The 128,999-nt window shown below is 44.2% G+C and overlaps 4 protein-coding genes across 7 annotated transcripts; 3 read left to right on the top strand and 1 right to left on the bottom strand.

Annotated features, from left to right (window-relative positions):
- The first annotated feature begins 2,664 nt into the window (after positions 1–2,664).
- On the top strand, positions 2,665–22,694 carry lmnb2 (lamin B2). The gene is made up of 12 exons (XM_071346439.1): positions 2,665–3,109; positions 6,617–6,753; positions 8,722–8,878; positions 11,250–11,375; positions 12,515–12,685; positions 14,466–14,591; positions 14,804–15,024; positions 16,151–16,379; positions 17,632–17,739; positions 17,911–18,030; positions 19,042–19,128; positions 20,495–22,694. The coding sequence occupies exons 1-12, from the start codon at positions 2,906–2,908 to the stop codon at positions 20,531–20,533; spliced, it is 1,725 nt and encodes a 574-aa protein (XP_071202540.1). The 5' UTR covers positions 2,665–2,905; the 3' UTR covers positions 20,534–22,694.
- Positions 22,695–35,862: 13,168 nt separating this feature from the next.
- commd2 (COMM domain containing 2) lies at positions 35,863–43,869 on the top strand. The gene is made up of 5 exons (XM_071346438.1): positions 35,863–36,389; positions 37,459–37,536; positions 37,680–37,762; positions 37,947–38,120; positions 41,722–43,869. The coding sequence occupies exons 1-5, from the start codon at positions 36,323–36,325 to the stop codon at positions 41,920–41,922; spliced, it is 603 nt and encodes a 200-aa protein (XP_071202539.1). The 5' UTR covers positions 35,863–36,322; the 3' UTR covers positions 41,923–43,869.
- Positions 43,870–50,846: 6,977 nt separating this feature from the next.
- Positions 50,847–116,880, top strand: LOC139541729 (WW domain-containing transcription regulator protein 1-like). Of its 4 annotated transcripts, none has more exons than XM_071346700.1 (7): positions 50,927–51,629; positions 88,750–88,886; positions 98,302–98,415; positions 110,887–111,122; positions 112,808–112,941; positions 113,525–113,640; positions 115,605–116,880. In XM_071346700.1, the coding sequence occupies exons 1-7, from the start codon at positions 51,226–51,228 to the stop codon at positions 115,787–115,789; spliced, it is 1,326 nt and encodes a 441-aa protein (XP_071202801.1). In that variant the 5' UTR covers positions 50,927–51,225; the 3' UTR covers positions 115,790–116,880. The 4 variants fall into 4 exon arrangements, with proteins under 4 accessions (XP_071202804.1, XP_071202805.1, XP_071202801.1 ...); XM_071346701.1 differs by having other exon boundaries at positions 112,811–112,941; positions 115,605–116,125; XM_071346703.1 differs by lacking the exon at positions 98,302–98,415 and having other exon boundaries at positions 50,847–51,629; positions 115,605–116,125.
- Positions 116,881–118,811: 1,931 nt separating this feature from the next.
- Positions 118,812–125,620, bottom strand: tm4sf4 (transmembrane 4 L six family member 4). Its single transcript, XM_071346705.1, has 5 exons — positions 125,265–125,620; positions 123,850–123,939; positions 120,827–120,972; positions 120,453–120,640; positions 118,812–119,942 (listed from the first exon to the last, which is right to left on the bottom strand). The coding sequence occupies exons 1-5, from the start codon at positions 125,436–125,438 to the stop codon at positions 119,938–119,940; spliced, it is 603 nt and encodes a 200-aa protein (XP_071202806.1). The 5' UTR covers positions 125,439–125,620; the 3' UTR covers positions 118,812–119,937.
- Positions 125,621–128,999: the final 3,379 nt, after the last annotated feature.

Genomic DNA, 128,999 nt, shown 5'->3' with positions numbered 1-128,999 from the left:
ACCATTGATGATTAGAGGGTAACAATGGAAAAAAAGCAGAAGAGGTCCAGAGATGAGTATGAGGGAACTAGACCAAAAATTGTCAAAGAGAGGAGGCAAAATCAGGTGGGAGCATTCTAGCCAATGAGAGGGCAGATATGCTCGTGAACAACAGGTCATAGAGATAGATAGAGGACTCGTCTTTGTATCAGTGAAACTACTATATCTGACAGCATGGGCAGCGTCTCAATTTTAAATAAGTCAATTTTCTTCTTATTCATTGGCTGATTGCCCCTAACAAAGATAATTTAATCACTAGCATGTCATTCCAGGACAGCGAGCTTTAGCTATCATTATTCCAAGTAATAATTTAAGACTGCAAAAATCTATAGCACAAGTATTGTAAAGGGTGCCGTCTTTCGGATGGGACGTTAAACAGGTGGACCTGACTCTCTGTGGCCACTAAAGATCCTATGGCACTTATCATAAGAGTAGGGTTGTTAACCTCGGTGTCCTGGCTAAATTCCCAATCTGGCACTAATACCGTCACGGTCACCTAATTATCCCCAGCTTACAATTGGCTCATTCATCCTCCCCTCCTCTCCCTATTCCCCAAGTCGTTGCTGTAAATGAGAATGTGTTCTAGGTCAATTTACCTGGTAAAATAAGGGTTAAATAAAGCTAATACAATTGTAAGGATGAGAATTAGATTAGTAATGCCTGACCTGTCTAAAAAAATCCTATCTGTCATATGAACTGATTTAAGATGGTGTCTAGTCTCTACTATCCCAGCTATAGATGGCGTTCCACTCTTCGAACCCTCTAAACGGCGCTTTACACAATCACCAAGGCAGGACTCACTATTTCATTCATACTGACATAAGAAAAGCCACCTTATTTTAATTGTATTTAACTAGGCAAGTCAGTTAAGAACAAATTCTTATTTACAATGAAGGACTACCCCGGCCAAACCCGGACGACGCTGGGTCGCCGCCCTATGGGACTCCCAATCACGTCCGGATGTGATGCGGCCTGGATTCGAACCAGGTACTGCAGTGACGCCTCTTGCACTGAGATGCAGTGTCTTAGACCGCTGCGGCCACTCGGGAGCTCTGTCAATAGGCTTAGTTGGAGTTAGCGAACAGATTGTACACCAGATAATGTGATATAACGAAAGATTGTTGGTCTCCATTTATGGACGTTACAGGTTTGCCTATACAAAACGCCGCAGTAGATTCTTCAACTAAACTGGGGTCGGTTTCCCAAAAGCTTCTTAAGGTTAGGTTCATTGTTAAAACCTTCGTAGGTGCATCGTTCAATTTCTGAGCTGTTAACCGAAACCATCATTATTAACGTTGCGTTTTTATATTTAGCATTTCAATCTTCCGACACAGAAATGTCTCCTTTTGACAGGTGCCCTGTGCCGTAGGTCAAAACAAGACACAGGACAATTATCATCATCTCGAGTGAGGCCTAACAAACTAACCCCTACCAGATACTATAGGCTTATAGAAGTGTTTTCCATTCCCAGATCAATTTTCCTTATTTTTTCCATTCTTTTAGACAAAAGTCCATTACTCCTTATTTCCACCGCCATCAGATTCAAGCTCCATCTCTACTTCTGGCATCGTCCATTAGTTCATGTCTGATAAAAAAATAACTAAAACTTAACTAAGCTTCTGTCAGCTGTTCATAGCTACAAACGCACACGCTGTAGCTCGGGAAAAAAACGCTTTAAGTGCACTCAAAAGCAGATATTGCTCTTATTTCAGTCTTTGGGAGCTCATCACACATTTTTATTTATTTATATCACCTTTATTTAACCAGGTAGGTAAGTTGAGAACAAGTTCTCATTTACAATTTCGACCTGGCCAAGATAAAGCAAAGCAGTTCGACACATACAAAAACACAGAGTTACACATGGAGTAAAAAAAACATAGTTACTATCTCGCCATAGCTACAATAATACAGTAGAAAAATAAGTCTATATACAATGTGAGCAAATGAGGTGAGATAAGGGAGGTAAAGGCAAAAAAAGGCCATGGGGGCGAGGTAAATACAATACAGCAAGTAAAACATTGGAATGGTAGATTTGCAGTGGAAGAAGGTGCAACGTAGAAATAGAAATAATGGGGTGCAAAGGAGCTAAATAAATAAATAATAAATACATACAGAAAGCAGCTCGACTTTTCATTTTAGGCTGTTTACATCCTAAATAGAAGCAGGCCATTGGCTGCCTTCATCACGAGGGGTATGTACGGGAGTTCTGATTGGTTCAAAGTTTAGCAGTTTGGCTAATTTGCCTGAGCAGACAGAGTGAAATATACTTTTTTTATGAGAAAATGTGCAAGAATTAACTGTGCCAACACATCATAAGAATGTTCAAGTCTTGCAGCTTCGGCCCACCACCTAAATGGCGCTGCACATGCTGACAGATGCCATAATTAGGGCCCTGTGGTTTGGACTATCATGTCACATGACCTAGATATGAACCTTTATTTTAAGCCTTTTCCAGAAATGAGAATTGCATAAAATGAAAGCAATTGTCTGAGGATGGTACTGGACCATCTGATATAAAAAAAAGAAAAGGGGACAACTTGTTGAAAAAGCTTTAAATAAAAGGTTAAAAGTTGTTTTCGGACAAATGCGATGTTTATCTAAGTCTATGAGAAAAACTCAACTCTCCTTTTGGCGCGGTCCGCGTGAAGTTCGGCCATTTTGTTTTGGCGAGGTCTTTCAAAATTGGAAGAAATTTAGCTACATGTCTTGGTAGTAGACTGCAGATTTCATTCATCAAACAAACTCGTTTAGGTTGTAACTAAACAGCTTTTTTTGACCTCAAAACAACAAGTGCGTGGCGATCGGGTATAGGAAGAAAAAAAACAAGTTTGAAAACATTACAGAGTGGAGTAAAACTTGAAGAATCATGGCCACTGCAACCCCAAGCCGCGCCGCGCCTGCTGGAACCCCGCTCTCCCCGACTAGGATATCGCGCCTCCAGGAAAAACAAGACCTGCAACATTTGAACGACAGGCTTGCCGTTTACATCGACCGAGTCCGGTCACTAGAGCTAGAAAATGACCGGCTTATGGTTAAGGTCTCTGAAAAGGAATCAGTCACTACACGCGAGGTAATTTTGAACCATTAAATCTCTATGCTGCTAGCTAACCCTATAACGTTAATTACCGGTAGTTAGCTAACGTTAGCATTTAACTAGCTAGTAAGATAATTAGCTACTAAGTTACCGGTAGCACAACAATCTAGTTAACAAATCGAACTGGTTAATGGAACACACCGATAACTAACTTGTGGTCTGTCAGTTTGTACATTTTTCGAGCAGTTTGATTTGTTGGCTTGGCTGCAATTCTCACGGGCCTTGGCTGAAACTAACGTTAGCTGATTAGCAAGTTTGTAGGTACTTAACTTGTAGGTAACATTGTACTCTTCCAAAGAATTTGTCCAGTTACTGTCTCGCCATAGCTACATTGTATCAATCATTGAGACGATTGTTTCATTGTAATAATTCACTAGTCATCTTGCTCATTCCCGGTGAATCATATAGTTAGCAACTATAAGACTCGTGAGGCTAGTCCCGCTTGCATGGTAGCTAGCTGTCTTGCCTACATTGTATGTACGATTAGCCAGCTAGGAAAACAAGTTTTGGGTGTTCGAAACTCCCGCGATTATTTTTGTTATTTTGGAGGGGAACCTGGTTGTTTTGATTAAACTCAAATTAACAAATCTGACCTTAAAAAAAAAATAAAGTCCAAGATTAGTACATTGCTTGGTAGATGGGGTAAACTAACCAAAGTTGGCTCTGTCCTAGTCAGCAGATAGTAGCCGGCTATTTGATGTTCAGTTATATTACCCATTACAGGATAGGTGCGTTACTGTTTGGTGTAGCACAGACAATTTTCGACCACCAAAAGGAATAAAAAATGTTGCTCCATGAAGTAGTCCAACAATGTGTACGCCTTCATCTTGTCTATTTAAAATCTTCTCTCATTTATCGAGACAGGTGTAGGTGGGTGCACTTATCTGTCAATGAGAGAATATTTTAAATAGACAAGATGGCGGCATACATTTTGTTGGATTAATTCATGGAGCAAAACATTTATTTTAATCACTAAACATTCAAACCAAACACCTGCAGCTGGACATGGCCATTTTTAAGATGCGTGTTTGGCCGAATCTAGAACGAAGATCGTATTGCTAAGGTTGGTCATATTCTCTGTTCTGCGCCAAACAGTACCTGTTCTGCAACAGCTAATGGAACATCACATTAGCAGTTACAATCTGCCACTTAGAGCTATCCAGGTGGTTTTGTTTTTACCCTGATGTTTGTTGCACCGCCATCGGCATTTATTATTGTTATTCCCAGTGCAGCATGAAATCCACATCTTCTGTGGGATTCCTATCATGTAGAAATGTGTACCGTATGTGCAATTTGCTGTACAGTTCCTTAGTCTGATTTATTTGACAGCTTCAGTCTCAGAGCTCCTGAATGACTTCAAGTTCACTTCAGTGCAGAGGATTACATTGATAACTATTTCACCACGTTTCCTAGAAAGCATACAAATGGGGGAGCGGATAAATGAATTGAGATAGCTATGAGTTGAGTGGTTGTGGTTACTGTTGATGTATGGTAGTTGCTAGGTACACCTGTCTACAACGTTATATGTCAAAGGTGCTTCCTAACCTGTCAGTTCGTACACCTGTTCATTGCTAGGTTATGAAGCACCTTTCAGCTCGTACACCTGTTCATTGCTAGGTTATGAAGCACCTTTCAGCTCATCTAGCTACTACATTCTATCACTGTTACGTAGTGGTTATGTAGAAAATCTCAGCCACTAAGAAGGGCTTTGACTTGCGCTCTGTCTACTGAACAGACCCCAGAATGGGATCATTGTCTGGACTTGAGCCAAACTGTAAAGAGACACAGCCCTGTTTCCAGCCGAGGGGAGTGTTGTGCAACGCCTGGGTATTGTTCAGATATATGTGTTGGGCTGCCGGGGCTGTGCAGAGTCAAAGTTCCAGATGGGAGTGGCCCGGGGGGGGGGGCGCCTTTTCAAAGTTTTGAATCTGTAACTGTTACTTTCTCCCGGCCTGTTTTTATATTAAACATGCCTGTTGTGATTTGCACAGCTTGAGGCAACATGCATTGCTAAACAACTTAGTATGCAAATATTGATGTTTTGGGAAAACTAGGTTGATGCATGTCAGATGGTTTCTTGAAAGTCTTCGTTATGATTTTAGTTTGTATTTGATAATGGAATGAGTTAGTGTCTCTGCAAAGAAAGTGGCGTTCCAGACAAAGTTATACATCTCTTCAAACATGTTTTTAATTACCAGTTTTAGATATAAACAATTTTTATAACCGAGTGAATAACCCTGTTAACACCAATCCTTTCGTTTTGGGAATTGTAAAGCAAGCCACGCCCGCAGTCTGTTATGTATGAGGGGGAAAATCTGTGGAATGCTGGATAGTACAGCCTTCTGACCGGGCACAGCTCGTGACTGACAGCCTGTGTGCCATAAGACTGCTAAATAGTCTATTTAATAGTACCCCAACTATCTGCACTGACCCTACGCACATTCACTAGATATATATATATATATACTCACTCGCACGCACTTCATTGACACTCGCACACAACCCACACACATTCATACCCGACACAACACAAACACGCATACATACACAACACAAACACGCATACATACACAACACAAACACTCATACATACACAACACAAACACACATACATACTCATTTTCTGCTGCTACTCTGTTCTTTATTTTACTCTTATCTATCCTGATGCCTAATGACTTTACTCTGCCTTCATGTACATGTCTACCTCAAATACCTCGTACCTCTGCACATTGATGTGGTACTGGTACTTCCTGTATATAGCTCCACATTGATCTGGTACTCCTTGTATATAGCTCCACATTGATCTGGTACTGGTACTCTCTGTATATAGCTCCACATTGATCTGGTACACCCTGTATATAGCTGCACATTGATCTGGTACTGGTACTCTCTGTATATAGCTGCACATTGATCTGGTACTGGTACTCCCTCTATATAGCTCCACATTGATCTGGTACTGGTACTCCCTCTATATAGCTCCACATTGATCTGGTACTGGTACTCCCTCTATATAGCTCCACATTGATCTGGTACTGGTACTCCCTGTATATAGCTCCACATTGATCTGGTACTCTCTCTATATAGCTCCACATTGATCTTGTACACCCTGTATATAACTCCACATTGATCTGGTACTGGTACTCCCTGTATATAGCTCCTCATTGATCTGGTACACCCTGTATATAGCTCGACATTGATCTGATACTGGTACACCCTGTATATAGCTCCACATTGATCTGGTACTTCCTGTATGTAGCTCCACATTGATCTGGTACTTCCGGTATATAGCTCCACATTGATCTGGTACTTCCTGTATATAGCTCCATTCTTGTGTATTTTATTACCCTTGTGTTACTATTTAAAAAATAAACTCTGCATTGTTGAAAGGCTCGTAAGAAATAATTTCACGGTAAAGTATACACCTGATGTATTTGGCGCATGTGACAAACTGTGATTTGTGTGTGTGCTCCCTCTCTGCACCAGGTGACTGGGATTAAGACCCTGTACGAGGCAGAGCTAGCGGATGCGCGGCGTGTTTTGGATGAGACGGCCAGGGAGAGGGCCAGGCTTCAGATAGACCTGGGCAAGGCCAACTCTGATGTGGAGGAGGTGACCAGGAAGTAAGTAATAACACCCACTGATACCCAAGATTTGGAGTCTGTCTGAAAAGTGTGTTATTCAATGGGAAAGGCTGCACATTCCTCTCACTCTGGAAGAGGAAATGGTTGAATTGTAGGCCAACATGACAAGATGTACATTCCGTTTGACTGTGGTAGGAAATCTTTGTGTTGGTTGTATGACATTCTACACGCAATCCTTTGACAGGGATCATCAACTAGATTCAGCTGTGGGCCAAGCTGGTTGACAAAATGCCAAGAGTGTACAAAGCTGTCATTTGGGCAAAGGGTGGTTACTTTGAAGATTCTCAAATATAAAATGTTTTGATTTTTTGGTTACTACATGAATCCATATGTGTTATTTCATAGTTTTTATGTCTTCACTATTATTCTACAATGTAGAAAATAGCAACAACAAAAAATATACAAAACTTCTCATTCAAGGGTTTGTGTTAGCTTTTGACTGGTACTGTACATCTCTCTATTATGCATGGGAATACTTTGGAACAGATTTCCAAAATTAAAATCACTTGGATGCTGATCATTAAGCAGCCCCCCCCCCCCAAAAAAAAGTTATTTTAATGTAGTTTTGCTCAGAGAACTGCGGGCCGCCAGTTGGGGAACCCTGCTTAATCACTTGCTACACAATTCCTTTATGACGTCCTGCACACATTCCTTTGACATGCTACACGCATTCCTTTACAGTCTGTTACACAAAATATTTGTGTTATATGACAAGCTGCAAATTCCTGTCCTACAAAAATGCTGTGTGTTAACTTATGTATGACAGTAGGACAGAATCTGTGGCTAACGTTAGTTGTTTAAGATGCAAGTTCTACGCTCCAACCCAAATTGTTTATTTAATATCTCAGATTGTTTCTAATCCTACAGAATGCGTTTTCACTGCCAGATGTTGCTAATCTCCCTTCAGAGCAACTGTTTTATGGCCCTGGCAGGGTTGGCAGGGTTGGGGTCAATTTGAATTGAAGGTAGTCAATTCGGGAAGTGTTTTTAATTTAAACTTTAAAAAATAAATGTTTGAAATGCATAGCATTTACTTTAATATATTACGTCACAAGTAAGAAGTCATTGAAAATAGATGGCTGTTTTTTTTTTTCAATTATTGAATTGGAATTTTAGTTTACTTCCTGAATTGACTCCCTTCAATTGAATGGAATCCAATCCTGTGTTGTGTATATGTTATTATCCTAGTCAGAGTAAACTCCAAATTATAAACCCTCACATGATCTTATTCACTTCGCTTAACTCCATGAGCAGGGTCATTCTGTGGAGACGCATAGTAGTATTGATTCCCAATTACTCTTGCTGTTAGTATAAACCTGGTTCACTTAATCTTAAAACTAATCCTATTTCTCCCTGGTCAGATGCTAGGTGGGAGACTCGGGTGAGGGGATTTCAGCCAAGCTGTTTTTTAATTACTTGTTAAGGCAGTTGGTTTGATGCTTGGGGCAGATTTTACGCCTGTTCCTCAAAAAGTGCCAGACACTTGTGTTGATCATTGTTTACATGGTTGCTAATTAACACTTTTGTGGACAGGAAGTTAGTTTCTAAAGCACTGACTCTCTTGGTTACTGCTGCTAACCACTGAAGAAATATCCTCTTTATCGGTCTTGTGGGCATGCTTCTCTTTAAAGCAATGTTTAATGTGTAGCTATACAGTCGTGATCCTTTTTTCTGTTGGTTGCTGCTGTACAGCACAAAAGAAGTGGGAGAAGTGCTGAGATTTCGGTGCCTTTTCTGTGAAATCAGATTAGGGACAAGAAACACGCTTTAATATATCAAACAGTTGGTTGGAAATTGGCAAAAGTTAAACAAATTTCAGTCTTAAGATCTCTTTGGTTTGAATGGAAATGGTACTTATGGACACTTTCCTCTAGGTTACTGTTTTTATATTATGAAAATAAATGCACGTGGTCTCACAGTGTCTGTTTTTGTTCTCCATCTCCTCAGTCTGAAAAAGAAAGATGGCGACCTGGCTCTTGCCATGGCTCGGGCCAAGGACCTTGAGGCCCAGTTCAACAAGAGTGAAGCAAACCTGGCCACGGCCCTCAGTGAGAATGGAAACCTGTCTGCGGAGGTTGCCGACCTGAAGGCCCAGTTAGCCAAGGTTTCTCTACCTTTTACACTTTCACTTTCACGACACTGGTTATAAAATAATAATAAAATGCCATTTATCAGATGCTTTTATCCAAAGCGACTTAGTCATGAATAAATACATGTTTTACATATGGGTGGTCCCGGGAATCGAACCCACTATCCTGGCGTTGCAAGCGCCGTGCTCTAGCCAACTGATCTACAGAGGACCACATAAACACAGTCTAAAGTGTTACTGGTGAGACCAAAACGAGTCCAAGGCCGTGCACTGTATTTCTAGCCTGGTAGACGGGCTTCCGTTACGTCACACAGCCCTGTCTGATTTTCTACCAACATGGTCTGTGCTTTTACTTAGAAGGACAAAAGGGAATCCCACGCACAATATTTCTAGCCTGGTAGTAGCCTTATCTGGATTGCCTGTTTTACTCACACCTGCCTGCTACTCGCCATACAGTCTGTTTCTTCTGTTAAGGATGGAGGTTTATTCCTGGGGGTTGGGCAACCACAAGGGGCAAACTGAACGGAAATGACCCAATTGAAAGTTGGTAGAGATGGTTGTCGTTAGTTACGTAACTGTTATGGGCTATATATGAACATTGGGGAAGTGAGTCATATTATTTGTAAAGTACGTTCACACACGCATACACACTTTGGTGAGTCAGACTGAGCTTACACATACACGCTATCGTGTTGCTGCAAGGTTAGGATTTACACACGCACGCTATCATTTTGCTGCAAGGTTAGGATATATACACACACACACATGCTATCATGTTGCTGCAAGGTTAGGATACACACTAGAGGTTGACCGATTTATGATTTTTCAACGCCGATACAGATTATTGGAGGACCCAAAAAAGCCGATACCGATTAATTGGCCGATTTTATTTATTTGTAATAATGACAATTACAACAATACTGAATGAACGCTTATTTTAACTTAATATAATACATCAATAAAATCTATTTAGCCTCAAATAAATAATGAAACATGTTCAATTTGGTTTAAATAATGCAAAAAAAAGTGTTGGAGAAGAAAGTAAAAGTGCGATATGTGCCATGTAAGAAAGCTAACGTTTAAGTTCCTTGCTCAGAACATGAGAACATATGAAAACTGGTGGTTCCTTTTAACACGAGACTTCAATATTCAAAGGTAAGAGGTTATAGGTTGTAGTTAATATAGTATTTATAGGACTATTTCTCTCTACGATTTGTATTCCATATACCTTTGACTATTGGATGTTCTTATAGGCACTTTAGTATTGCCAGTGTAACAGTATAGCTTCCGTCCCTCTCCTCGCTCCAACCTGGAGCGAGGAGAGGGACGGAAGCTATACAGTGAAGAGCTGCTGGCAAAACGCATGAAAGTGCTGTTTGAATGAATGCTTACAAGCCTGCTGCTGCCTACCATCGCTCTGTCAGACTGCTATATCAAATCATAGACTTAATTATAACATAATAACACACAGAAATACGAGCCTTTGGTCATTAATATGGTCGAATCCGGAAACTATAATTTCGAAAACAAAACGTTTATTATTAGCGCATATACCCTGACTCTGCGTGCAAGGATCGCAAGAGAAGTGACACAATTTCACCTGGTTAATATTGCCTGCTAACCTGGATTTCTTTTAGCTAAATATGCAGGTTTAAAAATATATACTTCTGTGTATTGATTTTAAGAAAGTCATTGATGTTTATGGTTAGGTACACGTTGGAGCAAAGACAGCCCTTTTCTGCGAATGCGCACCGCATCGATTATATGCAACGCAGGACACGCTAGATAAACTAGTAATATCATCAACCATGTGTAGTTAACTAGTGATTATGATTGATTGTTTTTTACAAGATAAGTTTAATGCTAGCTAGCAACTTACCGTGGCTTCTTACTGCATTCGCGTAACAGGCAGACTCCTCGTGGAGTGCAATGAGAGGCAGGTGGTTAGAGCGTTGGACTAGTTAACTGTAAAGGTTGCAAGATTGAATCCACGAGCTGACAAGGTAAAAATCTGTCGTCCTGCCCCTGAACAAGGCAGTTAACCCACTGTTCCTAGGCCGTCATTGAAAATAATATGTTCTTAACTGACCTTCCTAGTTAAATAAAAAAAATTTTTTTTTTTTTTATCGATTGTTATGAAAACTTGAAATCGGCCCTAATTAATCGGCCATTCCGATTAATCGGTCGACCTCTAATACACACACACACACACGCTATCATGTTGCCGCAAGGTTAGGATACACACACACACACACACACACACACGCTACCATGTTGCCGCAAGGTTAAGACATACACACACACACACGCTACCATGTTGCCGCAAGGTTAGGATACACACACAGGTCAGACCTTTGTTCTTACGCACCATATCTTGTGTTTCCAGGCTGAAGATGCCCATTCTGTAGCTAAGAAGCAGCTGGAGACCGAGACTCTGATGAGAGTGGATCTGGAGAACCGCTGCCAGAGCCTGACGGAGGAGCTGCAGTTCAGGAAGAGCATGTTTGACGAGGTGTGTGGACAGATAGCGATAACATCATCACTGTTTGCCCAGGGTGGGGCAACGCTATTCATTGGGGGGGCCCTCAGGTAAATGGCTCCTGAGTGGCCACAGCGTTCTAAGGCACTGCATCTCAGTGCTAGAGGCGTCACTACAGACCCTGGTTCAATTCCAGGTTGTATCACATCCGGACGGGATTGGGAGTCCCATAGGGTGGCGTACAATTGGCCCAGCGTCGTCCGGGTTTGGCCGGTGTAGGCCGTCATTGTGAATAAGAATTTGTTCTCAGCTGACTTGCCTAGTTAAATAAAAAATGAATGACAAATAAGTACCACGTACTGCACTAAAAACCTACTAACACTATTATTTATTGATTTAAAGCCCCAGCAGGTAAATAAATGTCACATTTTAGAAACTGTAACATCGGGCCAACTTAATCCTGTACACTGAGTATACCAGACATGAGGAACACCTTCCCCTTTTCCCCCTCAGAACAGCCTCAATTCATTGGGGGCATGGACTCTACAAGGTGTCGAGAAGCGTTTCACAGGGATGCTGGCCCATGTTGACTCCAATGCTTCCCACAATTGTGTCAAGTTGGCTGGATGTTCTTTTAGTGGTGGACCATTCTTGATACACACGGGAAACTTGAGCGTGAAAAACCCCCAGCAATGTTGCAGTTCTTGACACAAACCGGTGCGCCTGGCACCTACTACCATACCCCGTTCAAAGGCACTTAAATCTTTTGTCTTGCCCATTCACCCTCTGAATGGCACTCATACACAATCCATGTCACAAAGCTTAAAAATTATTCTTTAACCTGTCTCCTACCTTTCATCAATAAAGGATCGTAGCTTTCACCGGGTCCGTCTGTCTTAAGAGCAGGTGTTCTTAATGTTTTGTATACTCGGTGTATAAAGTCCTACAGCTGCTGTGGATTCAAATACACACACACACACACACACACACACACAGTGAAATGCAAAAGAACAAAAGCTACAACTGTGATTCACACGCCTCCTTTTCTGCACAAACCAATTTATATAAAAGCTGTACATCTTTACACCTGGGCATGTGCAAGCATACTAGCCATGTAACGGGACCACCTGTATGACTGGCTTGGTGACCCTCGTGTGTGTGTGTGTGTGTAGGAGGTACGTGAAACACGTCGACGTCGCGAGAAGCGTACCGTGGAGGTGGACAGTGGGGTGACCCAGGACTACACGTTCCAACTGGCTCAGGCTCTGCAGGACCTGCGCAGGCAGCATGAGGAACAAGTCACCATCTACAAGGAGGAGCTGGGCAACACCTTCCAGGCCAAGGTATGTATGATGTCTGACCCCGTGCTTCCCACCCTAAACCTTTTATATCTGTAAGGCTAGGGGTTTATGGCCATTGTATGACCTTTCTTTGACCTTTAAGAAACTAGCCTTACACCCCTAGGCCATCCTTTCCTACAACTAGTTAGCAGCCTGATGGAACTAGGTAGCAGCCTGATGGAACTAGGTAGCAGCCTGATGGAACTAGGTAGCAGCCTGATGGAACTAGGTAGCAGCCTGATGGAACTAGGTGGCAGCCTGGTGGAACTAGGTGGCAGCCCGGTGGAACTAGGTGGCAGCCCGGTGGAACTAGGTGGCAGCCCGGTGGAACTAGGTGGCAGCCCGGTGGAACTAGGTGGCAGCCCGGTGGAACTAGGTGGCAGCCTGAGCATTGATTTTAGTTGAATCATCAGTTGTGCTTTTGCTGCAACAGAAATGCAGTGCATTTGGACAGTATTCAGAGCCCTTGACTTTTAACACATTTTGTTACATTACAGCCTAATTCCAATATGGATTAAATCGTTTTTTCCCCTTATCAATCTACACAAAATATCCCATAGTGTCAAAGCAAAACAGATTTTTAGAAATTTTGGTAAATGTATATGTAATTAAAAAAAAATATTATCACATTTATGTAAGTATTCAGACCTTTTACTCAGTACTTTTAAGCACCTTTGGCAGCGATTACGGTCTCGGGTCTTCTTGGGTATGGCTTGGCACACTTGTCTTTGGGGAGTTTCTCCCCTTCTTCTCTGCAGATCATCTCAAGCTCTGTCAGGTTTGGATGGGGAGTGTCGCTGCACAGCTATTTTCAGGTCTATCCAGAGATGTTCGATCGGGTTCAAGTCCGGGCTCTGGCTGGGCCACACAAGGATGTTCAGAGACTTGTCCCAAAGCCACTCCTGTGTTGTCTTGGCTGTGTGCTTAGGGTCGTCCTGTTGGAAGATGAACCTTTGACCTAGTTTGCGATCTTGAATGCTCTGGAGCAGGTTTTCATCAAGGATCTCTCTGTACTTTGCTCCGTTCATCTTTCCCTCGATCCTGACTAGTCTCCCAGTCCCTGCCGCTGAAAAACATCCCCACAGCATGATGCTACCAGCACCACGCTTCACCGTATGGATGGTGCCAGGTTTCTTTCAGATGTGACGCTTGGCATTCAGGCCAAAGAGTTCAGTCTTGGTTTCATCAGACTAGAGAGTCTTGTTTCTCATGGTCTGAGTCTTTAGGTGCCGTTTGACAATCTCCAAGTGGGCTGTCATGTGCCTTTTACTGAGGAATGGCTTCCGTCTGGCCCCTCTACCCTAAAGGCCTGTGGTGGAGTGCTGCAGAGATGGTTGTCCTTCTGGAAGGTTCTCTCATCCCCACAGAGGGACTCTGGAGCTCTGCCAGAGTGACCCTCGGGTATTGGTCACCTCCCTGACCAAGGCCCTTCTCCCCCGATTGCTCAGTTTGGCTTGGAGGCCAGTCATTTCATCAATTTTAGAATAAGGCTGTAACGTAACAAAATGTGGAAAAAGGGGAAGGGGTCTGAATACTTTTCAAATGCAGTCCTGCGGGACACATTGGGAAATACTGCCATAATGATTTATAATTTGCTATGAAAGTGAGGGGGGTGGGGGGATGTTACTTGCAAAACAAGTAAATTTCATACTATATTTATCATGTATCTGTGACAAGTACATTTGATACTGCTGTTTGGTCCTTTTGTCTGTAGTTCCGGCCGGGCAGGAGTGTAAATGACATGTTTTGTTCTCTGCCGCCACCCCCCACCCCCTCTGTTTAGCTGGATAATGCCAAGGTGTCGTCTGAGCTGAATGACAAGGCGGTGAGCACAGCTCGGGAGGAACTGCAGGAGGCTCATATGAGGATCGAGAGCCTGGCCTACCAGCTCTCTGCCCTGCAGAAACAGGTACACACACACACACACACCTCATAACCTGAACGTACTGTTGCTCATCTATCTGGTCGTCTGTAAACTTTTATTAAACACAATTTGATTATTTACTTCCAGATAGCCATCTACTGCAATTACGTTGTACTTCCTTGAACTGTCCTTATTTTGTAATTTTACTATCGATTTGTAATGTAATTTTCTAACTAGCCCCATCCCTCCATGTGTAGGCCTCTGCCAATGAGGAGCGTGTGCGTGAGCTTGAGGACCTGGTGGCTGGAGAGAGGGACAAGCACCGCAGGCAGATGGACCTGAAGGAGAGGGAGATGGCTGAGATGAGGGAGCGTATGCAGCAGCAGCTGAACGAGTACCAGGAGCTGTTGGACGTCAAACTGGCCCTGGACATGGAGATCAACGCTTACAGGAAACTGCTGGAGGGAGAGGAGGACAGGTGAGGATGGGATGGACGAGCTGACTGACTGACTGACTGACTTCACTCATCCATAGAGAACAGGTGAAAGCTGATGTTTTTTTAAAGTTATAAAACATATTTAAAAAAAACTTTTAGCCATCATTGCATCTTGCAAACTAGTTGTTAGATTTGGACAACAGACAGATGAGCAGTGCATTCCTTCAACACCTGCCTGAGAAGTTCCACATCACTCAGTGAATTCCAGCCGGTACATTCCTCACTTGTTATAGGGATGCAGCAGTCTCTCTCTGTCCGTCTGTAATGTTGTTGTTGGCAAGCTGCTGGAACAAGTCAAACTGCATTTGTCCTGTTACACTAAACAGGTAGACTAATAAATATGGCAATAATTCAAATCATAACATTTATTTATATAGCCCTTCTAACATCAGCTGATGTCGCAAAGTTCTGTACAGAAAACCAGCCTAAAACCCCAAACAGCAAGCAATGCAGGTGTAGAAGCACGGTGGCTAGGAAAAACTCCCTAGAAAGGCCAGAACCTAGGAAGAAACCTAGAGAGGAACCAGGCTATGAGGGGTGGCCAGTCCTCTTCTGGCTGTGCCGGGTGGAGATTATAACACAACATGGCCAAGATGTTCATAAATGACCAGCATGGTCAAATAATCCCCCTTCTCTGTTCCGGTTTGTCACTGACCCTCCAGGCTAGAGAATATCCCCCAGGCTAGAGCAGAAGGGTAAACAACTAGCTAAATTGAAACAGGCCTCTCAAGCTGACACCTGTTTCTCCCCCAAATGTTATGCCTCTCTTTTACCTGTGAGTAGTTCAGCAGGCACCCAAGTGAAAGGTTTAGGCAGGCTTATCCAGGTGCTGCTGGATAGATGTCTATGACGTAATGTCATAAGCAGTATTTGAAGGCAGGTGGTTGAGAGACCCTGAGTGAAGCCAGTCAGTCAGCTGGCGCCAGACAGACTACTGGAGTGGAGAGCAGAAGACTAAAGGTTGACTAGTAAAACAATGTCTTGCTCCACAATACAGTAGGTATTTGTTTTCTTGATTAAAGTAGTGGGGATACAAGTAATGGATGACTCACGTTTCCTTCTACTCCATTTCCCCCTCCTCCTGTTTTTCCTCCTCTTCCTCCCACAGACTGAAGCTGTCCCCCAGCCCGTCCGGCCGTGTGACAGTGTCCCGCGCCATGGGCACAAGCTCTTCCCGCTCCTCCTGGGCCAAGAGGAAGCGCGTGGAGCTGCAGGAAGAGTCAGTGGTCGTTCCTCAGGTCCACGTCAACCAGGAGGCCGAGGCCATCGGCAGCGTCACCATCGAGGAGACTGACCTGGAGGGCAAGTGTGTCACCCTCAAGAACGACTCAGACAAGGTACCGTTAGCTACTCAAAAAAAAGTACATATTACTACTCTTCAGAATTACAATTAGTGTTGTAGTCGAGTCACTAAACCTCGAGGTCGAGTCACGATTCCCTATGGCTAAGTAACGAGTCGTCAATAATTGAGTCACGATTCCCTATGGCTAAGTTCCGAGTCGTCAATAATTGAGTCACGATTCCCTATGGCTAAGTTCCGAGTCGTCAATAATTGAGTCACGAGTCGCAATGGCTGAAGTCTGAGTCTCTGGGTCTGATTTGAACAAAAAATACCACACTAATATTGGTTGATGTGCAAATAAAAAATTCAACGTTTGAAAGCAAAACGAATAATTCGGTTTACGTCATAATTGCCTTCAATATGCAATAGCCTATGAAACACAAGTCCTTCATATACAGGTTTACACAAATATTTAATTTTTATGTTCAATAGTTATGTCAAATCAGTAATGCTGTTTTGAATGGATGAATGGTCTCTAGACGGAATTGGCTATTGCTCCTGTCAGATTGACCAGATTTATAATTTGCACAAATAATTACCGGCTCTCGGCTACTTTTTGCAGTCGCACACTGATATTTCTGTAAATGTTTTATTCTAGAGCGAAAGTGAGCGGGTAGAGCGAGATGACAAATTCAAAGATTACCTACATTTCAGACCTAAAGGGAGAGCGACAGTAGCTAGACTGTTTTTTTTAACTTTTAAACTCAATACTATTGTTTTCAATTTCGTAAAGGCGTTTGTGTTTCTTAACCAGGCAAAGCTAAATAGTAGGCTGGTGACTGGTGGTTACGGGGAAGCAAGCGAGTCGCTTGTACGACGTGTAGCCTATGATTCGAGACGGAGCCTGTCTGCCCACACTGATCGCTTGCTCCCACGCAGCCCACCAGCTGATGTAGACTGTGTGTGCTGGAGCTGCGTGTCCTTTCCCCTGCTGGAGAACAGAACCCTCGCTACTCTGCCCACCCAGTGCTGCTAATATTCTGTTTATCATAGTAGCCTGTTCAGTCCAAGTGCAAATACAAGTCACAGGAAGGAAAGTCCGAGTCACCGATAGTCGTGTCCAAGTTGAGTCTAAAGTCGTGAAAATTGAGACTCGAGTCCGACTCGAATGCTACAACACTGCAATTACATATTACAATTCAATATTACAACTTCTCTGATACTTCACTGCCATGAAGTAATCAATAATTCATTGCATGTTATTAGGATTGGTGAAAGCAACGGGGTTTAAAACACACTGTCTATAGGACCAGTCTCTAGGTAGCTGGAGGCTGCAGAGGCAGATTGGAGAAGGAGAGGAGATCACCTACAAGTTCTCCCCCAAGTTTGTCCTCAAGGCTAGCAAGACTGTCACGGTAAGCAGCACTTCTCAGTCAGTCTATGGCTGTTCTTCTTTATGTATATAGCAACTAAATTCACCCAAGTAACAAGAGTTTGTAAATGCACATTTGTAACAATTTGATTCGCCTTCCCCTGGTGTTGAACATAGTCCTCATTTCATCTTTCTGTGTGATGTCCTGTTGTAGGTGTGGGGCTCAGACGCAGGTGTGTCTCACAGCCCACCCTCTGACCTGCTGTGGAAGAGCCAGGCCTCCTGGGGCACCGGGGACGACATCACCACCATCCTTGTGAACTCTGACGGAGAGGTGAGTGGAGCATGGGGGGGGGGGGCGCACCCCTACAGTGCCTTCATAAAGAATTCACCAATGCCTCGCTTCATTACACCCAATCACAAAAAAGAAAAAACTGGTGTCCTTCCTAACTCAGTTGCTGGGGAGGAAGGAAACCTTGTAGTTACTCCGCAATACTTACCTAAATGACAGAGTGAAAAGAAGGAAGCCTGTAAGAATACAAATATTCCAAAACATGCATCCTGTTTGCAATAAGGAACTTAAGTAAAACTGTAACAAATGTGGCAAAGAAATTATCTTTAGGTCCTGAATAAAAACCGTTTGGGGCAAATCCAACACGTCATTGAGTACCACTTCATATTTTCAAGCATGGTGATGGCTACATGTCATTAGCAAGAACAAGCATATCCATAAATTCACCTTTCAGCAGAAGAAAAACCTTAAACACAAGGACAAATATACACTGGAGATGCATACCAAGACAATGTTGAATGTTCCCGAGTGGCCTAGTTACAGTTTTAACTTAAATTGGCTTGAATATCTATGACAAGACTTGAAAATGGCTGTCTAGCAATGAGCAACAACCAACTTGACAGAGCTTGAAGAATTACCCAGAGACACTGCTGTATTCTCTGCCAAATGTGATTCTAACATGTATTAACTCAGGTGTGATTGCTTTTTAAAATTAGATTTCAAAAAATAAAATTTCTAAACATGTTTTCACTATGTAATTATGGGGTATTGCGTGTAGATAAGTGAGAGAAAAAAAGAATATTTAATCCTGTTTAAATTCAGGCTGTAACACAACAAAATCAAGGGGTATGAATACTTTCTGAAGGCACTGTAAGTACAATATTTGTTTCTGACTCTTCTCAGACATTAGCTACATGTCCTGAATTATAATATCAATTTGAATAGCCTTTACAAATATTGCGATGTGCAAAATATTTGGTGAGGGCGAAAAGGGCAGAATAAGTACAAGACCTATGCAGAGATTTTTAATTGAGCTGTTGTCTTCCTGTCCAGGAGGTGGCTAAGAGAACCGTCACCAAGACGTTGATGGAGGTGGAGAATGGAGATGATGACGATGACTTCGAGGAGGAGGAACTGAGAGTAAATTATTTCCCTTGAATTGAATCCATAATGGCAATAATTAACTTATCCCAGTCAGGGGAAGTTGGAGCTATTGCCATCTGGTGTTTTTACTATAAAAATAGTTATTTATCACTGTTACGAGTGCCCAGTGTTTCCCCTGCAGTCATTTAGCTGTGGCGTTGCTCCACGGGAAAAGTCATTGACACCTGGCCAAACAAATTAGGAACATGAGAAAAATATTTCTGCCGAGGCGCACTTTAAAGACGCTAGAACAGTCCACATTTTACTTTTCCTCAGCAAACATAACGAGTAATGGATAGAACAACCAGACTACCCCATAGTAGAATGTATTTACCTCGTCGGCTTGCTGTCCGTTCTATGCGAGATAAATATTCCTTTAGAGGTGAATTCAACTAAGGAGTGCCATAGGGAGGGAAACCTGCATTCTGACAACCGTCAAGGCACAGGGGCAGCAGGTAGCCTAGTGGTTAGAACGTTGGGCCAGTAACCGAAAGGTTGCTGGATCGAATCCCTGAGCTGACAAGGTAAAAATTTGTCGTTCTGCTCCTGAACAAGACAGTTAACCCGCTATTCCCCGATAGGCTGTCATTGTAAATAATATTTTTCTTCTTAACTGACTTGTCTAGTTACATAAATAAACAACAATTCTTGACAATTGCAGGGAAAGCAGAAGTTTTAATGGTCTTTATTAAAAAGAGTGGGATCCCAGCTTTCCATTCCTACTCTATTTTTGCAACTTGTAAATATGTCCAAACTGCACCATTTTTAAAACCTGGAGTTTTTAGCAGCGGCATGGTTAAGCGTGTTACTACTCAGCAGTTCGCTGTGAGTACATAGGGGAGAGTGGGGCTAAATGTAACACTGGTCAATTGTAGGGTAAGGGGGGGGGTTTACCCTAACAGGTAGGCCTACATTATATTCACTGTTTATGCAGCTTTTTTGGGGACATAAAATGTATAAATCGAATGACAACTAGTTAAAAGATCAAATTTGGAATCTGGCTAATGATTAGTCCAATAGGGTAAGTGTCGATGGGTTGAAGCATGGGGTTGCCTATGTATTTATAGTCACTATGCTACATCAGTTAGGCTACAGGTGATAATGCTTTTTACCCATATGTTATTGGCCTCCTTTCTGGAGGTGGAAATGATATTTTAGATGGTGTCAGCGTCATTTTATTTGTACTCATTTCGGAGCAGAATGTCCGCTTAAATTCGCCAGAACTGAGCTTCCCAGTCCTTCTACATAAAAAAACGTGCCTCATGTGTCTATACTAGATTAAGATGGCTGTTTTAATGTAACATCTAGTATTCATTTAGTGGTACATTGTTTTGTCTCACATCTTACCCTTGTTTCCTTCCAGGGAGAAAAGGCCTCTTCCAGGGAATGTTCAATCATGTGAAGAAGTTCCCATAGTTTGTTCTCCTACAAAATCTGCTTCTTTTTCTAGAGCCACTCAAATCTTTTTGTATAATTCTGTGTTGTGTTTTTAATAATTTTTTTTATATTATAAGACAATTTTAAGAGCCTGCCCATATTTTTAACACTCCGTTTTTAACATCCAAGTAATCATGACAAAAAAAAACAAATGCATTGAGTTTAGGACTGAATTCACTAAGTTAGTTACAGCCCCCTCCGCCCCAATTATGTTGAGTCAGACAGCTGGAAGTCTTCTGGATTTAAAGAATAATGATTGGTCGTTTACCACATGATCCCACATTCCACTGAATCTACATGAATCAATGAGAGTAGCCCTCGGGACCGGAGGACACTGGCATTAGGCTTGCTGTTGTCCTGTCAGAAAGGACTTCACTGTGTGCATGGGATACGTTTTAACCCTAGACACGTCTGTTGAGAAAAAGCTGGACCTAAACCTAACCAATTGTCTGTTAAAAAAAAAAAGTTTAAATGGATTGTTGAATGTTTTTGGGAGGCATAGTTATCCGTGGTGGCATTTGAATCGATTGCTCATTCGATGAACTTGTCACCATCGAGGCAGCAGGGCGAAAAGGAGTTTGGGGGAGAATGGTCAGCCTGGAATCCGTTGCACACTGAATATCGCTCCTTTTCAATGTTTCATTTCACAACATGATCCTCTGTAGCTCAGTTGGTAGAGTATGGCACTTGCAAAGCTTTCTGGGACCACCTGTACATAAAAAATGTATGCATGCATGACTAAGTCGCTTTGGATTAAAGTCTGCTAAATGGCATTTTATTATTATGAAACTGAGCACTATTCAGTGTGGTTTCCATTACAGGCTCGAGCATATTGGCAGAGTGGATGTGATCTTTGGTTCCTTAAATGTGTAGTAGATTGTAACTGACAGCTGTCGCTTAGCTCATGTACTGGCTTTAGTCTGGCAAATCACAGCAACAGGATGGAAATGCTAGGATTACGTATTCTACTAAATGGATTGGTATATTTTAAAAATGCATTGATGCCTACAATTTTATAATTGGAAATGTTTCAAAATTTCAGCGGAATGTATATTTTTTAACGTAATGAAATATAGATTTAGACTTTGCTCTTTCTCACAATAGTACTTTTATGGTTTGGAGAGAATTACATCAATGGCGACTTAATGAGGCCAAAGATGAGTTACGATAGAACATGGCATGCAATCACTCTTGATCCTATAAAGCAGCGTTTCCCAACTCCAGTCCTTCGAGTACCCCCCCCCCCAACAGCAAAAAAAATGTGTTTTTCCTCCAGACAAACTCACCTGATTCAACTCATTGAGGGCTTGGTGATTAGTTGATGTTCAATCAGGTGTGTACTGGTATAAACGGTGACTGAACGTTTCCAACCTGTTGTCTTATTCTGATGCTGTTGACATGATAAATCATGAATTTTGTATCTTTTTGAAAATTATGTTTCTCAAGACAAGTAGACTGTAAGAACTACAGTGTGCATCTTTTAAATGCGACTGCGATTTAATGGTAGGGTTTCTGTTTTAAAACTAAACCAGATGTAACTTTTCTACCTTTTGCACCTACTTGAATGTATGGTCGTGCCTAGAATGAACGGTAGTCGTGCTACTTCAAGTCAGCAATATGAGATGCAATTGGTGAGAATCTGCCTTTTTTTTTCTCATGGAGATCGGGTGCAGTTAGGATTTTCAAAATAGAATTGAAAAAGATTCTAATGGCAATATACCTGAATGCGTGGAGAGGATCTGTTGTCTCGACTCTCGTCCCACACAACTACTTGTTGTAGACAAGTTAAAGGGATAGTAACCCAAAATGACATACAGTTCCTTGTCCATAGACTGCTTACAGGGTAAGGAAACGAATATGTAATTTTGTCATTTTGAGTGACACACCCCTTTATTTATTTTTATAAAGACCTCAGGATTTGAACACTTATAAACCTCGTTGATTTTCCGTTCTTCGTGGCTGGCTGTGCTACAACATCTCAGCGGTTGAAGTAGTTCTACTACTCAAGCAGTGTTATCTCTTAACATGGCTTTGAAATTGGAAGGAAGGAGCAATTGGATTATTGATTTTTTTTTTTTACTTGATCAATAGTCGTGACTATAACAAATAAAAAGAGATGCAATGTTGCTTTGATTTTTTTATAGTTTTAATATTGGCCTGGGAAACATAATTTTTGTATGTCTATTTGATTGCAGTGCTTTGCATTTATTTGAATATTATTTTGATAGGATTATTGTAATTTTTGTTTTTTTCGAGTTCTCTTTAGATGGATCAAGTTTGGGTCTAAAATGGCAGAACTATTTTTTGTGTGTGTTTGACTATAAAGTGTTAATTCTCCCAAAAAATATTTAGCAAAATTAGTGTCTATAGTATAAATGCATAGCTATGCTTCAGGCAGAGCTTTTTGACATTTTTTTTAATGGTCACGGTAACTGAAAAGCATGGAAGTAATGATGCATTTTCCATTGAACTCAAGATTGGATACCCTGGGAATTGCGTATCCACTGCAGACAGGGTATCCAGACTCTCTCTTTTTAACTGTGACGGTCATTTTACTAAGTGTTTTCTATAGGAATTCCACCACCATTACTGGTGATATTTTACTTAGGCTTCTTGACAGCTTTTAGTTTCATGCACTGTTTGGTTTAGACACACCATTACTGTTAGTACACAGTACTACTATTAATGTTAGTCGGTGACGTCAGTATGTATTCACAGTACTGCCAAATTATCAGGTTCTATGTTACAGATGTGTAGCAAGTGAAATGTGAGAGACTACGGTGTTTTTCAGGGCAGGTTTTCAGTGTTCACTCCTTACCACATTAGATGCTGGGATTTATTAAGCCAGTGGAGAAGCTAAGAAATATTGTTAGTAGTACTTTTTACTGTATAGTAGCGGTGGTAAGGACGGACAATGAGGAAATCCAGTTAACACGGGAGAGCATGGTTTAGTCATTTTGAGCCATACTAAACATTGTGAATTGATATTTGGGTCAAATGCGCAGATAAACCGAAACCCTAAACTTTATCACTCTGAGAGGACTGGTAGGGAGGTTGCATGCCAAATGTGTGTTTGTCGTACTGCTATTGATTTATTACATTTACAATTTTGAACTTTTTTTTTTTTTTGTATACATAAATCATAATAAATGTTTTCCATATTAATAGTTTGATTTATTCTGACTCGAGTGCCATATATCAAAGACAAGTACTTAAGTAAAAACACTGCTAACTGGGTTGTATTGTGTCATCGGTCCCACTCTAGGAAGTGTAGTAACGTGGTAATTACTTCAAATCACTGCAGATGCAGTGAAAAGCTTGTGTTTCTGGCTCCAGCAACGTATTATATGTCTAACTGTACAATATAACACACAAATGACCCCACCCCCAAAAAACGAATGGAGAAACAAGAAATTAAGAAATATCACAGCTAGCAATGTCAGCCTGGAATATTAATATGTTGTGTGTGTTTGAACACCGTATGAAATATACAGTACCAAGGTTTGGACACACCTACTCATTCCAGGGTTTTTCTTTATTTTTACTATTTTCTACATTGTAGAATAATAGTGAAGACATCAAAACTATGAAATAACACATGGAATCATATAGTTACCAAAAAAAGGGTTAAACAAATTCAAACATTTGATATTCTTCAAATTAGCCACCCTTTGCACACACTTGGCATTCTCTCACCCAACTTCACCTGGAATGCTTTTCCAACAGTCTTGAAGGAGTTCCCACATATGCTGAGCACTTGTCGGCTGTTTTTCCTTCACACTGCGGTCCAACTCATCCCAAACCATCTCAATTGGGTTGAGGTTGGGTGATTGTGGAGGCCAGGTCATCTGATGCAGCACTCCATCACTCTCCTTGGTCAAATAGCCCTTACACAGCCTGGAGGTGTGTTGGGTCATTGTCCTGTTGAAAAACAAATGATAGTCCCACTAAGTGCAAACCAAATGGCATGGTGTATCTCTACAGAATGCTGTGGTAGCTATGCTGGTTAAGTATGCCTTGAATTCTAAGTAAATCACTGACAGTGTCACCAGCAAAGCACCCCCACACAATCAGACCTCCATGCTTCACGGTGGGAACCACACATGTGGAGATCATCTGTTCACCTACTCTGTGACAAAGATACGACGGTTGGAACCAAAAATCTCATATTTGGACTCATCAGACCAAAGGACAGATTTCCACAGGTCTAATGTCCATGGCTTGTGTTTTTTTGGCCCAAGCAAGTCTCTTCTTAATGGTGTCCTTTAGTAATGGTTTCTTTGCAGCAATTTGACCATGAAGGCCTGGTTCACAGTCTCTGAACAGTTGATGTTGCGATGTCTGTTACTTGAACTCTGAAGCATTTGAGCTGCAATTTCTGAGGCTGTTAACTCGAATGAACTTATCCTCTGCACCAGAGGTAACTCTGGGTCTTCCTTTCCTCGTGAGAGCCAGTTTCATCATAGGGCTTGATGGTTTTTGCGACTGCAGTTGAAGAAACTTCGAAAGTTCTTAATTTTCCAGATTGACTGACCTTCATGTCTTAAAGTAATGATGGACTGTCGTTTCTCTTTGTTTATTTGAGCTGTTCTTGCCATAATATGGACTTGGTATTTTACCAAATAGGGCTATCTTCTGTATACCACCCCTACCTTGTCACAACACAACTGAAGGAAAGAAATTCCACAAATTAACTTTTAATTGAAATGCATTCCAGGTGACTGCCTCAAAGTTGGTTGAGAGAATGTCAAGTGTGCAAAGTTGTCAAGGTATACATGTATGGGTGGCTACTTTGAAGAATCTCATATAAAACACATTTTGATTTGTTTAACACTTTTGGTTACTACATGATTCCATATGTGTTACTTCATAATTTCGATGTCTTCACTATTATTCTACAATGTAGAAATAAAAACCCTTGAATGAGTAGATGTGTCCAAACTTTTGAATGGTACTGTATACATCTGCAACATGTGAAGTGTTGGTTCTTTTATTTATTTAACCTTTTAACTAGGCAAGTCAGTTAAGAACAAATTATTATTTACAATGACGGCCTACCGGGGCAGAACGACAGATTTTTACCTTGTCAGTTCAGGGATTCGATCCAGCAACTTTTCAGTTGCTGGCCCAACGCTCTAACCACTAGGCTACCTGCCCAACGCTCTAACCACTAGGCTACCCTGCCCAACGCTCTAACCACTAGGCTACCCTGCCCAACGCTCTAACCACTAGGCTACCCTGCCCAACGCTCTAACCACTAGGCTACCCTGCCCAACGCTCTAACCACTAGGCTACCCTGCCCAACGCTCTAACCACTAGGCTACCCTGCCGCCTCCAGTTTGATTAGCTGAAATGAAATATCTCATAAATTGTGTGCACAAATTACTTTACATCCCTGTTAATGAGCATTTATCCTTTTCCAAGATAATCCATCCACCTGACAGGTGTGGCATATCAAGAAGCTGATTAAACAGCATGATCATTACAAAGGTTCACCTTGTGCTGGGGACAATAGAAGGACACTAAAATATGCAGTTTTGTCACACAACACAGATGTCACAATTTTTGAGGGTGTGTGCAATTTGGCAGGCTGACTGCAGGAATGTCCAACAGAGCTGTTGCCAGAGAACTGAATGTTTATTTCTCTAACATAAGCTGCCTCAAGTCGTTTTAGAGAATTTGACAGTACGCACAACCGGCCTCACAACCACAGACCACATGTAACCATGCCAGCCCAGGATCTCCACATCCAGCTTCTCCAACTTCGGGATCGTCCGGGACCAGCCACCCGGACAGCTGATGAAACAGCAGTATTTATGTATGTACTAAAGCCCTTTTGTTGGGGAAAAACATTGGCCATTCATTTATCCATAAATTAAAGCCTAATTTATTTATTTAAATTGACTGATTTCCTTGTATGAACTGTAACTACGTACAATCGTTAAAATTGTTGCATGTTGCGTTTATATTTTTGTTCAGTATAAGTAGGAAAAGGTATGTACGGCCGTAGTTATGTAGGATTAATGTAATTGTGATATGTAGAGATATTGTAGTACTTTCTATATGACAGCTGCTTCTGTAATACTTGTTATTTTGCAGATATTTGCAATCCATCTCAAATTGAGGTTTACAACTTCAAAAACTATTGTGAATTCATATTTGTCTGTTGCCATACAAGTTGAGCCCACATGACGGCAGTAGACTACAAGCCCATGAGGACCTGTGATTGGCCCAGTTGGAATACCAAAGACACTAGGCCAGCCCACTAAAATGCTAAGACACCTGGCCCGGAGAGTCGACCAGGCTACAGCACTACTGCCAAAGACAGTACAGCATAAGTTTCACACTCATTTTGTCCCGGGGGCCACATTTGCCGGGGGGCCGCACAGAAAATTGGTTATATTTCCTCGCCGTCAAAATTTGAAAAAATTCCATTCATTCCTATGGAGGACTGCTTCTACCGGTGGCTTCAAAGCCTTTCACTACTGGACAGTACATAGCATCAGCAATCAAGGGTTTATACACTGAACAAAAATATAAACACAACATGTAAAATGTTGGTCCCGTGTTTCATTAGCTGGAATAAAAGATCCCAGAAATGTTCCATACGCACAAAATGCTTATTTCTCTCAAATTCTGTGCACAAATTTGTTTACATCCCTGTTAGTGAGCATTTCTCATTTGCTAAGATAATCCATCCACCTGACAGGTGTGGCATATCAAGAAGCTGATTAAACAGCATGATCATTACACAGGTGCACCTTGTGCTGGGCACAATAAAAAGCCACTCAAATGTGCAGTTTTGTCACACAACACAATGCCACAGATCTCTCAAGTTTTAAGGGAGCGTGCAATTGGCATATTGACTGCAGGAATGTCCACCAGAGCTGTTGCCAGAGAATTTAATGTTAATTTCTTTACCATAAGCCGCCTCCTACGTCGTTTTTAGAAAATGTGTCAGTACGTCCAACCAGCTTCACAACTGCAGACCACGTCTAACCACGCCAGCCCAGGACCTCCACGGCTTCTTCACCTGACAGATCATCTGAGACCAGCCACCTGGACAGCTGATGAATCTGTGGGTTTGCACAACTAAATAATTTCTGCACCAACTGTCAGAAACCGTCTCAGGGAAGCTCATCTGGGTGCTCGTCGTCCTCACCAGTGTCTTGACCTGACTGCAGTTCAGCATCGTAACTGACTTCAGTGGGTAAATGCTCACCTTCAATGGCCACTGGCACACTGGAGAAGTGTGCTCTTCATGGATGAATCCTGTTTTCAACTGTACCGGGTAGATGGCGTCGAGTGGGCGAGCGGTTTCCTGAAGTCAACGTTGTGACCAGAGTGCCCTATGGTGGCGTTGGGGTTATGGTATGGGCAGGCATAAACAACGGACAACGAACACAATTTCATTTTAGCGATGGCAATTTGAATGCAGAGATACCGTGACGAGATCCTGAGGCCCATTGTTGTGCCATTCATCTGCTGCCATCACCTCATGTTTCAGCATGATAATGCACAGCCCCATGTCACAAGGATCTGTGCACAATTCCAGGTAGCTGAAAATGTCCCAGTTCTTCCATGGCCTGCATACTCACCAGACATGTGACCCATTGAGCATGTTTGGGATGCTCTGGATTGACGTATACAACAGCGTGTTCTAGTTCCTGCCAATATCCAGCTATGTCTCACAGCCATGGAAGAGGATCGGGACAACATTCCATAGGCCACAATCAACAGCCTGATCAACTCTATGGGAAGGAGATGTGTAGCGCTGCATGAGGCACACTAGATCCTGACTGTTTTTCTGATCCACGCCCCATACTTTTTTTTAAGGTATCTGTGACCAAAAGATGCATATCTGTATTCCCAGTCATGTGAAATCCTTAGATTCGGGCCTAATTTATTTCAATTGACTGATTTCCTTATATAAAATGTAACACAGTAACATCTTTGAAATTGGTGCATGTGCATTTATATTTTTATTCAGTGTAGATATCATGTTATCATGTTTGTCCTCCTTGAGGAGGACAAACAACAACATAGCCAGTGTACACTTCTTCAAAAATAGTCTGAATTAATCTAAGATAAATCAAGAAATCTGTATTTAATTTTGACGTTTTTGCAGAGGTCTTAGTCACGCAATTTTACAACTGAAATGTTTGGTGCAGTTATTCTCAAGTGAAAAAATGTGTATGAAAACTAGTGGCGTCTCTGTGAATGACAACAAACACTTAATTGAAGAATCCCACCCATAGTTCCCACTCCTACTAGGAGTACTACTGTTGACCAATCATTGATGAAGGGGCGTAGACTTCAGCCAACGAACGTGACTTGTCTCAAGAAAAAATGTGCTCCTACAGCCCCCCCCCCGCCGAACACTAAAACGTGTCAAAATGTGGTCATAATATATACGCAAACTGTTTTGACTGGGAAGCATGTGACATGCTTAATGGTAAGTCCGCCACTGGTTCTAGGGAGTTGGTTAGTTAAACTCATACTCAGAAACAAAGTTAATCGGGTCTAACGGTCATTTAACGGCGCAGGCTGTCAAATCAAAGGCACACTTTTTGACCCAAAAAATTCAGCGTGTCAGTTTGTCACTTTCACGTGGTTGGAGTAAAAACATGTTAAGCTACTTAAGACATTGGCTAGAAACTAGGGTGTGCCTTATAGGTAAACATATTTATATTGTTATATTTACTAAGAAATAAACAATTTTTTTTACACTTCTCTCATTGACTTCTCAAACCCCAGCCTGGTCTGCCAAGTCTGCTTCGCAAGCGTTCCCGGAAGTCTTGTGATGTTGCGCCTCTGGGTTTTACAGACTGTACTACTGCTGTTCCACAGCTGCATCCTGTGTGGAAGTGACTGTGACATCAGGGAGAAGAGGAGTGGAAGGAAAAGGGGATGAAGCGATTCCCATATTGATCAATGTGATACAATCCTTTTCCAAAGCGTCTGGTCTATATCTTAACATTAATAAATGTGAACTCATGGCTGTCAAAGATTGTGTGACACCTTCATGTTATGGTATTCCAGTAAAAGAAGAACTTACATATTTAGGCATAACCATTACAAAGGATCAGAAGTCTAGAGGCTTACTACATTTTAACCCTCTTATTAAAAAACCCCAGAAGAAGCTAAATCAATGGCTACAGAGGGACTTATCTTTAAAAGGTAGAGTCCTAATAACCAAGGCTGAAGGTATCTCTAGACTAACATATGGCGCTCTATCTTTATATCTTGACAGTAAAATAAGCAAGGAGATAGACCAGATGCTTTTCAACTTTCTGTGGAGAAACCGTACCCATTACATTAGGAAAACTATTGTAATGAAAACTTATGAGAATGGTGGGCTGAATTTTTTGGACTTTACTACTTTAAATAATACTTTTAAGATCAATTGGATAAAACAATTCCTAAGAAGACCCACTTCTATCTGGAATTTTATTCCTCATCATGTCTTCTCTACTTTTGGTGGCCTTAACTTCATATTGTTGTGCAATTATAATATTGACAAAGTTCCAGTGAAACTTTCTGCTTTTCATCGGCAGGTTTTCTTGTCATGGTCCTTAATTTATAATCACAATTTTTCTCCACACAGATATTATATATGGAATAATCGGGATATATTGTATAAAAATACTTCTTTGTTTTTAGAATATTGGTTCAGAAATAATATCCTATTGGTGAGCCAACTGGTAAATGCAGAGGGTCTTTTACTCAGTTATAAGGAATTCTTATCACTTTACAAGGTCCCTGTAACACCTAAAGAGTTTGCAATTGTTTTAGACGCCATTCCCTCAGGTGTTGCTCTATTATTCAGGAACGTGTCAAGACCTGACCCTCAGAGCCTACCTTCTATTGACCCTGTTGACTCATCAGTAGGAAAGATTTGTTTCTATTTTGGTCCATTCAACAACAGAGCGATACGAACCTTGTTTCAGCAGGATGTTGTATCTATACCTTATGTCATGTATTTTTGGAATGGATTTATTGATAATATCTGTTGGGAAAACGTTTGGATGTTGCCACACACATACCTACTTGTTAACAAAATTAAAGAAGTTTCCTTTAAAATTATTAATAAATATTATCCTGCCAACCACTATATGAAGAAGTTTAAGGAAAACATCAACTCAAATTGCTCCTTTTGTAATGACCACCAAGAAACAGTGTTGCATCTTTTTTGGCATTGTATTCATGTAAGAAAACTTTGGCAAGACATCAGTAGATTTATAATTGAACACATTTATGAAGATCTTACACTATTGTGGAGAGATGCACTGCTTGGATTCTTTACTTACGATAGAAATAAGCTGAAACATTTTTATGTAATTAATTTCATTATTCTTTTGGCCAAATTTCATATTCACAAATGTAAATTTACAATCAAAAAAACACATTTTCTTACCCTACAAAAATAAAAAATTGAACTTTATTTTAAGACAATTAAATACTCTACTAACAAAAAAGCTGTTAGAATTGTAAGTGTATGTATGTCCCTTAAGGTCCTTGTGTAATTGTAATGTGATATTGTACCCCCTAGTTCAATTGTCCATTGTATATAATCTATATATACTTGTGTTCCCTCATGTACTTCCTGTATTGATTTGTTGTTAATAAAAATAAAATAAAAATGGGATGAAGGGATGTGGGGTTGGAGGATATCCTCTGGGCTGACAAAATGGGCGTGGCAGATCTTACAACGCCTGGATAAGTATTTTACAGTATCAATTTAACCACATATGTTATATCAGTTTGTCAGTCGCTGACATAGCACGCAACCATTGGTTGACGCATGCTATGTAGCAGCCTAATAGAGATTATAAACTGGGTGGTACAAACCCTGACTGCTGATTGTCTGACAGTCGTGGTATATCACACCGTATACCACAGGTATGACAAAACATTTATTTTTACTGCTCCAATTATGTTGGTAACTAGTTTCTAATAGCAATAAAGCACCTCCGGGGTTTGTAGTATGTGGCCAATATACCACGGCTAAAGGGCTGTATCCAGGCACACTGCGTTGCCTCGTGACTAAGAACAGCCCTGACCATATTGGTGGCTACTTTGAAGAATCTCAAATATAAAATATTTTGATTTGTTTAACACTTTTTTTTTTTGTTACTTCCATATGTTTTATTTCATAGTTTTGATGTCCTCACTATTATTCTACAATGCTGTAAATAAAGAAAAACCCTTGAATGAGTAGGTGTGGCCAAACTTTTGACTGGTAACTTACTATACGAGTCGTTAGAAAATCCATACATAAATTGTTAGGATCGTAAGAAAAGCCATGCGTGAAATATGAACGTAAACGTGACATGTAATCTGTGAACATATAAACACCATTTTACGATTACGATCTAAAATGTTAGCCTTGAACAAATCTTGTGTTGCATTTCTGACGTACAATAATACCTTTCAAAGTTTTGGCAGTATCATCTCACAACAACAAAAACATACACCAAACGGCCTGTGAGGAGCGCTACCCGAACAACCTTAACACAGTTTAAAAAAGAAAAACGGAAGTCGGGGAAACCGGAAAGAGACATTCTGCACGTTTTCAAGTTAAAAGTCTCCATTCTCTATTACTCAGTTGAGTTTCCTTCACATTTAGGTAGCAGATGTAATGCATTTGTTTGCCAGCGCAAGTCCAGATAGCACTAGCTGTATTATGCCTACAACAGTGAAGTTTCAGTCTGCTAGGAATAAAATTATGGCCTACCAAAAGGCCTCCTGAGGGGGCTGGGATTAAAAATAAAAACACACATCACGACAAGCGAGACAACACTACATAAAGAGAGACCTAAGACAACAACATAGCATGGCATCAACACATGACAACACAACATGGTAGCAGCACAGAGATTACCAGTTTACAGAGGAGTATAGAGTGCAGTGATGTGTTTTATAAGGAGCATTTGGTGGCTAATCTGATGGCCGAATGGTAAAGAACATCCCCATGCATGTACCAAAATATGACTAATTCAATATTGCACCATCCCATTTCTGGGCTCTGTCTGCAATCATAACCAGTAGCAGGGAAAGGGAGATACCTAGTCAGCTGTACAACTGAATGCATTCAACTGAATCAGAGAGGGGAGGGGGGCTGCCATAATCGACATCAACGTCTTCGGCGCCCGGGGAACAGTAGGTTAACTGCCTTGCTCAGGAACAGAACCACAGATTTTTACCTTGTCACCTCAGGAATTTGATTCAGCAACCTTTCGGTTACTGGCCCAACGCTCTAACCACTAGGCTACCAGGAATAATGAAACATAGAATAATAATCAATGTTTGGTGAATCTATGAATTTATGTATGACCACTGGAGTCTTGGCCACTCAAAATATATATTTTTTGAATATTTTGATATTTATTTAATCACTCAAAATCTTGCAAAATAATATTTTGTAGGAGGGGTTAATATGAATTTAAAATAATGTGACATGATTTATATGAATCGGCTCATGAACATACACTTTGAAATGAACAAGGGAGAGGTTAAACAGTCTGGCATAAGCTTTTCCCTGAACTTTACAATAACTCTGTTGCTGTGGTCTTAGGTAGTCTCCCTATAGGCTATTCCTTCCATCGCGATACTGCTGCCCAGTTGAAGAGCTTGTGATCTCCATGCAGCACCACAGCACCATGCGCCTTCGGAAAAACATCCCTCAGCCTCAGAAGATGCCTTTCTGGAGGCATGCAGTCATAGTCATTATACCCTAATGTAGGCCTCTTCGCCTGCTAGCCAAGTAAAGTGCAGAGCAGGCGTGATGCGTGTAGTTCGTCATTCCAACATATCTGAACATCTAATTCATCCTTCATTCAGTTCAGTTCAGTTACTATGTCATCCATTCAGTCTTTTGTCTTGATTTGCAATAGGAACTAAATCAAAGAGAATTGAACAGTCTTATCCATATGTTTATTGAAATCCACGTGAGTATTCAAAATGATCTAAATTCTCCAAAGTTCTTTAGCCTATCACTTTAATAATTAAATGTTTAATTTAGTCCTATCCACATATAAAATAGGCCTTCAACTTGTAGGCATTGCAATTTAGGCTATAATTTTGGGTACTGGTGTCTTGTGGACACCAGTACCCAAAACTCTATTTGTGATTTATAACTGATTTTATTATGAGGCTCCCTTTAAAAAGAGACCCTAGCTCACAGGCCGCTAAATATAAATCCTCTGACACCGCCTGGTATAGAGGTACTGGATGGCAGGAAGTTTGGCCCCTCTGTAGTGCCTTGCGGTCGGAGGCCGAGCAGTTGCCATACCAGGCAGTGATGCAACCAGTCAGGATGCTCTCGATGGTGCAACTGTAGAACCTTTTGAGGATCTGAGGACCCATGCCAAATCTTTTCAGTCTTCTGATGGGGAATAGGTTTTGTCGTGCCCTCTTCACAACCGTCTTGGTGTGCTTGGACCATGTTAGTTTGTTGGTGATGTGGACACCAAGGAACTTGAAGCTCAATCTGCTCCACTACAGCCCGCGTCGATGAGAATGGGGTCGTGCTCGGAACCTCCTGTTCCTGCAGTACACAATCATCTCCTTTGTCTTGATCACGTTGAGGGAGAGGTTGTTGCCCTGGCACCACATAAGGCCTACAGTCTGTGCTCCTAAATACTGGAGAAAGTGTGATTCATTAGGTTACATGATCACCACAATAGCCCCACGTGGCTGTAAAAATAAATTATGCAATTATATGGCCATTAAATAACACACAACAGCATGGCATATTTAGCTGGCGGAATAGGCCTAGGCTAAACAATATTTACTTTCTATTTTGCAGCTCAGGCGGTTATTCTAGACAAGGCTCTTCTGTGTCTTTATCATTCTCACACAAGTCATTTGCTAAAGGCCCAAGCCTATACTACATCATCTACTGGTATAACGCCATTATTGAATACAGTTCTAAAACAAGCTCTAGGCTTTTATTTTTGAAATAAAATCGGAAGCTGCAAAGCAACTCTAAGGTCTGGGCTAGAGTTTCTAAAATGTCTAGCTACGTTCAGGTTCATGTCCTTTACTGATGACACATTACTGACAAAAGCTTGTACTCATAAAAAAATATCTTTAACCGAGTAAAGGGAGACAAAGTAAAAAAAAAAATTGAACGTGTAAATGTTCATTCATAGTCATTCACCCATCTGTTCAGAATTATGTTTATTACAGTTCCTCGGTGCTGTCGACTGCACAATAGACAAATTATTAATTCCAGTGATTCTTAAAAATATTAAAAAATCTATAAATGGTATGCACGGCAAGAGTGTGGTACAGTACAACTAATAGAAAGTTATAGAAAAAACTTGTAGAAGTGGAGTGTTAACATGTGCGCAGTGGTGTAAAGTACTTCAGTATAAATACTTGAAAGTACTACTTAAGTAGTTTTTTTTAGGTATCTGTACTTTACTTTAGTATTTATATTTTTGACAACTTTTACTTCACTACATTCCTAAAGAAAATAATGTACTTTTTACTCCATACACAAACCCAAAAGTACTCGTTACATTAAGAACGCTTAAAGGGGTGGGCAATTCCAGTCCTCGAGGGCCTGATTGGTGTCACAGTTTTGACCCAAGCCCAGCTAACACACCTGACTCCAATAATCACCTAATCATGATCTTCAGTTTAGAATGCAATTTGATTAACCAGCTGTGTTTGTTAGGGATGGAGGAAAAGTGTGACACCAATCAGGCCCTCGAGGACTGGAGTTGCCCACCCTGTGAAATTCATGAACTTTTCAAGTTAATATCCCTGGTCATCCCTATTGCCTCTGATCTGGCTGACTCACTAAACACAAATGCTTCGTTTGTAAATGATGTCTGAGTGTTGGAGTGTGCCCCTGGCTATCCGTAAATAAAAAAAACAAGAAAATGGTGCGGTCTGGTTTGCTTAATATAAGGAATTTGAAATGATTTATACTTTTACTTAGTATATTTTAGCAATTACATTTACTTTTGATACTTAAGTTTATTTAAAACCAAATACTTTTAGACTTTTACTCAAGTAGTATTTTACTGGGTGACTTTTACTTGAGTCATTTTTTATTAAGGTATCTTTACTTTTACTCAAGTATGACAATTGGGTACTTTTTCCACCACTGCGTGTACGTAGCCTACTTGAAAGCTGTGTTTTCTTCAACCTCCAGACATCACAAGGTTGGAATGCCTAGGTTGTTATCACTGTTTAAAATGACAAAAATTTGAAGCCCCTCAAGTGCCTGGTGATAGTGTGGCCTATTTTGATGAATACCAGAGAGAATAGTGATCATTTCGACAACTTAATTTCAACACCCATGTCATTACAATGTCCTGCCTCGAGGTTAGAGCGTTGGACCAGTAACCGAATGGTTGCGGGTCCAAATGCCAGAGTTTAAAAGGTGGAAAAAAATATATGTTGCTGTGCCCTTGAGCAAGGCATTTAACTTGTCAATGGTGGCCCTGGCCGTGACCCCCCTGCGGGTGTCTCAGGGGGAGTTGGGATATGCAAGAAAGACATTTATATTAAACGCTTGTAACAGGACAAATATAAACCGGCCAGTGCGGCAGGAATCCGGAACCTTTTTCTGCTGCAATTTTGTTTCTTTCGAATTGTATGGGCTGTAGAATTTGATCCTGGTGGTCATGTGATTTTGATCAGCCTAGTTAGCTAACTGATAAAAGTCAACATTTCATTCAGTAGTAGGTACATTTGTCGACTTTGCACAATAAGAGTTAGACTATAACTTATAATAATGCTGTTGGTGTTATCTGACGAACATAAGGAGCACCTGGGGTTTCTGCCAGAGGTGGACTCTGCGGGTAAATATGACTGTTAGCATGACAGCTAACTAACGTTACCAGCTGTCATTAGATTAACTAAGTCAACGCTAGATTCATTGTGTTTTTTTAAAGTTATTAAACCAGCGAATACAGTGCAACATTCTGAGTTTTGATCCAACATAGATTCATAGGTTGTCATGTCTGTTGTCAAGATGTTATTCTAGCTAACGTTCGCTACTTCTGTCTGCCAGTGCCTTTAACGTTACTGTGCCTGTCCAGAAACAACCTAGCTACCTATACCCCTTGAGTGGATCTGAAATGACTGATGGGTATAGCAAAATGTAAAATTCCACTAGACTATCAGAGAGCAAGGGAGTGCTCATATATATCCCTAGGCGGGATAGGTGCAATGTCCTTACATGTTATGTTTCAAGGCGAATTGGCTGTGGAAACCAAAACAGCCAAATACTCAATCTAAACGTGAATCGATACTCAATTGCAGTAAGGTTATAGAAACAGTTCCCTTTACTTTCATATCACATAAAAACAGCAACTGTGTATTTTTCAGTGACAACACGTTTGTGGCGTCCGTCTTACGTTTACACACTGACACCGGTGTTCGGAGACGCAGATAGCTAATTCGCACCGGTAGTCCACTCGGTCTGTAACATGGTAATATTGCCGTGTGGGAGCCCTAATCTTATAAAAGTTGTGTAGTAATTTAACCTTTTCATTTTTGAAAATAATTTCTCGCTGATATGAAATATACGTTCCTTAGGTTTCAAAAACCGTACCACAAGCGATGCATATTAATATTTAGAGCAAGCGTCGGCCCTGGTCCGAGAAGATACTTTAGTCAATAGGCGCTAACACAATTAGCGTCTATGAATGGGGTACCATAGTCCTTCGACAATACGGAGTAACGTTAGGCTCCTTTAGTCCGTTATTGGGCTAGCCTGGGCAGCCGCTAGTGGGCTTTATGGCCCTACACTTTAATGCCCACTAGCTGCTGCCCAGGCTAGTGGTAGGCTAATGGTTATCTGGACAGGAGTCACAGGATCATTGCCACAAGTTTGAGTGGTAATATTTCTTGTTTTTCCCTTATCAGTGGTTGGTGAATTTGGACGAATAGCGGTTGAGTTCCTTCGAAAGGGAACAAACCCTAAGATCTATGAGGGGGCTGCCAGTAAGTATCAGTTTCCAAGCTTACATAATTCTTCCTACCAAACATTTGATCCATGTAAAGCTGTCATTCCATTTCTTTGTTCAAAATGTTTTACATGGTAGACTTGTAGCTAACTAGTTTCCCCTCCTCACTGTGTCCTTCAGGAAAGCTGAGTGTTGACGCAGAGACCGTACAGCATGGTGTGGAGGGACTCATGTACCTTCTCACGGAGAGCTCCAAACTCATGGTGAGTGGGTACCTAGAGCCTGCCCTAAACCCTTCCTACACCTAACACACTGAGTGATGAGAAGTTAGACAGAGGCAGCTCTTACATTGAGGCAGCTCTCGGAAGAGTTCGGAAAAACAGTATTTTTGAGTTTGGAATGAACTGCCATGTTAAGCCTGTTCTCTGTCTTGTGTATGTGTTGCAGATCTCTGAGGTGGACTTTCAGGACTCAGTGCTGGTGCTGGGCTTCACCGAGGAGCTGAACCAGCTGCTGCTGCAGCTCTACCTGGAAAACAGGAAGGAGATCCGACACATCCTCGGTGAACTCACCCCCTCACTGCCACACTACCACAACCTGGAGTGGAGGCTGGACGTGCAGGTACTGTGTTGTTCGTTTGTTTCCTCTCTGTCAGTCTCTCTGTTGGCCTGTCTGTGTGTGCTTTTTGTGTGTGTGCTGGGTTGCTAAGTCTGCGGTTTCCCTGCCAAATTGGGATACTTTGACAACGATGTCGCGGGTGAAAATGTATTGGTTGTGGGTTTTTGGCCTACTTCTAAGTTGCACCAGTCAATCACAATTGCTGATCAGTTGTTAGAATGCATTAGATTGACGGTAACAGTCAGTCAGATTAGGCTACAGGGTGGGAAAAAATAATGTCTGTTGTTGACAAGCATATTCAGTTCATATCTATATTATTAATATTTAATTCAGTGATTGAAAGTATGACCCCATCCTCAGTAGCCTATTTCAGCAGGCTATTGGGAAACACTTAACTCAAAATCGCCTCACTATTCATGTTCCGGGTAGCCTCTGAGAATAACATTGAGGCTTACACGGTGACTGAGTTCATCAGGAAGTGTATAGGGGATGTTGTTCCCACTGTGACCATTAAAATCTACCCAAACCAGAAACTATGGATAGATGGCAGCATTCACGCAAAACTGAAAACATGAATCACTGCATTTAACCATGGCAAGGTGACTGGGAATATGGTTGAATACAAACAATGTAGTCATGAAACAAGTGGGGACAGCAGACTGGGATAGGGAGAGATTGAATATGTCCGTAAACACACCAGCCAGCTGGTCTGCGCATGCTCTGAGGACGCGGCTAGGGATGCCGTCTGGGTCGGCAGCCTTGCGAGGGTTAACACGTTTTAAATGTATATGGCAGGGTCTACAGACAATCACGGACTACAAAAGGAATACAGCTACTTCGCGGACACTGACATCTTGCTTCCGGACAAGCTAAACACCTTCTTCGTCCGCTTTGAGGATAACACAGTGCCACCGGCGCTGCCCGCTAACTGTGGGCTCTCCTTCTCTGTGGCCGACGTGAGTAAGATATTTAAACATGTTAACCCTCGCAAGGCTGCCGGCCCAGACGGCATCCCTAGCCGCATCCTCAGAGCATGCGCAGACCAGCTGGCTGGTATGGTTATGGACATATTCAATCAACCTTATCCCACTCTGCGATCACCACTTGCTTCAAGATGTCCACCATTGTTCCTGTACCCAAGAAAGCAAAGGTAACTGAACTAAATGACCACCACCCCATAACACTCACTTCTGTCATCATGAAGTACTTTGAGAGACTAGTCAAGGATCATATCACCTCCACCTTACCTGACACCCTAGACCCACTTCAATTTGCTTACCGCCCCAATAGATCCACGACGACGCAATCGCCTGCACACAGCCCTATCCCATCTGGACAAGAGGAATACCTATGTAAGAATGTTGTTCATTGACTATAGCTCAGTCTTCACCATAGTAGCCTCCAAGCTCATCATTAAGCTTGAGGCCCTGTGCAACTGGGTCCTGGACTTCCTGACGGGCCGCCCCCAGGTGGTGAAGGTAGGAAACAACACCTCCACTTCACTGATCCTCAACACTGGGGCACAACAAGGATGCGTGCTCAGCCCCCTCCTGTACTCTCTGTTCACCCATGACTGATGGCCACACGCCCCCCAACTCAATCATTTAGTTTCCAGGTGAGACAACAGTAGTAGGCTTGATTACCAACAATGACGAGACAGCCTACAGGGAGGAGGTGAAGGCCCTGGGAGTGTGGTGCCAGGAAAATAACCTCTCACTCAATGTCAACAAAACAAAAGAGATGATCGTGGACTTTAGGAAACGGCAGAGGGATCACCCCCCATCCATATGGACGGAACCGCAGTGGAGAAGGTGGAAAGTTTTACGTTCCTCGGCGTACACATCACTGACAATCTGAAATGGTCCACCCACACAGACAGTGTGGTGAAGAAATTCGCTTTGGCCCCTAAGACCCTCAAACTTTAACAGATGCACAATTGAGAGCATCCTGTCGGGCTGCATCACCGCCTGGTACGGCAACTGCACCGCCCGCAACCGCAGGGTTCTCCAAAGGGTGGTATGGTCATCCCAACACATCACCGGGGGCACACTGGACACCACTCGATGTCACAGGAAAGCCAAAAAGATCATCAAGGACGTCAACCACCTGAGCCACGGCCTGTTCACACTGCTACCATTCAGAAGGCGAGGTCAGTACAGGTGCATCAAAGCTGGGACCGAGAGACTGAAAAACAGCTTCTATCTCAAGGCCATCAGACTGTTAAATAGCCATCATTAGCCGGCTACCACCCGGTTACTCAACCCTGCACCTTAGAGGCTGCTACCCTATATAGACATATACAGTACCAGTCAAAAGTTTGGACACAGCTACTCATTCAAGGGTTTTTCTTTTCTTTTGACTATTTTCTACATTGTAGAATAATAGTGAAGACATCAAAACTATGAAATAACACATATGGAATCATGTAGTAACCAGAAAAGTGTTAAACGATTCAAAATATATTTTAGATTGTTCAAAGTAGCCACCCTTTGCCTTAATGACAGCTTTGCACACTCTTTGCTCATCCTAATATTTATATTTCTTAATTCCATTCTTTTACTTTTAGGTTTGAGTATTGTTGTGAATTGTTAGATACTACTGCACTGTTGGAGCTAGGAACACGAGCATTTCACTACACCCGCAATAACATCTGCTAAATATGTGTATGCAATCAAATTTTGATTTGATAAATTATTCTGTCAATTTGAACTAAGCAAGCTGCTAAATTGTTTAGCCTACAGTAGCCTAGGCAAGATGTAGGCTATCTGAAATTAGATGTAGTTCTATCAGGGGCTATAGTCTGCCTGCATCTCGCTAAGCAAACCATGGAAAGGGTGAATTACTATCATAAACCTAGATTTTAGTCTGTAGCCTATGCCTATTGAAACGACAAGTCAATCTCGCAGAAAGGCCATTTTATACATTTATTTAATTATATATATTTTGTCTTAACATCTGGCACAATTGCCAGAAAATAGCTTAACATTCGTTTTTTGGAAGTTCGTTCAAGTGTTTCTTGTGCAGAGGTTGAGGTCCTCTGTCCAACTCACTCAATCTCTTGTTGGATTTATCTGTAGTTATGCACATGTGCAACAGGGATTTATTTACAATTATAAACCGGGCTCGAGGCCGTAATGCTGATTGGCTGAAAGCCGTGTTATATAAGACTATATACCATGGGTATGACACCATTTTTACTGTTCTAATTACTTTGGTAACTAGTTTATAATAGCAATATTGCACCTCAGGGGTTTGTGGTATATGGCCAATATACCAAGGCTAAGGGCTGTATTCTTGCGACATATTCAAATTCCTTTATTACGTCACCTCCTAGCTTGCAATAATTTTGATGAAAACCAAATGTTGCTTCTAACGTCATTACAAGTTACGTCGATATTCCTGCTTAATTTGCTTGATAACGTCATGGAAAAAGGGTTTATTGAACAAATGTGGCGATTCCACTTGCTGCAATTTTTTGGGGGAGAGGGGCTAGTTAGACCTGGCAACCGTGTCTGAGTGAGTGGAGTCTTTCTGTGTTTCTCTCTTTGATGGTACATCAATTCAGTTTGTAAAAAAAAGTCCCCCTCCCATCTCTCTCCACTAGCTGGCCAGTCGTGCCCTCCGGCAGCAGGTTAAGCCTACAGTGACTATGAAGCTGCACCTGGAGGAGAGTGGAGGAGATAAGAGCGCTAAGGTACTACAGACTGACCCTGCCACCCTGATGCACCTCATCCAGGAGCTGGAGAAAGCCCTAGCTGAGCTCAAGACCACCCATTGCCGCAGGATCCTACGCAACATCAAATAGGGTCCCCCGACTGAGACAACTATTGTCGGTTATTGAACTGGGACATCATTGATCTGGACACGTGCAACATCAAATAGAGTCCTTTGGACACAGATTCCTGTGCAACATCAAACAGGGTTCTATTCCTTGACCCCGGAACCCTATGTAAGAGCAAATGGGGTCCCCTCTGACATTTAAATTATTTCTCAACTTTGAATTGAGCACTGCCAGCAGAGGGCGCTACAGCTTCCCCTGCATCAGGAATAGCAGGGATAGGAGATGGGCCGCTATCACATAGGATAAAAATTTGTTGCCTGAAGTGCTTATGTCTCCTTGTCTCTTTTTTTACTTTATCTGTTTGGATTAAGACCCGTAACCACAGAGTGTCTCAGAGTAGGAGGGCTGATCTAGGATCAGTTTAGCCTTTTTAGATCATAATGAATCAGATTTATATGGACAGATCCTAGATCAGCTGTCACCTACTCGGAGACGCTTTGTGGACACAGGCCCTGAGAGAGCTGATCAGGATAAGTGAAATAAAAATGTCAGAGGCCACCTGGGGTATGATATCACCTATGCCGTTTTATTCCGATCAGGGAGGGAGATGAGACCACACACGAAGGTGTTGAGATGTAAACACGTAAAGGCACTGCAATTCTAATTCACTTAGCTAATGGCTATCACAATAACCAGATCAGAATTAGGTGGGAGGGTATTTTGGACATTTCTAATGTGGTAGTTTGAGGTTAACTGATGGATATTTTCTAAACTTGTGGAGAAACAGCACTTGGCAAAAGCCCTCAGTCGTAATCATACAGTGCGTTTTGCATTCATCTTCTTTTGATCATTGAATTTGTTCACCTTCAAATGTAAAAGTATTAATTGTATTTTATATATCACGTTTTTGTGCTAACATTTTTTTGGGGGGGGGTAGCCTTGATTCTCTTCACGGACCAATTGACCCTTTGCTAAGCCCTGCCCCAGAATTTTGGGCAACCAATCGCATCGCTCCAATGGATAGCAACTGTCGTCATGTCCGACTCGGACGAGCTCCCGTTTAAATCACAAAATCCAGTGAGGACTATGAAATCCAGTGAGGATATGGCAAAAACAGTTTCTTTAAAAACAACATTTAGCCTAAATGGCTAAATAACTGAACAGTGCAGCAGGAGTACTTGATACTGTGATTCCTGAAATGCAGAACTTGTTGGAGTATTTTTCAAATCTGAAATGATACTTTTGTTACATTTTTTGCTAGCTCAGCTGGGTAGCAAGCTCTGTCTCATTGGTCACAAATGTTGCTGATGCTAGCTAGCTACTTAATATAACTTGTTTTCTCAATGTATGTTAGCTAGCTAAGTTAGCAATGTTATGAATACAACTCCTATCTGGTATCGACATCAGGATATGATTTGAAATCAGGATATGATTTGAAAGCGCTAGTTGGCTCCAAAGGGGGTTATAGTTTTTGACTGCATGCTGACAGTGAATTCAAGAGCCTTTCAGTGGCTAGCTGCACTACAAACACAATTTTATCAGGTTCCCAGGAAGCAATTGTAATGATAGTCCACTACAACATATCCAAGAGTTTCCTGATTTAGCAAAGGTTTATTTTCATTATGTATTAGAAAACACAGTTTGAGATCGTTGTGAGGGGATGTCGCCAGTGGTTGAATTGGGCAGCACTGGAAAATGTTTTCCGACGTTGCAACAGGAACCAAGGAGGGGGGCGGGCGGTAGCGAAGGGTCAATTATGGAGGAAGATGAGACGGTGAGAGAACACCGCGCTGTACAATGTAGACTAGAGGATTCAGAATGTGCTCTTTCTTGTTATACATCAATTGTTAATTTTTTTGTTTTGTTTTACTTCTGCATGTCTGACTAATGTATTCTTCCAAGATTTCTGATGATTTTTTTGAGTGGCTGAATGTTACTTTGAATTTTATAAAGCGAAGAAGTTAAAATGTTTACCTGCGACTGTTTCTTGAGCAACAGAGAACACTTTAGATATTGTCGTCTATTCATTTTTCAAAGACTGATGAAGTCAGGTTTTCGTGAGTTAATTTTTGGGCAAGAATGTATTTTGAACACATGCCTGTTCATTGGTTTATAATAGTAGTACTTCTCAAATAGGGAATGATTACACATAAATACCTCCATCATGAAACTACTAAACAAAACAGCTACTTAGTCCTATTTTCTCCTGTTTTTATTTTGATGTATGTTATCGGTAAACCACCACTCTCAACACTATTAGCAAAACGAAAGCAGAGACTTGACTGAGAACTAATTCAACTCCTAAGGCAGTCTTAAGACACAGTAGGCCGGAGAATATAGTAGCTGGAAATGAACCTTTGCGGGGGTTGCCCGGCCCGGCCCTATTCCTTATTACAGTACCTATCCCTCCTATGAAGGTCATACGGAATGGAATTCTAGCTGGGGGAAGGAACTAGGGGAGAAATAGAACCGGGCCAATATGGTGGCTGGAAAGTTACTGTAACTGTCTTGGCTCCAGACCATACCAGATAGAATTTGCCTCCAGGCACTGATCTCGGATCAGCTTACCCTCCCTTGCAATGTAGGGGAAATATTGAATTTGGCCTATATTACTATAGCCCATAGAAACGCACCAAATAAGACATTCAGACATTTTAAAAAGACAGTAAAAAAAATAAGGAATAAGGTTTTGAAGTGTCTGTCCTATAACTAGGAGATATAAGAAAGCTCAGGAATTATTTATATTTAACCTTTAACTGGGCAAGGCGGTTAAGAACAAATTCTTATTTACAATGACAGCCTAAGAACAGTAGGTTAACTGCCTTGTTCAGGGGCAGAACGACAGATTTTTACCTTGTCAGCTCGGGGATTCGATCTAGCAACCTTTTGGTTACTGGCCCAACACTCTAACCACTAGGATACCAGCTGCCCTGAAATTATACAGTGCCATTCAACAGTTTGGACACACCTACTTCTTCAAGGGTTTTTCTTTTGCTATTTTCTACATTGTAGAATAATAGGGAAGATATCAAAACTATGAAATAACACAAATGGAATCATATAGTAACCAAAATAGTGTTAAACAAATCTAAATATTTTATTCCTCAAAGTATCCACCCTTTGCCTTGACAGCTTTGCACACTCTTGGCATTCTCTCAACCAGCTTCACCTGGAATGCTTTTCCAACAGTCTTGAAGGAGTTCCCACATATGCTGAGCACTTGTCTGCTTTCCTTCACACTGCAGTCCAACTCATCCCAAACCATCTCAATTGAGTTGAGGTTGGGTGATTGTGCAGGCCAGGTCATCTGATGCAGCACTCCATCACCACCTCCTCGGTCAAATAGCCCTTACACAGCCTGGAGGTGTTAGGGTTGTTGTCCTGTTGGAAGGTGAACATTCGCCCCAGTCTGTGATCTTAAGCGCTCTGGAGCAGGTTCTCTCTGCTCCGTTCATCTTTCCTTCGATCCTGACTAGTCTCCCAGTCCGTGCCACTGAAAAACATCCCCACAGCATGATGCAGCTACCACCATGCTTCACCATATGGATGGTACCAGGTTTCCTCTAGACGTGACACTTGGCATTCAGGCAAAAAAGTTTAATCTTGGTTTCATCAGACCAGAGAATCTTGTTTCTCATGGTCTCAGAGTCCTTTAGGTGCCTTTTGTCAAACTCCATGTGGGCTGTCATGTGCCTTTTACTGAGGAGTGACTTCCATCTGGCCACTACCATGAAGGCCTGATTGGTCAGGCCATCGGTTCAGAGTGATCATTGGGTTCTTGGTCACCCCCCGTTTGCTCAGTTTGGCCGAGCGGCCAGCTCTAGGAAGAGTCTTGGTGGTTACAAACTTATTTAATTTAAGAATGGTGGAGGCCACTGTGTTCTTGGGGACCTTCAAAGCTGCAGAAATGTTTTGGTACCCTTCCCCAGATCTGTGCCTCGACACTATCCTGTCTCGGAGCTCTACGGACAATTCCTTTGACCTCATGGCTTGGTTTTTGCTCTGACATCCACTGTCAACTGTGGGACCTTATATAGACAGGTGTGTGCCTTTCCAAATCATGTCCAATCAATTGAATTTACTACAGGTGAACTCTAGTCAAGTTGTAGAAATATCAAGGATGATCAATGGAAACAGGATGCACCTGAGCTCAATTTCGACTCTCATAGCAAAGGGTCTGAATACTTACGCAAAAAATGTATTTTTTAAATTTATTTCCAATAAATTTGATAACTTTTTTTTTTCATTTTTTTTTCACTTTGTCATTATGGGGTATTGTGTTTAGATTTAGGAAAAACATTTATTTAATCCGTTTTAGAATAAGGCTGAAACGTAACAACGTGGAAAAAGTCCAAGAGGTCTGAATACTTTCTGAATGCCGTGTTCCAAACAACTGGGAACTCTGGGAACTACGAGGTTAAATCACGACGTCGGTGATCTTCACGTCGGAAAGTCGGAGCTCTAGAAAGAGGCTCAAGTTTGGATGTCTGTTCAAACCAATTTAGTTTTTCTTTCCAGTCTGAGCAATATTTTTTCCCGTGTTTCCAGTTGTTTTGAACGCACTGAAGTCGGAAGTCGCCGAGCTCCCAGTTGTTCAATAACACAGGTGCTTCCTGTGTGTAATCACGTCAACTTACTGCACTTCCTGGACCCATCTTCACAGTTCAGACCCTAATGCGCTATTTGAGGTTGAATACTAAAATCAAGTTATTGTATCATAAAAGAAAACAGATGTGTATAAGAAAATGTTTAGATCAGTCGAATGTAGTCATTCAGAAAGCCTTTATAAATAACATATTACATACCAGTACAATGTAACAATAATACATGCTTAATACATGCTTGTAATCAACTTATGATCATTGCTAATATAGAAGATTGTGCTAATTACAGGCATAACACAAACAACTTAAACACACCACCAAGACTAACTAAAATTCCTCTTATCAAATATCAGATTTTATTTTACCTTTTATTTAACTAGGCAAGTCAGTTAAGAACAAATTCTTATTTACAATGATGGCCTACCCCGGCCAAACCCGGACGACGCTGGGACAATTGTGCGCCGCCCTATGGGACTCCCAATCACGGCCAGTTGTGATACAGCCTGGATTCGAACCAGGGTGTCTGTAGTGACACCTCTAGCACTGAGATGCAGTGCCTTAGACTGCTGCGCCACTCGGGAGCACCCGAGTAAGTATGCCCTGACTGTATCCCATAGATCTGCCTCTTACCCCCCAGACTATTGAGGGGGCTGCTGTAGAGTTCAGGGGTCAGGATAGATCCAGTGACAGGTGGGTTTCTCAGGGTACGGGTTGGGTGGAGGTGTGTATGGAGGGGCAAGGGGTTCTGTGTCAGATATCTGCTGAACTTCTGGCAAAGTCAACTGTTCTCAGAGACAGATGCACATCGCCAGAGAGCTTACCTCAGCGACAGTCAGAGCCGTGTGTGTGTGTGTGTGTGTGTGTGTGTGTGTGTGTGTGTGTGTGTGTGTGTGTGTGTGTGTGTGTGTGTGTGTGTGTGTGTGTGTGTGTGTGTGTGTGTGTGTGTGTGTGTGTGTGTAAATCAGAATCACAGGCACAGCTAAAAAACGAGAATGAGAACTGTGGGAGTGGATTCATCCTAATCCATTAAAGATACTGTCCAGTGGTTCCAGATTTTTATAAAATATGACCTATAATAACACTTGTAATTACTACTTTTTGGAAGGAACAGTATGTTACAAGCAGCTTTTCTGTGTTGGAATGGTGTGGGCGTATACCGGTCATAAAATAATATTCACACGACTAGACCGTTGCTGATTGTCCAGTACAGTCAATGAGGCAGGATGAAATCAGTCTCTATGAGAAAATAGCACACATTTTTTTAAACTGTCTGAGATACAAGTTTGAGATGGGATTTTTTTAAAGTTTATTTTTATTAAATGTTTTATTTATGCTTTGGAAACAAATACGAGTATAAGACGAGTCAACAACATTATTTGGGTATGAGTTAACAGAGTATGAACTTTAATGAGAAACTGACTCTTACATAATAATTCTAATTCTTTATTGACCTTCAATTCAAATGATGTCTCCACTATGGATGTAGTCGATGTTATGTGGTTGAATATGATCCCTGTTCACTGACTGCCCCTCCATTTGATCGGGGCTTTTCCTGGCATGCCAGACAGCTTGGGGTTTGGGCTTTGGTTGGGCATGCAATGTTACCCAAATGTTACATCAGGATGACTGGTGGGTTGTACCTACTGGGTCAGGCTGTATTTTTATTTTACCTTTATTTAACTAGGCAAGTCAGTTAAGAACAAATTCTTATTTCCAATGACAGCCTAGGAACAGTGGGGCAGAACAACAGATTTTTACCTTGTCAGCTCGGAGATTCGATCTTGCAACCTTTCGGTTACTAGTTCAATGCTCTAACTACTAGGGTACCCGCCACCCTAAGAGTACAAGTATGTATAAGTTCTGTGGCTATAAAAAAATATACATTTGATTTATTTTGTGGGACACATCAACCTTCTGCACCCTATAGTCAACCATACATAGTCTACCTCTCGACCAAAAAGCTTCCAATCCAGAGAAAATCATTGACTTTTTGGTCTCAGAAGATTCTACTGTACTCTAGAAGATTCTACTGTACTCTAGAATATTCTACTGTACTGTTGAGGATTCTACTGTACTCTAGAAGATTCTACTGTACTGTTGAGGATTCTACTGTACTCTAGAAGATTCTACTGTACGCTTGAGGATTCTACTGTACTGTTGAGGATTCTACTGTACTCTAGAAGATTCTACTGAACGCTTGAAGATTCTACTGTACGCTTGAAGATTCTACTGTACCAGAAGATTCTACTGTACTGTTGAGGATTCTACTGTACTCTTGAAGATTCTACTGTACCAGAAGATTCTACTGTACTGTTGAGGATTCTACTGTACTCTTGAAGATTCTACTGTACCAGAAGATTCTACTGTACTCTTGAAGAGTATACTGTACTGTTATAGATTCTACTGTACTCTTGAAGATTCTACTGTACTCTTGAAGATTCTACTGTACTGTTATAGATTCTACTGTACTCTTGTAGATTCTACTGTACTGTTATAGATTCTACTGTACTCTTGAAGAGTATACTGTACTGTTATAGATTCTACTGTACTCTTGAAGATTCTACTGTACTGTTATAGATTCTACTGTACTCTTGAAGAGTATACTGTACTGTTATAGATTCTACTGTACTCTTGAAGATTCTACTGTACTGTTATAGATTCTACTGTACTCTTGAAGATTATACTGTACTCTAGAAGATTCTACTGTACTCTTGAAGATTATACTGTACTGTTATAGATTCTACTGTACTCTTGAAGATTATACTGTACCAGAAGATTCTACTGTACTCTTGAAGATTATACTGTACCAGAAGATTCTACTGTACTGTTGAAGATTATACTGTTGAGGATTCTACTGTACTGTTGAGGATTCTACTGTACTCTAGAGGATTCTACTGTACTCTAGAAGATTATACTGTACTGTTGTAGGTGCACTACTTCTTTGACATGATGGGGTTGGTGGTCTGAGGCCGGAAACGGACCAGTGAACCCAGACCACCCCCCCAGCCGGCCAAGGCCAGCCAGACTGAGGAGTGCATGGCTGCTTGGTAGGTACATTGTTGAGGACAGAGTACGTAATTGTCCATCAAAGGGATTGGTTTACAGGGTGGCACACGCCATCTCTTAGCATTTGACATTACAAAGGACAGCTGCACCCTCTGTAGAGTACAAGGGCTTCTGGTTACTTTTATCGTGGCCCGTGTTACAGTTTCACACAGTGGTTAAAGGCCTGAAGGGCCACCAACTGGGCAGCATATAGGAATCTATTCTAAAAAGTAAACAAACAAAACTGTTATCCATTTATCATAATTATGAACATGGAGCATAATTTAGCCCATTAAACAGAGATTTAACCTGCTGCGTTCCAATACCCTTATGTTGATCTTTTTTTAATCAATTGAGTCAAAGGCATATTTGCCCTGTGTACCACATTAGTGTATATTTTTTATTTTTTTTAAAACACATTGGATAAAATTCACCTAAAATTAAAAAAAAAACATTGGCTAAAATTCAACTAGATAAAACTTTTTGGGGGATAAAAATTCACCTAGATAAATTTAAAAAACACGTGTTGATAACATTCACCATGAGTGCAATGTGTTGACATAGTAATGAAACGTTTGCAAACACAATGTATTTGTCATTTTATAAAATACAGGCCACTCACCACACTATAGACTGGACCACTAAAGAATAGGTGGGATTGAAAATTCACAAAGAGAAAAAGTAGTGTATCTGACTGGCGTGGGAGGGCTTATCATTCATGCTACTATATATGGGGAAATTAATGAGAAACCTACTTCGAAGAGATCACTGCATAGTTTATGTTTACTCGGGCAAAATCACAGAGAAACATTTATTTCAGTCAAAGTATCTGGGACGGGGCACCAAGCGCTCACATTTCAAATGGTTATTCAACAGATGGGTAGGCTAATGTTTTCACACCCACACTGGGGGTGTTGTGTGACAATCAGTTAGGCTACATTCAAAACGATTTCACGGCTGTTCTTTTTCACCAAAAAAGTAATTATCTTCTACAGAACATTCAAAACACATACATCCAGTCGACATCTTCGTCTCTGTGGACAGTTTTAGATTAACTTTACTTAATCTACTTAAATGGTTATATTTCAGTAAATAACTAGTTTAGAGCAGAACACGGGACCGTCTCCAAACGGAAATAAGCAGCTGTGATTTATTGCAAAAACCATCTCGCAACAACTCTATTCCGCAACTTTGTGGCGTTGAGTTTTAACTATTTCAACATTTGCGTCATTGTTACACCCGCCATCAATAGTTTCAGTCAGTTGAGAGATATTTGTTTAGTAATCCTGAAGCTGTGCTACCCCTCTAGCGCCGGAGGTCATGCATAATTCATGAGCGACTGCTGACACAGGCGTCGTAGAAAAGTTGAGTTTACAAACTTTGGGACAGGAGCGGAGTCCGGGCAGGAGCAACAAGAGCTATCGAACTGGCCGGAGCGAAGGGAAAGTAGCTACATTTCAATTTACTTTTCTCAAGTAGGGACACATTTTATTGTTCTCTATCGTACTCTTATAGAATAGTTTTATTGCGAGTTTGACTGCAGAAAGGTGAACTATTTTTGTCCACACAGAGGGTTCATAAAAGTTTGCCTGAGAGTAGCCTAGGCCTACTTCAGAAGGCTCAACTTTAAATCGTTTTTATATTTTCTGTATTGCTCTAACTTTTACACTAAGACAAAATGAGCAACCCACTTCAGCCAATGCCAGGACAACAAGTTATCCATGTCGCGCAGGACTCGGATACGGATCTCGAGGCGCTTTTTAATTCGGTTATGAACCCGAAACCCAGTTCATGGAGGAAAAAAATGTTACCCGACTCTTTTTTCAAGGAGCCAGATTCTGGATCTCACTCCCGACAGTCGAGCACTGATTCGGGCAGTCACCCGCCCAGGCTCACCGTACAACACGTACGGTCACATTCCTCGCCCGCGACTTTACAGATTGGATTGGGAGCCAACCCAACTCCAAGCCCGGTACATCACTCGCACATCCGCCACCAGTCTTTCGATGTTGCCGAAGAGCTGCCGCTGCCCCCTGGATGGGAGATGGCCTACACGTCCAACGGACAGAAGTATTTTCTCAAGTAAGTTTTTTGTTGTTGTTGTTGTTGTTTATTCCACAGAAAACACACACGGTAAAGTCCCCAGTCGTTTAAACAAAAAACAACAACTCCAAAATCCTTAAAGCACCACAGATCTGAAGTTCAGTCATTGTAAAACTCACTTCAGATGACATTGGTACATCTAAATCAGTGTAACTAGAGCGTAAACAGCAAAAGCTTCAGATCACTGTGCTGAACGATTGGCCCCTTTGAAACACCTATGTGGCAAATTTGACAGAATACACTATGTTTGTCTTTGTTTGGCTCTGATCAGCTAAAACCTTATAATGCCATCCCCTTATTCACACAGGTCTAACCTAATACGTAACGGCCTGTAGCTAGCCTCAAGTCATTTCTGTGAGCCGTACCTGTCTGTGCTTGCAGTGGCCCCCTAGTGCTCTGTGTCAAACTTTTCACACAGGTTGAATGCTTTTGTTTTAAATGGATTAATCTCATTCCCATAATTATTCAATGTTTTGTGCTAGGCCATATAATAACATGAAAACCTCTGAATACACTCAATGGAAAGTTTTCCCATTTCAGTAAGGGACGTATCTCCATGGGCAACGTGATAACAGACCACCTCTAGTCTAGTGTGTTATGCAACACAGCAGTGAAGTTGTCTTTGGTTTCGTTCTCTGAGCCCCAGCCGGTTAAACCACAATGGCTGTATCTTCTGTTTCTTATCCTCACCCATGCACAGGGACAAGACACTGAGGTGTCACGCTGACCTTTCACCTCTCACCTCAGCACATGCCCACGGTGTACTAAAGTGTGTGTGTGTGACTGAAAATATCAGTATTTAAATCAATGAAGAGGCTCTGTTCTGTCACCTGTTTTAAACACACACACCTACCTGTGATCACCTTGATAAGAAAGGGATTACCTATCAGTGCTGCTGGCTCGTATCTCCCTATCTCTCCTGATGGAGACACTGTCAGTGCTGCTGGCTCGTATCTCCCTATCTCTCCTGATGGAGACACTGGCAGTGCTGCTGGCTCGTATCTCCCTATCTCTCCTGATGGAGACACCGTCAGTGCTGCTGGCTCGTATCTCCCTATCTCTCCTGATGGAGACACTGTCAGTGCTGCTGGCTCGTATCTCCCTATCTCTCCTGATGGAGACACCGTCAGTGCTGCTGGCTCGTATCTCCCTATCTCTCCTGATGGAGACACCGTCAGTGCTGCTGGCTCGTATCTCCCTATCTCTCCTGATGGAGACACCGTCAGTGCTGCTGGCTCGTATCTCCCTATCTCTCCTGATGGAGACACCGTCAGTGCTGCTGGCTCGTATCTCCCTATCTCTCCTGATGGAGACACCGTCAGTGCTGCTGGCTCGTATCTCCCTATCTCTCCTGATGGAGACACCGTCAGTGCTGCTGGCTCGTATCTCCCTATCTCTCCTGATGGAGACACCGTCAGTGCTGCTGGCTCGTATCTCCCTATCTCTCCTGATGGAGACACCGTCAGTGCTGCTGGCTCGTATCTCCCTATCTCTCCTGATGGAGACACCGTCAGTGCTGCTGGCTCGTATCTCCCTATCTCTCCTGATGGAGACACTGTCAGTGCTGCTGGCTCGTATCTCCCTATCTCTCCTGATGGAGACACTGTCAGTGCTGCTGGCTCGTATCTCCCTATCTCTCCTGATGGAGACACTGTCAGACTCAATGCTAATGAGTGTTGCGACTCTTGACTCTGTGAAGAACGAGACGAACAGGCAGACCCATTCTTCCCTGGCCCTGGGGTCACCATGGCTACCTGACTCAAGGCAGAAGTGTGTGTGTGTGTGTGTGTGTGTGTGTGTGTGTGTGTGTGGTAGGGGTCAGCTCAGCAGGGTGTCCTCCAAAAGGGCAGTAATTATAGAAGGTGTGAGAAAACACACCCTGGTTTACTCTCCATTCAGCCTCAGGGCAGCAGAGGGCCCCTCTGCTAAAACATACACATTCACTTCACACACCCTTTTTCACACACTGAGCCTCTGTTCCCTGATTACTCAACAGTACAGTATCAACAGCCCGATGCCCATTGCCTCCAAAAGTAACCGGTATCCGTTTTAACATCAGTTTAAAGGGATACTTGGGGAGTCCCTTTATCTACTTCACCAGAGTGGGATGAACTAGTACAGGGCAAGGCAACCCTGGTCCTGGAGTGACGCAGACAATCACTGAACTGATTCATTAGCTCAGTTGATCGGGCATGGTGCCTAGTTGGAACAAAATCTTGCAGTACCTGGGACAGGGTTGCCTACCCCTGAACTAGTGGATACCATTTATGTCTGTGTCCAATATGAAGGAAATTAGTTTCGCAAAGCCAATGCTAACTAGCTTTAGCATAATGACGAAGTCTATGGGTATCTACTAGCATGTTAAACACCAACTGACCAGGTAAAACTATGAGTAACAATGCTGTCAGATGGCGTTTTCCCAGGAAACAGGCAGCCATTGGGCTGAAAAGTAAAGCAGAGAGCTCGGGGCTCCTGAGTGGCCGCAGCGGTCTAAGGCACTGCATCTCAGTGCTAGAGGCGTCACTACAGACACCCTGGTTCGATTCCAGGCTGTATCACAACTGGCCGTGATTGGGAGTCCCATAGGGCGGCGCGCAATTGGCCCAGCGTCGTTCGGGTTTGGCCGGTGTAGGCAGTCATTGTAAATAAGAATTTGTTCTTAACTGACTTGCCTAGTTAAATTAAAAAAAGAGAGGCTTGGCCTGTTCTGCCTGGCTGGCTGCATCCTGACTGACCGTCAGGAGGACTACCATACAACAGAGGGAGCACTGATCAGGAGGTCTGGCTGTTCATTAGCTAGATAGCTTCCCAGAGGAGAGATGGGTGGGGGAAAAACACAGCGAGGTGAGGGGGTTGGACAAGTGGGAGGAAGGAGGGTGGAAACAACAGGGAGAAAGAGAAGGGTGTGAAAAGAGAGGGGGGGGGCAGGGAAAGAGAGGGGGGAGGCAGGGAAAGAGAGGGGGGGAGGCAGGGAAAGAGAGGGGGGGAGGCAGGGAAAGAGAGGGGGGGAGGCAGGGAAAGAGAGGGGGGGAGGCAGGGAAAGAGAGGGGGGGAGGGAGGGGAGGGGGAGGCAGGGAGAGGGGGAGGCAGGGAAAGAAGGAGCGGCTGAGGCTGTTTTTTGGGAGCTGTGGAGAGGGGGAGGCGCTGCGGAGAGGGGGGGAGAGGGAGGGAACGCCTGCAGTCTAGCCCCAGGCTCCAGGAGGTGTCTCCTCTCTCTCGGTCCTAGCCGGGGGTGTGAACATGCCTGCTCCTGCAGAGGTTTTCACAGTTGGCTCTGTCACCAGCAACAAAGCTGGGAGCCCCGGCCCCACCGCACCCTGCAATTAACCAGGCAGGAAAACAAAGTCTGCCTGGCTGGCCCGGAGCTGCTGGATCTGCAAGTTTCACTCTGAGGTCTTTGTTATGGAGGCCACTGCCTCTCCATCTTCTCTCCTGTCTGCCTTTTTGAAGCTCTTTGAGGCATGAGCTTTTCTTTTTTTTCTTTTTTTTCCCACCACTTTTTTTTCGGTGTTCTATTCTGGGAATTTTACTTTACATTAGAATGCTCCTAAAAAGGATGGGATACAATGTGTGTAAACGTCAAAAGAATAGGAACAGGACTTCAGCCTTTATGGTTTTAGAGTCCTGCCATTTGGCTCTACAGGAAATCCTGCATGATGACTGTAGCCCCCGGTCATAGGTCACACATCCTTACTGTCTTGTGCTTCTCTCACATCCACCCAGTGTGTGTGTTTCCACAAGTCAATTATTTAATCTATTATCTCCCCCCCCCTCCCCCTCCCCACCCGCCCGCACACTCGTGAAAACAATGCATGTCGCAACAGCTGACACAATTTAATTTAGTGCTTAGTGGAATTGACAGTGAATAGAGCTAAATGAGTGACACAGTCCAGTTTAATCCAGTCAGGATGTGGTAACTGTAAAACTAACGCATTGTGTCACCCGCTTAACTTCTCACCAGGTTTCCACATTTTTCTCTCAATTAAAACGTGTCCAAACCCATCCCAATGCTCCCACCTTCACGACCACTGTAACAGGAGCCCATTACCATCGACCGAGACCCTTCATAGACATCCACTCTACACCTCAACCACAGTGTTCCAGTCCAACTGTTCTAGTCCCAGTGCCTAACCGTGCGTTCCCAAGCTGGACCGAGGAAGAGCTGCCTAGCTGGCTTGATATAGCAGTGCATTGGGTGGGTTTACAGTAGAGTAACTTATTGTAAAGTGAGTGATAATGGTCTGTGTGATAGAATGATCGTGCGAGCGATAGAGGATGTGATGGTGTAAATGATAGTGATAACAGAGAGTGGGAGATCAGCGTGGGTGGCTTTGTCCTCACTGGACTCTGGACTAGAGGAGAGGTGATTGATGCTGAGAGAAGAGCAGAAGTCATTCAGCGTTTAGCTAACCAATCTCTGTTGTGTTGAGTTAGTACAGGGGTTGGGGTTAGGACTGAGACTTGAACAGTCTGTCCTGGTACATTGAGGCAGAGGTGAAAGTCAAGACGGGAGAGAATGAAGGTGATAAACGGTGATACTTCGGCCGGGGTTCAATCTGTTAGCCCCCTTTTGTCGCTATGCACCATGTTAAAGGCGCTGTTACTACGCCAATGCTGCAGATTTCGGCTCAATCGGACATTCCACGGCTCGTATTGAATCCTGGCTTTTATCTTGAATTCTACTGCTTGGTGCCCTTTATGTACAAACATGGACCCCAGCATGTCTGCCTTCTAGTTCACGCCATGGCTCTGAGCATCGCTTAGTGCTTTCATCTGGTCTGCGTTCTCAAGGCTGTGTGTGTGTGTGTGCCTGCCTCAATCACAAGGCTGTCTCACTGCATACCAGAGTGTCTGCTCTACTAGGAAATTCCTCAATGTTTTGGATATTTTTTTGTTGTTCTTACAAAATAATTGGGAATAAGGGTAGTCTGTAATTAAGCCTGAGTTTGTCATTTAATGATGGGTGCAGTTTCTTCAAAGGGCTTCAAACAGAAACACATAAATCTGTTGTAAAATGGAATTTGGTGTAGCTGAAATTCATTGGTAGTGTTCCTATGTTAATGCATAACTAAAATCAGCCATGTTGTGATTGGTTTGACCAATCAGCAACCAGAGTATGTAGCCTGTAGTGTTCTGCCTTCTTAAAGGTGCGTTCTGCCATTTCCTGGTTGCTAAAATTCTAGTATGTTGCCTAATTTCAGTTTGTGACAAAACAAGCAAGTATATTGTAGGGAATAATTGTACCATCTAAACCGCTCTGAAATATATTTTCCATAAAAAAATATTTTCAGCTGTTTGAAGCTGGTGTTCAAAACCCAAAGTAAAAGATGCAAAAACAAAACTTAATAACAGGAAGCATAGAAATATCACACATAAGATATCTAGCGCTTAGACTTGCTTTCAATGAGTGACAGATCTATAACTCATATTTCTATTTTGGTCAGGTCTCCCAAAAAGTCTTAAATATTGCAGTTTTTAGGTTCCGGCTGAGAAGTTATTGGCAGAAATGTGTGTGTTTTATACACACTAGCATGCATGGACGGACCCACAGGAACAGACTCCGAGCCACTGCTTGGATTAGACCAACCAGCTCATTTAAAAGTTCTACTTAACTGTCCAGCTACCAGGTGCAAACCACTAAGATGGATGGTGATGTGATTTGAAAGGTGTATTCAGTTCTTTTAATAGTTTACTATTAGTGGCTCAGTCTGGACGGAAGGCTGACTTTTAATCTTGCTGTGTCCTCACAGCACATAGGGATGTGAGTGATTACCACTGTTACTGCAGTGCTATCACATAGGGATGTGAGTGATTACCACTGTTACTGCAGTGCTATCACATAGGGATGTGAGTGATTACCACTGTTACTGCAGTGCTATCACATAGGGATGTGAGTGATTACCACTGTTACTGCAGTGCTATCACATAGGGATGTGAGTGATTACCACTGTTACTGCAGTACTATCATAGCTATCCAAGTCTGTTTTATCCAATCTGTTTGAAACTCAACGTTGATAGCGATCAGAGGGGGAGGGGGGGCAATCGCATAGTGTAACTAAAGGCTGAACCTTGCCTGGGGGTGTAATGGTGTCTGGGTGGGTGGTCCCCACCGGGTTGGGGCTCTCCCAGGGCTGTCCTGGGAGGATTTACAGGTAGGTCTACATGGGCAGGGTGAGTTCTGTCCGACTAAGCGGCAGGTGTATGTTGGTGGGGGGTTCTACCAGGAAGGCAGGGTCGGGGAGTGGAAGTGGCTGTTGAGGTCCTGGGTATTGGTACTATGTTAAAGATACCCAGGTTAGCACAATGTAATGATTCCATGTGGAAGCTTTAAAAAATACACAGATTTATGGCACCAGTGCCGTTGCTAAGTAGCATTGCTGGTCCCTTAGAGTTCTTCCTCATTTATGCAAAGAATTCTGGGATATTAGAATCCTCTTGTCTTAAACTTTTAACTCATACCATCCCAGGTTGAAGATTTTAGGCCCTGAAATTAGGACCAGACCAGCAGTCTGTTGGTAAAAAGGCTGGGTGGCTGGTGTCGATTTGTTTTCATGAAGGGCACGGCTAGATCCTAAGAGCATGACCTAGTCGGAGCATATTCACAGATATTCTCCCAACACTGTCATCATCCATGTTGACACAACATGTTCCATGACAATAACGTTCTAATTTGGATTCTTTGGTGTCATTGTTTTGGAATGTGTTTGTGCCAGCCGTTCTATGGCTTGGGACAGGGGCACTCCTTACCAATGGCAGAAGAGTGACGGATATTTTGGCAGTATTTGTCACTATTAGGACCCAAACTGAGGCAGCTATGTAGAGTTCAGTTGATTGTAGTGTCTTTGGTTTCCTGCACCCTGGTCCATCTCAGCCACCAGTGCCTTTTTGTTTGTCAGTAACCTTTAGTGTACTAACCTGGAGGTCAGTTTCACTGGGTCTCCATATGCTATGAGCCACCTAGCTGTGACATATTACATGTGCCCGGCACAGGCAGCCAATCGGCTGTCTCTTTGGTCACTGCTTGAACTGTTGTTTTGGAAAAATGTAAGTCGCCCTCCTCCTCCCTCTTGCTCCTCCTCCCTCTTGCTCCTCCTCCCTCTTGCTCCTCCTCCCTCTTGCTCCTCCTTGCTCCTCCTCCCTCTTGCTCCCATAGACTCGGCTGGAGGTAGAGGCCCAAAGCCAGGGGCCATGAGGCTCTCTCTACCTCCCTCCCTCTTTCGCTCTCTGCTGCCTCAGTCTGTTCTAGGCAAAAGGGAGGAAGGGGAGGGGGAATGGTTAGGGAGTCGTACACACGGAGAGCGAGGGAGTAGACATTCCAAAACAATAGCCTGTACTGCTGCAAAGTAACAGGCATGTAGACATCTACAACACAGACCGATCTGAAGCCGCTGTGGAACAGCCAGAACAGATGTTGGTCCGGCCTGGTAGCCAAGCAGCCAGTCAATCAGCCAGCCAGTTAGCCAATCAATCAGCCAGGCGGTTAGCAGATAGCCAAGCAAACAGGCAGACATGCTGGATCCCTCTGCCTCGTCTTTCTAGTCAGGCAGACTCTTGAGGCCAGCTCTGTATGGCCCTGGCTGAGGCCTGGCCTGGGCTCTGCGGACACGCTCGATCCACTTCCTGTCCCAATATGTAAGTTGGACGAGCATGAAGACCTGCTTGTTTGGGCCGCTCCCCTCTCCTGCTGAAGGGGGTTATTACAGGACAAGAAGGGCTTTGTAGCGCCAGAGAGCTGCACAGCACTTTGGCCTTGGGTGACTTACAGATATAAATTGTATGAAAGCAATTAAAGTTGAAGGAAATGTCATGTGGGCTGAATTTAAAACCAACGGAGTTTGTTGCCCCGGTTTGTCTCTGGCCCTGAATCAGAGCAGAGGTTACTGAGCTGGAGCTCAGAGGAGAATCAGTCTCAGCTCAGGGATAGAGAGAAATCCTCCACAGGTCCAGGCCTATCTGCTTTAAAGGAACAGAAACGGCGTGGCTTTGAGTCTACACAGTCTAACGCAAACGTAGCCGGCGGAGGTCAGTTTGTGTCACTCTCTTATGTACTTCTATGTACATTTGTGTGGCAGAAGTTTTGGGAACGCGACGCTAAACGGAACACCGTCAGCTCCGTTTTGCGCAGACCGCATAGAACCCTTTTTAGCAGGACAACAAAATGGCCGCTTTGCAACAGCCAAATAATGCGGAGCGGAGGGGAAGGCTGCAGTTTAGTTTGTCCTTCATATTGAGTCCTAACACAAGGAGGGCATACAGACCTATGTATACAGAACATATGTTTCCGTACTGCAGTTTAACTGGTGGTTTGAAGTGTTCTAGCCAAGAGCAAGGCGCTCAAGATGTTAGCTAAAATTATTCATGAGAATATTGCTTGCACATGTGCTTTTTTTTATCCTCTGGATTGTGATACTTTATATTAGAATGTGTGAGAACTACAGTGACAGGCGTTTGAGTGATTTAGTAAGGAAGTGGGCCACAACAGAGAGGGAAAGAGTGAGACATTAGTAAGGAAGTGAGCCACAACAGAGAGGGAAAGAGTGAGACATTAGTAGTGGGCCACAACAGAGAGGGAAAGAGTGAGACATTAGTAAGGAAGTGGGCCACAACAGAGAGGGAAAGAGTGAGACATTAGTGGGGAAGTGAGCCACAACAGAGAGGGAAAGAGTGAGACATTAGTAAGGAAGTGAGCCACAACAGAGAGGGAAAGAGTGAGACATTAGTAAGGAAGTGAGCCACAACAGAGAGGGAAAAAGAGTGCATGAATTACAGAGAGAAAGAGAGGAATGTAGACTTCCAGCACAAAGCTGTGTGTGTGTGAATGTAGTATAATCTCACTGAGGTCTACAGACTCGTTGTAGCTCCCTTCCTGTCTCCTCCACACAACAGCTGAGGACACATCTCTCTCTCCTGTCCCCCCCCTGTCCCGTCCAGCTCTCAGCCACACCCCCCCAACACACACAGATATTCAATCCATAGAAACAGCCTTGTTATTTATGGACCAAGAGCCGGACACAGAGCCTGCCGGAACCTGCGTGTGAGAATGAGGGGCATACTCCCTCACCGGGACGTGTTTCCCCGTTCTTTACAGTCAGTCTGTCCTGCTAATTTCCCTTCTCTCGCTCTTCTCTCTCGCTCTTCTCTCTCGCTCTTCTCTCTCGCTCTTCTCTCTCGCTCTACTCTCTCGCTCTACTCTCTCGCTCTACTCTCTCGCTCTCGCTCTACTCTCTCGCTCTCGCTCTACTCTCTCGCTCTCGCTCTACTCTCTCGCTCTTCTCTCTCGCTCTTCTCTCTCGCTCTACTCTCTCGCTCTTCTCTCTCGCTCTTCTCTCTCGCTCTACTCTCTCGCTCTTCGCTCTTCTCTCTCGCTCTCTTGAGTTGTGGAGTTGACTTGATCAGATCTATCTTTTACGTCACAAGAGGTATGTATATGTACTGAGATTCAGCTGATTAGATTACTGCACACTGAGAAATTAAAAACACATCTGTGTTTGTTGGCAAACAAAAATACTCAGATCTGAAATATATAATATGATACTGAGAGAGTTGAGACCTACGCTAGTGGTGTGTGACCTTGACCAGGACGCCTCTTACAGGAAGGCAGCTGTAACCCTTCATCAGAGATGTTCTCCTGCTCTGCTTCTTCTCCACACACACCCCTCTCTCCCTCGCTCTTTTCCCCTCGCTCTTTTCCCTCGCTCTTTCCCCTCGCTCTCGCTCGCTCCCTCTCTTTCCATTCCAACATGTACACTCTCGCCCCCCCCCCCCCCGTCCAATAAGCAGTTGAAAGAAATGGCGCGTCCACAGGATATGAAGATGGTCATTGTTTGGAGAGAGAGGGGGGGTACTGGCTGTAGGGGACTCATAAGGCTCTCTCTGGGCTCTGACAAAGTCAAAACAATAAACATGACTCACTCACTTCAAAGGCGCACGCACAGCCGAGGAACAAACGGATTGCCTCTTTCCACTTGACTTCCTGTCTGACTGGGCCGTTGAGCCTGAATGGCAGCTGCAGTGCCTTACAAAATAGACAACCATTTATCCCCAATATGATGGCACCATTTTACTTCAGATACATGGTGGGATGGTGTGAGATTGATAACTTGTTTGGTCTGTTTATAACTTGTTATAAACTGTTTATAGTGGAGCCAACGATTCACATTGTGCACTCTGTGCCTGTCTTCTGTTGCAAGCGAGAGAGAGGAAATAACTCCAGCGCGTGAGGAGCCAGAGAATAGCTAGTGATTTTGAAGGAGCCTTGACAGCTCTGAGGTGATGACAGAGGGAGGAGACCAAATCAGCCTAATTATCCACAAACGATTTGCATTCCTCAGGATTTCAAAATGGCTGACTAGAACATTGACACTATAACAACCTGATATAGCTCAGTGTTTGTTGTAAAAATGTCCACCCCTCTAAGGTTTTTTTGAGGATAGTGATGCATGGTCTTTCACTAAAGAAACACGTGTAGTGTCACTGACTGCAGTTTGTCAGGAGGGGAGTGTCTATCTGGGTGGAGCCTGGACAAATAAATGGACAAACACACACGCGAAAACACACTCACTCACTCTCCCAGGACCACCACCCCCCCCCCCTCTCAAGCCTACCTCTCCCTTTCTTTCTCTCCCCCTCTCTCCCTCTGCGCAGCCTATTCATGGCCCCAGGAATGTGAACAGTAGTTATGTGTGTGTATTGTTCCCCAGGCTTTAGCAGCCCTCTGCACCTCTATTCTATACCACTGGTATTGCATCCACCAGGCCCAGGCTACTACACTGCTACTGCTTGCCACAGCATCGTGCTAGGGGTGTATGGAGGGGATGGGGAGTTTGTATTGGCACGAGGGGGTCACCCTAATTCACTGGGGTGTCATGTGTGATGCATTGCTCAATCATTGGTCCACTTGATTGGGGGGGGGGGGGCAAGCAAAGCATGAGCTTAATGCCTATTGTCCCCTGGAACGCCTTGATGGAATCCCGAGAGACACAGCGGCTTCTGGAGAGGAATTTGCTGCGTGTCTGATCTCAGTCAAGCAGAATGAATGCCGCCACATTCCACTCTGTGACAGGTTGGAGTTGTGAATGGCGCTGGTCACTCACTCGGGGGGCGAGGGCCACCCGCCGCCGCCCCAGAGAGCGAGGGATGGAGAGGGCAGGCTAATGGAATCTCACCCACACCTCTTTTTACCCGTCTGAAATGAGGCCAGCTGATGACGACGGGAGGCTTTTCACACCACATATTTCATATATCAGAACCAAGGCTGTCCACAAGGCTGTCTGATACAACTGTCTAGCAGCATTGGCATGTTAGGGTTGGGCTGTATGCAGATGTTCATACCGTCCTTCTCTCATTGGGGCGGCAGGTAGCCTAGTGGTTAGAGCATTGGACTAGTAACCGAAAGGTTGCAAGATCGAATCCCCGAGCTGACAAGGTAAAAATCTGTCGTTCTGCAGCCGAGACAAGGCAGTTAACCCACTGTTCCTAGGCTGACGTTGAAAATAAGAATTTGTTCTTACCTGACTTGCTTAGTTAAATAAAGGTAAAAAAAAAAGAAACAATAAAATCCTGGGATTTATGGTATTACTGGCTTAGTACACAAGGGGGTGCCAAAAATGCCATGATAAGTCCATTGGGTGTCTATTACCAGAATGCTAACAAAATGAGCACAAGCAATAGTGAATTTCCACAGAGGCTGCTAGCTACATATGCTAACGAGCGCAAACGAAAAGAAAGTAATTGCAAAGACGGGCAATCCAGCACATAGTTATACATATACAGGTAGGAGCTACTGAATGTAATTGTTGGTGAGTTTGGACATTTTTGAAAGCGAATTTGAACGAGAGACATTTGCGCAAACGAACAAAGTTTTGACGCACGCTTGTCTGAAGGAAGAACAGTACAGGGTCTGAAGCAGCATGTATACACGCTGTGTCTGTGTGGAGTCTATATGGCAACGGGCCTGCTCTGCTCTGCTCGGAGAAGAGGGGGGAGGAGCAGTATTCTGCGTTTTTTTTCCCCCTGCATGAAATAAATATAAAACGCATAAGAAATCTCTTGCTGTGTTTCGTAAACTCAGATCTAAAATGCTTCTTATTGTAATTTCTGCTCGGTATCCCGTCGCAAGACACACTGGTTGTTGCTGATTTATAAAACCCTCTTAGGCCTCACTCCCCTCTATCTGAGATATCTACTGCAGCCCTCATCCTCCACATACAACCCCCGTTCTGCCAGTCACATTCTGTTAAAAGTCCCCAAAGCACACACATCCCTGGGTCGCTCGTCTTTTCAGTTTTGCTGCAGCTAGCGACTGGAACGAGCTGCAACAAACACTCAAACTGAACAGTTTTATCTCAATCTCTTAATTCAAAGACTCAAATCAATCTTACTGACAGTTGGGGCTGCTTTGTGTGATGTATTGTTGTCTCTACCTTCTGCTGTTGTCTGTACCCAACAATGTTTGTACCATGTTTTGTGTTGCTGCCATGTTGTGTTGTTGTCTTAGGTCTCTCTTTGTGTTGTCTCTTGTCGTGATGTGTTTTTGTCCTATATTTAAAAAATCATCCCAGGCCCCGTTTCCGCAGGAGGCTTGTTGCCTTTTGGTAGGCCGTCATGGTAAATAAGAATTTGTTCTTAACTGACTTGTCTAGTTAAATAAAGGTATAAAAAAAAAAATATCTGACAAATTTCAGTTGCACTGCTATCACTGTCCTTCACCCATAATGACGGAGTTATGCGTACCTACATTACCGGCCTTGGCTGCTACCTGCCTGGGTGTGAAGTAAGAACGGGTATGTCTACATAGCAGCCAGCCTGCAGGTTAGACCCTACTTCTTTTCCTGCCACACTGATCATATACCCTGATTACACCCAGACCCTTACAATATCCACGCCACTCTTCTTACCTCTGTTCTTTCCTCCTCTCCTTCTCACAACCACTATTTCTGCTTTTACAACTTATCCTCTCCTCTCTGTCCCTCGGGTTTTCCTCTCTGTCCCTCGGGTTTTCCTCTCTGTCCCTCGGGTTTTCCTCTCTCTGTCCCTCGGGTTTTCCTCTCTCTGTCCCTCGGGTTTTCCTCTCTCTGTCCCTCGGGTTTTCCTCTCTCTGTCCCTCGGGTTTTCCTCTCTCTGTCCCTCGGGTTTTCCTCTCTCTGTCCCTCGGGTTTTCCTCTCTCTGTCCCTCGGGTTTTCCTCTCTCTGTCCCTCGGGTTTTCCTCTCTGTCCCTCGGGTTTTCCTCTCTGTCCCTCGGGTTTTCCTCTCTGTCCCTCGGGTTTTCCTCTCTGTCCCTCGGGTTTTCCTCTCTGTCCCTCGGGTTTTCCTCTCTGTCCCTCGGGTTTTCCTCTCTGTCCCTCGGCTTCTTCTCTCTCCTCAAGGCCAGGGGTTTGGAAATGGCAGCAACGGCTTTCTCTCTCGATCACCAGCTGAGGCATTAAATATTCTTAAAATGTCCTTGCATTGCTTCTCCTGCCAACAGAACCTTCTACCCCTCATCCACCTCTGTTATTCTCCAGCTGGTTCTTCCCGTGGTGTAGTTAGCCACCGCAATCATGTGGCTATGAGCGGGCTAACTAACTAACCACCTCTGTTATTCTCCAGCTGGTTCTTCCCGTGGTGTAGTTAGCCCGCTCATAGCCACATGATTGCGGTGGCTAAGTGCAGCAGAAGAGGGAGAGGTTTGACAGCAACCATTCCTCATTTTTACTGATATTATTATTCTAATTCGTTCCATAAGCGGCTGAAAAGCAGGCTGTTGTCAAGGGGGCTGTTGTCAAGGGGGCTGTTGTCAAGGGGGCTGTTGTCAAGGGGGCTGTTGTCAAGGGGGCTGTTGTCAAGGGGGCTGTTGTCAAGGGGGCTGTTGTCAAGGGGGCTGTTGTAGTGAGCAGATGGAGAGAGAGAGAGGGACGAGGGGAGAGAAAATAGATTTGTTTTTCATTCTTTTTGCGGAAGACAAAAGACGGGCCAAGCACAGGACAGTCTGTTCCACAAGATAAACATCATTTAAAAAGGGGTGAAAGAGTTGGGTGAAACTCTATATAGACCCCCCCCCCCCACACACACACACACGTACACACTGACATACTCCCCTCCTTCCGCATGACAAATAGTCCTCCTGAAAGTGCCTGTAGAGGGAGGTGGATAGACAGACTAGTATGGTGGAGCCAGAGTTCATTCTCATGTCTGCTGTAGGATTAATGACAATGGCTGCTTTGTACAGGAGGGCAATAGGCTATCTGTCCACTGATATGATTTGGCCTGTCACTGGACAGACGCAGAGAAAGAGGTTTGTGTCCTACGACATTGTTGGGGCAGTGTGAGGGGTGTTACTACCAGTCTGTTGTTGGGGCAGTGTGAGGGGTGTTACTACCAGTCTGTTGTTGGGGCAGTGTGAGGGGTGTTACTGCCAGTCTGTTGTTGGGGCAGTGTGAGGGGTGTTACTGCCAGTCTGTTGTTGGGGCAGTGTGAGGGGTGAAATGTTTCTTTGTGACACTTGGGTGTTGTGATGTATAGACTGAAGCACAGGAGAAGGGGTTGTGATGTTTAGACTGAAGCACAGGAGAAGGGGTTGTGGTGTATAGACTGAAGCACAGGAGAAGGGGTTGTGATGTTTAGACTGAAGCACAGGAGAAGGGGTTGTGATGTTTAGACTGAAGCACAGGAGAAGGGGTTGTGATGTTTAGACTGAAGCACAGGAGAAGGGGTTGTGATGTTTAGACTGAAGCACAGGAGAAGGGGTTGTGATGTTTAGACTGAAGCACAGGAGAAGGGGTTGTGATGTATAGACTGAAGCACAGGAGAAGGGGTTGTGATGTATAGACTGAAGCACAGGAGAAGGGGTTGTGATGTTTAGACTGAAGCACAGGAGAAGGGGTTGTGGTGTATAGACTGAAGCACAGGAGAAGGGGTTGTGATGTTTAGACTGAAGCACAGGAGAAGGGGTTGTGATGTATAGACTGAAGCACAGGAGAAGGGGTTGTGATGTTTAGACTGAAGCACAGGAGAAGGGGTTGTGATGTTTAGACTGAAGCACAGGAGAAGGGGTTGTGATGTTTAGACTGAAGCACAGGAGAAGGGGTTGTGATGTATAGACTGAAGCACAGGAGAAGGGGTTGTGATGTTTAGACTGAAGCACAGGAGAAGGGGTTGTGATGTTTAGACTGAAGCACAGGAGGAGGGGTTGTGATGTATAGATTGAAGCACAGGAGAAGGGGTTGTGATGTTTAGACTGAAGCACAGGAGAAGGGGTTGTGATGTTTAGACTGAAGCACAGGAGAAGGGGTTGTGACGTTTAGACTGAAGCACAGGAGAAGGGGTTGTGACGTATAGACTGAAGCACAGGAGAAGGGGATGTGACGTATAGACTGAAGCACAGGAGAAGGGGTTGTGACGTTTAGACTGAAGCACAGGAGAAGGGGTTGTGACGTATAGATTGAAGCACAGGAGAAGGGGTTGTGACGTTTAGACTGAAGCACAGGAGAAGGGGTTGTGACGTTTAGACTGAAGCACAGGAGAAGGGGTTGTGACGTTTAGACTGAAGCACAGGAGAAGGGGTTGTGACGTTTAGACTGAAGCACAGGAGAAGGGGTTGTGACGTTTAGACTGAAGCACAGGAGAAGGGGATGTGACGTATAGACTGAAGCACAGGAGAAGGGGATGTGACGTATAGACTGAAGCACAGGAGAAGGGGTTGTGATGTATAGACTGAAGCACAGGAGAAGGGGTTGTGATGTTTAGACTGAAGCACAGGAGAAGGGGTTGTGATGTTTAGACTGAAGCACAGGAGAAGGGGTTGTGATGTATAGACTGAAGCACAGGAGAAGGGGTTGTGATGTTTAGACTGAAGCACAGGAGAAGGGGTTGTGATGTTTAGACTGAAGCACAGGAGGAGGGGTTGTGATGTATAGATTGAAGCACAGGAGAAGGGGTTGTGATGTTTAGACTGAAGCACAGGAGAAGGGGTTGTGACGTTTAGACTGAAGCACAGGAGAAGGGGTTGTGACGTATAGACTGAAGCACAGGAGAAGGGGATGTGACGTATAGACTGAAGCACAGGAGAAGGGGTTGTGACGTATAGATTGAAGCACAGGAGAAGGGGTTGTGACGTTTAGACTGAAGCACAGGAGAAGGGGTTGTGACGTTTAGACTGAAGCACAGGAGAAGGGGTTGTGACGTTTAGACTGAAGCACAGGAGAAGGGGTTGTGATGTATAGACTGAAGCACAGGAGAAGGGGTTGTGATGTTTAGACTGAAGCACAGGAGAAGGGGTTGTGATGTTTAGACTGAAGCACAGGAGGAGGGGTTGTGATGTATAGATTGAAGCACAGGAGAAGGGGTTGTGATGTTTAGACTGAAGCACAGGAGAAGGGGTTGTGATGTTTAGACTGAAGCACAGGAGAAGGGGTTGTGACGTATAGACTGAAGCACAGGAGAAGGGGATGTGACGTATAGACTGAAGCACAGGAGAAGGGGATGTGACGTATAGACTGAAGCACAGGAGAAGGGGTTGTGACGTATAGATTGAAGCACAGGAGAAGGGGTTGTGACGTTTAGACTGAAGCACAGGAGAAGGGGTTGTGACGTTTAGACTGAAGCACAGGAGAAGGGGTTGTGACGTTTAGACTGAAGCACAGGAGAAGGGGTTGTGACGTTTAGACTGAAGCACAGGAGAAGGGGTTGTGACGTTTAGACTGAAGCACAGGAGAAGGAGTTGTGACGTTTAGACTGAAGCACAGGAGAAGGGGTTGTGACGTTTAGACTGAAGCACAGGAGAAGGGGTTGTGACGTTTAGACTGAAGCACAGGAGAAGGGGTTGTGACGTTTAGACTGAAGCACAGGAGAAGGGGTTGTGACGTTTAGACTGAAGCACAGGAGAAGGGGTTGTGATGTATAGACGGAAGCACAGGAGAAGGGGTTGTGATGTTTAGACTGAAGCACAGGAGAAGGGGTTGTGATGTTTAGACTGAAGCACAGGAGAAGGGGTTGTGATGTTTAGACTGAAGCACAGGAGAAGGGGTTGTGATGTATAGACGGAAGCACAGGAGAAGGGGTTGTGCTTCAGCTGCGCTGGGATGGAGAAGACTGACTTCATAGCAACAGAAGGCCTTGTTGCCTCGCTGGATGACATCACTGTTGTAGTAGATCTAGCATCATGCTGACCATTTAATTTTTTTATATATATATTTCTTTAAAGTCACTCCTGGTTTTCTGGTCCAGGGTCAGCCAGCAGACACTGGTCTCTTTTTATCCAGGAAGAGGAGAGCCTGTGTGGGCCACCGAGCCGGCCGTTTCCCTGCCTGCCACCGAGCCGGCCGTTTCCCTGCCTGCCACCGAGCCGGCCGTTTCCCTGCCTGCCACCGAGCCGGCCGTTTCCCTGCCTGCCACCGAGCCGGCCGTTTCCCTGCCTGCCACCGAGCCGGCCGTTTCCCTGCCTGCCACCTAGCCAGCCGTTTCCCTGCGTGCCATCATTTATCTCCATCTACAGCCTCTTTTCAGTCATTCTCTCCCACTCAAGCCCATTCTAGCCCCTGTTCTCTCGCTCACCTTCTAAGTGTTTTCCGTGGCAGAGTGCTTTTCCAGACTGTCCTGTCTGTCTGGGTCTCTCACTATCTTTCGTTCACCCCCAGCCCTCCAGACCTGGACATGCACCTAGCTGCCAGGGAAACTTCAATCACTGATGTCACAGGGCTGCCACGTCCATTAGTAGTGTGCCACACATACTGCAGTGATGTCAGTCCAGTCAGTGTAATACTTTTAACAGAAGTTACCCAAACAGTTTGAGGTCTCTGTCTCGGTCTCGGTCTCTGTCTCTGTCTCTGTCTCTGTCTCTGTCTCGGTCTCGGTCTCGGTCTCGGTCTCGGTCTCGGTCTCGGTCTCGGTCTCTGTCTCTGTCTCTGTCTCTGTCTCTGTCTCTGTCTCTGTCTCTGTCTCTGTCTCTGTCTCTGTCTCTGTCTCTGTCTCTGTCTCTGTCTCTGTCTCGGTCTCGGTCTCGGTCTCGGTCTCGGTCTCGGTCTCGGTCTCGGTCTCGGTCTCGGTCTCTGTCTCTGTCTCGGTCTCTGTCTCTGTCTCTGTCTCTGTCTCTGTCTCTGTCTCTGTCTCTGTCTCTGTCTCTGTCTCTGTCTCTGTCTCTGTCTCGGTCTCGGTCTCTGTCTCTGTCTCTGTCTCTGTCTCTGTCTCGGTCTCGGTCTCGGTCTCGGTCTCGGTCTCGGTCTCGGTCTCGGTCTCGGTCTCGGTCTCGGTCTCGGTCTCGGTCTCGGTCTCGGTCTCGGTCTCGGTCTCGGTCTCTGTCTCTGTCTCTGTCTCTGTCTCTGTCTCTGTCTCTGTCTCTGTCTCTGTCTCTGTCTCTGTCTCTGTCTCTGTCTCTGTCTCTGTCTCTGTCTCTGTCTCTGTCTCTGTCTCTGTCTCTGTCTCTGTCTCTGTCTCTGTCTCTGTCTCTGTCTCTGTCTCTGTCTCTGTCTCGGTCTCGGTCTCGGTCTCGGTCTCGGTCTCGGTCTCGGTCTCTGTCTCGGTCTCTGTCTCTGTCTCTGTCTCTGTCTCTGTCTCTGTCTCTGTCTCTGTCTCTGTCTCGGTCTCGGTCTCGGTCTCGGTCTCGGTCTCGGTCTCGGTCTCGGTCTCTGTCTCTGTCTCTGTCTCTGTCTCGGTCTCTGTCTCTGTCTCTGTCTCGGTCTCGGTCACACCAGTTAACCATTCAGTTTGTTGGAGGACTATGTTTTATGTTAATGTAGGACTGTTAATGCTACGTTGTCACAGTAACGTGGAAAATGTGGAGCTGCCTCTCTTCTTTCTTTCTGTAACGGGGGACATTTATTTTGAACGACTGTGAGAAGATCACTTCTGGTGACTTTTTTATTTTATTTTTTAAGGGCATTCTACTCCAAAAAGCATTAAAATGAAATTATGTTCTCTTTTAAAGTCATCGGACAGTTTTTAAAATTTGATCTCAGTAACGACACCCGCCAATTCTATATTAATCGCTCTAGAAATTATGCTAGCATAACATTGCTGTATTTTTAGCTAGCAATTATTACATCTATCAATAGCGTCAGGTGATATTACCATAGTGTCATCTATCTAGGATGATTGACAGCCATCGTCTTTAGTGACGGCCATCGTTTGACGTGACAGATGATACCGAACCTATTTCAAAATTGACTGGCCTCGTGCAGTTATGAGCAGAGTCGGGCAGTCCACAGCAGGGTAGTGCATAGGTGACATTCCTAGTAAATTGCCTATATTCCTATTTGCTATAGCTTATTTCAATAAATGTGTTTTATATTTACAGAATGTAAGAGAACAATGTAGACATGGCTAAGTTTCACCTTTTTTAAACCTTTTTTTTTCTCTCTCTCTAATAGCGGATGATTTCTCCCAGTCAATGAAGCCTAGAACTCCGTTAGATATCTCAGAAAGTTGTTGTTCTTGAATAACCTACAAATATGGTAGGCCTAAGGTAACAATGAGAGAGTTGGAACAAACAGATAGAAAAATCAAATGAGAAATTTGAAGAGACCTTACAGTTGAGCAAAGCATTATATGACAAATGATACATTCATGCTGCTAGGCCGAAAAAGAAAAAAAAATCTCTCCTTGCTAAAAGCTTAATCCTACTAATTGAAATATAATAAAAGCATTAAGACAAAATAAAGTTATGAAAATAAAGTGTTTAATGTCCTAAAGTTTCTGGTTTTAAATGGGAACCGTTATGTAAATCAGGAGTTTATGCTATTCTCAATCACTACTTTTATTTTGAATTACAAATTATATTTCAGGCCACAAGCAGTAAAATTGAGCAAACAATACCAAGATGAAAAAAATGTAATGAGAAGTCTAAAGAGAGCTGGCTACAGCTGAGGAAACAAGGGGCGGCAGGTAGCCTAGCGGTAAGAGCATTGGATCAGTCACCGAAAGGTTGCTAGATCGAATCCCCCGAGCTGACAAGGCAAAAATCTGTCGTTCTGCCCCTGAACAAGGCAGTTAACCCACTGTTCCTAGGCCTGTCATTGTAAATAAGAATTTGTTCTTAACTGACTTGCCTAGTTAAATAAAGTTTTTTTTCAAATTAAGAAATTAAGAAAACGATGTGTTAGCCTAGGCCTATTTCTACGTTCTAGCGTTGTGCAACCTACCTTCAACACATGGTAGCCTAGGCCTAATAAGAGAGGAGGATGAGGCAAAAATACTAATTTTAGTTTTTAGTTCTCCAGTTGTGAGGCTAGCAGAGTTGCTGTCTGCAGCTCATGATGATTTTACAACCCCCATCACAAGACAGTCAGTGAGGCTTGTTGACTGTGTCACTCTCTCCATTAGCGCATTCCGGGCACCATAGACATGCCCACACAGGTCTTCAACACACACAGACATGCCCACACAGGTCTTCAACACACACAGACATGCCCACACAGGTCTTGCTTGCCACAGCTCCAGCAGAGTGGAATAGGCTACTAGAAAAGATTTGGCTCCACTAAATATAGTTAGCAAATCTCGTGATTTACGTCATTTTCAACTTTTTTAATTTTGTTTGGGTGGTGGGGGAGTGGGGGAGATGCCCTTTTGTATATCACAATGTTTTAAGAGTACATAATCACGATGGGAAAGGTTGACATCACGCTACCCTAGTTGGCTACACTTCCAGGATTACTTTGGCTGAGAAATCGCAAAAGGTAACTAGCAATCTGAGGAAGATATAGAACTTGGATCTTTAAAATGCGTCTCGGCAGAAACGCAAAATTTGTTTTTGCAATGGCGATGCGCCACTACTAACTGAGTATAGGAGAAAGACTGACTGCTGTCTCTCTCTCTCTCTACAATCAACCACTCACAGCCCTCTGTAGTACTCCTTTAGCCAAACAACACCTGCTTAGGTCATTGATGTAGAAACAAAAACTCACAACCTAAAATAGTCCGTGTCAATATTCCATTGGTAAGTAAAACTACTATCCGTTCTCCTACGCCTGAATCACACACACATAGAGGTCATTGTACAGCCCAGGGCTACTTCTGAGTGTGGTAATCTTTATATTCATGAGTTCTCTCCTCTAATGAAGTGGTTCCTTGAGGAAGTGTGTGCGTGCTACAGGCGTAGGAGAGAGCGAGAGAGAGACTCTCTTACATCCAATATCTGTCTTCCATTACAGTCTAGTCTGTTGTTGGACTCCAGAGTGGGTTCTGGGGTGGGCCAGTCTTACTGGTTTATCATACTGGGCTGGGCGCCAGGCCTGGCACATTAAGGACAAATGAAGAAGAACAGCCTGAATGATGTTTGTCTCTTACTGCTCGTACAGGATGTCTCATGATCACATCGACCACAGCCAGGGAACTTTTTGTTGTGATTAGTCAAGGAGGGAGGGAGTGAGAGTGAGCAGAAGGGTTGATGTGGTGGTTTGGGATGTGGTGGTTTAGGATGTTGGATGCCACAAACTCTGCCGTGACTTCCTACTGCTTATGTATTATATTTGTTTTGAGGATTATTTTTATTTTTTGCATATTTTTACCAAGACATTTTATTCTTGATGCTTTTATAGATGATGAGCATGTATGACATATTGGAGCTGTGGAGAAAGTCCCTGAATCAGGAGAGGTCTTGACAATTGCCCTTCTGAAGGCCTCTCTCTCATCACGTCCAAGATGGTGGTAGCACCAGAAGAACTAACCATGTCTAGATGTCTCCTGCCCTAGTGGGAAAACAAACCACTGTAATTCATATCATCAGGTTTCAAAGACATTTTGCCTTCTCCGAGAACAATGGATGCATCTGATTTGTCATCCAGCGAAGTCTCTCTCTCTCTGTCTCTCTCTCTCTCTCTGTCTCTCTGTGTCTCTGTCTCTCTGTGTTTCTGTCTCTCTCTGTCTGTCTCTCTCTGTTAGAGCCCTGACTCAACAGCCTTGAAATCACAGCCGTGCTCTGTCAGGTATGTTCATTGTCTCTGGTGAAGTTAGGAGGCCTGGTTCCTGTGGCCCTAAAGGCACCCGAGTGACTTCTCCCCCTAAATAGGGAGTGTGTGTTGTGCCCATGCATCCCCAAGCCTAACCAATCAGCTACAGGTCTATAGTTAGACGGCCCATCAACAGCTGCCCCCTCTCTCCTTCCCCCTCTCTCCTCTCCCAAACCACCAGTTGTCCCCACTAGTAGCAAGAGGAGTCACCCATAGTGCTTTGCAACAGCTGAGGGGGAGCTGGGTCAACTTTCCACTCGACCAATGATATTTCTGGATCTCATTACTAATATCAGCACAATATTGACCTTGACACACAAACAACTCTTGATGCCCAACAAAATGCTTTCCCTCCCAGTGGTTTGTTTCAAACTTTGGCAAACTTGGTTTGCGATGTAGAAGTCTAACGGGCGCCATGTTTGCGCCAAAGCTCCCTCCAAGAAGACAAAACTACCCCCCCCCAAAAAAAAATATTTAATTATGGAAGGTTTGGTGCTAACATGGAGGATTTAGTGTTAACCTTCTCTGAGTGTGGTCGGTCGGTGCTTGTCCCTGCTAGCGCTAACATGGAGGATTTAGTGTTAACCTTCTCTGAGTGTGGTCGGTCGGTGCTCGTCCCTGCTAGCGCTAACATGGAGGATTTAGTGTTAACCTTCTCTGAGTGTGGTCGGTCGGTGCTTGTCCCTGCTAGCGCTAACATGGAGGATTTAGTGTTAACCTTCTCTGAGTGTGGTCGGTCGGTGCTTGTCCCTGCTAGCGCTAACATGGAGGATTTAGTGTTAACCTTCTCTGAGTGTGGTCGGTCGGTGCTCGTCCCTGCTAGCGCTAACATGGAGGATTTAGTGTTAACCTTCTCTGAGTGTGGTCGGTCGGTGCTCGTCCCTGCTAGCGCTAACATGGAGGATTTAGTGTTAACCTTCTCTGAGTGTGGTCGGTCGGTGCTCGTCCCTGCTAGCGCTAACATGGAGGATTTAGTGTTAACCTTCTCTGAGTGTGGTCGGTCGGTGCTCGTCCCTGCTAGCGCTAACATGCCCCAGGAACTATGGCAGTCCAATCTCTTCCTGTGCCAAACCCGCTAGCTATATACTCTCCTACTGGCAGAGCTGCTGTGGCAGGCAGGCCTTACGAATGGGAAGGCCTGTTATTAACAAGTCACATTCCACTTCCTCCCTCCCTTTCCTAGCCCCTCCCCAACCTCTGTGTTCAAATTGAATTGAATAGAGGAATTGAATTGAATAGTTCTGAATCGAATTGAATTGAATAGTTCTGATTCCAACATTTTCCAGCTGCTGCCCAGTGCAACGTCCCACAACAAACCCAGAGAACTCTGAATCAGAGCCCCTTTGACATTTTGTCATGTTTGAGCTCGTTGGGATTCAAGAAAGCCTCCAACTGATGGAAGGTTATCCATCAAAGGAAGGGAATTCTAGGATTTCCTGTTAGTTAGTCTGTCTTAAAGACCATGTTAGACTGAGACAGAGAGACTACTAGTTCTGCTCCCACAGAGCCCTATTCCCCTACAGTCAGTGTGGGGGTTTCCATTGTGTGCATGCAGGGGCCATTCCCCTTGTAACCAGAGCTCTGGAGCCTGGCCTGAATGGGGAAACCCGATCTGCTGCTTCATGCCGGCCTCTGATTTAAGATTACTGGGAGAGACCCGCGATGGAATGAGAATGCTGTTCATTCCAACGCAGCCCTGTCACTCTCTGGTGTGGTCAGTGAAGGGTTAATCCTGATTCAGACCATCTGTAATTACGTAGAGGAAATGCTGTTTAAACATAATGTGTGTGTTTCCAACCATTCGCCTTCCTAAACTCTGCACCAGTAGTATAGTCTCTACGGCAGGGCAGTTCTTGCACCATTTGTATTTTCTTCTCTGCTGTTGGATTGCAGAAAGCAGCAGAATGTCTCTGGGTTTATCAGCGTATAACATCAAAATCAGACCAAACACTGTGGGGGACCACACGAAACAATCCTCAGCATTCAGCTATAGGCCTATCATGTAGACTGCTACCCCAACTCTATATTTTACTATAACTATTTCCCCCAGACAAACTGTCTAATCAAATTTAAATGTTATTGGTCACATACACGTGTTTAGCAGATGTTATTGCGAGTGTAACGAAATTGCTCGTGCTTCTAGTTCCGACAGTGCAGCAATATTTAACAATTAATATCTAACAATTTCACAACAAATACCGACTACGCATAAATCTAAGTAAAGGAATGGAATTAAGAATACATAAATATATGGATGAGCGATGTCAGTGGCATAGAGTAAAACACAGTAGGTAGTATACAATACAGTATATACATATGACAAGATATGTAAATGTTATTAAAGTGACATTATTAAAAATGACTAGTGTTCCATTTATTAAAGTGACCAAGGATTTCAAGTCATTATCACTAACCATGTTTCCATCCACACTTTTTATGCATGTAAAGTCATACCCGTATTTAAAAAAATATATACAGTGGAGCAAAAAAGTATTTAGTCAGCCACCAATTGTGCAAGTTCTCCCACTTAAAAAGATGAGAGAGGCCTGTAATTTTCATCATAGGTACACTTCAACTATGACAGACAAAATGAGAAAAGAAAATCCAGAAAATGACATTGTAGGATTTTTTATGAATTCATTTGCAAATTATGGTGGAAAATAAGTATTTGGTCAATAACAAAAGTTTATCTCAATACTTTGTTATATACCCTTTGTTGGCAATGACAGAGGTCAAACGTTTTCTGTAAGTCTTCACAAGGTTTTCACACACTGTTGCTGGTATTTTGGCCCATTCCTCCATGCAGATCTCCTCTAGAGCAGTGATGTTTTGGGGCTGTTGCTGGGCAACACGGACTTTCAACTCCCTCCAAAGATTTTCTATGGGGTTGAGATCTGGAGACTGGCTAGGCCACTCCAGGACCTTGAAATGCTTCTTACGAAGCCACTCCTTCGTTGCCTGGGCGGTGTGTTTGGGATCATTGTCATGCTGAAAGACCCAACCACGTTTCATCTTCAATGCCCTTGCTGATGGAAGGAGGTTTTCACTCAAAATCTCAAGATACATAGCCCCATTCATTCTTTCCTTTACACGGATCAGTCGTCCTGGTCCCTTTGCAGAAAAACAGCCACAAAGCATGATGTTTCCACCCCCATGCTTCACAGTAGGTATGGTGTTCTTTGGATGCAACTCAGCATTCTTTGTCCTCCAAACATGACGAGTTGAGTTTTTACCAAAAAGTTCTATTTTGGTTTCATCTGACCATATGACATTCTCCCAATCTTCTTCTGGATCATCCAAATGCTCTCTAGCAAACTTCAGACGGGCCTGGACATGTACTGGCTTAAACAGGGGGACACGTCTGGCACTGCAGGATTTGAGTCCCTGGCGGCGTAGTGTGTTACTGATGGTAGGCTTTGTTACTTTGGTCCCAGCTCTCTGCAGGTCATTCACTAGGTCCCCCCGTGTGGTTCTGGGATTTTTGCTCACCGTTCTTGTGATCATTTTGACCCCACGGGGTGAGATCTTGCGTGGAGCCCCAGATCGAGGGAGATTATCAGTGGTCTTTTATGTCTTCCATTTCCTAATAATTGCTCCCACAGTTGATTTCTTCAAACCAAGCTGCTTACCTATTGCAGATTCAGTCTTCCCAGCCTGGTGCAGGTCTTCAATTTTGTTTCTGGTGTCCTTTGACAGCTCTTTGGTCTTGGCCATAGTGGAGTTTGGAGTGTGACTGTTTGAGGTTGTGGACAGGTGTCTTTTATACTGATAACAAGTTCAAACAGGTGCCATTAATACAGGTAACGAGTGGAGGACAGAGGAGCCTCTTAAAGAAGAAGTTACAGGTCTGTGAGAGCCAGAAATCTTGCTTGTTTGTAGGTGACCAAATACTTATTTTCCACCATAATTTGCTAATAAATTCATTGAAAATCCTACAATGTGATTTTCTGGATTTTTTCTCTCATTTTGTCTGTCCTAGTTGAAGTGTACCTATGATGAAAATTACAGGCCTCTCTCATCTTTTTAAGTGGGAGAACTTGTACAATTGGTGGCTGACTAAATACTTTTTTGCCCCACTGTATATATAATAATCACGACAGCTGTGATGGAAATGGGACGTTTCGGTACAATTTTATAAATGCAAAAAAATAATTAGTTTGTTCGACATGGTGGGATCTTGAAATGGCTGTGGAAACTCCTTTTTATGCACAAATATTGCTATAATAACCATCATATTGAAGTAGACTTGGAGTCACACGATGACACGGTGTGTGTGGTCCTCCCACTACGTCTTCGGGGAAACCATGCGGTTTAAATTAGTCTACAGATGAAATAAGTGATGAACTTCACCGGGTGGTGAACGTGCCTGGATGAGCTTGATGCTCCTTTACAATAGATATCGAGGGACTTATTCTGGTGACGTGATGATCGATGCTTGATTGCCGTTTTTTTGACCAAAACATTCTCTCTCTTAACCATAATAGTCTCATCGGTAGACTAGCCTGTCCACACAGTATCTGCGAGCTGATATATGCCATGTGCTAAGATCAGAGTAGTCACATTTTGGCTATTTAACCCAACAGTTTTTGACGACTACTATCGGTAGAGCTAGAAAATGCGATGGGGAAACACGTTGAACATTCATCTTTTATTCTGGACATGAAAATGTAACTGACCATTTGTTGTTGTTGTTGTGTGCACTACGTCAACTAGTGATTTTTGTATCCGCAACAAGTCTGTTTGGTGGAAACACCACTGGTGAGAATTTTAAATGTTTTCTTTATGCTGATTTTCTTTTAGAATATTCACATAAATCTGTTGCCAATTGGATGAAAACCAAGCTATTGTCTTCAACAAGACACCATAGTGGTCTCTTATCAGAACCCCTGGCTGCATCTGAAGTCTGCTATTGTCTTCAACAAGACACCATAGTGGTCTCTTATCAGAACCCCTGGCTGCATCTGAAGTCTGCTATTGTCTTCAACAAGACACCATAGTGGTCTCTTATCAGAACCCCTGGCTGCATCTGAAGTCTGCTATTGACTTCAACAAGACACCATAGTGGTCTCTTATCAGAACCCCTGGCTGCATCTGAAGTCTGCTATTGTCTTCAACAAGACACCATAGTGGTCTCTTATCAGAACCCCTGGCTGCATCTGAAGTCTGCTATTGACTTCAACAAGACACCATAGTGGTCTCTTATCAGAACCCCTGGCTGCATCTGAAGTCTGCTATTGTCTTCAACGAGACACCATAGTGGTCTCTTATCAGAACCCCTGGCTGCATCTGAAGTCTGCTATTGTCTTCAACGAGACACCATAGTGGTCTCTTATCAGAACCCCTGGCTGCATCTGAAGTCTGCTATTGTCTTCAACAAGACACCATAGTGGTCTCTTATCAGAACCCCTGGCTGCATCTGAAGTCTGCTATTGACTTCATGAATGTGTACATGTGACGTATCCGGTCGCCGTGGATACTATCTTTCGACTGGAAGCCTGTGGAGTGTGCAGAGGAACGGGGTGACATGGGACAACTTGGGAAGGTTGAACACCAGGCGGTCTGTTCACAAAACAATGTCCATACAGGCTACAACACTTTGGGTCAAGCTTTTGTAGGCCAACGTTCCTTGCTAGCTTAAAGCTGAAGCCAACATCAACTCACTACCCCTAGGACTTTGTCTGTGATATGTAAACCGTCATGAAAAATAGGATCATTTCAAAGCTGATTCCGACCAAAACTTTGTCGGTCTTCCTCTGATGTCTCTCCCAAAGATGATCTATTGCCTCAGCAAACTGACTCTCTGTGAATAGGGCTCCTATTTTAAAAATAAGCCTTGTAACTCAATGCATGCACACAGTCCTATTGGATATGCATTCACCTGTATTGTGACTAGGCCTAGTAACTCAATGCATGCACACAGTCCTATTGGATATGCATTCACCTGTATTGTGAATAGGCCGTGGCTACATCTTGATTTACCCAGTTTATCAACAGACTACAGATATACTATTCAAACAAATTATTACTATTATGCGGTTAGAAACATTGTATAATTGAATGTTTGATTGTATAATTGATTCATTAATGAATACATTAAAAAACAAAAATTACTAATGTAATGAATGATATTGAAATCAAAAGATCAAGTGCCATTCTGTGACTTTGGCTGATACGCCTTATTTAGCCCTGGTATCATTTTGGTGTTGTTTTGGTAGATTATCGTCTAATGAAATTGTGCAAATGTAATGATATTGAACTCAAAAGATGCCTAACGAATGAACAGAACAGTTGCTCAGTTCGTCTGGATCAAGGACCTCTCTGTGACTTTGGCTAAATATGCCTTCTGTTTGGCCGTGGTATTGTTTTGCTATCGAGTAGCATGATGGTATTGAGTATTGTGATACTAAAACTGGTCAAAATGATGTTACACTAGATGGGATGGAGCGGCCGGACATCATTAGTCACGAGAGAGAGAGAGAGAGAGATCAAGGCGTAGGGTAGTTCTGGGTGATTGGGACCAGTGGACTCAATAGGCTGAGTGAATAAGGAGAGGATGTTGTCTTTTCAAAGTGGTTGACAAAGTCGTCCGCGGAGAGGGAGGGGGGAGGAAGTGAAGGATTAAAGAGGGATGAGGAGGTGGTAGTAAAGAGTGATTTAGAAATGGGCTTTAGCAGCGGATGCAGAGGAAATGAATGGGAAGGATAGTCACCATCTTAGTAGTGTGTTGTAATGTGCCTCTGTAGATCAGACCGTCAGTGGACTGTGTACACACAAGGCTCTGAACGTCTGAGCGCTGATGTAAACATGTAGAGGGGAGGGGGGGGTAGAGGAGAGGGGGGGGTAGAGAGAGAGAGAGATAAAGCAGCTTATCCAAGAGACTGTTTATGCTGAAGTCCTGTGACTTTTATGAGTTGTGATGGAGACTGTGTGTCAGGGTTTCCGTAAAGGAAAATGTGATGCTAAACATTTTTTGACTGGCAGGGTATAAATTTACAGGACATTTTGAGAAAAGTGCCGGACCCGTATGCATTGGGTACATAACCTTATTAGGGCGTCCGTCCACGGTGCTCACAATGTGTACTCCATGTGTAACTCTGTGTTGTTGTCTGTTCACACTGCTATGCTTTATCTTGGCCAGGTCGCAGTTGTAAATGAGAACTTGTTCTCAACTAGCCTACCTAATTAAATAAAGGTGAGAAAAAAAAAAATTATGACAGAAATCACATTTATAGATGATGGTAATTCATCTTAACAGAACAACGAGTGTGGTGTCCTTATCAAATTCCGACGCGCACTTTAAAGATGTTCGAAAAGCTGTCCACATGTATTTTCTTTCAGACAACAAGACGAGTAACGAACAGCAGAATCACTAGCTTACGTCAGTCTACTATACCTCAGTGTAGAAAAGCTTACCTATTCTATTGGTGGGCATTTTCCAAACAGGTTCTGGGACAGTTTTGGGATGGTACATCCCACATTCATACAACTGGTAAGCCTAGGCTACATAAAACATTTAAAAGGCAATGAGTCTGATGCAACGGATGAGAACATTTTAGCTTAAAACGTTGATCAACTATTTTATTTCACATTTTAAGCACAGCAATGCGCACAAGGCGGGAGGCTACATGCGACTGTTTAGTCCATAATGCAATTAGTGGGGAAACACTTTTTAAAAAGTGCATCGTTCATGTGAACGGTTTGTCTGTTTAGAAACAGAGGAGATTCAAAGATGCTAGGATGGGTTGCAAATATGACTAGGATTGTGCCTTTGACTACTGGACAATGGGGGGGGAAAAGTTGATTTTGAAAACCAATAGAATATGAGAGAAATAGGCTTCTGGGTTTCAATGGAGAGATGGCATATAGAAGTCTAAAATAATCGCCTCCATGGATATGGTCAGATTTTTGCCTCGGCTACTTTGAAGCAAGGTAAGACGTGCTTCATATGTAGTAAAATGTTCAGGTTTCAAACGATTTCAGTATATTTTAAAGAAAAATAAATAAAATGCTTAATTATCACAGACGATTGGCCAGCGGACAATTTTATTTATTGGCTTTTCTAAAAAAATATATATATCGGCCCAAAAAATTGCTGTTACCTGCTAACGGAAACCCTGGTGTGTGTGCTGAGTGAGCCACTGAGGGGGACTGTTGTTTCAGCCTGCAGGCCGTCCTGTTCCATTGCTTCAGCCATTGTTCCCGTTTCCTCTAAACAATGTGCTGTTCTTTCCCAAACACCACCACGTGAAGCCCCTCAGGCCTACCCAGCACCTCAGGCCCCTGCTCATGTGTTTTCCTCGGTCCATGGAAACACACCGTCTGATTCTGACACTGTGCCATCCTGGTCATGGCCTTAACCCAGGGTCTTCAGTTTCAACTTGGCAACAGTACAGGATCAGCTGCTTTCTCGCTTTGAAAGGAAAAGAGAGCTGATCCACTGCTGTTTTAGAGGTGAGGAGATATTCTCACTAAGGGCCCGAGGACAGTCATCCCCCTCCCTACAGCTGCAGGACAGCTGCCCCACCAACAGCCTGAGGCCCTGTTGTGCTCTGACGTCCACAGGCAACCCCCACCCCAGGCACAGTTCTAGGATCTGCTTACCCTCTCCAACTTATTAAAGGAAAACACAAAATGACCTGCGATCAGTGTCTGGGCGCTACTTCCTCCAACTCTCCCACAGGCCTTTCTACATCTGAGGAGCGACACTCTGCCGCCTTGCGTCTTAACAACATTAGTCAGCCTTTCTTCTGACGTCTCACGCGCACACACGGACTCTCTCTCTCGCTCTCGCTCTCTCTCTCGCGCTCTCTCTCTCTCTCTCACGCTCGCTCTCTCTCTCACGCTCACACACTCAGAGACTAGTGGTTTCTTGGAACTTGAAGCTGCAGGCCACAACAATAATTTAAAGCCTTCCTTTCAGTTGACCCAGATTAGGGCCTGGTACTACTACCATGTTCAGTGTTTAGCCTCTGTCTCATCTGTATTCAGCTTGAGTGGCTGAGGTTTATTATTCACTTTTTGGGAGTATAAGTCTGTGGGTGTTTTCTTCATTAGCAAAGGCTTTTGACCACTTTTGTGGTTGAGTAACCACAGTCATACTGACTCAACACTGCATCTCCAGTCTGTCCTGTTGCAGTAAAGCACTGTCTTGGAATCTACATCTCAGCTCTGTGCTTTTCTTTTTTTGAGCCCGGTGGCGTCTGGTGACTAACCCCACAGTGGAGTCTTCCTGCCTGGGTTAGAGCACAGAGTAACAGGACGTGGGTTTTACCTTCCCAGAGTGCATCTGTGAGTCACAACATGGTGTGGGAAAGAAGCCCTTTGTGCCCTCACACCCTGACTCAATCTGGAGGCGCGTGCCACTCGCTGTGCCCCGCGCTGTGCCCCTCGCTGTGCCACTCGCTGTGCCCCGCGCTGTGCCCCTCGCTGTGCCCCTCGCTGTGCCCCTCGCTGTGCCACTCGCTGTGCCCCGCGCTGTGCCCCTCGCTGTGCCACTCGCTGTGCCCCTCGCTGTGCCCCTCGCTGTGCCCCTCGCTGTGCCCCTCGCTGTGCCCCTCGCTGTGCCCCGCGCTGTGCCCCTCGCTGTGCCACTCGCTGTGCCCCGCGCTGTGCCCCTCGCTGTGCCACTCGCTGTGCCCCGCGCTGTGCCCCTCGCTGTGCCCCGCGCTGTGCCCCTCGCTGTGCCACTCGCTGTGCCCCTCGCTGTGCCACTCGCTGTGCCCCGCGCTGTGCCCCTCGCTGTGCCCCTCGCTGTGCCCCTCGCTGTGCCACTCGCTGTGCCCCTCGCTGTGCCCCTCGCTGTGCCCCGCGCTGTGCCCCTCGCTGTGCCCCTCGCTGTGCCCCTCGCTGTGCCCCTCGCTGTGCCCCTCGCTGTGCCCCTCGCTGTGCCCCTCGCTGTGCCCCTCGCTGTGCCACTCGCTGTGCCCCTCGCTGTGCCCCTCGCTGTGCCCCTCGCTGTGCCCCTCGCTGTGCCCCTCGCTGTGCCCCTCGCTTTGCCCCGCGCTGTGCCCCTCGCTGTGCCCCTCGCTGTGCCCCTCGCTGTGCCCCTCGCTGTGCCCCGCGCTTTGCCCCGCGCTGTGCCCCTCGCTGTGCCCCTCGCTTTGCCCCGCGCTGTGCCCCTCGCTGTGCCCCTCGCTGTGCCCCTCGCTTTGCCCCGCGCTGTGCCCCTCGCTGTGCCCCTCGCTGTGCCCCGCGCTGTGCCCCTCGCTGTGCCCCTCGCTGTGCCCCTCGCTGTGCCCCTCGCTGTGCCCCTCAACATCTACTGAAGTAGCTAGACAGTTTACCAAAGATGTTTATTACTATACCAAGATAGAACACAGCTTGTCGTTTCCAATGGGAAAAAATGTTTCATAGTGGGCAGAACAAGCAAGGAGGTGGGCAGAGCCAAGCACGCGCTAGCTATATCAAATCAAATGTATTTATAAAACCCTTCTTACATCAGCTGATATCTCAAAGTGCTGTACAGAAACCCAGCTTAAAACCCCAAACAGCAAGCAGTGCAGGTGTAGAAGCACGGTGGCTAGGAAAAACTCCCTAGAAAGGCCAAAACCTAGGAAGAAACCTAGAGAGGAACCAGGCTATGAGGGGTGGCCAGTCCTCTTCTGGCTGTGCCGGGTGGAGATTATAACAGAACATGGCCAAAATGTTCATAAATGACCAGCATGGTCAAATAATAATAATCACAGTAGTTGTCGAGGGTGCAGCAAGTCAGCACCTCAGGAGTAAATGTCAGTTGGCTTTTCATAGCCGATCATTAAGAGTATCTCTACCGCTCCTGCTGTCTCTAGAGCAGGGGTGTCAAACTCATTCCACGGAGGGCCTAGTGTCTGCAGGTTTTTGGTTTTTCCTTTCAATAAAGCCCTAGACAACCAGGTGTGGGGAGTTCCTAACTAATTAGTGATGTTAATTCATCAATCAAGTACAAGGGAGGAGCGAAAACCCGCAGACACTCGGCCCCCCGTGGAATGAGTTTGACACCTGTGCTCTAGAGAGTTGAAAACAGCAGGTCTGGGACAGGATGCACGTCCGGTGAACAGGTCAGGGTTCCATAGCCGCAGGCAGAACAGTTGAAACTGGAGCAGCAGCATGGCCAGGTGGACTGGGGACAGCAAGCAGTCATCATGCCAGGTAGTCCTGAGGCATGGTCCTAGGGCTCAGGTCCTCCGAGAGAGAGAAAGAAAGAGAGAATTAGAGAGAGCATACTTAAATTCACACAGGACACCGAATAAGACAGGAGAAGTACTCCAGATATAACAAACTGACCCTAGCCCGCAGACACAAACTACTGCAGCATAAATACTGGAGGCTGAGACTACTGCAGCATAAATACTGGAGGCTGAGACAGGAGGGGTCAGGAGACACTGTGGCCCCATCCGATGATACCCTCGGACAGGGCCAAACAGGAAGGATATAACCCCACCCACTTTGCCAAAGCACAGCCCCCACACCACTAGAGGGATATCTTCAACCACCAACTTACCATCCTGAGACAAGGCCGAGTATAGCCCACAAAGATCTCCGCCACGGCACAACCCAAGGGGGGGCCCCAACCCAGACAGGAAGATCACGTCAGTGACTCAAGTGACGCACCCCTCCTAGGGACGGCATGAAAGAGCACCAGTAAGCCAGTGACTCAGCCCCTGTAATAGGGTTAGAGGCAGAGAATCCCAGTGGAGAGAGGGGAACCGGGCCAGGCAGAGACAGCAAGGGCCAGACTACACTCAATGGGCCAGACTACACTCAATCATATGACCCACTGAAGAGATGAGTCTTCAGTAAAGACTTAAAAGTTGAGACAGAGTCTGCGTCTCTCACATGGGTAGGCAGACCATTCCATAAAAATTGAGCTCTGTAGGAGAAATCCTCCAGCTGTTTGCTTAGAAATTCTAGGGACAATTAGGAGGCCTGCGTCTTGTGACCGTAGCGTACGTGTAGGTATGTACGGCAGGACCAAATTGGAAAGATAGGTAGGAGCAAGCCCATGTAATGCTTTGTAGGTTAGCAGTAAAACCTTGAAATCAGCCCTTGCCTTAACAGGAAGCCAGTGTAAGGAGGCTCACACTGGAGTAATATGATCACATTTTTTGGTTCTAGTCAGGATTCTAGCAGCCGTATTTAGCACTAACTGAAGTTTATTTAGTGCTTTATCCGGGTAGCCGGAAAGCAGAGCATTGCAGTAGTCTAACCTAGAAGTAACAAAAGCATGGATTAATTGTTCTGCATCATTTTTGGACAGAAATTTTCAGATTTTTGCAATGTTACGTAGATGGAAAAAAGCTGTCCTTGAAACAGTCTTGATATGTTCGTCAAAAGAGAGATCCGGGTCCAGAGTAACGCCGAGGTCCTTCACAGTTTTATTTGAGACGACTTTACAACCATCAAGATTAATTGTCAGATTCAACAGAAGATCTCTTTGTTTCTTGGGACCTAGAACAAGCATCTCTGTTTTTTCCAAGTTTAAAAGTAGAAAGTTTGCAGCCATATCATGGCAGGTTCTAGCATGCATCTGCATATTTCCGTTAGGGAACGCCTACTCTGTGAAGTGCGCCTGTGCAATAGCTCAATTCACCTTTGCACTCCTTCTAAACAACACAATAAAAAAACTTTTTTTTTGTTGCAAAGGGTAAAGTCTACATAACTTAGTCCTCTCTGTTCATAACAAATTTTAGTTTTGGGAACAGAACACTGTATTGAGATCAAATGTTTAATCGATGAGAACATTTGCAGAATGTCAGCCAAAATCCATCTCGTTCCATCTTCTCCTACTGCCTGCCAGTGGGCTTCCTCTCACTACCATATTTGGTAGTGCCAACCGGATGCTTCACATTTACACACCCAGTGAAATATCTGTCTCATTGTTCTGTCTGTGAGTTTACTACATAGCTACAGTAGTTGCCCTGGTAACCAAACATACTTGCAAGTTTAGCTAACCAAACCATCAGTCCTAGCTTGCTATTATGAAAATCGAATTCAACAATGCCAATAATGTTTTCAATTCGACTTGTGCTTTCAAAAGCAGCTCAGACATAGAACATGTAAGAATTAACTATAGCCGTTGGATTCTACCGTGCAAATATACCACGCATTATATGGAAACGATGGGCGCCCTTCAAGCCAATCAGAAATGAGTATTCAACAATGCCATGGTATAAAACTGTGTAACGAACACTACTATGACGAGGTATCAGGGCAGTATCCCTGCTGTGGGATAGGAGTTGTGCCCCCCCCCCCCCCCCCCCCCCAGTGTGCCTCATGCATAGTGTGGGAATCCCTTTGTGTGTGTGTGTGTTAGAGGGAGAGAAAGAGAATCCCTTTGTGCCCTACCCTCACCCTCTGACTCACTGTAGGCCGTGTGCTCCGCACCCCTCCGCTCCCTTCCACACCGCCGAGACTCCTTCCTGGACTTTGTATTGTAAACAAACTAGTTTCCCATCCCACGCACTGAGCTGGCAGCAGCCTTGATGGATACATAGATACAACTGTATTACCCCTTTAAGGGAACTGGTTGGTCTTGAACATTGAGCACGGTTACATGCACACAATAATGAGATTATTGTGGATAGTCAGGTTACACATATAAATAGTTTGTTTTAAAAACGTTGACATGCTTTGCAAGAAGAACGATGTCCCTAATAATCCGGTTTACATGGGACACATCTGGAATCAGGCTACCGGTGGGACTTTTGATAAATGCAGAAAATCCCCAATCAAATCAGAGTTCAGATGTGTATTAGTTTATGAAAACTATTTATAAGATGTGTACTTTCAGTTATTTTTTATTTTTCTCGATCTCACTTCACTCGTGCTTTAGAGGGAAGCTTGCACTACCCCGTGCTGTCACATGTACAGAGTAAATACACAATAGGAATGGAGATTTCTATTTTTAATTATAAAAAATTAAAATAAATGTATTTCGAATTTTTTTAAATTACATTTTGAAAGCAGTTTACATGTCCTAATAATTCGAAATATTTCTCAGAAAACCAGTTGTTTTTAATTGACCTCTGCTTACTTCGATTATGACCTTTTACGACGATTTTTAAGATAAGCAGAGTAAAGTGTTTACATGGCTAATGCCGTACTCGGCCTTCTGCCATGATCAGTTTTAATATTGAATTATTAGTGTGCATGTAAACGTATTCATTAAGATAAAAGCCTAGTAGCTATGATACAAAAAACACATTTACACCAGAAACATGTTGCCAACCTTCTAGAGCTGTTTGGGGGGGGCAAGTCTCTAACTGATTTTAGAGGCTCTAGTTGTACCCCTGTTAGAGGCTCTAGTTGTACCCCTGTTAGAGGCTCTAGTTGTACCCCTGTTAGAGGCTCTAGTTGTACCCCTGTTAGAGGCTCTAGTTGTACCCCTGTTAGAGGCTCTAGTTGTACCCCTGTTAGAGGCTCTAGTTGTACCCCTGTTAGAGGCTCTAGTTGTACCCCTGTTAGAGGCTCTAGTTGTACCCCTGTTAGAGGCTCTAGTTGTACCCCTGTTAGAGGCTCTAGTTGTACCCCTGTTAGAGGCTCTAGTTGTACCCCTGTTAGAGGCTCTAGTTGTACCCCTGTTAGAGGCTCTAGTTGTACCCCTGTTAGAGGCTCTAGTTGTACCCCTGTTAGAGGCTCTAGTTGTACCCCTGTTAGAGGCTCTAGTTGTACCCTTTTTTTAAAGGCTCTAGTTGTACTCTCTTATTAGCATGGTATTCCAACTGAAACTTCTCAAGTTACTTATTTCCTATTACTTTAGCTGATGAGATATTACACAAATACATCATTCATATGAACCTGCTGCAGCCTCTCCTTTAGTCTAATATAATAATCAGAGTGATGGTAGTAACTAGGGCTGGGGATTGCCAAGGGAGCTCACCATACGATGTTATCGTGATGCTTAGGCGCCGATACGCTACGTATTTGTGATTCTCAGAATTTTCTATATGTATTGTGATTCAATACTTATATTTTATTGCCATTTTGATGTTCCAAACATATTGCTCATCCGTAATGTCTGCTGCAGAGAGACGAGAGCAACGAGGAAATTAGTTTTGATCCGTCATGGAAATAAATGTTGATAGCTAGAACTATCTAGAAAAATCAATACTGGAGTTAAAATATCAATGGGAGAGAGCGCTCTCTGATCTGTAGTAACTTGGTTTTGTTTTTCCCCTGATGTGATCTCTCTCTCTCTCCATAGTCACGTGGAGAAGATCACCACTTGGCACGACCCTCGGAAGACCATGACGACAGCCATGAACCAGATGAGTCTCCACGCCCCCCCACCCTCTGCCAGCCCACAGCAACGCAACATGGCCCTGTCCCAGCCCAACCTTGGTGAGTCACGCAAGTTCTCTGTCTCTTTCTCTGTGTCTCTTTTTTTCTGTGTCTCTCCCTCTCTCTCTCTCTGTGTCTCTCCCTCTCTCTCTCTCTGTGTCTCTCCCTCTCTCTCTCTCTCTGTGTCTCTCCCTCTCTCTCTCTCTCTGTGTCTCTCCCTCTCTCTCTCTCTCTGTGTCTCTCCCTCTCTCTCTCTCTGTGTCTCTCTCTCTCTGTGTCTCTCTCTCTCTGTGTCTCTCTCTCTCTGTGTCTCTCTCTCTCTCTCTCTCTCTTCCTCTCGTTCTCTCACACATAACTACCTAACAACTGTGAGTATCCTGTCCTAACCACTCCTGACACGTCAGTGTTTACACATCGCCACAGTCCTTGACTATTATCACTCACACCAATGATATCTTTCAGCCTGGGGACTACCACAATAACACACACACAGTCCTTACCAGCTACCATGATAACGCCAAAGCCTGGTTGAGTGTGTGTGAACCAACCAGAAGCCTGTTGCCAGAGAGATGCATGTTGTTGTGTTGAAGGTGGAGAGATAAGGAAGCTCTCCTCACCCTTTTATGCTCCACTTAGTCTGACAGAGCCTGACTGCTCCTTCATAACACAGATTCACATTGACAGGTTAATCTAATTCACATTAGCGATAGCGTAGCATTGACTGGGTATTCTCATCCGTGTTAGCCTAGCTAGCACCTATAATAGACCCAGCTAAGCAATCTGACAGCCACCTTGACTCAGCCTGCAGAACATCAACCCTCTGCCACTCCACTGCTGGAAACAGGCCAATGGGCACCGCTCTCTAAAGGGTCAGGCCAATGGGCACCGCTCTCTAAAGGGTCAGGCCAATGGGCACCGCTCTCTAAAGGGTCAGGCCAATGGGCACCGCTCTCTAAAGGGTCAGGCCAATGGGTACCGCTCTCTAAAGGGTCAGGCCAATGGGCACCGCTCTCTAAAGGGTCAGGCCAATGGGCACCGCTCTCTAAAGGGTCAGGCCAATGGGCACCGCTCTCTAAAGGGTCAGGCCAATGGGCACCGCTCTCTAAAGGGTCAGGCCAATGGGCACCGCTCTCTAAAGGGTCAGGCCAATGGGCACCGCTCTCTAAAGCAGGGGTCTCAAACTCAACTCCAGGAAGGCCTCGTGTTTTGTTATTTGTTCTACAGACAACATGCCAGGAAGAACAACTCTTGAGTTGGTATAGTGATTGTGTTGAGAGGTTTGACTATCTCTGTCTGTTGTACAACTGAATGCAGTAGGTTAACTGCCTTGCTCAGAGGCAGAATGACAGATTTTTACCTTGTCAGCTTAGGGATTTGATCCAGCAATCCTTCCGGTTACTGGCCCAATGCTCCTACCCGCCAGGCTACTTGCCGCCCCACGACTGTGTGTGTGTGTGTCTTGTTTGGCCATTTTAGGTGTGTCTACAGCTGGAGAGTGATGGGTGGAGTGGGCAGTGGGCAGGGCAGTGGAGTGGGCAGTGGAGTGGGCAGTGGAGTGGGCAGTGGAGTGGGCAGTGGAGTGGGCAGGGGAGTGGGCAGGGGAGTGGGCAGGGGAGTGGGCAGGGGAGTAGGCAGGGGAGTGGGCAGGGGAGTGGGCAGGGGAGTAGGCAGGGCAGGGGAGTGGTAAACAAAGCGAGGGGAGGGGGAGAACATAAAGCGAGGCAAACAAGTGAAAGACTTGGGAATTTAGGACAGTGGGACAGAGAGGGGGGGGTGGCTGGCTGGGACAGAGAGAGGGGGGGGGGGGGGTGGCTGGCCGGGACAGAGAGGGGGGGGGGGTGGCTGGCTGGGACAGAGAGGGGGGGGGGGTGGCTGGCTGGGACAGAGAGAGGGGGGGGGGGGTGGCTGGCTGGGACAGAGAGGGGGGGGGGGGGGGGTGGCTGGCTGGCTGGGACACAGAGGGGAGGGTGGCTAGCTGGGACAGAGAAGGGGGAGGGTGGCTGGGACAGAGAGGGGAGGTGGCTGGCTGGGACAGAGAAGGGGGAGGCTGGCTGGGACAGACAGGGGGGGTGGCTGGCTGGGACAGAGAGGGTGGCGGGCTGGGACAAAGAGGGGGGTGTTGGGGTGGCACAGAGAGGGGTGTGTGTGTGGCTGGGTGTATGCGTGTCAGTGTGCGTGTATGAATGGAGTCTCTCATCCTGAATAATTGTCTGTACACCGCCCCACTCGACTTGTTCAAACGCCACTGGGATGTTTTTCTCCTGTCTACTCCGTGGCCTTATGGTTAGTGTCCACCCTGAGATTGGAAAGTTAGAAGTTTGATCCCCCGGGCTGAGTCGTACTAAAGACTGTGAAAATGGGACCTGATGCATCTCTGCTTGGCGCTCTGCATTAATGAGAGAGATTGGGGGGGTAAGACCCTGCGGTAGACGTCCTGTCCAGGGGGTGTACTGGTACAGCACACTACAGAAACAGGAGATAGACTAGTGTCCTGTCCAGGGGGTGTACTGGTACATCACGTTACAGAAACAGGAGATAGACTAGTGTCCTGTCCAGGGGGTGTACTGGTACATCACGCTACAGAAACAGGAGATAGACTAGTGTCCTGTCCAGGGGGTGTACTGGTGCATCACGCTACAGAAACAGGAGATAGACTAGTGTCCTGTCCAGGGGGTGTACTGGTATAGCAAGGTGCGTCACGCTACAGAAACAGGAGATAGACTAGTGTCCTGTCCAGGGGGTGTACTGGTACAGCAAGGTGCATCACGCTACAGAAACAGGAGATAGACTAGTGTCCTGTCCAGGGGGTGTACTGGTACATCACGCTACAGAAACAGGAGATAGACTAGTGTCCTGTCCAGGGGGTGTACTGGTACAGCAAGGTGCGTCACACTACAGAAACAGGAGATAGACTAGTGTCCTGTCCAGGGGGTGTACTGGTACAGCAAGGTGCATCACGCTACAGAAACAAGAGATAAACTAGTGTCCTGTCCAGGGGGTGTACTGGTACATCACGCTACAGAAACAGGAGATAGACTAGTGTCCTGTCCAGGGGGTGTACTGGTACAGAAACAGGAGATAGACTAGTGTCCTGTCCAGGGGATGTACTGGTACAGAAACAGGAGATAGACTAGTGTCCTGTCCAGGGGGTGTACTGGTACATCACGCTACAGAAACAGGAGATAGACTAGTGTCCTGTCCAGGGGGTGTACTGGTACAGCAAGGTGCGTCACACTACAGAAACAGGAGATAGACTAGTGTTCTGTCCAGGGGGTGTACTGGTACAGCAAGGTGCATCACGCTACAGAAACAAGAGATAAACTAGTGTCCTGTCCAGGGGGTGTACTGGTACATCACGCTACAGAAACAGGAGATAGACTAGTGTCCTGTCCAGGGGGTGTACTGGTACAGAAACAGGAGATAGACTAGTGTCCTGTCCAGGGGATGTACTGGTACAGAAACAGGAGATAGACTAGTGTCCTGTCCAGGGGGTGTACTGGTACATCAGAAACAGGAGATAGACTAGTGTCCTGTCCAGGGGGTGTACTGGTACATCAGAAACAGGAGATAGACTAGTGTCCTGTCCAGGGGGTGTACTGGTACATCAGAAACAGAAGATAGACTAGTGTCCTGTCCAGGGAGTGTACTGGTACAGAAACAGGAGATCTGCTCATAGGAGCAGGAGCCTTTCTGACTTGGACAAACCAAGGCTCATGCAAAAGTGACTTACCTACTACGCCCTACCCCTACTCTATTGAAGTGATCACACACTCACACTCACACTCACACATGTTTCTGTCAATCTTCCATGGAAAGTTTTCACATGATAAAATCGATATTTGATATGGATGTTGGTGACTGATTCACAGGTGCCAGTGCTGTTCTTTCCATGTCCAACTCTAAATGTCATTCTCTCGCTCTCTTTCCCCACCTAACAACAAACGCTGTAGCTGTTCCTGTAGACTTCCAGTCATTGTGCTAACGCTAGTTAGCATTGGCTCGCGAAACTACCCCCTTGCTAAATTGGAATTATTTCGCCACTATGGCCTATTTATTGCCTTACCTCTCTTATCTTACCTCATTTGCACTCACTGTATATAGACTTTTCTATTGTGTTATTGACTGTATGTTTTGTGTAACTTTGTTGTTTGTGTCGCAATGCTTTGCTTTATCTTGGCCACGTCACAGTTGTACATGAGAACTTGTTCTCAACTGGCCTACCTGGTTAAATAAAGGTGCATTTAAACAAAAAATAACTTCCTTCATACTGGACACCAAGACATACACATGGTATCCATGAGTTCGTGTGACTCTGGGGAAGTAGATAAATGGCTTCGTTATCTATTTTAAGAGTCTCATTAGATCCTTACCTATCGTTTGCATAGGGATGTTCCAGGGAGGTCTCCAAGAGACCCTTAATGTGAAACAGACCTTACCCAGAACCTGGTGACCATGTTCTCAGAATATTCAATATGAAATGTTCTAGAACCGTTTTCATTGGAACGTTGCAAGAATATGTCCAGTTTTCTGAGGGTTAGGAAAATATTCCATCACGGCACACTAATCTTACACAGAAACTTAAAACTTCTTGCAGCTTTCCCATGAAACGTGTCTAGAACATTCATATATTATACTCTGAGAACATGGCAACCACGTTCGGTGTCATTTTTACATTTTTTATTTAACCTTTATTTAACAAGGCAAGTCCGTGTGTTTGGTGTGGCGTTGATGGAATATTGTCCAGAACCTCAGAAAACTGGATACATTAATATTCTTGCAACGTCCCATGAAACTAGAACCCGACCAATATGGGCTTTTTGGGTCCAATACCGGATCCAATTTTTTGGGGGTTGGGGACAAAACTTACCGATTTTATTTTATTTTATTTTATTTTTTTGATTAGTATATATACATATATTTTTACATTTTATTTATATATATATATATATATATATATATATATAAATAAAATGTAAAAATATATGCATATATACTATTTTTTTTATTATATATATATATATAATATAATATATATATTATATATGTATTTTTTTATTATTATGAAATATGTTAATTTTAATTGAATGAAATTAAATGAATTTTTCAATTCTGTTTGACATTAAAGGGTATGTTCTCTTAACTCAAATCCCAAAACACGCTAAATAGGTTGTCAGGAGGTTTTTGCTAACATATATAGAAGGTTCCCATAACTAACGGAAAACTGGACACAAACATCAGAGTAACATTACGGGTAACATTACAAAAATGTTCTCTCTCTCTCCATGGTTTGCCTCCCTCCCCCTCTCTGTACAGTTCTCTGTGTGTTGTACACCCCTTTCCCCTCCTCTCTCCGGCGTTGACAATGCTGGCAGACGCCCCAGTCTTTGTTGAAGAGGAATTCTCTCTGCCTTTCTTGTCCTGATGGATATTTTCCACTGCTTTGTTCTCCTCTTCTCTCCCCTCCCCTTCTCTTCTCTTTTCCCCTCCCCTCGTCTCCTCTCCCCTTCTCTTCTCTTTTCCCCTCCCCTCGTCTCCTCTCCCCTTCTCTTCTCTTTTCCCCTCCCCTCGTCTCCTCTCCCCTTCTCTTCTCTTTTCCCCTCCCCTCGTCTCCTCTCCCCATCTCTCCGCTCCCTCAGATGGACATGTTAGCTCTGCTCTGCGGTAGGGTTTGAACAGACAGGTCTATGGTTTCCAGTTAGAGGTCTTGATCCCATACTGTAGATCACTGGTTCCCAACCTTTTTTGGTTAGTGTGCCACCAAATGAGTTTGTTGTATTTATTATGGATCCCCATTAGTTCCTGCCAAGGCAGCAGCTACTCTTCCTGGGGTTTATTATGGGTCCCCATTTAGTTCCTGCCAAGGCAGCAGCTACTCTTCCTGGGGTTTATTATGGATCCCCATTAGTTCCTGCCAAGGCAGCAGCTACTCTTCCTGGGGTTTATTATGGATCCCCATTTTAGTTCCTGCCAAGGCAGCAGCTACTCTTCCTGGGGTTTATTATGGATCCCCATTTAGTTCCTGCCAAGGCAGCAGCTACTCTTCCTGGGGTTTATTATGGGTCCCCATTAGTTCCTGCCAAGTCAGCAGCTACTCTTCCTTGGGTCCAGCTAAATTAAGGTTATACATTTGAAAAACATTTACAATACATTCATAACAGATTTCACAAAATATTAAATGAGTGCCTTCAGGCTCGTACTCTACTACCACATATCTATAACGTGTGTGTAATGCGTATGTTGTGTGTTTGTATCCATGTACCTATGTTTGTGTTGCTTCACAGTCCCCGCTGTTCTATAAGGTTTATTTTTGTTTTACTTTATGAGTTACTTTATGTATAGTATGTAGTACTTTGCACCTCCCCATAGTCTGTTCTGGACTTGGGGACTGTGAAGAAACCTCTTGTGACATGTCTTGTGGGGTTTGCACGTCTCACAAATACAAGTAGTGATGAAGTCAATCTCTCCTCCACTTTGAGCCAAGAGAGATTGACATGCATATTATTAATATTATCCGTCTGTGTACATCCAAGGGCCAGCCGTGCTGCCCTGTTCTGAGCCAATTGCAATTTTTTGTAGCACCCAACCACACGACTGAACAGTAGTCCAGGTGTGACAACTAGGGCCTGTAGGACCTGCCTTGTTGATAGTGTTGTTAAGAAGGCAGAGTATCGCTTTATTATAGACAGACTTCTACCCATCTTAGCTACTGTTGTATCAATATGTTTTGACCATGACAGTTTACAATCCAGGGTTACTCCAAGCAGTTTAGTCTCCTGAACTTGCTCAATTTCCACATTATTCATTACATGATTTAGTTGAGGTTTAGGGTTTAGTGAACGATTTATCCCAAATACAATCCTTTTAGTTTTGGAAATATTTAGGAGAAACATATTCCTTGCCACCCATTCTGAAACTAACTACAGCTCTTTAAGTGTTACTGTCATTTCAGTCGCTGTAGTAGCTGACGTGTATAGTGTTGAGTCATCCGCATACATAGACACACTGGCTTTATTCAAAGCCAGTGGCATGTTAGTAAAGATTGAAAAAAGTAAGGGTCCTAAACAGCTGCCTTGTGGAATTCCTGATTCTACCTGGATTTTGTTGGAGAGGCTTCCATTAAAGAACACCCATCTGTGTTCTGTTAGACAGGTCACTCTTTATCCACATTATAGCAGGGGGTGTAAAGCCATAACACAAGTTTTTCCAGCAACAGACTATGATCGATAACGTCAAAAGCCGCACTGAAGTCTAACAAAACAGTCCCCACAATCTTTTTATCATACATTTCTCTCAGCCAATCCGCAGTCATTTGTGTAAGTGTTGTGCTTGTTGAATATCCTTCCCTATAAGGGTGGTGAAAGTCTATCAATTTGTTTACTGTAAAAATAGCATTGTATTTTGTCGGCTATTTGAGCCAGTAAAGGTGGCTTTACTTTTCTCAGGTAGGGGAACAACTTTTGCTTCACTCCAGGCCTGATGGCACACACTTTCTACAAGGCTTAAATTGAAGATGTGGCAATATCGTCCGCTATTGTCCTCAGTCATTTTCCATCCAGGTTGTCAGATCCCGGTGGCTTGTTATTGTTGATAAACAACAATATTTTCCCCCACCTCTTCCACACTTACTTTACGAGAAAAAAAAATATATAATGCTTGTCTTTCATAATTTGGTCAGATATACTTGGATGTGTAGCGTCAGCATTTGTTGCTGGCATGTCATGCAAAAGTTTGCTCGTCTTGCCAATGAAAACATTATTAAAGTATTTGGCAGTATCAGTGGGTTTTGTGATGAATGAGCCATCTGATTCAAGGAATGATGGAGCGGAGTTATCTTTTTTTGCCCAAAATGTAATTTAAGGTGCTCCAATGCTTTTTACTATCGTTCTTTATGTAAATTTTGTTTTTGTTTCATAGTGTAGTTTCTTTTTATTCGGTTTAGTCACATGACTTCTCAATTTTGCAATACGTTTGCCCAATCGGTTGTACAGCCAGACCTATTTGCGTCATTACACATCACGGACCAACAAATATTCTTTACATCAACAACATAAGGGCTTTAAGGGCTCCCGAGTGGCTCGTTCCTGATTCGTTCCCAGGCTGTATCAAAACCGTCTGTGATCGGGAGTTCCATAGGGTGGCGCACAATTGGCCCAGCGTCGTCTGGTTTAGGGGAGGGTTTGGCCGGGGTAGGCCGTCATCATAAAATAAGAATCTGTTCTTAACTGACTTGCCTAGTTAAATAAATACGAATCACTACAAAACATGGGTATTATCTAAGTGAGTTTCAGAGATGGTCAGAATGTGAATGTCAATCTGTTACTAGAAAATTATTGATTTCATGATTCTTGTTAACGTCAGCTATTTTTAACACTGTTATGGGATGCTTGAATGTTTTTCTTGCTTTACTGGGAAGTTTAGCAGAGGTAGACATGCTCTGGTTATTTTTATTAGTGCTTGGTGAGCTGCACACAGTGGACTTCCTGCTAGGGCACACCGCCTCAGTGTTAACAGTGGACTTCCTGCTAGGGCACACCACCTCAGTGTTAACAGTGGACTTCCTGCTAGGGCACACCACCTCAGTGTTAACAGTGGACTTCCTGCTAGGGCACACCACCTCAGTGCAAACAGTATAATTCTGGTTCCTAGGCATATGATTACTGATTAGATCACGCTGTCTACTCCTTGAGGAGTGTTGCGATTCTTGTTTGTAGAGTTATCATCAATCCTGGCCCTAGAGAGGTGATGTTGTGCAAGGTTTCGTTTCAGACCTGCACTAAAACGCCTGTTTTTTTAAATGTTTTTTTAGACATGTACTTCATTGTCAATTAACTTACAGAGAATGGAAAAGTGTCTGTTCACAGCCCAACTCCCAAGACACACTAGTAATCAAGACTGTAGCAACCTGTCTCTCTCCATTACCAAGGCTGACGATGACCACTGTCCCTGTAATTCTACAATAGATTCAGTGGAATTTCCCGTCCCCTTTGCACTGTGTTCCATCTCCCATGGCAACCCAGTGAGTGACCTCTGATCCCACTCGGTGTTGACTCGGCAGGTTTAGCTCCAGTCATGATTCCTGCTTATCTCCACTGTTACTCACGTTGACTCATCAAGACTGGACAGTGGAGAAGCTCTCTACTCCACTGCCACTCTTTGGGTTTTGTATTCCTTATCCAGTCACCTGATGGAACAAAAAGGTAAATAAATAGGTCCGTAACTGAGGAACAACTGTTGAAGGTCAGTCAGACCTGTTTCTGTTCCAAATCCCAAAGATTTTAAATCCCCCAAAAACTTGTATTGTCCATTCAAATTGACATTACTGTGAAATGTGGTCGCAGGGAACGGCATCAGTCAGCCATGGTAAAGGTTATAGCCATAGAATTAGGGATGACACTACTGGTCATTTGAATGTGATTTCTCTGGGTAAAGATGAAGTAACTCTGGCTGACGTGGTGTTGGTGCTGCTTGTGAACAGGGGAGCTGTCTGATGACTGGGAGCAGGCTGAAAATCCTCAGGGAGAAATCTACTTCATTGACCACAAAACACAACGAATGTCCTGGCTCGACCCGCGTGTGGATGCTCGCCTCAGTAAGTATCCTCTGGACCGCAACCCCGTCCCCCGTCCCACCCTCCAAATCACTACCTGATCAACCCTCCAACCCAACCAACCGATCAACCCCATTCACCCTTAAAGTCCCCTGATCACACACTAGCACTGAACTAATCAAACTGTGCACCTTGATCCATCATACCTGACCCTTGACCCCTTAACTCTACCCTTAACTCTGTGCCCCCTAGGGGCAGAGCTTTGCCTGTGAGAAGCTACAGTGCCTCCTAAAAGTATTCATACCCCTTGACTCGAGAGCCAGGAGGGTGGACTATGAACTCTGGTCAGTCTCGGCAGCATCACCAGTTGGACTACTAACGGGGTCTCCCAGGACTAATAACAGGGGTCTGATAACAGAAGCCAGGCCAGGGGTCTGATGACTGGGGCCAGAATGATATGATAGGGAAGTGTCCAGGGAGCCTCTCTTCTCATCACGTTCCTCACCCAGATACTGGGTTATCTGTGGAGCTCCAACTCGCCACAAAACCCTGTCAGGTCCCTAGAGAGATGTGGCAGGAGACCGACCCAGGCAGATGCCTGTCAGGTCCCTAGAGAGATGTGGCAGGAGACCGACCCAGGCAGATGCCTGTCAGGTCTCTAGAGAGATGTGGCAGGAGACCGACCCAGGCAGATGCCTGTCAGGTCCCTAGAGAGATGTGGCAAGAGACCAACCCAGGCAGATGCCTGTCAGGTCCCTAGAGGGATGTGGCAGGAGACCGACCCAGGCAGATGCCTGTCAGGTCCCTAGAGGGATGTGGCAGGAGACCGACCCAGGCAGATGCCTGTCAGGTCCCTAGAGAGATGTGGCAGGAGACCGACCCAGGCAGATGCCTGTCAGGTCCCTAGAGAGATGTGGCAGGAGACCGACCCAGGCAGATGCCTGTCAGGTCCCTAGAGAGATGTGGCAAGAGACCGACCCAGGCAGATGCCTGTCAGGTCCCTAGAGAGATGTGGCAGGAGACCGACCCAGGCAGATGCCTGTCAGGTCCCTAGAGAGATGTGGTAGGAGACCGACCCAGGCAGATGCCTGTCAGGTCCCTAGAGAGATGTGGCAGGAGACCGAGCCAGGCAAAACTGCGGAGGAGAATTTTAAGTGGTGTTTCACTGGTATCAGATTCAAACGTGTTCATTGTTTTCAACCTGGAGACTGATTTAAACCACTAGGAGTGGAACGTATCGTAGGGCCCTATAAAACGCCCTAATTTCATTCAGTTTTCCTTCGTTGCCTCATCAGACGGATGAAGGAAAACACAAATACTGATGCATTAGGTCTTATCTTATTCTTAATTCATATTAATACATTTTCCTAATAAGTTTCAATACGTTTTTGTTGTTGTATATTGTTGGATTCTGTGATTCTGCCCGCGTTCTCTACATCACAGATTTTATAGGGCCGCTATATCAACACTACATTACTCTGTTACCCGTGACAAAAAAAACTAATTTTGATGAATATGGAAAACATTAACTTATAGTTCATGTTATTATGCCTTTTTTTTTTTACAAGAGTTTTAGGCAAGACTTGTGACTCCCTCTCTCCCCCAGCCAGCCGCCCAAACAGGGTTCCTGTTGCACAAGAGGTTGTCCTCTGAGACTGCCTGTGCGTGAGAAGAGTGTGAGCACTTCTGCCTGCCTGGCCCCCGACCACAGTCCACACACATATGCATGCATACACAAACTCTGTCCCCCTTAAATATGTCACTCTGACATGAACTCCCTCAGCTCTCTTATCAAATGTAATGCACACTGACAGATATTAACTGGTGGACTGTGTGTTGGGGAGCTCTGTGTGTGTTGGGGAGCTCTGTGTGTGTGGGGGACCTCTCTCTCTGTGTGTGTGTGTGTGTGTGTGGGGGACCTCTCTGTGTGTGTGTGTGTGGAGGGGACCTCTCTGTGTGTGTGTGGGGGACCTCTCTCTGTGTGTGTGGGGGACCTCTCTCTGTGTGTGTGGGGGACCTCTCTCTGTGTGTGTGGGGGACCTCTCTCTGTGTGTGTGGGGGACCTCTCTCTGTGTGTGTGTGTGTGTGTGTGGGGGACCTCTCTCTGTGTGTGTGTGGGGGACCTCTCTCTGTGTGTGTGGGGGACCTCTCTCTGTGTGTGGGGGGGACCTCTCTCTGTGTGTGTGGGGGACCTCTCTCTGTGTGTGGGGGGGACCTCTCTCTGTGTGTGTGTGTGTGGGGGGGGGACCTCTCTCTCTGTGTGTGTGTGTGTGTGGGGGACCTCTCTCTCTCTGTGTGTGTGTGTGTGTGGGGGACCTCTCTCTCTCTGTGTGTGTGTGTGTGGGGGGGGACCTCTCTCTCTGTGTGTGTGTGTGGGGGACCTCTCTCTCTGTGTGTGTGGGGGGGACCTCTCTCTCTCTGTGTGTGTGGGGGGGACCTCTCTCTGTGTGTGGGGGGGGACCTCTCTCTCTGTGTGTGTGTGTGGGGGGGACCTCTCTCTCTGTGTGTGTGTGTGTGGGGGGGACCTCTCTCTGTGTGTGTGTGGGGGGGACCTCTCTCTCTCTGTGTGTGTGTGGGGGAGCTCTCTCTCTGTGTGTGTGTTGGGGAGCTCTCTCTCTGTGTGTGTGTTGGGGAGCTCTCTCTGTGTGTGTGGGGGACCTCTCTCTGTGTGTGTTGGGGAGCTTTTGTTTCGAACAGGGGATGTTGTAGGTTTTAGTGCGTTGCAGATTTTTGAGACTGGAAGTGTTTCTCAGTTTTTCCAGTTCTTTTTTTTTCTTCCTCTGACCCTGTTGGACAGCTGTTTCTGGGAAGTAAACGAAACAAGAAGGTCTTTGTTGGCAGAGCATCCCCACTAAGACTTAGTACTTACTGTCTCCCCCCTTCTCCCTTTCCTGCTCAACTTCTCTCTCTCTCGCTCTCTCTCTTGCTCTCTCTCTCTTGATCTCTCTCTTGCTCTCTCTCTCTTGCTCTCTCTCTCTTGCTCTCTCTCTCTTGCTCTCTCTCTCTTGCCCTCTCTCGCCCTCTCTCGCTCTCTCTCGCTCTCTGCTCTTTCCCTTACCCCAACTTCTCTCTCTCTGCTGATATCGTGACTGGGAGCTGTGAGGGGTTGCTGGCTCGTCGTCTTGTTGCTCTAATCTATCTCGTCATGTGTTTTCCATCATGGTAGTCGGTCGGTTTAACACCCGGTGCTAGCCTTGAAGAGGAGGGTGGGGAGAGTAAGTCGAGGAGAGTTTGGAGGTGGAGGATAAGAGTGTGGGAGGGAGAGCAGAAGAGAAGGGGGTGGGGGAACAGAAGGTTGTATAGGAGTGTTATTTTACTTGTGGCTGAGGCCGTGTGGAGCTCTGCACATCTGGCCAGACGGCAGTCTGTTTTCTGCAGCCCCAATCTGCACTCTCTGATAGGGTTTGTCCTGCCGTGTCCCAGACCCGACCCGAAAGATTCTGCTCTGTGTGTTTCTGTGTGCAGTTACATGCATACCATCTGTCTGTTTGGCCCCTATCCAAACCTAATGCCTCTACTCTGGCTAATTGTTTTTATAAAAACAAGGAATAATTCCATTTTTCTATTGGATGTGTTTGAATATCTTATCTTTTTTTAAAACCTTTATTTAACGAGGCAAGTCAGTTAAGAACAATTCTTATTTACAATGACGGCCTAGGAACAGTGGGTTAACTGCCTTGTTCAAGGGGCAGAACGACCTTGTCAGCTCAGGGATTCGATCCAGTAACCTTTCTGTTACTGGCCCAACGTTCTAACCACTAGGCTACCTGCCCAACGCTCTAACCACTAGGCTACCTGCTCTAACCACTAGGCTACCTGCTCTAACCACTAGGCCACCTGCCCAACGTTCTAATCACTAGGCTACCTGCCCAACGTTCTAATCACTAGGCTACCTGCCCAACGTTCTAACCACTAGGCTACCTGCCCAACGTTCTAACCACTAGGCTACCTGACCAACGCTCTAACCACTAGGCTACCTGCTCTAACCACTAGGCTACCTGCTCTAACCACTAGGCTACCTGCTCTAACCACTAGGCCACCTGCCCAACGTTCTAACCACTAGGCTACCTGCCCAACGCTCTAACCACTAGGCTACCTGCTCTAACTACTAGGCTACCTGCTCTAACTACTAGGCTACCTGCTCTAACTACTAGGCTACCTGTTCTAACCACTAGGCCACCTGCCCAACGTTCTAACCACTAGGCTACCTGCCCAACGCTCTAACCACTAGGCTACCTGCTCTAACCACTAGGCTACCTGCTCTAACCACTAGGCTACCTGCCCAACGCTCTAACCACTAGGCTACCTGCTCTAACCACTAGGCTACCTGCTCTAACCACTAGGCTACCTGCTCTAACCACTAGGCCACCTGCCCAACGTTCTAACCACTAGGCTACCTGACCAACGCTCTAACCACTAGGCTACCTGCTCTAACCACTAGGCTACCTGCTCTAACCACTAGGCTACCTTCTCTAACCACTAGGCTACCTGCTCTAACCACTAGGCCACCTGCCCAACGTTCTAACCACTAGGCTACCTGCCCAACGCTCTAACCACTAGGCTACCTGCTCTAACTACTAGGCTACCTGCTCTAACTACTAGGCTACCTGCTCTAACTACTAGGCTACCTGCTCTAACCACTAGGCCACCTGCCCAACGTTCTAACCACTAGGCCACCTGCCCAACGTTCTAACCACTAGGCTACCTGCCCAACTTCTAACCACTAGGCCACCTGCCCAACATTCTAACCACTAGGCTACCTGCCCAACGCTCTAACCACTAGGCTACCTGCTCTAACCACCAGGCTACCTGCTCTAACCACTAGGCTATCTGCCCAACGCTCTAACCACTAGGCTACCTGCTCTAACCACTAGGCTACCTACTCAACGCTCTAACCACTAGGCTACCTACTCAACGCTCTAACCACTAGGCTACCTGCCCAACGCTCTAACCACTAGGCTACCTGCTCTAACCACTGGCTACCTGCCCAACGCTCTAACCACTAGCTACCTGCTCTAACCACTAGCTACCTGCTCTAACCACTAGGCTACCTGCTCTAACCACTAGGCTACCTGCCCAACGCTCTAACCACTAGGCTACCTGGCTACCTGCTCTAACCACTAGGCTACCTGCTCTAACCACTAGGCTACCTGCTCTAACCACTAGGCTACCTGCCCAACGCTCTAACCACTAGGCTACCTGCTCTAACCACTAGGCTACCTGCTCTAACCACTAGGCCACCTGCCCAACGTTCTAATCACTAGGCTACCTGCCCAACGTTCTAATCACTAGGCTACCTGCCCAACGTTCTAACCACTAGGCTACCTGCCCAACGTTCTAACCACTAGGCTACCTGCCCAACGCTCTAACCACTAGGCTACCTGCTCTAACCACCAGGCTACCTGCTCTAACCACTAGGCTATCTGCCCAACGCTCTAACCACTAGGCTACCTGCTCTAACCACTAGGCTACCTACTCAACGCTCTAACCACTAGGCTACCTACTCAACGCTCTAACCACTAGGCTACCTGCCCAACGCTCTAACCACTAGGCTACCTGCTCTAACCACTGGCTACCTGCCCAACGCTCTAACCACTAGCTACCTGCTCTAACCACTAGCTACCTGCTCTAACCACTAGGCTACCTGCTCTAACCACTAGGCTACCTGCCCAACGCTCTAACCACTAGGCTACCTGCTCTAACCACTAGGCTACCTGCTCTAACCACTAGGCTACCTGCTCTAACCACTAGGCTACCTGCTCTAACCACTAGGCTACCTGCCCAACGCTCTAACCACTAGGCTACCTGCTCAACGCTCTAACCACTAGGCTACCTGCTCTAACCACTAGGCTACCTGCTCTAACCACTAGGCTACCTGCTCTAACCACTAGGCTACCTGCTCTAACCACTAGGCTACCTGCCCAACGCTCTAACCACTAGGTTACCTGCTCTAACCACTAGGCTACCTGCCCAACGCTCTAACCACTAGGTTACCTGCTCTAACCACTAGGCTACCTGCCGCCCCTATGGTGGTTTCCTGTACGGGTCGACGTTTATTGGGATGAGTCTTGTCCTGCAGGTAGACCTGACCGATTTACACTTTTGTAAAAATTTATGAAAACAAACATTTGCACTTTGGTCTTCATTTAAGGTTAGGGTTAGGCATTATGGTTAGCAGTGTGGTTAAAGTTAGGTTTAAAATCAGATTTAGTTTTTACTTTGTGTCTGTGCCAGCTAGTGACAACTCTGCAGAGCTTCCTCCAGAAGAACCTGCGTTTCCTGTCTGCTCCCATCACCAAACATGGAGACTGTTGCAACTAACAGCTTTGTATCCAAAATGGCCGTGCATTGAGCCTCTGGGAATTACATCATTGAGTTTAATAGGAAGATCACGGATGGGTATTTTCCCAAATTGTGAAGTACGTTATGTAACAATAAGGGGCTCTGTGGAAAACCTTGTGGTCCCCAAATGTGTTGCTTTATAGAAAAGGTGAAATCATAAATTGCATGACAGCTATGCCTAAAATAGTTTTTCTCCCTGTATTATGTCCACCCCCCCCCCCCCCCCCCCCACGTTGAGGGTAGGTAATCTATGTAGGTTCCTTTGCTCTTCATCCAGACTTCAAGTCCAGCTGACAGATGGGGAGAGAGACACACTGAACTGCCAAGCAAAGAGGGGGAGGGAGAAGAGAGGAGGCAAAGGACTGTGAGATGGAGGGAGAGGGCAAAGGACCGTGAAATGTTAGGGAAAGGGAGAGGGCAAAGGACTGTGAGATGGAGGGAAAGGGAGAGGGCAAAGGACTGTGAGATGGAGGGAAAGGGAGAGGGCAAAGGACCGTGAGATGGAGGGAAAGGGAGAGGGCAAAAGACTGTGAGATGGAGGGAAAGAGAGAGGGCAAAGGACTGTGAGATAAAGGGAGAGGGCAAAGGACCGTGAGATGGAGGGAAAGGGAGAGGGCAAAGGACCGTGAGATGGAGGGAAAGAGAGAGGGCAAAGGACTGTGAGATGGAGGGAAAGGGAGAGGGCAAAGGACTGTGAGATGGAGGGAAAGGGAGAGGGCAAAGGACTGTGAGATGGAGGGAAAGGGAGAGGGCAAAGGACTGTGAGATGGAGGGAAAGGGAGAGGGCAAAGGACTGTGAGATGGAGGGAAAGGGAGAGGGCAAACCGATGTCCTGAGAGGGGGAAAGGGTCTCTGCAGTGAAATCACCAGACTGTCTGCTTTCTGTACCATGTGCCTTTTTAGCTCCACAGTTAGTTATTTATGCAATTTTAGTTGTTCTACAAACGTAGAAACGTACAAACGCTGGGCTGTATGTTTAGATTTATATTACATTGTAAGGCTGCATGATGGGACTCTAATGATTATTTGAAAAAAGTCACATGAAAGGCATGAGTTCTGCTCATGTTTCTTACACAGGCTGTACACACTTCATCAGTCTGTCATTCACAATTTGACAAGCACTTGATAATCTCCCCCGTCAGACTATTCTCAATTAAATCTGGTCTTTATTTAGCCTACTAATATGTGTGGAATCATTTTTGAATTCAGAATGGCCCACAAAATTCAACACCCATGGCCTCTAATTATAAATGGAGGAAGCGTTTCCTGCGGTTATGGTTTTTTAATATGCTATCTAGGCTACACCGGTTGTGTAAAAAAATATGTTTTAGCAATAAAATATAGCAGCATGAGAACTGGAATCCTCTTTTTAAATAGCGGCCAGTTATAAGAAGACGTTTGACTAGGCTCTGTGCTCTCCAACCAGCAGCATACCACCCTGCATACCACTGTTGGTTTGCTTCTGAAGCTAAGCAGGGTCGGTCCTGGTCAGTCCCTGGATGGGAGACCAGATGCTGCTGGAAGTGGTGTTGGAGGGCCAGTAGGAGGCACTCTTTCCTCTGGTCTAAAAAATATCCCAATGCCCCAGGGCAGTGATTGGGGACACTGCCCTGTGTAGGGTGCCGTCTTTCGGATGGGACGTTAAACGGGTGTCCTGACTCTCTGAGGTCATTAAAGATCCCATGGCACTTATCGTAAGAGTAGGGGTGTTAACCCCGGTGTCCTGGCTAAATTCCCAATCTGGCCCTCAAACCATCATGGTCACCTAATAATCCCCAGTTTATAATTGTCTCATTCATCCCCCTCCTCTCCCCTGTAACTATTCCCCAGGTCGTTGCTGCAAATGAGAACGTGTTCTCAGTCAACTTACCTGGTAAAATAACGGTAAAATAAAATTTAAAAAAATTAAAAACCTGTTCCAGGGGTCCTAGATAGGGCCTTAGGTTACCATGGGTCTCCCGTGGGACCCGACACAGAAGTGTGCGGCGTGATCGGAATGGTTCATGCTCTGGGCGGGCAGCGGTTGGTCAGAAAGAATAATTTGGGATTAAATATTATTTTAGTGATTTCATAATGGTTGTAAATGTGTTGTGAATTGTTATAAAACCACTTGTCTATCACATGAATTCCTTGCTTTTATTCTGTCTGCTTGTGTCTCTCCTCTAACTGGGGCTCACTGGATCACGCGCCTGCTTCAAACAGTAGTGGTGGCAAAAACTATTCTCCGATGTGATTTGAGTTTGTGGTCACTTGTGATGAATTCTAAAAGCAGTCGTCAGCTTGAGGTTCCCACTGGAAACTATGCTGTTAATCATATTCTAAAGGCAATGAAACAATGGCTTGTGAATGGGCGCTAGTCAGCCTATCAGAAGCATTTTTCTTACTGACAGTTCAAGTTTTTAGATGATTTTGGAAAGTTTACAAGGTGAACTCGTCCCCCCCCCCCCCCCAAAATGTATTCTGTCCTGCAGGGACTTTTTCTCTGTGCTGCTTCAAATTAGTTTGTTTACGCTGGAGTTTGTTTAAATAAAATGACTTTATTCAAAACAGCAAATGTCTTATGAAAACATGCACTCATTGGATGTTGGCACAAAATAAAAACCTGCGGGCGCCGTCTGAAATCGTGCGGGGGCGGGCGGGCAATGTACCAAAACATGGGTCCCGCGCAGATCTCAGTCTAAGGCTTATAGGCTAGGGTTTAGAGTTATTTGGCTACTTCAGTTGTGATGTGAACCTTATCAAAACATATAAGCCTATAGGTTAGGCTAAATGTTACATGATTTGCCCTTGTCGGGCATGATTCACAAGTGTATTCTCACCCATCAGATTATTCTCAATTCAATCTTGTCTTTACATACAGTGTCTTCAGAAAGTCACACCCCTTGACCTTTTCCACATTTTGTTGTTTTACAGCCTGAATTTAACATGAATTAAATTGAGATTTTGTCACTGTACACACAATACCCCATAATGTCAAAGTGAAATTATGTTTACAAATTCAGTAAAGATAAAATGTCTTGTAATTTATTCAAATCTTTGTTATGTCAAGCCTCAATAAGTTCAGGAGTAAAAATGTACTTAACAAGTCACAAGTTGCATGGACTCACTCTGTGTGCAATAATAGTGTTTAACATGATATTTGAATCACTACCCAATCTCTGTACTCTACACATTCAATTATCAGTAAGGTCCCTCAGTCGAGCAGTGAATTTCACAGATTCAACTACGAAGACCAGGGAGTATTTCCAGTGGTTTGCAAAGAAGGGCACCTATTGGTAGATACTACAACGATACAGGCACCCTTCCAAAATCAGTTGCCGGAGAGGAAGGAAATCGCTAAGGGATTTCACCATGAGGCCAAACAGTTAGAGTTGAATGGCTGTGATAGGAGATGACTGAGGATGGATCAACAAACATTTTAGTTACTCTACAATACTAACCTAAATGACAGAAGGAAACCTGTAAAAAATTTAAATATTCCAAAACATGCAGCCTGTTTGCAAATAAACTATTTTGTCCTCGATACAATGCATTATGTTTGGGGCAAATCCATGTTGGAGGGCCTAGGTATGTTGCAGGGCCTAGGTATAGAGTAGCCAACAGGCGAAGGGACTGCCTAGTAAACTACCTGTTGGGGCAGGCAGAAATGTCAGAGTGGAAGACCAGGAAATATGAGATGCAGGGGGTGGGGTGTACAGACCCCAGAGCTGTGCTACTGGGACTGGTGTGGGCTCGGCTCACACTGGAGCATGTAATGGGGGGTGGGTGAACCGTCTGGACGACTTTGTAGAGTGGTGTGGCTGCAGGGGGATTCTGTGTATTCGCACTGAATTTGAGTCGGACATGAGGGGCCAATGTCCGACTAATAATGATATGCTAATTATTAACGACCGCTGGTAACAAAGACAGCCCATTTACTGCTTGATAATGATTTAATAGTCTTCAGTAGAATGATCTGATGATTACCTGGCTGAAGACTGTAGTCATGTCCCCAAATCAATGCTCTCTGATTTTGTTTAGTTTTTCTAAAACCAACCGTACTGGCCCCTTTTTTTAGCTGCTGTTTGGAATAACCAAGTCTAGATGCTATTGCTGGGGGTTAGTCTAATCTGACCATCTGCTTTCTTTTAAACACAGCAGCAGTAGTCTATCCATATTACTGGTGTGCTTTTAGAGTACGTGGCTGAGGCTCTGTTTACAGTGAGAGCTTGGTCAGGTTATTTGAGTGTTTTGGCAGACTGTGTAATCTCTGTTCACTGTTTACATCTGAAGTAGTATTGGTGTGAGTGGTTTGTAGGGTCACGCAATTTTGGATGACAGTAAAGCTTTCCAGTCAAAGGTTTGCGCATAAATTGACCATTTTTTTTATGCTTTTGTTTGTCTTGGTTTCTTCGGCAGGTATTCTTTCCGGTTGTTCGTGCACTACTTTTTTTTCAGGGTAGCCGAAGTCCACAACCCCTTCATCATTTTATGCATAATTTTTTCACTAGAGAAATACTGCACCAAACATCTTAGTTTGGTGTAAAAGTACTCTACTAAAACGTCAAAAATTAATGTAAGATTTCTTGATTTATCTTGGAATAATTCAGACAATTTTGAGGAACGGTTTCTGGCTATGTTGCTACGGTGGCTCAAGAGGGGGAAAAAACAACACTAATGTTGGCGAAGGTCTTTAGGGAGTATGCGAGCACAGACCTTGGCTTTGCGTGTTCTTGCTACGGTCACCGTAACCGTTCGAAAAGTACACATTACATTTTTATTTTAAAGTGCACATTTTCTCCTCACCTCCTCACCATTCATGATTTGAAATGCAATCAAGCATTTTAGATGGAAAATAATAAAAGCAACCCTTATAATAATTAGCGTTAAAATCAATAAATAATTCGTTCCATGTCGGTAATTACATTTACCAATGCGTGCGACTGTTGTTAGTCTTTGCTGTAATATTGGCTTTAAAAATAAAATAAAACTTACAAGAGATTTATTTTGTGTTTACGTTGTTCCAAACAGTCAGAACAAATCTTGTAATCTAACAGCAGCTGTTTGGCACACCATAATATGCACTTTTTCTTGATCTCCAGTATTTTCCACAACTAGTCAAATTTATTCCATATATCTGACTTCCCCCGTTTTCGAGTTTTTGTCACGTCATCTGCATCCAATTTGCTGTCATGTTATGATCGGAGTTGTTATAACCAATTTATTGATGTGATTATGATATGCTATAGGTCAGGCCCTATTGGTTGCGTGCATGCGGCGTTTACATGTGTCCACATAATGACAGCAAGGGTTAAGGGAATAGGGAATGTTTTCCCTTAAACAAATGAGAGATTTCGGTAACAGAACTTTTTTCAGTCAGAAATGGCTGTCATTACGTGGCAGCTTCAGCAACATGGACAGCACCTTAAACACTGTTGATGTTCTGTGGTGGTTGCTGCAGCAGGGACGATAGAGGGACAACGGGTGCTTGTCACACACTCTGTCTTTTTTTAGTTCAACACAGCGCAGTCTGAGCCCGGCTCGGCACAATCAAATCAATCGCTGTCGGACTCCCTCTAGTCATTAGTGTGTCCTTAACTATTTCATCAAACAGTGCGCTTAAAGCATCAGACAAGCTCAGTGCATATAGTTGATTTGATTAAAACACATAGGATGTGTCTATATGGAAAAATACAGGTTTTACAATTTCTACCAATCGATTGGTTGAGAGAACAGACAACTCGGTCGACCCAAAGATTTATTTTAGTCGGTCAGACCGTCCTACATATTACAACACCTTGTTTCAGCAAGGAGCTACAAAGTTTTCATCACGTTGTTAAGAGTCCATGTTACCACAGAAACATAATCAATCTTCAGTCAGCTGGGTGATCCATCTCTACACTGACACACTATCTGGACTCTGGCTCTTTCCCAGAGCAATGGTGTGAAAAGAGGTGATGTGGAACTAGTGAGCTGAGCTCAGTTTTCAGAATCAGCTCCTGTTCACCTGATTGACTAGACCTGTAGTAGTACTGTGTACATATCAGCACAGTCAGACTATGGCATTACTATCAGTCTTAAACAAAATAAGAGACTTAAAGCCTCTCACCTTTTTTGTCTCTGTTCTCCACTGGAATTGTTTTCTAGCCCTGATAACAACCCTCTCCCTTCTCTCTTTCTCTCTTTCCATAGTGATGTCCCAACACCACCACCAGCAGCACCTGCAACACACCCAGCAGCAGCCCCAACAGGCCCAGGCCTTGGGTTCGCCTGGCTCCCTCCCCCAGCAGCAGAGCTCTCAGGCTGGGATGATGAGTCTGTCCAGCCCCCTGGGCGTGGTTGTCAGTGCCCAGCAGAAGATAAGGCTGCAGCGCATCCAGCTGGAGAGAGAGAGGATCCAGAGACGCCAGGAGGAGCTCATGAGACAGGTGAGGCAGTCTAGCCCTTCATCGCTAGCCCTTCATCGCTAGCCCTTCATCGCTAGCCCTTCATCGCTAGGCCTTCATCGCTAGGCCTTCATCGCTAGGCCTTCAATGCTAGCCCTCAATGGTTTGCTGCTCAATCCTAGAGTATTTACCCTTTATTTAGGCAGGGGAATTCTCATTGAGACCAACGTCTCTTTTGCATTACTAAAGACACTGCAGAAGGAGACCCTGCTTTATTCTCAGACCTCCAGTCTACGTCTTAACACTGTTCTGTTTATCCCACACCTACAACTCGCCGGAGACTGTCAGGAGAGACCTGATACATACCCCTAATCAATCCTGCTCTCCTCTTTTCCTCTTAGAAAGACACCTAGACCCGATTTTTACATTTTAAAAAATGTATTCAGGCTAAACCCACACTAGCATGTATGCACACACACACACACACACACACACACACACACACACACACACACACACACACACACACACACACGTTTTGTTCTATCCTCGTGGGGACCTAAAATTAATTTCCATTCAAAATCTTATTTTCTTTACCCAAACCCTAAACTTAACCCCTAACCCTAATTATAACCCTATCCCCTAAGCTTAAAATAGCCTTTGTCCCAACGAGGAACATTTTTCTTGTTTTACTATCCTATTACTATTGGGGACTTTTGGGTATTTTAGGTCCCCACAAGGATAGAAGAACCAGCATACACACAGGCCACAAGCCAGCATATCACGTGCCTCCTCCGAGCACAATGAGAAAAAAGGTTTCCCAGAAGACTCTCAAAGACAGCAAATGGATCTCTTAGTTGGACAATAGATTGGTTTTGAGTGCATGCTTTGGGCCTATGACTTTGGGGGGGGGTAAACATTAGCTCCCACTAGTGGCCGAAAGGGGTAGCTACCAGCTACTCTATTCTGTTAATCATCTACTTACAGGAAGGCAGGCTCACATAGAGAGAGACAGAGATGCACACTGGCTGCTTTGTTCAGAAGCAGATTCTGTTATGAACTCAGCAAATGTTTCTCAAGTGATGTAGCACACAATGTGTTCCTGGACAATAAGTGATGTAGCACACAATGTGTTCCTGGACAATAAGTGATGTAGCACACAATGTGTTCCTGGACAATAAGTGATGTAGCACACAATGTGTTCCTGGACAATAAGTGATGTAGCACACAATGTGTTCCTGGACAATAAGTGATGTAGCACACAATGTGTTCCTGGACAATAAGTGATGTAGCACACAATGTGTTCCTGGACAATAAGTGATGTAGCACACAATGTGTTCCTGGACAATAATGAACATAGTTTCAGTAATCTTGAATCTCTCCTCTCACCCCTCTTCTCTCCTCTTCTCTCTCCTCCTCTCCGCTCCCCCTCCTCTTCTCGCTCCCCCTCCTCCCCTCTTCTCGCTCCCCGTCCTCTCCTCCCCTCTTCTCGCTCCCCGTCCTCTCCTCCCCTCTTCTCTCTTCTCTCTCCCCCTCCTCCCCTCTTCTCTCTCCCCCTCCTCCCCTCTTCTCTCTCCCCCTCCTCCCCTCGTCTCACTCCCTCCCCTCCTCTCTCCCCATCCTCTCCCCATCCTCTCCCCTCTTCTCGCTCCCTCTTCTCTCTCCCCTCTTCTCTCTCCTCTCTCCCCCTCCTCTCCCTCCCCCTGCTGCCTATTGCTTCCCCCTAGGAGGTGGCACTGTGTAGACAGCTCCCTGTGGACTCTGAGAGCATGGCACCAGCACCCACCCCCGGTGGCAACCCTGCCCAGCCCATGACCCAGGGCAACATGCCCACCAACGGATCCGACCCCTTCCTGAACAGGCATGTGCACTCCTGACTCAATTCAAATCAAAGGGCCTTATTGGCATGGGAAACATATGTTAACATTTCCAAAGCAAGTGAAGTAGTTATAATAAGCAAAGGTGAAATAAACTATCAAAAATGAACAGTAAACATTACATTCACAGAATTTCCAAAAGAATAAAGTAATTTCAAATGTCATATTATGACTATTTACAGTGTTGTAATGATGTGCCTCTGTTTCTTCTCATCTGTCTCCCTCTCTCTCTTATTCCCCTCATTCTCCCTTCTTTCTCAACACCCCCTCTCCCGCTCTCTCTTATTCCCCTCATTCTCCCTTCTTTCTCAACACCCCCTCTCCCTCTCTCTCTTATTCCCCTCATTCTCCCTTCTTTCTCAACACCCCCTCTCCCTCTCTCTCTTATTCCCCTCATTCTCCCTTCTTTCTCAACACCCCCTCTCCCTCTCTCTCTTATTCCCCTCATTCTCCCTTCTTTCTCAACACCCCCTCTCCCTCTCTCCCTCGTCTCCTTCTTCTCTCAGCCTGGTTATTAGACGGGATCAGTTTATTAATACGTTTTTTCCCTTCCTCTGTGATCCACAGTGGTCACTTCCAGCATTCCCGGGAGCAGAGCACAGACAGTGGCCTGGGTCTGGGCTGTTACAGCATCCCCACCACCCCAGAGGACTTCCTTAATAACATGGAGGAGATGGACACAGGTAGTACGCTTTCTCCCGACGTCTCTCTCACCTTCTCGTTCTCTCGCTCTCAAATTCAAGCTGCTTTATTGGCATGAAAAACATTGCGTCAATTTTGCCAAAGCAACAATGTATTTAATAATCATTGTAATAAAAATAATGAACAATAATACAAATAAAAAACAACAACAAAATGGTGAGACAATAGTAGAAATATAACAAATAATAGTGACGATAAAAGGCTAAACATGGAAAATGGAACTGTCATCCTCATCATTACACCACTACCACTACCATTACTACTACCACCCCTGCTACCATCACCATTACTACCACTACCATTACTACTACCACCCCTGCTACCATCACCATTACTACTACTACCATTACTACTACCACCCCTGCTACCATCACCATTACTACCACTACCATTACTACTACCACCCTTGCTACCATCACCATTACTACCACTACCATTACTACTACCACCCCTGCTACCATCACCATTACTACTACTACCATTACTACTACCACCCTTGCTACCATCACCATTACTACCACTACCATTACTACTACCACCCCTGCTACCATCACCATTACTACTACTACCATTACTACTACCACCCCTGCTACCATCACCATTACTACCACTACCATTACTACTACCACCCTTGCTACCATCACCATTACTACCACTACCATCACCATTACTACCACTACCACTACCATCACCATTACACCACTACCACTACCATTACTACTACCACCCTTGCTACCATCACCATTACTACCACTACCATCACCATTACTACTACCACTACCATCACCATTACTACTACCACTACCATTACTACTACCACTACCATTACTACTACTACTACCATCACCATTACTACTACCACCCCTGCTACCACTACCGTCACTACTACCACCGGCACTATTACTACTACCACCGTCACCACCACCATCACCATTACTACTACCACCATCACCATTACTACTTCCACCCCCGCTACCACTACCATTACTACCACTACCATTACTACTACCACTACCATTACTACTACCACCCCTGCTACCATCACCATTACTACCACTGCCATCACCATTACTAGTACCATCACCATTACTACTACCATTACCACTACCATCACCATTACCACTACCATCACCATTACTACTACCACTACCATTACTACCATCACCATTACTACTACTACCATCACCATTACTACTACTAACATCGCCATTACTACTACTACCATCGCCATTACTACTACGACCATCACCATTACCACCATCACCATTACTACTACCACCGTCACCATTACTACTATCACCATTACTACTACCACCATTACTACTACTACCACCACCACCATCATCATTATTACTACTACCACCATCACCATTACTACTACCACCACCACCATCATCATTATTACTACTACTACCATCACCATTACTACTAGCACCATTACTACTACCACCGTCACCATTACTACTATCACCATTACTACTACCACCATCACCATTACTACTACCACCATCACCATTACTACTACCACCATCACCATTACTACTACCACCACCACCATCATCATTATTACTACTACTACCATCACCATTACTACTAGCACCATTACTACTACCACCGTCACCATTACTACTATCACCATCACCATTACTACTACCACCATCACCATTACTACTACCACCACCACCATCATCATTATTACTACTACTACTACTACTACTACTACCATCACCATTACTACTACCACCACCACCATCACCATTACTACTACTACTACTACCGTCACCATTACTACTATCACCATTACTACCACCACCGTCACCATTACTACTACTACCACCACCGTCACCATTACTACTACCAAGAACCACCACCATCACCATTAAACTGCTATCATTACTCTCTCTCACTGACTCTGACTCCCCCTTCTCTCCCCCCTTCCCTCCAGGTGAGAGCATGGCCCAGGCGGGCAGTATGAACGTGTCCCAGCACAGCAGCTTCCCAGACTTCCTCGACTCCCTGCCAGGGACCAACGTGGACCTGGGAACCCTGGAGGGAGCGGACCTCATCCCCATTCTTAACGATGTGGAGTCAGTCCTCAACAAGAGCGAGCCCTTCCTCACCTGGCTGTAAACACACACACACATCTTCTACAAACATACACATGTACACACTCACACACACACACATGTACAACCCTAAACACACAGACCAACACACACACGCCCAACAAACAGGACAAAAGACTCCACGTATCTAAAGACTCTGTCTGTGCTGCCTTTTAGCGACCTATTCAAATCAGCTTGATTTATTTTTCACGTGTCCAGTAATATTACCCTCTGTGTGCCCGACCGCCTATCAATCTGATTCAGTTCAGGTTAAAGATATATAAAGAGTATTAACCAAAGCCTTGAGAGAACAAAATCAAATCAAATCATGACACGTATTAAAGTGAATACTGTATGGTAACACAAGTTAGTCGTTTTGTATGTTCTGTAAGACTCGCCCTGGTTTTTGAATCACAATAGATGTTATTTTTTACAGCTTTCCTGTCTCTCTTGGGGTGACACTATGTGGAACAAGTACTTGGTGAGGAAAAAAAAATTAGAATAATTATTGGCGTCCAATGGTATTGCTTTGTCATGACTAAATGTATGCAGGGAGGCTTTTTTTACCAATAGGTGGCGCTATTGCTTAAGCTACTGTAGTTATGAAATGGATCTTTTACTGGCTACAAGGCTGTCCATCTGTAGGTTCTTAGTATAAGGTGCACCTCTGTCGGCTACAGCACTGTAGACCTTCTTATCTAACAAATGATCAATCACCAACAGTATTTTAACTGTCAGTTTGGGTTTGAATTAAAAAACCCACACTGTTACTGTTGTTTCTGTTCATTAAACAACAACAACTACAGATTCACTTCTACATCAGCATTAGTAGCCATGGGAACAAAGTGTGTTGTATACCAAATAAAGTTTCCTATTGTTCGCTACAATATCACTACAAAAGCTTTAAAACTTTAAAATTGTACTTAGTTTGATTTTTAAACAGAACTGTTTTTAGTTTTTTTTTTTTTGTCATTTTAATAATTGTACTCCAATGTAGCTAATTGAACACTAAAATATCATGCCTCGGTTATGCAACAATGTAAAATTCTGTATTCTAATACTACACTTTTTTTTTATATCATACTATAGTATTTGTTTTTTTTCTGATCTGTAAAATAGCCTACATGGGTTCTTTTGCATCTGGTGCCATTTGTAGGACTTATAATATAGTTTGCATTTTTTTTGTATTTATCAAGAGCTATGATTTTATTATTTTTGTTCAATTTTTTTATTTTTATGAAATTGAGATTTCAAAGCACTACAAATCAGCAAAATGATTGAAATATATCTGATCATGAAGTGAATGTTGAAGTTAGATGATCACCAGACGTTTTTGTTTCAATATGCGTTGACGCTTGATAATCCTTCATACGCAAACTCTCCTTGGTCTTCGGTCTGTTTTTTGGGGGGGTTTTGCAAAAAGGACACACACAAAAATTATTCTATCTGTTCTAACGGGGAAATATGCAACAATAGTCTTTTTATATGGTCAGAGGTTATTGTGCCTTTACGTTTTTAGAGGATTTTTTGTGAATTGTCAGATTGGATTGGCATGGAGGTTGGCATTCGGATCTTGTTTTAACGTGCCAGCCCCACAACACAATCTGCTCGGATCCTTTTTTAAAAATCTACATTTGTCTCAGTTTTTGTATTTGCATGTTGATTGACATATTTGCTATTCCTAGCGTTAGGTGGTCTATAGCCCGACCTTATATTGTGACTATACTGAGTCTGGTTACTATGTAGAACGTTAGAACTAAGAAGGCGAGGAAGTGATGGATCCTGGGTAGGGGCAGGTGAATTAGGGGGGGTTGTTGAGTTTAGGGGGGTGGGGGGGGGGGGGGGGGGTGTGATGCACACCAAAACACACTGGGAGGGTGAGAGGGGTGTGAGAAGGGACAAGGTGAAGAGGGGCGTGAGAAGGGGGGGGCACACAGTTATCACATCATTACCACCTGTGTCCTTGGAGTGGTGTGGATTGGGGGAAAGGGTGTGACGGTGTGGATTGGTTTCAGAGATTGGAGGCCTTTCTTACCCAGGCATGGCCAAAGAAGGCTAGCTCTGACAGGGCTAGCAACATGCTAACTCATGCCCAGGGCTAGCAACATGCTAACTCATGCCCATGCCCAGCTGACAGGGCTAGCAACACGCTAACTCTTGCCCAGGCCCAGCTGACAGGGCTAGCAACACGCTAACTCTTGCCCAGGCCCAGCTGACAGGGCTAGCAACATGCTAACTCATCCCCAGGCCCAGCTGACAGGGCTAGCAACACGCTAACTCATGCCCAGGCCCAGCTGACGGGGCTAGCAACATGCTAACTCATGCACAGCTGATTAAAAGGGCTCCAGTGAGAGGTGATGAGGTCTTTTTAGAATCAAACAAGGTTATTAATCCAGTCACACAGCTGCCTCTCTTGGTGTCTCTGTGTCAGGGAGGTTTTGTGTTTTCGGTTGAATGATGTGCTGTTCCAGGCTCTGAGGGGCGAAACTTGGCAGGGCTGTCTGTGCACCATTACTGGGGACACAATTCAAGGTTGCACCAGTATGAAGGGCACAAGTTAAATGTTTGAGAAAAAGGATGATAGCATTTGTATCAGATTGTCTTTTTGTAAATCTATACTTTGGGGGATATATAAAGACCAGATGAAGAGAGAGATTCTATGAGACCATAGAACACAGTGGTGGTGTTATACCGTTAAGGGTTTGAGGAAATGGTTTGGTGTGGAGCGCATGTTTTGACAGGAAATGGAATAGACAGGATAACACTGTAGCAATATATAGCGCAGTATAGCGCAGTGGCTAGGCTACAGCTGCATGGTAGGATGGGACGGTGGTGTGTTGTCAGTAGTTACAGGGTTCTTGGAATGTTGAAGGCATGCTCATTGGTGGTGAAAATCAGACTAACAAAATGGCCGCATACTGTATCCTATCCTGGCAGTGTGGACTTCATTTTTACGTGATGTAACCTCGGCAAGAAGTCTCTGAAAATTACAGTAACATGTTTTTAAAAAAAATGAATAAATAAAGAATAAAATGGCGTCAGAACCGTGGATCTTTGTGTTTTTTATTTTATTGATGCCATTTATAACAGAAGATCAGTCTTGATCACTGATATCACAACAAGCCACAGATCACACACAACCGTATACGGAACCAAAAATTACGAACATTATTACTCTCTAGGTAAAATAAGCTAGTATACAAAACAACATACCATCACCTTCATGATTCCACTCCATACATTAGGGAGCAGTCCAATTACACCCCCCCCCCCCCCTCCCACCAAGGCCAACTAGCTCTACCCAGAGAAATGTTTATAAAGTAGAAGTTTAATTTAATTTGTATTTATTTAGCTAGGATAATCCACTCGGTAACAATTGCCTCTGTTTTCCAGAGAGTACTGGGTGAATGTTCTAACAAGAATGTAAATGTTCAGGTTCTACCATCTATATATGTAAATAGGGTTGTAGAAAGCTACATTGCAGTGTGTTTTGTATAATATAGCGGAGCCAACCATAAAGTCGCTGAAAACCCAACACGACAGACTCCTTAGTAACCCTGTGACGCTACAGTAAACATTGACACAGAGGAGGGAATCTCGTCATGTCCCTCCATTTAACAGGAACTAGCAAGAATAAAGTTATAAAATGACACCCACAAGCCTTCTCTGATAAGACTGACACGGGTGTGGCCCACAGTGTACACACACTCTGTCATAAACCTCTATGAAGGGGGTTTTCATGTGTTTTTGAATATTGAAAATTATTTGCAATTTAAATAAGCCCAGAGACTAATATTTAATAGATTTAATTGATGCCAAGTGTTCTGTCTTTTAAGGTACATAATATGGAATTATAATATGAAATGTTGAAAGTGCTTTCATGTTTTTAACGTATTGAATAAGAAGTTTGATTTAATTACATATTACCATTTAAAAAGTGAAAAATAGAAATACTTAATGTGGCTCTTAAATGTCCTCCGCTGTCATAAGACCTACCACCAAGCAAATGGCCGTCAAGCTAGGTAGGTTGGAAATGGTCGTTTTTAAAAATATTTTTTCTACAAATATTTAACAAAATCATATGGACCTCATAGAAAGCCAGTCAGTGGTGTTGATATAAGAAGTCTTCGGTCTTCTTCTGAAGGGCTCACGGATCCTCAGACTGCATCATCACTACTCTGAAAAACAAACACAGGACAATAACTTTCCAAAAATATTCTAATAAATTCTTACTCAAACAAAAACATATTTATACAGTGTATTAGTGGGTCAATCATGGATGAGCTAATTGTTGCTTAGCTTACTGAAGTTCATGTAGTTCATGGTCAGATAACACATGGCTGAGAGGTCAGTGACACAGGTGGAAGAATAGGGTCTAGCTCTTATTGGAGGGATGGGACTGGGGGAGGGGCTAGGACTGGGGGTGGGGCTAGGGGTGGGGCTAGGACTGGGGGTGGGGCTAGGTCTGGGACTGGGGGTGGGGCTAGGACTGGGGGGTGGGGCTAGGACTGGGACTGGGACTGGGGGTGGAGCTAGGTCTGGGGCTGAGCAGCTCCGAGTCTCATATTTAATACATTTAATTAAATCAGGTGTGGTCAACTGGAGAAAAATGTGTACCAATTGGGCTTATGGGCTAGACTAGAGGTTGATTTGACATGGGGTGTTTCAATACAACAGGGTCCTCTTACCCCCCCCACAGCAGCCGCAGCAGTCTCCACAAATGGCCCCGATGAGACCGTTGATGACCTGGATGGCACAGAGCACAACCTGCAGCAGACCCATGACCAGCAGCATGGAGAACAGAGTCAGGTGCCAGGTCACGATGCCTTCAGGCTTTCTACAGCCCTCCCACAGGGTGTGGTTATTCAGGTAGTCACTGGTGGACAACAGATAGTTCAGAAAAAGTTAAATAAGACTCAGCACACTGCACATAAATTGTGTCATGTGTAATTCATGATGAATGCGGGTGAATGAGCGAGCGAGCGAGTGATTTACATACATTGTGTCACAACATGAACAATGTATTACCAACAGTGTGTTTGAGCGGTAAAACGGTTCTTACCCGTTGACAAACGGGTTGGTCCACGACTCTGTTGTGCCATTCGTATAGAGACATTTGGGTCCGTTATGAATGGCAACAGCAGACACAATGAAGGAGTAGCCGGCCCCCAGAACCCCCACCGCAGCAAAGATGATAGAGGTGAACATCTGAGGAGAAGAAATTGATCATAGTTACAGAGGTCCAATTTAATCAATCAATCAATCTGGGTATTGAACCCGGTCTATCCAAGACAAGTGACTTAAGAAGACCATGTTAGTCCACTGAGCTAAAACCTGTGGTAGGAAGAACTAACACTAGTCTTCAGGATTCATACTGTTAGTGGGATGGACTTCAGGGCCCGTATAAAGCGTCTCAGAGTAGGTGAGTACTGATCTAGGATCTGTCCATATAAATCTGATTCATTGAGATCTAAAAAAAGGCAAAACGGATCCTAGATCAACCCTACTCTGAGATGCTTTGTGGATACGGGCCCAGGTCTCATACCGGGCCCAGGTCTCATACCGGGATCAGGTCTCATACCGGGCCCAGGTCTCATACCGGGCCCAGGTCTCATACCGGGCCCAGTTTGATACTGTATTTCAGCAGGAGTTATTTCCTTGAACTAACCAATGCAACATTGGACAAACTATCAATTGCTCCTTTTGCCCAAAATCAGTTGAAAGCAACAGCACCCTCCTACGATGCAGTATGGTACCAGTGTGGAGATGGAATGATACTATTGATCAGGTGGTAAGAGCTCTTTGTTTCTCCTATCTGCTGGCCACCAATATAATGGGGGCTCTGTCCCTAGGAGACATGGGAAATGTCCGTTGAACTCCCTGCTTTGGGCCGATCAAACATCTAGGTGTTATATCTACTCTCTCTCTCTGTGTGTGTGTGTGTGTGTGTGTGTGTGTGTGTGTGTGTGTGTGTGTGTGTGTGTGTGTGTGTGTGTGTGTGTGTGTGTGTGTGTGTGTGTGTGTGTGTGTGTGTGTGTGTGTGTGTGTGTGTGTGTGTGTGTGTGTGTGTGTGTGTGTGTGTGTGTGTGTGTGTGTGTGTGAGAGAGAGAGAGACAGAGAGACTGGTTAGGTCTACAAGTATGCGCCCTGTGCTTTATGGGTAAATTCCCAGACCCGAGTTCGGCATGCCTAAATGGAACATAATTCCCTTTTTATGCTCTTTTCTCTGTACATTTTGACCTTTGAACTGATCCATTTAGAATAGCATTCTATTCACTTGGGGGGGATCAAAGAGATTAAGGTGTGGCAGAGCTGTGTCTACAGATACACCGTATTCTGACCGTGACATCATTCCATCACATTTTACGCACTATGAAACGATGAATAAGGTTCCGAGTGGAACAACATCTACTTTCTTTCACTAGGCAAGTCAGTTAAGAACAGATTCCTATTTTCAATGACGGCCTACAACAGTGGGTTAACTGCCTTGTTCAGGGGGCAGAACAGCAGATTTTTACCTCGTTTTACCTCATAACCTTTACGGTTACAAGACCAACGCTCTAACCGCTAGGCTACCTGCCGCCCCAACAATGAAGGTGTGGCGGAGCTGTGTCTACACCTTATTTTGACCGTGACATCATTCCCTCATAATGAAACTATGAAACAATGAATAAGGTTCCGAGTGGAACAACGTCTACTTTATTATTCATGATAAGAAATAACACAATTTCCCATACACTGTCATTTACAACTCGATAAGAGCTATTGATAAGAGCTGGGTAAATGAGTAAGCCGATTTGATAAAGGGATTGTAAATATAAATGACAATTGTTTTAGATCTATTTGACCATATAATTGATGGAGACAAATGTGAAACCAGTCATATGACAGCAAGGTGAAACATATCAACATAGCACCTTTTCCACAGTACGTTTATGAATCACTAGCCTTGTAACTTGGGATGAAATGTGGACACCAAAGCTATAGGCTTCTGTAGCCTTGCGCAAATTACAGTGTAGCGTCAAACCTACCGAGTTGATTTATGATTTCTACAACGTTTTAATTATATGCTCAGACTTTTCACTGTATATTTTACAATTTGTACCGTGTTAAATATGAGCCACTATCGGTAGCCACCGTCATTTATACCCACATACAATTGTAAATGTCTCTTTAGTGTTAGTTTCCTTAAATTTAGCATCATTCCTTTAAATCGTTAGTTTACCTCTCTTTCCTCTGTCACGTTAGTGTGGTTGTTCCTGAGGATCTCTAGCTATAGTGGGTCATATCAGGCTAACGTATCACAAGTAGTGCAATAATTTGGGACATGTAACCTATTTGAATCATTATGGAACACAGACCATACTGTAGCAGTTTAAACATGGAGCCTGGAGCACGGTTCACCACAGCTGGACCATTGTCATCACAGTTCCATGACTAGTGAGGATTATCAGGGTAGATTTATTAGACTACTGTCCAATCCCTATTCTACACTTTTCTCACCTTCAAATATTTTATGGATTAAACATGATTAGTCAATCAACCACTGTATTTTTGATTCACCAATATAATGAGGGTCTCCAAACCTGTTTTTTTTTAAATTATGCTTTCCTAATGATAAATAATATACAAGATCAGAGTATTTTTTAAATCTACCAATTGGTGCTGAACAGGAGATGAAATGCATGTATTTAGATAGCTTTTTGTCATTGATCCCTAATATTCTGAACCGTTCTCGCCATGTGTTCTAGTGAGTGTGTCGTAAAGGTAAACCAAATTTAAAGAGACGGCTTTAGATAAATAACCCTATTGTATGAAAAATTCCACGAGAAGGTCTGTTGGCCAACAAATGGGAGGGTTTTCAGCGGTTGAATAAAATGTATTCCGTGCACAGGGGAACCACGCCTGCAAAGCATTATGGACCTGCATAAGATAAGTCTGAGTACAATCTACTGAGAAGTGCGTAGAAAAGGCGTGCGTAGGACAGGCGTACATTTCCTAAGTCTGAATCGGACCCTTAACTGAAGAGAACACCTACACTATATAGGAAAGTTGCTATGGATATGTTTGTCCCTATGTACTCACCGCAAATCTCTTTCCACAACTCTCATTGCCACAGCAACCGCAGCAGTCATTGTTTTTAAGGCCCAGGAAGACCAGCGCCGGGAAGATCATCTGCTCAGAAAGAGATACAGAACCATTAGGATACACAAATATTGGACAGAAAGACATCATACTACTCACAACCATTAGGATAATACCAGGAAAACTGCTCTCCAGTTCTAAATACTCCCTATAGCCAGACAATCATATTAGCTGGAATCAGATTAGTACGGATTCTAGTGTTTCTGTCATCAGCGACATGAAGGACAACAGCAGGTTGGCTTTAGAAGCAGAAATAAATTGGCAACGTTGAACATTGTGATAATTTCCTAAACTTTTCCTAAAATTCTAACAGTTCTGTAATAACACAAGCATAATGGACAAGACCACCCACAAAGGCTTTCATTTTGATCATTTCAATTGCACCTCATATAAAGATTCTACATCAAACAATACACTCACTGGTACAAAATCTTGTCCGCAATATTATCACTTAAGTTAAAGGGAAACACCTGTCGTTCTCATACATTTTGTTTCTGATTCATACAGGGGACTTGTAGTGAAGACGTGAATGCAATATACACTATGCATGGACACAGAGCATAATAGACTACACATGACTTCCACCAATCCCACTCCTGACCTCTCAATCAATATCCTGACCTCTCAATCAATATCCTGACCTCTCAATCCCACTCCTGACCTCTCAATGAATATCCTGACCTCTCAATGAATATCCTGACCTCTCAATAAATATCCTGACCTCTCAATAAATATCCTGACCTCTCAATCAATATCCTGACCTCTCAATCAATATGCTGACCTCTCAATAAATATCCTGACCTCTCAATGAATATCCTGACCTCTCAATCAATATGCTGACCTCTCAATCAATATCCTGACCTCTCAATGAATATCCTGACCTCTCAATAAATATCCTGACCTCTCAATGAAAATCCTGACCTCTCAATGAATATCCTGACCTCTCAATGAATATCCTGACCTCTCAATGAATATCCTGACCTCTCAATGAATATGCTGACCTCTCAATGAATATCCTGACCTCTCAATGAATATCCTGAGCCTAGATTGTGTAGTAGGAAACAAAGCTTTTTAAAAGGGCCATCCATCTCACTAAACCCATTCTGTCACGTAGACAGAACCTCTAGGCCAGCAACTACACCTGTATCTCTGTCTAACTGTTCACCTGTTTTCTGATAGACTCAATCCAATATTTATAATTTTCTATGTTTCACCACATGTTGAATAGAGACATTCAAATACAACCGTTGAAATTAGACACTTTGACATTAAAGAGTTACAGTATCAGAAGTTATTTAAAGGCCCCATTCCAAAAGCCCTGGCATTTCCCACTCCCCCGGCAACAGTTGACTTACCATAACACCAGATCCCATGATACCCCCAAAGTAAAACACCTCCTCGGTGATGTGGTTATTGTCTTCTGCGACCAGCCCCCCAGGGAAGAAGAGCAGGATGTTGCAGAGAACACACAGGACGGCCAGGGGGATCAGGGTGATACCCAGACACTTGGCAAAGCTACCCGAACACATGGTCGATGGTTCACGATCACCTCAGCAGCTAAAACAGCCACACAACACAGGGACAAGAGGGATTCTCTAAAAGTCCAAAGGGCTCCCACACAAACTCGTACACGCCTAAACTGTACTGTACTGTAGGTCCCTATCTAGGACTATAGCCTACCTGTCCAGAACCAGCAAACGGTCTCAGTCCCTCAGATTGGGGAGGGGTGTATATATATATACACACCGCTGGCTGGATGATGATGTCATGATGACACTGCCTTAAATTGAATTTACAGCAGTTGTGCCATGGCAACCATCTGGTCTGGTTAATATTCTACTACACGATTTGTCTGCCTGGCCTCAGCCCTGACAGAGAGCGAGACTGGAGTTATTGAACACATTGGTGACCTATTGGAGTCCATCTGACGATGAAGAAGTGAATCTCTGTGTGCTGTATCAATTGACTCTATGTATTTATGTGGAAGCAACACTCTCTACTTGTCCAAAGTCAAATTTCCCCTCGGGGACAATAAATTAAATCCTATCATATCACACTGGGTTATCAACGGGAGTACATTTGGGATAATAGTAAGTTTTACCTGCTCCTTTACGGTACTCTGGGGGCGGCAGGTAACCTAGTGGTTAGAGTGTTGGACTAGTAGCCTAGTGGTTAGAGTGTTGGACTAGTAACCTAGTGGTTAGAGTGTTGGACTAGTAACCTAGTGGTTAGAGTGTTGGGCAGGTAACCTAGTGGTTAGAGCATTGGACTAGTAACCTAGTGGTTAGAGTGTTGGGCAGGTAACCTAGTGGTTAGAGCGTTGGACTAGTAACCGCAAAGGTTGCAAGATCGAATCCCCCGAGCTGACAAGGATCAAATCAGTCGTTCTGCCCCTTGAACAAGGCAGTTAACCCACTGTTCCTAGGCCTGTCATTGTAAATAAGAATTTGTTCTTAACTGACTTGCCTAGTTAAATAAAGGTAAACATAAAAAACTCTATTTGACTCAGTCAAACTGTAGTGAAACACCTGCGAAGCTTCTCATGATAACTCCTCATAAGGTATCATACACAGTAAAAACCATTCCCAATACATGAAGAATAACTTTTTCCTTTACAGTTTGATTCATATTTAGGCTTATATTAGGTCCACAATATTTATACAGTCTGAAAACAACATTGCAAGCAGTATTTTGTGTACTATTAGATTGATCATGTATAGGCTACAGGGTAAATGTATGTTTAGCCAATAGAGAATTTGATAACATAACTGGACAATCGGTATAGAGACAACCCTTTTAGCCTTGTACCAGGTCATATCTGTTGGTAAGTAGACATTCACTTTGGTCTTCTTCGTTTTGTCCTTAAACTGCTATGTAGGCCTACCACATACTGCGACTCGACATGATCGTCACAAAATGAAAATAAAAACGTACAGTTTAATGCAATGCACTGCTCACGGATGTGATCTGTAATCCATCTACTATTCCTGGATCAATCGAGCACCGATTAATCAATCAGGAAGCAGTCACACAACGTAGCAAAATAGCGTGAATAATAATATTGGATTATTCATATGATATCTAGGTGATTAAATAATAGTGGCAGTGACAGTACGACACAGGGAAACATACTGTAGGCCTGATTGAGCATGCTCCCAACACATGTGACTGAACTTTACACGGTGCGTTTGCATGAGTAAACATTGTAGCACATTTTCACACGAGGAAACATTTTAGCGAATTTTCACATGAGGAAACGTTGTAGCACATTTTGACATGATGAAAAATTCTTAACACATTTTCACATGAGGAAACGTAGCAAATTGTATTTTGTGTGATAAAGGTAAGCTATGCAACCATCACCTCTCGACGGTCACCTGTTGTTTGTTTACATGGCTGTGTGGTTTCAAGTCAACCAGGGCCGGTTCCAGGGATAAGTGACATAAGCGGTTGCTTAGGGCCTCCGGAGAATTGGAGAATACACCAGGTGCAGTTTATAGATGCGACAATTGCCTGCTATGGTGCGTTTCCATTGAATTATCTTGTGTCGATTAAAACTGCTGGACGTAATGACATCACACCTACAAAATGTATTAAAAACTGCAGTGTATAATACACATTTGTATTTGTATTTCTTATGGATCCCCATTAGTTCCTGCCAAGGCAGCAGCTACTCTTCCTGGGGTTTATTATGGATCCCCATTAGTTCCTGCCAAGGCAGCAGCTACTCTTCCTGGGGTTTATTATGGATCCCCATTAGTTCCTGCCAAGGCAACAGCTACTCTTCCTGGGGTCCAGGAAAATTAAGGCAATTTATAAAATTTTAAAACATTACAATACATTCACAGATTTCACAACACACTGTGTGCCCTCAGGCCCCTACTCCACCACTACCACATATCTACAGTACAAAATCCATGTGTACGTGTGTGTATAGTGCATATGCTATCCTGTGTGTGTATGCATGTGTCTGTGCCTATGTTTGTGTTGCTTCACAGTCCCCGCTGTTCCATAAGGCGTATTTTTATTTGTTTTTTTTATCTAATTTTATTGCTTGCATGAGTTACTTGATGTGGAAAAGAGTTCCATGTAGTCATGGCTCTATGTAGTACTGTGCGCCTCCCATAGTCTGTTCTGGACTTGGGGACTGTGAAGAGACCTCTTGTGGCATGTCTTGTGTGGAATGCATGGGTGTCTGAGCTGTTCACCAGCAGTTCAAACAGACAGCTCGGTGCATTCAACATGTCAATACCTCTCATAAAAACAAGTAGTGATGAAGTCAATCTCTCCTCCACTTTCAGCCATGAGAGATTGACATGCATATTATTAATATTAGCTCTCTGTGTACATCCAAGGGCCAGCCGTGCTGCCCTGTTCTGAGCCTGTTCCTAAGTCCTTTTTTTGTGGCACCTGACCACACGACTGAACAGTAGTCCAGGTGTGACAACTAGGGCCTGTAGGACCTGCATTGTTGATAGTGATGTTAAGAAGGCAGAGCATCGCTTTATTATAGACAGACTTCTCCCCATCCTAGCTACTGTTGTATCAATATGTTTTGACCATGACAGTTTACAATCCAGGGTTACTCCAAGCAGTTTAATCACCTCAACTTGCTTAATTTCCACATTATTTATTACAAGACTTAGTTGAGGTTTAGGGTTTAGTGATTGATTTGTCCCGGATACAATGCTTTTAGTTTTAGAAATATTTAGGAATAACTTATTCCTTGCCACCAATTCTGAAACTAACTGCAACTCTTTGTTTTAGTTTTGCAGTCATTTCAGTTGCTGTAGTAGCTGACATGTATAGGGAAAGGAAAAGGAAAGGGAGATACCTAGTCAGTTGTCCAACTGAATTTATTCAACTGAAATGTGTCTTCCGCATTTAACCCAACCCCTCTGAATCAGAGAGGTGCGTGGGGGCTGCCTTAATCGACATCCACGTCTTCGGCATAGAGTTGAGTCATCCGCATACATAGAAACTCTGGCCTGTGGAATTCCTGATTCTACCTGGATTAGGTTGGAGAGGCTTCCATTATTAAAGAACACCCTCTGTGTTCTGTTAGACAAGTAACTCTTAATCCACAATAT

This window comes from Salvelinus alpinus, chromosome 16 (genome assembly GCF_045679555.1).
Source record: "Salvelinus alpinus chromosome 16, SLU_Salpinus.1, whole genome shotgun sequence".
Classification (NCBI taxonomy): domain Eukaryota; kingdom Metazoa; phylum Chordata; class Actinopteri; order Salmoniformes; family Salmonidae; genus Salvelinus; species Salvelinus alpinus.
The sequence above is the reverse complement of the archived record's forward strand: the minus strand, read 5'-3'. Positions and strand labels throughout refer to the sequence as shown.

Excerpts from the sequence above, each read along its gene's own strand:
- lmnb2 (XM_071346439.1), top strand. The coding sequence starts at position 2,906 with ATGGCCACTGCAACCCCAAGCCGCGCCGCGCCTGCTGGAACCCCGCTC. Across the intron at positions 3,110-6,616 it reads AATCAGTCACTACACGCGAG|GTGACTGGGATTAAGACCCT; the intron begins GTAATTTTGAAC and ends TCTCTGCACCAG. Across the intron at positions 17,740-17,910 it reads AGGCTAGCAAGACTGTCACG|GTGTGGGGCTCAGACGCAGG; the intron begins GTAAGCAGCACT and ends GTCCTGTTGTAG.
- commd2 (XM_071346438.1), top strand. The coding sequence starts at position 36,323 with ATGCTGTTGGTGTTATCTGACGAACATAAGGAGCACCTGGGGTTTCTG. Across the intron at positions 36,390-37,458 it reads GCCAGAGGTGGACTCTGCGG|TGGTTGGTGAATTTGGACGA; the intron begins GTAAATATGACT and ends TTCCCTTATCAG. Across the intron at positions 38,121-41,721 it reads AGTGGAGGCTGGACGTGCAG|CTGGCCAGTCGTGCCCTCCG; the intron begins GTACTGTGTTGT and ends TCTCTCCACTAG.
- LOC139541729 (XM_071346700.1), top strand. The coding sequence starts at position 51,226 with ATGAGCAACCCACTTCAGCCAATGCCAGGACAACAAGTTATCCATGTC. Across the intron at positions 51,630-88,749 it reads GGACAGAAGTATTTTCTCAA|TCACGTGGAGAAGATCACCA; the intron begins GTAAGTTTTTTG and ends CTCTCTCCATAG. Across the intron at positions 112,942-113,524 it reads TCCGACCCCTTCCTGAACAG|TGGTCACTTCCAGCATTCCC; the intron begins GCATGTGCACTC and ends TGTGATCCACAG.
- tm4sf4 (XM_071346705.1), bottom strand. The coding sequence starts at position 125,438 with ATGTGTTCGGGTAGCTTTGCCAAGTGTCTGGGTATCACCCTGATCCCC. Across the intron at positions 123,940-125,264 it reads TCATGGGATCTGGTGTTATG|ATGATCTTCCCGGCGCTGGT; the intron begins GTAAGTCAACTG and ends CTTTCTGAGCAG. Across the intron at positions 120,973-123,849 it reads GTTGTGGAAAGAGATTTGCG|ATGTTCACCTCTATCATCTT; the intron begins GTGAGTACATAG and ends TCTTCTCCTCAG.